This window comes from Tachypleus tridentatus, chromosome 7 (genome assembly GCF_004210375.1).
Source record: "Tachypleus tridentatus isolate NWPU-2018 chromosome 7, ASM421037v1, whole genome shotgun sequence".
Classification (NCBI taxonomy): Eukaryota; Metazoa; Arthropoda; class Merostomata; order Xiphosura; family Limulidae; genus Tachypleus; species Tachypleus tridentatus.
The window spans coordinates 99,908,764-100,038,987 of record NC_134831.1 but is presented as its reverse complement, the minus strand read 5'-3'; the positions used below and the strand labels follow the sequence as shown (position 1 = coordinate 100,038,987).

At 30.1% G+C, this 130,224-nt stretch overlaps 1 protein-coding gene across 5 annotated transcripts; it reads right to left on the bottom strand.

Annotated features, from left to right (window-relative positions):
- Nucleotides 1-27,626: 27,626 nt before the first annotated feature.
- LOC143256286 (MLX-interacting protein-like) lies at nucleotides 27,627-89,023 on the bottom strand. 5 transcript variants are annotated; one of them, XM_076513329.1, is made up of 18 exons: nucleotides 88,550-89,023; nucleotides 74,881-74,987; nucleotides 69,139-69,212; nucleotides 65,351-65,473; nucleotides 59,851-60,025; nucleotides 59,016-59,114; nucleotides 58,594-58,688; nucleotides 57,564-58,418; nucleotides 56,850-57,090; nucleotides 54,795-54,955; nucleotides 52,632-52,743; nucleotides 51,814-51,863; nucleotides 49,395-49,511; nucleotides 47,320-47,407; nucleotides 44,616-44,715; nucleotides 41,533-41,656; nucleotides 40,948-41,077; nucleotides 27,627-33,649 (listed from the first exon to the last, which is right to left on the bottom strand). In XM_076513329.1, the coding sequence occupies exons 1-18, from the start codon at nucleotides 88,822-88,824 to the stop codon at nucleotides 33,534-33,536; spliced, it is 3,042 nt and encodes a 1,013-aa protein (XP_076369444.1). In that variant the 5' UTR covers nucleotides 88,825-89,023; the 3' UTR covers nucleotides 27,627-33,533. The 5 variants fall into 5 exon arrangements, with proteins under 5 accessions (XP_076369444.1, XP_076369445.1, XP_076369447.1 ...); XM_076513330.1 differs by lacking the exon at nucleotides 65,351-65,473 and having other exon boundaries at nucleotides 31,853-33,649; XM_076513332.1 differs by lacking the exon at nucleotides 74,881-74,987 and having other exon boundaries at nucleotides 31,853-33,649; nucleotides 88,550-88,667.
- Nucleotides 89,024-130,224: the final 41,201 nt, after the last annotated feature.

The following is a 130,224-nucleotide window of genomic DNA, read 5'->3' as shown; positions in this document are numbered from 1 at the left end:
TGTAGAGTGTGAAACTACTGTATATAACATAGGATGGATGACTAATTATGTAGAGTGTGAAACTACTGTATATAACATAGGATGGATGACTAATTATGTAGAGTGTGAAACTACTGTATATAACATAGGATGGATGACTAACAATGTAGAGTGTGAAACTACTGTATATAACATAGGATGGATGACTAATTATGTAGAGTGTGAAACTACTGTATATAACATAGGATGGATGACTAATTATGTAGAGTGTGAAACTACTGTATATAACATAGGATGGATGACTATAATTATGTAGAGTGTGAAACTACTGTATATAACATAGGATGGATGACTAATTATGTAGAGTGTGAAACTACTGTATATAACATAGGATGGATGACTAATTATGTATGTAATATAACATAAATATGGATGAAACTACTGTATACTAACATAGGATGGATGACTAATTATGTAGAGTGTGAAACTACTGTATATAACATAGGATGGATGACTAATTATGTAGAGTGTGAAACTACTGTATATAACATAGGATGGATGACTAATTATGTAGAGTGTGAAACTACTGTATATAACATAGGATGGATGACTAATTATGTAGAGTGTGAAACTACTGTATATAACATAGGATGGATGACTAATTATGTAGAGTGTGAAACTGTAGAGTGTGAAACTATTGTATATAACATACGATTGATGACTACCAATGTAAAGTGTGAAACTACTGTATATAACATAGGATTGATGACTACCAATGTAAAGTGTGAAACTACTGTATATAACATAGGATTGATGACTACCAAACATGTAAAGTGTGAAACTACTGTATATAACATAGGATTGATGACTACCAATGTAAAGTGTGAAACTACTGTATATAACATAGGATTGATGACTACCAATGTAAAGTGTGAAACTACTGTATATAACATAGGATGGATGACTACCAATGTAAAGTGTGAAACTACTGTATATAACATAGGATGGATGACTAATTATGTAAAGTGTGAAACTACTGTATATAACATAGGATGGATGACTAATTATGTAGAGTGTGAAACTACTGTATATAACATAGGATGGATGACTAATTATGTAGAGTGTGAAACTACTGTATATAACATAGGATGGATGACTAATTATGTAGAGTGTGAAACTACTGTATATAACATAGGATGGATGACTAATTATGTAGAGTGTGAAACTACTGTATATAACATAGGATGGATGACTAATTATGTAGAGTGTGAAACTACTGTATATAACATAGGATGGATGACTAATTATGTAGAGTGTGAAACTACTGTATATAACATAGGATGGATGACTACCAATGTAAAGTGTGAAACTACTGTATATAACATATGGATTGGATGACTACCAATGTAAAGTGTGAAACTACTGTATATAACATAGGATTGATGACTAATTATGTAGAGTGTGAAACTACTGTATATAACATAGGATGAATGACTAACCATGTAGAGTGTGAAACTACTGTATATAACATAGGATGGATGACTAATTATGTAGAGTGTGAAACTACTGTATATAACATAGGATGGATGACTAATTATGTAGAGTGTGAAACTACTGTATATAACATAGGATGGATGACTAATTATGTAGAGTGTGAAACTACTGTATATAACATAGGATGGATGACTAATTATGTAGAGTGTGAAACTACTGTATATAACATAGGATGGATGACTAACCATGTAGAGTGTGAAACTACTGTATATAACATAAGGATGGATGACTAATTATGTAGAGTGTGAAACTACTGTATATAACATAGGATGGATGACTAATTATGTAGAGTGTGAAACTACTGTATATAACATAGGATGGATGACTAATTATGTAGAGTGTGAAACTACTGTATATAACATAGGATGGATGACTAATTATGTAGAGTGTGAAACTACTGTATATAACATAGGATGGATGACTAACCATGTAGAGTGTGAAACTACTGTATATAACATAGGATGGATGACTAATTATGTAGAGTGTGAAACTACTGTATATAACATAGGATGGATGACTAATTATGTAGAGTGTGAAACTACTGTATATAACATAGGATGGATGACTAATTATGTAGAGTGTGAAACTACTGTATATAACATAGGATGGATGACTAATTATGAAGAGTGTGAAACTACTGTATATAACATAGGATGAATGACTAACCATGTAGAGTGTGAAACTACTGTATATAACATAGGATGGATGACTAATTATGTAGAGTGTGAAACTACTGTATATAACATAGGATGGATGACTAACCATGTAGAGTGTGAAACTACTGTATATAACATAGGATGGATGACTAACCATGTAGAGTGTGAAACTACTGTATATAACATAGGATGGATGACTAATTATGTAGAGTGTGAAACTACTGTATATAACATAGGATGGATGACTAATTATGTAGAGTGTGAAACTACTGTATATAACATAGGATGGATGACTAACCATGTAGAGTGTGAAACTACTGTATATAACATAGGATGGATGACTAATTATGTAGAGTGTGAAACTACTGTATATAACATAGGATGGATGACTAATTATGTAGAGTGTGAAACTACTGTATATAACATAGGATGGATGACTAATTATGTAGAGTGTGAAACTACTGTATATAACATAGGATGGATGACTAATTATGTAGAGTGTGAAACTACTGTATATAACATAGGATGGATGACTAATTATGTAGAGTGTGAAACTACTGTATATAACATAGGATGGATGACTAATTATGTAGAGTGTGAAACTACTGTATATAACATAGGATGAATGACTAACAATGTAGAGTGTGAAACTACTGTATATAACATAGGATGGATGACTAATTATGTAGAGTGTGAAACTACTGTATATAACATAGGATGGATGACTAATTATGTAGAGTGTGAAACTACTGTATATAACATAGGATGGATGACTAATTATGTAGAGTGTGAAACTATTGTATATAACATAGGATTGATGACTACCAATGTAAAGTGTGAAACTACTGTATATAAAATGGGATTGATGACTACCAACGTAAAGTGTGAAACTACTGTATATAACATAGGATTGATGAATAATTATGTAGAGTGTGAAACTACTGTATATAACATAGGATGAATGACTAACCATGTAGAGTGTGAAACTACTGTATATAACATAGGATGGATGACTAACCATGTAGAGTGTGAAACTACTGTATATAACTATAGGATGGATGACTAATTATGTAGAGTGTGAAACTACTGTATATAACATAGGATGGATGACTAATTATGTAGAGTGTGAAACTACTGTATATAACATAGGATGGATGACTAATTATGTAGAGTGTGAAACTACTGTATATAACATAGGATGGATGACTAATTATGTAGAGTGTGAAACTACTGTATATAACATAGGATGGATGACTAATTATGTAGAGTGTGAAACTACTGTATATAACATAAATTAAATGACTATCCATATAGAGTGTGAAACTACTGTATATAACATAGGATGAATGACTAACAATGTAGAGTGTGAAACTACTGTATATACATAGGATGGATGACTAATAATGTAGAGTGTGAAACTACTGTATATAACATAGGATGGATGAGTAATTATGTAGAGTGTGAACTATTGTATATAACATAGGATGGATGACTAATTATGTAGAGTGTGAAACTACTGTATATAACATAAGATGGATGACTATTTAAGTAGAGTGTGAAACTACTGTATATAACATAGGATGGATGACTAATTATGTAGAGTGTGAAACTACTGTATATAACATAAATTAAATCACTATCCATATAGAGTGTGAAACTACTGTATATAACATAGGATGAATGACTAACAATGTAGAGTGTGAAACTACTGTATATACATAGGATGGATGACTAATAATGTAGAGTGTGAAACTACTGTATATAACATAGGATGGATGACTAATTATGTAGAGTGTGAAACTACTGTATATAACATAGGATGGATGACTAATTATGTAGAGTGTGAAACTACTGTATATAACATAGGATGGATGACTATTTAAGTAGAGTGTGAAACTACTGTATATAACATAGGATGGATGACTAATTATGTAGAGTGTGAAACTACTGTATATAACATAGGATGGATGACTAATTATGTAGAGTGTGAAACTATTGTATATAACATAGGATGGATGACTAATTATGTAGAGTGTGAAACTACTGTGTATAACATACGACGGATGACTAATTATGAAGAGTGTGAAACTACTGTATATAACATAGGATTGATGACTACCAATGTAAAGTGTGAAACTACTGTATATAACATAGGATTGATGACTAACCATGTAGAGTGTGAAACTACTGTATATAACATAGGATGGATGACTAATTATGTAGAGTGTGAAACTACTGTATATAACATAGGATGGATGACTAATTATGTAGAGTGTGAAACTACTGTATATAACATAAGATTGATGACTAATTATGTAGAGTGTGAAACTACTGTATATAACATAGGATGGATGACTAATTATGTAGAGTGTGAAACTATTGTATATAACATAGGATTGATGACTACCAATGTAAAGTGTGAAACTACTGTATATAAAATAGGATTGATGACTACCAATGTAAAGTGTGAAACTACTGTATATAACATAGGATTGATGACTAACCATGTAGAGTGTGAAACTACTGTATATAACATAGGATGGATGACTAATTATGTAGAGTGTGAAACTACTGTATATAACATAGGATGAATGACTACCAATGTAAAGTGTGAAACTATTTTATATAAAATAGGATTGATGACTACCAATGTAAAGTGTGAAACTACTGTATATAACATCGGATTGATGACTACCAATGTAAAGTGTGAAACTACTGTATATAACATAAAATGGGTGACTAATTATTTAGAGTGTGAAACTACTGTATATAACTTAAAATGAATGACTAACCATGTAGAGTGTGAAACTACTGTATATAACATAGGATGAATGACTAACCATGTAGAGTGTGAAACTACTGTATATAACATAGGATGGATGACTAATAATGTAGAGTGTGAAACTACTGTATATAACATAGGATGGATGACTAATTATGTAGAGTGTGAAACTACTGTATATAACATAGGATGGATGACTAACCATGTAGAGTGTGAAACTACTGTATATAACATAGGATGGATGACTAATTATGTAGAGTGTGAAACTACTGTATATAACATAAAATGGGTGACTAATTATTTAGAGTGTGAAACTACTGTATATAACTTAAAATGAATGACTAACCATGTAGAGTGTGAAACTACTGTATATAACATAGGATGAATGACTAACCATGTAGAGTGTGAAACTACTGTATATAACATAGGATGGATGACTAATAATGTAGAGTGTGAAACTACTGTATATAACATAGGATGGATGACTAATTTTGTAGAGTGTGAAACTACTGTATATAACATAGGATGAATGACTAACCATGTAGAGTGTGAAACTACTGTATATAACATAGGATGGATGACTAATTATGTAGAGTGTGAAACTACTGTATATAACATAGGATGGATGACTAATTATGTAAAGTGTGAAACTACTGTATATAACATAGGACTGATGAGTACCAATGTAAAGTGTGAAACTATTGTATATAACATAGGATGGATGACTAATTATGTAGAGTGTGAAACTACTGTATATAACATAGGATGGATGACTAACAATGTAGAGTGTGAAACTACTGTATATAACATAGGATGGATGACTAATTATGTAGAGTGTGAAACTACTGTATATAACATAGGATGGATGACTAATTATGTAGAGTGTGAAACTACTGTATATAACATAGGATGGATGACTAATTATGTAGAGTGTGAAACTACTGTATATAACATAGGATGGATGACTAATTATGAAGAGTGTGAAACTACTGTATATAACATAGGATTGATGACTACCAATGTAAAGTGTGAAACTACTGTATATAACATAGGATTGATGACTACCAATGTAAAGTGTGAAACTACTGTGTATAACATACGACGGATGAGTACCAATGTAAAGTGTGAAAGTACTGTATATAACATAGGATGGATGACTAATTATGTAAAGTGTGAAACTACTGTGTATAACATACGACTGATGAGTACCAATGTAAAGTGTGAAACTATTGTATATAACATAGGATGGATGACTAATTATGTAAAGTGTGAAACTACTGTATATAACATAGGATGGATGACTAATTATGTAGAGTGTGAAACTACTGTATATAACATAGGATTGATGACTAATTATGTAGAGTGTGAAACTACTGTATATAACATAGGATGGATGACTAATTATGAAGAGTGTGAAACTACTGCATATAACATAGGATGGATGACTAATAATGTAGAGTGTGAAACTACTGTATATAACATAGGATGGGTGACTAATTATGTAGAGTGTGAAACTACTGTATATAACATAGAATGGATGACTAATTATGTAGAGTGTGAAACTATTGTATATAACATAGGATGGATGACTACCAATGTAAAGTGTGAAACTACTGTATATAAAATAGGATTGATGACTACCAATGTAAAGTGTGAAACTACTGTATATAACATAGGATTGATGACTAATTATGTAGAGTGTGAAACTACTGTATATAACATAGGATGAATGACTAACCATGTAGAGTGTGAAACTACTGTATATAACATAGGATGGATGACTAATAATGTAGAGTGTGAAACTACTGTATATAACATAGGATGGATGACTAATTATGTAGAGTGTGAAACTACTGTATATAACATAGGATGGATGACTAATTATGTAGAGTGTGAAACTATTGTATATAACATAGGATGGATGACTACCAATGTAAAGTGTGAAACTACTGTATATAAAATAGGATTGATGACTACCAATGTAAAGTGTGAAACTACTGTATATAACATAGGATTGATGAATAATTATGTAGAGTGTGAATCTACTGTATATAACATAGGATGAATGACTAACCATGTAGAGTGTGAAACTACTGTATATAACATAGGATGGATGACTAATTATGTAGAGTGTGAAACTACTGTATATAACATAGGATGGATGACTAATTATGTAGAGTGTGAAACTACTGTATATAACATAGGATGGATGACTAATTATGTAGAGTGTGAAACTACTGTATATAACATAGGATGGATGACTAATTATATAGAGTGTGAAACTACTGCATATAACATAGGATGAATGACTAACCATGTAGAGTGTGAAACTACTGTATATAACATAAGATGGATGACTAATTAAGTAGAGTGCGAAACTACTGTATATAACATAGGATGGATCACTAATTATGTAGAGTGTGAAAATACTGTATATAACATAGGATGGATGACTAACTATGTAGAGTGTGAAACTACTGTATATAACATAGGATGGATGACTAATTATGTAGAGTGTGAAACTACTGTATATAACATAGGATGAATGACTAACCATGTAGAGTGTGAAACTACTGTATATAACATAGGATGGATGACTAATAATGTAGAGTGTGAAACTACTGTATATAACATAGGATGGATGACTAATTATGTAGAGTGTGAAACTACTGTATATAACATAGGATGGATGACTAATTATGTAGAGTGTGAAACTACTGTATATAACATAGGATGGATGACTAATTATGTAGAGTGTGAAACTACTGTATATAACATAGGATGAATGACTAACTATTTAGAGTGTGAAACTACTGTATATAACATAAAATGGATGACTAATTATGTAGAGTGTGAAACTACTGTATATAACTTAAAATGAATGACTAACCATGTAGAGTGTGAAACTACTGTATATAACATAGGATGAATGACTAACCATGTAGAATGTGAAACTATTGTATATAACATAGGATGGATGACTAATAATGTAGAGTGTGAAACTACTGTATATAACATAGGATGGATGACTAATTTTGTAGAGTGTGAAACTACTGTATATAACATAGGATGAATGACTAACCATGTAGAGTGTGAAACTACTGTATATAACATAGGATGGATGACTAACCATGTAAAGTGTGAAACTACTGTATATAACATAGGATGGATGACTAATTATGTAGAGTGTGAAACTACTGTATATAACATAGGATTGATGATTAACTTTGTAGAGTGTGAAACTATTGTATATAACATACGATGGATGACTAATTATGTAGAGTGTGAAACTACTGTATATAACATAGGATGGATGACTAATTATGTAGAGTGTGAAACTACTGTATATAACATAGGATGGATGACTAATTATGTAGAGTGTGAAACTACTGTATATAACATAGGATGGATGACTAACCATGTAGAGTGTGAAACTACTGTATATAACATAAGATGGATGACTAATTATGTAGAGTGTGAAACTACTGTATATAACATAGGATGGATGACTAATTATGTAGAGTGTGAAACTACTGTATATAACATAGGATGAATGACTAACCATGTAGAATGTGAAACTACTGTATATACATAGGATGGATGACTAATAATGTAGAGTGTGAAACTACTGTATATAACATAGGATGGATGACTAATTATGTAGAGTGTGAAACTACTGTATATAACATAGGATGGATGACTAATTATGTAGAGTGTGAAACTACTGTATATAACATAGGATGGATGACTAATTATGTAGAGTGTGAAACTACTGTATATAACATAGGATGAATGACTAACTATTTAGAGTGTGAAACTACTGTATATAACATAAAATGGATGACTAATTATGTAGAGTGTGAAACTACTGTATATAACATAGGATGAATGACTAACCATGTAGAGTGTGAAACTACTGTATATAACATAGGATGAATGACTAACCATGTAGAGTGTGAAACTACTGTATATAACATAGGATGGATGACTAATAATGTAGAGTGTGAAACTACTGTATATAACATAGGATGGATGACTAATTATGTAGAGTGTGAAACTACTGTATATAACATAGGATGAATGACTAACCATGTAGAGTGTGAAACTACTGTATATAACATAGGATGGATGACTAACCATGTAAAGTGTGAAACTACTGTATATAACATAGGATGGATGACTAATTATGTAGAGTGTGAAACTACTGTATATAACATAGGATTGATGATTAATTATGTAGAGTGTGAAACTACTGTATATAACATAGGATGGATGACTAATTATGAGAGAGTGTGAAACTACTGTATATAACATAGGATGGATGACTAATTATGTAGAGTGTGAAACTACTGTATATAACATAGGATTGATGACTAATTATGTAGAGTGTGAAACTACTGTATATAACATACGACGGATGACTAATTATGAAGAGTGTGAAAGTACTGTATATAACATAGGATTGATGACTAATTATGTAGAGTGTGAAACTACTGTATATAACATAGGATGGATGACTAATTATGTAGAGTGTGAAACTACTGTATATAACATAGGATGGATGACTAATTATGTAGAGTGTGAAACTACTGTATATAACATAGGATGGATGACTAATTATGTAGAGTGTGAAACTACTGTATATAACATAGGATGGATGACTAATTATGTAGAGTGTGAAACTACTGTATATAACATAGGATGGATGACTAATTATGTAGAGTGTGAAACTACTGTATATAACATAGGATGGATGACTAATTATGTAGAGTGTGAAACTACTGTATATAACATAGGATTGATGACTACCAATGTAAAGTGTGAAACTACTGTATATAAAATAGGATGGATGACTATCAATGTAAAGTGTGAAACTATTCTATATAAAATAGGATTGATGACTCCCAATGTAAAGTGTGAAACTACTGTATATAACATAGAATTGATGAGTACCAATGTAAAGTGTGAAACTACTGTGTATAACATACGACGGATGACTACCAATGTAAAGTGTGAAACTACTGTATATAACATAGGATGGATGACTAATTATGTAAAGTGTGAAACTACTGTGTATAACATACGACTGATGAGTACCAATGTAAAGTGTGAATCTATTGTATATAACATAGGATGGATGACTAATTTTGTAGAGTGTGAAAGTACTGTATATAACATAGGATTGATGATTAATTATGTAGAGTGTGAAACTATTGTGTATGACATACGACGGATGACTAATTATGAGAGTGTGAAAGTACTGTATATAACATAGGATGGATGATTAATTATGTAGAGTGTGAAACTACTGTGTATAACATACGACGGATGACTAATTATGAAGAGTGTGAAACTACTGTATATAACATAGGATGAATGACTAACCATGTAGAGTGTGAAACTACTGTATATAACATAGGATGAATGACTAACCATGTAGAATGTGAAACTATTGTATATAACATAGGATGGATGACTAATAATGTAGAGTGTGAAACTACTGTATATAAAATAGAATGAATAACTAACCATGTAGAGTGTGAAACTACTGTATATAACATAAAATGGGTGACTAATTATTTAGAGTGTGAAACTACTGTATATAACATAGGATGGATGACTAACCATGTAGAGTGTGAAACTACTGTATATAACATAGGATGAATGACTAACCATGTAGAGTGTGAAACTACTGTATATAACATAGGATGGATGACTAATAATGTAGAGTGTGAAACTACTGTATATAACATAGGATGGATGACTAATTATGTAGAGTGTGAAACTACTGTATATAACATAGGATGGATGACTAATTATGTAGAGTGTGAAACTACTGTATATAACATAGGATGGATGACTAATTATGTAGAGTGTGAAACTATTGTATATAACATAGGATGGATGACTAATTATGTAGAGTGTGAAACTATTGTATATAACATAGGATTGATGACTACCAATGTAAAGTGTGAAACTACTGTATATAAAATGGGATTGATGACTACCAACGTAAAGTGTGAAACTACTGTATATAACATAGGATTGATGAATAATTATGTAGAGTGTGAATCTACTGTATATAACATAGGATGAATGTCTAACCATGTAGAGTGTGAAACTACTGTATATAACATAGGATGGATGACTAACCATGTAGAGTGTGAAACTACTGTATATAACATAGGATGGATGACTAATTATGTAGAGTGTGAAACTACTGTATATAACATAGGATGGATGACTAATTATGTAGAGTGTGAAACTACTGTATATAACATAGGATGGATGACTAATTATGTAGAGTGTGAAACTACTGTATATAACATAGGATGGATGACTAACCATGTAGAGTGTGAAACTACTGTATATAACATAGGATGGATGACTAATTATGTAGAGTGTGAAACTACTGTATATAACATAGGATGGATGACTAATTATGTAGAGTGTGAAAGTACTGTATATAACATAGGATGAATGACTAACTATTTAAAGTGTGAAACTTCTGTATATAACATAAGATGGATGACTAATTATGTAGAGTATGAAACTACTGTATATAACATAGGATGGATGACTAATCCATGTAGAGTGTGAAACTACTGTATATAACATAGGATGAATGACTAACAATGTAGAGTGTGAAACTACTGTATATACATAGGATGGATGACTAATAATGTAGAGTGTGAAACTATTGTATATAACATAGGATGGATGACTAATTATGTAGAGTGTGACACTATTGTATATAACATAGGATGGATGACTAATTATGTAGAGTGTGAAACTACTGTATATAACATAGGATGGATGACTAATTAAGTAGAGTGTGAAACTACTGTATATAACATAGGATGGATGACTAATTATGTAGAGTGTGAAACTACTGTATATAACATAGGATGGATGACTAATTATGTAGAGTGTGAAACTATTGTATATAACATAGGATGGATGACTAAGTTTGTAGAGTGTGAAACTATTGTGTATAACATACGACGGATGACTAATTATGAAGAGTATGAAACTATTGTATATAACATAGGATTGATGACTACCAATGTAAAGTGTGAAACTACTGTATATATCATAGGATTGATGACTAATCATGTAGAGTGTGAAACTACTGTATATAACATAGGATGGATGACTAATTATGTAGAGTGTGAAATTATTGTATATAACATAGGATGGATGACTAATTATGCAGAATGTCAAACTACTGTATATAACATAAGATTGATGATTAATTATGTAGAGTGTGAAGCTGCTGTGTATAACATACGACGGATCACTAATTATGTAGAATGTGAAACTATTGTATATAACATAGGATTGATGACTACCAATGCAAAGTGTGAAACTACTGTATATAAAATAGGATTGATGACTACCAATGTAAAGTGGGAAACTACTGTATATAACATAGGATTGATGACTAACCATGTAGAGTGTGAAACTACTGTATATAACATAGGATGGATGACTAATTATGTAGAGTGTGAAACTACTGTATATAACATAGGATGAATGACTACCAATGTAAAGTGTGAAACTATTTTATATAAAATAGGATTGATGACTACCAATGTAAAGTGTGAAACTACTGTATATAACATCGGATTGATGACTACCAATGTAAAGTGTGAAACTACTGTATATAACATAGAATTGATGAGTACCAATGTAAAGTGTGAAACTACTGTGTATAACATACGACGGATGAGTACCAATGTAAAGTGTGAAAGTACTGTATATAACATAGAATGGATGACTAATTATGTAAAGTGTGAAACTACTGTGTATAACATACGACTGATGAGTACCAATGTAAAGTGTGAAACTATTGTATATAACATAGGATGGATGACTAATTTTGTAGAGTGTGAAAGTACTGTATATAACATAGGATTGATGATTAATTATGTAGAGTGTGAAACTACTGTGTATAACATACGACGGATGACTAATTATGAAGAGTGTGAAACTACTGTATATAACATAGGATGGATGACTAATTATGTAGAGTGTGAAACTACTGTATATAACATAGGATGGATGACTAATTATATAGAGTGTGAAACTACTGTATATAACATAGGATGAATGACTAACCATGTAGAGTGTGAAACTACTGTATATAATATAGGTTGGATGACTAATTATGTAGAGTGTGAAACTACTGCATATAACATAGGATGGATGACTAATTATGTAGAGTATGAAACTACTGTATATAACATAGGATGAATGTCTAACCATGTAGAGTGTGAAACTATTTTATATAACATAGGATTGATGACTACCAATGTAAAGTGCGAAACTACTGTATATAAAATGGGATTGATGACTACCAATGTAAAGTGTGAAATTACTGTATATAACATAGGATTGATGACTAATTATGTAGAGTGTGAATCTACTGTATATAACATAGGATGGATGACTAATTATGTAGAGTGTGAAACTACTGTATATAAAATGGGATTGATGACTACCAATGTAAAGTGTGAAATTACTGTATATAACATAGGATTGATGACTAATTATGTAGAGTGTGAATCTACTGTATATAACATAGGATGGATGACTAATTATGTAGAGTGTGAAACTACTGTATATAACATAGGATGGATGACTAATTATGTAGAGTGTGAAACTATTGTATATAACATAGGATGGATGACTAATTATGTAGAGTGTGAAAGTACTGTATATAACATAGGATTGATGATTAATTATGTAGAGTGTGAAACTACTGTGTATAACATACGACGGATGACTAATTATGAAGAGTGTGAAACTATTGTATATAACATAGGATTGATGAATACCAATGTAAAGTGTGAAACTACTGTATATATCATAGGATTGATGACTACCAATGTAAAGTGTGAAACTACTGTATATAACATAGGATTGATGACTACCAATTTAAAGTGTGAAACTACTGTAAATAACATAGGATGGATGACTACCAATGTAAAGTGTGAAACTATTCTTTATAAAATAGGATTGATCCCTACCAATGTAAAGTGTGAAACTACTGTATATAACATAGGATTGGTGACTAATTATATAAAGTGTGAAACTACTGTGTATAACATACGACGGATGAGTACCAATGTAAAGTGTGAAACTATTGTATATAACATAGAATGGATGAGTACCAGTGTAAAGTGTGAAACTACTGTATATAACATAGGATCGATGACTAATTATGTAGAGTGTGAAACTACTGTATATAACATAGGATGGATGACTAATTATGTAGAGTGTGAAACTACTGTATATAACATAGGATGGATGACTAATTATGTAGAGTGTGAAACTACTGTATATAACATAGGATGGATGACTAATTATGTAGAGTGTGAAACTACTGTATATAACATAGGATGGATGACTAATTATGTAGAGTGTGAAACTACTGTATATAACATAGGATGGATGACTAATTATGTAGAGTGTGAAACTACTGTATATAACATAGGATGGATGATTAATTATGTAGAGTGTGAAACTACTGTATATAACATAGGACGGATGACTACCAATGTAAAGTGTGAAACTACTGTATATAACATAGGATGGATGAGTACCAATGTAAAGTGTGAAACTACTGTATATAAGATAGGATAGATGAGTACCAATGTAAAGTGTGAAACTACTGCATATAACATAGTATTGATGACTTACCATGTAGAGTGTGAAACTACTGTATATAACATAGGATGGAGTATTACCAATGTAAAGTGTGACACTACTGTATATAACATAGGATGGGTCACTAATTATAGTGTGAAACTACTGTGTATAATATAGGATTGATGACTACCAATGTAAAGTGTGAAACTACTGTATATAACATAGGATGGATGACTACCAATGTAAAGTGTGAAACTACTGTATATAACATAGGATTGATGACTACCAATGTAAAGTGTGAAACTACTGTATATAACATAGGATGGATGACTACCAATGTAAAGTGTGAAACTATTGTATATAACATAGGATTGATGACTACCAATGTAAAGTGTAAAACTACTGTATATAACATAGGATTGATGACTACCAATGTAAAGTGTGAAACTACTGTATATAACATAGGATTGATGACTACCAATGTAAAGTGTGAAACTACTGTATATAACATAGGATGGATGACTAAGTATGTAAAGAGTGAAATCACCGTATGGATGACTTACCATGTAAAGTGTGAAAGAACTACATATAACATCGGATGGATGACTTACCATGTAAAGTAAAAACAACTATAAATAATATAGGATGGATGACTAACCATGTATATTTCAAATCATATAACGGATTTGCCTGAAAATGAACTATAAAGGGTGTGATTGGCAGCTATTTTATTACATTTGTCCTTTAATTGTGTGTACTATCGACATACTTTGATGTATACATACACACTTACATATGTATGATCCCTCGAACAAGTGATACGTATGTTATATATAAAAGCCATGAATGTAGTTGGGAAAGATGACCTTGAAAATAACTGATAAAGAATATAATTCTAAAATAACATTATTGAAATAAGGTGTGTCAATGTATCGGGCTACTGGAGTGTTAGTTATCTTGTTAATTGTTAAGTAGGAACAATGCGTAATTATCTATATCTTTCATAACTGATATAATAAACCATCATTTAGCTCTATTAACAGTCAAACACAGAAGTTCAGTGCATAGTTTGAGGATTTTTTCTACTCCAATTTATTTGAGTAATACCAGCGTTTGTATATAAACATGCGACAGGGAACGTGTTGGCGCCTGGAGGTTTTTGTGTTCGGTTGAGCCGACTATAATTGCTTTACGTGTCAACGAAACGAGCCATTCAGGGACTGTCTGTGATCTGGTCATAAGGGCGACGTGAAGGATTTTTTTTAATATAAGAACGAACAGTTAGAATGAAAAACAAAATTTACAGTAATGTAATTAACTTTATAGTGTTCAGAGAAAGAAACACGTGGCAAGCGAATTAAATGATTCTTTGTGTTTTGAATATTTGTATAATTTCCTCTGTGGTCAATCTTTATAATGTTGAAGAGTTTAAGCTTCTCCATAACATGTTGTGGTCATTCTGTTGACGAACTTTGTGGATAAACGTCTACATAGATTAGAATATATACAAACAGACGAACACAGAGTGGTCTGTCTTTTGAACGACACTAGGAGATACCACGCACAGCTACTGGATGAATAATGATTGACAGAGTGATTGTGGTCTACACAGTCATTGTTTAGAAACGTTAAGCCTACTTTTGAGTTTTTCTGTTGTTCTACACTTTCACTATCTGCTTCGCCTTAAAGTTGAGAGATTCCAAAACCAAAAGTAAATGACTGATACGTCATTCAATTCTAACTCACGTTAATAAAGATTCAGCAGTAAGGATATTTTATTTGGTTTAAATACATTTCAACAGAAACTTAAATGAGCAATATGACTAATTTTGAAAGTTACTGAATAACACTTGTATTAACATGATGCTCCAGACGTTACTGGATAACACTTGTATGAACATGATGCTCCAGTCGTTACTGGATAACACTTGTATGAACATGATGCTCCAGACGTGACTGAATAACACTTGTATGAACATGATGCTCCAGACGTGACTGGATAACACTTGTGTGAACATCATGCTCTAGACATGACTGGATAACACTTGTATGAACATCGTATTCTAGACATGGCTGGATAACACTTGTATGAACATCGTGCTCTAGACATGACTGGATAACACTTGTATGAACATCGTGCTCTAGACATGACTGGATAACACTTGTATGAACATCGTGCTCTAGACATGACTGGATAATATAGACGAGTAGAACGATCGAAAGCGAAGGCCACTATAATTTCTTCAAAGCCATATGTTTTTCAAGCCACACAGATGATTAAGCATTACCCTATAAAACGAAAACCAGCTATGGATAAAACGCGAAACGACCAACGTAAACCTAGCATCGTAGATAGTATACATTCCACAGATCCACGTTACGAATTCCTGCATTGTGGATAGTATACATTCCACAGATCCACGTTACAAATTCCTGCATTGTGGATAGTATACATGTCACAGATCCACGTTACAAATTCCTGCATTGTGGATAGTATACATGTCACAGATCCACGTTATAAATTCCTGCATTGTGGATAGTATACAAGTCACAGATCCACGTTACGAATTCCTGCATTGTGGATAGTATACATGCCACAGATCCACGTTACGAATTCCTGCATTGTGGATAGTATACATGTCACAGATCCACGTCACGAATTCCTGCATTGTGGATAGTATACATGCCACAGATCCACGTTACAAATTCCTGCATTGTGGATAGTATACATGCCACAGATCCACGTTACTAATTCCTGCATTGTGGATAGTATACATGCCACAGATCCACGTTACGAATTCCTGCATTGTGGATAGTATACATGCCACAGATCCACGTTACAAATTCCTGCATTGTGGATAGTATGCATGCCACAGATTTACGTTACGAATTCCTGCATTGTGGATAGTATACATGTCACAGATCCACGTTACGAATTCCTGCATTGTGGATAGAATACATGTCACAGATCCATGTCACGAATTCCTGCATTGTAGATAGTATACCTGCCACAGATCCACGTTACGAATTCCTGCATTGTGGATAGTATACATGCCACAGATCCACGTTACGAATTCCTGCATTGTGGATAGTATACATGCCACATATCCACGTTACGAATTCCTGACTAGCCTTTTAATGTTAGCCTCAAATCACATTATCAGACAATAAAATGTTATAGAAGCTAACAGGTTTAAGTCTGTCCTAGTGATTATTGTATCCACAGTGTGAAACCGGGGATTTTCAGTTCGTGTCTCTTTGTTTACTATAAAAACGAGTCCCACACTATATTAGTGTAAGTTAAATTCCACTATTCGAACATAGAAGAGTGAACCAAGAGATTACAGAGAATGCTGTTGACTAGCTGTCTTTCCTTTTGTTTATTAGTTATAAACTTGGAATGGACAGCGCAGAAATAGCCCTTGTGTAAGTCCCTGTGAAAATTCTGCCAGCAACGATAACAACAAAAGTAGCACGTGAATTTTACAACTCTGTTGCTTGAAGGAATAAACCTATTAACTGGGGCATCTTTAATCGGTACAATAAATAACATTCAACATAGGGACGACGTGCCTTTTTTGCTAATGTACTCAGACTGTGAATGAAAAGGTTTAAGCTTAGTGTCTCTTCACCACAAAACTCTCTCCGTACTTTGGAAGCGTGAATGCGTTTTAAGTGTGGTGGACAATCCTAATTTTCGATTATAACAGCTCAAGATGGGTTTGGATAAAAGACGGAGGTAGTCGGACTATAACAGCATTAGTATTATTTTGTTTGATGAGTAGAACGTAATGACAATTGGTATTAAGTTTTTAACTTTCTCACCGACAGATGGGCCTTGATTGAATCGAAAATCTAAACTTTCTCGTTAGATTATGAGAAAAACAAATTAATTTACTCTATAATAGGAGCTTTGATAACAAATAAGTGTCTGCTCACGTGCCTCCTCTGATGTGCTTCGCAGCGTTTTCAGCCCTCTCTTGTCCAATTACGGAATGCATGGAACGACTACGCAAAATATACTGAATCTCCATGGAAACAGAAAGATTAGGGTAATTGATTACTAACTGGTGTAAAGACAGCTGAATGATATGTTAGAATATATTATTTGATTAGCTAGAGTCACCCAAGGAATGTTGCTTTGTGGGTATTTCTGATTCTTTGGATTGCATTTATTTCTAAATTAAAGAAACTACTCCGAGTCTAACGAGAAATTTAATGATGTTACAAAAGCAGAAATAGCGTAAGATATACTTTCTTTAGTATCGAACATTTGCTATTGGCCAGGTATAAAAAATTATACAAAAAAGGCTTTAAAATGTATGTATAGAATAAAACACAGAGTTGAAACTATGAATAGAACATAATACACATTTTCTGATGAATAAAATCAGCATATAGAAAAAAAACAACTGAAACCCCATCAGTAAGTCTGTGGTCTTATAATGTTGTATTCGATACCGACAGTAAGTAAAGCACAAATAGCCCATTGTGCTTAATACCAAATAAAAATAGAAAATATATTTCTATTCCCAATTTAATAAAAAGGGTCAATTAAAACCCAGATGATAGTTATAACTGTCTATAAACCTTCTCGCCACGTTTTACTTTTGTTTTAACGTACTTTGTGACTGGCTTGTTCCTAGTGCTCATTAGTTATCGTGTTGTCCGTAAGATGGCAGCAAACGTTCAACCACTTGTAACGTTACCTCTTGAAACATCCGTTCAAAGTTCCGTTTACTCGAGCAATAAAATATATTATACTACGAGAACCTTCTGTTTGAACAGAACCAGACGAGTCTACAGATACGTAATCTCCCAAAGTAACTGTGAACCTTCTGTGTGAACAGAACCAGACGAGTCTACAGAATATATTATATGAGATTCTCATTTGTTTGTGGATGTAAGCCATAGGAAACATTGTCTTTAATTTGTCTACTCTATCACCTGCTGAAATATTACTAAGCCATCTTTCTACAGCATACTACACAAAGAATTTTCTCATTAATTTCACAAAACAGAAAACTAAAAACACCTGTTAATTCCACTTGCTTTTGCAAAATTACACCATTGCCACTGTAATACTAACCACTGAACGCCATAGAAATGTTTCTGTTTTACATAAACTGACAGAGATATGAAACACGGTATTCAAATCTACAGAACACATACTTAATTTTCAATCACATACTACAGCACACTAAATTGCTGCAGTATTACACCACTGTCGTTTCAATACTACGTCACCTCTGCTGTAAAACAACGCTACTGATACTGTAATAACACTGAAGTCCACATAAATATCTTCAAAGTTAACACTTACTGTTTCTAAACGACAGAGAAAGTAGTTCCTATAAATCTGATACTTCGATATCTGTTAATTGTTTATGGTTTACACAAAAAGTATCTATCACTCTTATGACGCTTTAGGTCCACCACACGCAATAGAAAGTATCTATCACTCTTATGACGCTTTAGGTCCACCACACGCAACAGAAAGTATCTATCACTCTTATGACGCTTTAGGTCCACCACACGCAATAGAAAGTATCTATCACTCTTATGACGCTTTAGGCTCACCACACGCAAAAGAAAGTATCTATCATTCTTATGACGCTTTAGGTCCACCACACGCATTAAACAGGTATTGTATATGTGGATGACATGTTATCATTAAAGGGTGTAACAGGTGTCAAGAAAACTGGTGGTCAGGTTACCACAACCTTGTTTTTGTTTCAAACAGTTTATCAAGTAGCTTTATCTATGATATGGACCATAAAATTATGTTAAACCGAGACACATATTTAACAAGCACTAAGTTAAACAATGAGCTCACAGGCTTACAGTCTATGTTACACAGTTATGGAAAAATATATGTTTATAGTCATGTAATCAATTGTGCCACTGTGGGTTTTAAAATGCAGATTAGTTTCTTTAATAGTGATTGATTGATAGTCGAATGACAAAACGACTCAATTCAACTGTCGATATGTAGTGTAGTTAAGTTTAGACCATCACTTCAGGTTTTGTATATAGGTAATATGATTTATACAGTCTATTTATATGTACGTTATTATCCTAAAAGACCATCACACGACAATGCCAAGTTTAGGTAATTATAACAAGAAAAAAAAAATTGACAAACTTATTAAAGAATAAAATTTTGAAACACTCAATAAGACATGAGAAGATAACTAAAAATGGAACCCACAAAAACTCGATGAGTTATTGGAACTAAAATGTAGAAGAATCAGAAAACGTCCGATGAGATATAGAAATGTAACATAGATTAGAACCTGGAAACTCCCACAGAGACAACAGAACTCAACAAAGAACAAAAAATGCTGAAAGATAAATCAGAAGTCAAAGAATAGAACAGGGCAACACTTAAAGACACATTGGAAATAACAAAGAACAGAGCTTGGTGACATTTCCGTGAAACACATGGATTTATCAAAAGTGAAAATCTAGAGGCATTCAGTGGGGACGGGAACCCCAAATGCACTCGATAAAACATAACAAACTGAACACATGTAATCTGAAAATAAGAATTTAACCAAGAACATCATCCTGCAACGTTCCGTGATTTCCCACCAGTAAAAATGGTTCGGTAAGCTAGTTTTATGCGGCACCTAATATGATTCACGTGCAGACGTGATTCATTACGCGAGCTAAACCGATGAATCTTAGTTGACGTCAATATGGCGAATCAAAGTCAACCTTATATTCATCGTGATTCGTTCCATGTTTTAGACCAGGGAAGGTTAGGTATTGTCAAAATAATAAACATGGGCAAAATTCATATTTCGCACCACGTCATGTGTTTGTTCTTGCTTTTAGAAAGCTCGAAGTTCAATTTACGTATATGTCACAAGGCACGCTAAACATTGGATTTAAAAATGGTTTGGGCTACACGAGGGCTATCTGCGCTAGTCGTTCCCATTTAACAGTGTAAGACTAGAGGGAAAGCAGCTAGTCATCACCACCCACCGCCAACTCTTGAGCTACTCTTTTACTAACGAATAGTGGGATTGACCGTGACATTATAACGCACTCATGGCTGAAAGGGCGAGCATGTTCGGTGTGACTGGGATTCGAATCCGCAACCCTCGGTTTACGAGTCGAATACCTTAACCACCTGGCCATGCCGGACCGTCACACTTGACAAATAGAACTCTGTGACCATAATGCGACCCTTGACATGAAGTGCACTAGTTACAACTGCAAGGCATATTTCTGATCGTCTAGAGAATAGTGTTATGTGGATCCTGTCCCATTCTTCAATAAGTGCAACACCAGGCTTTCTGCATGACACCTTGGTGTGGCAGATTAAGATGGATGGAGGTTCTAGATAGTCTTTAGGATCTGAGTCAGAAGACTCTTGTTTGTGAGTCTACAATCATTATGATTTCTTCTCCGAAATGGTCAATCCCTTCAATGTGACAAATGTTATTTTGTATCAAACGAACTCTGGTCCAGTTACACCTTGGAAGATAGTACACTGGAATCAATATGCATTTTTTGACTAAATCTGGCCCCCCAATGGCACAGCGATATATCTGAGGACTTACAATGCTAAAAACCCGGTTTCGATACCCGTGGTGGACAGATCACAGATAGCCCATTGATTTGTGTTTAATTCAAAACAATAGCAGCAACTAAATCAGAAAGTTTATTATATTAAATCCTGTTAAACTGTTATCAAACAGTTGTAATCAACTATTCCTGTTCTGATCGCCTCTGGATCTTTAGAAAACATGTGATGGGTGAAACGTCCAGTCACGACATGAAGTAGTATACCACTGGATGAAGTATCATTCAGTGATGCGTGAAACGTCCAGTCACGACATGAAGTAGTATACCACTGGATGAAGTATCATTCAGTGATGGGTGAAACGTCCAGTCACGACATGAAGTAGTATATCACTGGATGAAGTATCATTCAGTGATGGGTGAAACGTCCAGTCACGACATGAAGTAGTATACCACTGGATGAAGTATCATTCAGTGATGGATGAAACGTCCAGTCACGACATGAAGTAGTATACCACTGGATGAAGTATCATTCAGTGATGGGTGAAACGTCCAGTCACGACATGAAGTAGTATACCACTGGATGAAGTATCATTCAGTGATGGGTGAAACGTCCAGTCACGACATGAAGTAGTATACCACTGGATGAAGTATCATTCAGTGATGGGTGAAACGTCCAGTCACGACATGAAGTAGTATACCACTGGATGAAGTATCATTCAGTGATGGGTGAAACGTCCAGTCACGACATGAAGTAGTATATCACTGGATGAAGTATCATTCAGTGATGGGTGAAACGTCCAGTCACGACATGAAGTAGTATATCACTGGATGAAGTATCATTCAGTGATGGGTGAAACGTCCAGTCACGACATGAAGTAGTATACCACTGGATGAAGTATCATTCAGTGATGGGTGAAACGTCCAGTCACGACATGAAGTAGTATATCACTGGATGAAGTATCATTCAGTGATGGGTGAAACGTCCAGTCACGACATGAAGTAGTATACACTGGATGAAGTATCATTCAGTGATGGGTGAAACGTCCAGTCACGACATGAAGTAGTATACCACTGGATGAAGTATCTTTCAGTTGAATATCTCCGATTATCTGTAATTGTGACGAAAACTTGTTCACACTACCAGGATTGTTTATTTTTTAATTTCGCAAAAAGCTACACGAGAGCTATTCTGTCTCTAATTTAACAGTGCAAAACTAGAGGGAAGGTAGCTAATCATCACCATCCACCGCCAACTCTTGGGCTACTTTTTTACCAACGAATAGTGGGATTGATCGTCACTTTATAACGTCCCAACGGCTGAAAGAGCTAGCATGTTTGGTGTGACGGGGATTCGAACCAGCGACTCCCAGATTGCGAGTCGAGCACCCTAACCAATTGGCCATATCGGTCCTCTTTGTTAAATGTAGTTTTTGTGAATGAGGGTGTTGCTTTTGATTGGGCTTCTTTGTTGAATGTAGTTTTTGTGAATGAGGGTGTTGCTTTTGATTGGGCCTCTTTGTTAAATGTAGTTTTTGTGAATGAGGGTGTTGCTTTTGATTGGCTGGGAGCGTAATTTCAGAGCCTGTTGCTCTGAAAACATTTCCGCTTCTAGGAAGAACATTGAAACTGCTCTTCTTAGAAATGTGAGGCTTTCTTGTTCCACATTGTTTAATAAATTCGCTCTACAAATGTCCTTTTCAAGAAAAAGATTCTGACGTGTGTCTCAAGCCAAAAGAACCTGTAACAACATTGCAATAACGTGTGGTCGCGAAGTAAATAACTAGATATTAAATTACGACTCGTACCTGTGGTGACACACCCGTATTATATGTAGAGTGAGATTAATCCTATATATAATATACATGTATTCTTAATATACCGAATGTATAAATATACATAATTCATGTCACATTTCGTTGTTTTTGTGGTAAAAGCTACTAATACGGTGATGCTATTAAAACACATTTTAAAACTAGACAAAACAAGTTGTTTAGTATTTGTTTTAGTTCAGAATGTTTTTTACATTGAGGATATTAATGTAAGATTGCATTAACTGTCTGTGAGACACGTTAAAAACTGTATACAAGTTACACCATTACGGTGTTCGTGATGCACGAGCATATGATCTTATACAGACACTGAGTTTTTTTTTTCAACTTTCCAAAGCAGTGTTTGCAGCTATTAAGTTTGTGTTATTCAAGCCAACTTTTATAAATATTGCCCTGGATGTTTTCAACTGTAGTAATAATTTTATTGTAACTTTTGACTATGGAATTTAATATTTCTTTCCTGCTAAATTTGGCCCTACATGTTTTTTTTTTTTTTTTTTTTTATTTCGCACCAAGCTACACGAGGTCTATCTGCGCTAGCTGTTCCTAATTTAGCAGTGTAAAACTAGAGGGAAGACAGTTAGTCATCACCAACTACGGCCAACTCTTTTACCAACGAATAGTGGGATTGACCATCATTCGTAAAAGAATAGCACAAAAGTGGGTGGTAATGAATAGCTGCCTTCACTTTAGTTTAACACTACTAAATTAGGGAAGGCTAGCGCAGATAGACCTCGTGTAGCTTGGAGCGAAATTTAAACCAAACCAATTCTACTGAACTTAACCAAAAATTTCTTCTACGCAAAGAGCTAAGCCATACGTCTAGAAATAATGAAGATAACAAAAGATGAGACAATGCATGTTTTTTATCAGAAGTATCGGCACAGATGGGTCTGAATGGACCAAGGCCTGTCCACTCAGCTTCCAGATCCGTCCACTTAGTGTGTGTGATGATTTCGATGACCAAATACGTCAAAATTAACTTTTTAAAGAAAAAAAAATTGATCTCTGTAACCTGTATCAAAGAGTTATACATCTGCCTGTCCGTCCTAATCCCGGGTCCAAACAAACTTTCATATTTAACTAAGCTTCTGTCTCATACTAAATAAGAACAGCTGTTACTTAACTTTTTATCACATTTATGTTATATCATAAAATACTTGTATAAACCATAACGAAAATATAAAAAGTGTATGAACAGGAGTCAACACAATTGCAAGTGTGTGTAATGTTTCACGAATATATCTTAATAAAAACGTTCATGGGAATAAACATTTTAGGTGATACAGCAAACACACTGCTGGCCAAAATCTTAAGGCCAATGAACATAAATAAAAAAATATGCATTTTGCGTTGTTAGACTCAACCACTTATTTGAGTAGAACTTCGAAAGATGAAAATAAGAAAAGGGAAAATAAATATAAAAAACTTTTTAGCATTTAATAGGAAAAATGTAAACACTAATGTTTGATGGTTACCACTTACATTGATTCGTTATTTATTAACATAATTCATCAGTTATGAATCTAAATATATGCTACACTTTTCAGCTAATTCATAGCGATTTCACCTTATGCATGTCATCTACGTGTCTAACTGGTAGCTTGACCACGTGTGCACGATGCGATATCTTGGAATCTGATAGTTTATACAAGTTTTTTGTGGCAAGTTATGCAACTTTTATCAATTGCATTAATTTGGTTAATTACATGATAGGTATTGTATAATTTATTGAGGACTAATATTTTATTATTATATACAGTGATGGAAATGAATGTGTGCTGAGTTCTGCGCACCACGGATATTGAAACCCGGATTCCAGCGTTGCAAGTCCTTAGACATGCCACTGGGGGCAAATAATACACAGTGAGAATTTACGAACAAAAACAAACGTGTTAAAAAAAAATTAGTCCATTTAATCTAATGTGCATGTATACCGGAGACTCGCGCAGACCTAGCCCTATGATTATTCCATCAAACTTTTTCGCCACGTTTTCTGTATGATGGAGTTCTTCGTCTTGCTAGAAGACGAATCCAACCTAATGAGACATGTTCTTGAGAAACTGACATGTTGGATCAGAACGTGGATGCACGTGTCGGCAGTCAAAGTGCCATCAATTTTGTGTAGATTATTGACACCACTGACTAAGATACATCCAACACTTATGCTGACCTTCCACTGTGCTTCACTGTAGATAGATGTACATGAGATATGCTATCGTACTTCTTTCTTGTCAAACTGTTATCAAATAATTCGAACATGGCCTAGTCAGTTAAGATATTCAGTTCTGCTCGTTCCACTGTTTGTGGACTAGTGTTCATTTCATTCTTTTGGTTTGATTACTTCTTCTAGGCAGTCATTTTCGATCAACGAACACGTCCATTGAAACTTTGTGTTAACATATTTATTTCTCTTGACTAAATATTCATTCATTTATTTACAGCAAGATTGTTTGAATTGTTACGTATTATAATTTATTTCGGACAAGGCTCCGATTTATTGTTACGTATCACCATTTCAAATAACCGACAATTTTAACTATAATACATACCAGAATTTTACCGACTAAACCTCAAAACGGTAACATTCAGTTCAGATAGACACTAGAAACACTGACATAGAAGTAAATCAGTTTTGTCTACAAGGTATAGCAATGATATATATAAACAAGTACTGGTGAAAAATGTAGAACTTAGGTTATCATTTCACACCAACCTGCATAAAGAAATAACGGTGGTATTTCTGTTTTAAGATAAAAATGGCACGTTAATGATAGCCAAAAAGCCAGCATCATTCAAACTATTTTATCACGTGAACTGAATTAGCAGTAAAATATGTACACAATGTTGGGCTTTCATACTCTGGCAAGCCTTTTGAAATCGTATCCCTAATTTGTTTCCAGCCTATGCTCGTAAATAATCATATGTTATAGATGCGAGTAGATAAACGTAAATTAAACCTGGTTTTCTTACACTTTGACTTTAAAGATAGTTTGGCTTTGATTGAAACTTTAAAAATACGGTTTGTATAAGAAGGCTTAATACTAATGATGTTTTTGTGATATTTCTGCGAAAAGGCTTAATAACAGTGTACGGGGTGTCCGTAAGTCTCTACCCATCCATATGTTACATTCAATTACGCATGTATTATAATTTATTTATTTTTTCAGAGAAATATGGCCGATGTAATCCCATTTACACTTGAAGAGCGTATTGTGACAAGTACGTGGGTACACGAGTGCAAAAATACTGGTGACACCCCGGATACACAAGATGGGATGGGTAGGGACTTACAGGCCACCATGTACAGAATTTCTGTAATAAGGCTTAATGATAATGTAAACAGCAGTGATAATACAGGAACTCTTACTAGTAATGTTAATGCACGTTACATTTCTGTAACGAGGCTTAATCCTTATACAAATATTGCAACACTACAATATGAACATGGAGGCTAGTAGTGTGTACAGTTTCCTTGTTAAAATTTTGTAATGTTTTGTTTAATATATCCAAATCTTATTGATGTGTTTATTAAAAATGTTGCTGTAAAACAGTAAAAGGGCAACCTTGTATAAACTACATGTTAACCATACATAATTAATTTGACAAATGTGTCAATAAAGAAAAACCACCATAAGCATAAAAGGCAAAACCTTTATTAAACGTTCAAGGCAGTATGAAAAATTGGATGGTAATAGAAAACCTTACACTGACTAGATTCTGTGTGAAGAGATTTTTAATTGTTTCTTTATATGTGTACAATGGTTAACCCATATGATACACATGTAACGTCTAGTAGTAATATTACAATGTGAATGTGATTTGGCAACATTTTCATAATTGCATCAGAACGTAAACACACTAAGAAACAAATTATGTTTTTTTTCCTCTTATGAATAAAAAAAAAAAAAAAACAACACTGATACTTTTACTTCTAAATAACTCTTATACTAAAAGATGCTTAACTTTCAATTATAAATGACTAAAACCTCAAGGTCTAGCAAATTGTGCATTCACCCAAGTCTAAACCTTTACCATTTTTTATGATAGTTAGGGTTAAGGATATTTGTCCATACTTCACCAATAACTCTGATTTTTCCTTAAACTTAAAATTTACAGTTTATAACCATCGACAATACAAACATTCTTCAATAAAAATTCATACAAAAACATGATATCTAAGTACCCATAGACTTAAATGTAAACCCAGCTTAAATATTACACAACTTTCAGTTTCAAATGTTTTACTTAATTTCCATAACTTTACTTAAAACTAGAGAAACTATTGAGGATTAACTACAGAAGATTTAAAAGCAACTTATGAAAAAAAATCACCTCATAATTCAGTAAAACTAAATTCTAACAAAAAACAATAACACAAAACAAAGAACCTTTTGTGAAAGAAAACTCATAAATCTCTGTATAAAGTGTTTATCATCATCAGACATGACTATAAAAACCCTTCAAGAAGTTTATAATTTTATTATTATAGATTGCTTCAGATATTGAAATTCATCTCAAGAAATGAGCTTATAAATATTTTAAAAATTTATGCTTTGAGTTCAGTAAACTTATCACAGTCTAAGGTACATGTTCACAGAAGACTTTTCAAACTGCCAAGAACAAAAATCTTTGCAAGTTGAAAATTGCAACATGCTTGTGATTTGGTTCAAGAGCATTACCAGAGAAATCTAAAGCAACTTGGACTGTGGTTTATTGTTGAATGATTTGACAGGCAATTCTGTTTCTAACAAAAAAAAACAAAAATAACTAATTTGCTCGGCATAATTTAGACATACCCGACTTTTGACCCAAACACTGAATACCTTAATAATGACATGGTACACTACATGTGGGTGTTAAACACTAAAGTTTGACAACACAGTGCTCGGGTCCACATGCGAGGTGTAAAATTTCAAATTATGTATACAGATAACTGCATACCTGCATAGATAAACTTTACTTGTATACAACTGTCAAGCTACTTTCCTTGGGAAATGTGTACTAACAAATATTTTCCTTGTGCATACAACACACACAGTTCCCCTTACAAGTGACTGATTATTCAAACAATAAGACAACAAAGTTAATAAGGTCACAAATCTGATTTTTCATGTTTCCAGTTGTTTTGGGAACTGAAATTATGATAATAGCAAGAATTTTCAAACTGTTGGAAATTACAAATATTTCTCATACAATTTACATGCATAACTAGTGAACTTTAGTAAGGGTTACATTTTATGTGATGAGAAGCAATTAATGTGGGATTATCCAAACACATGTATTAATCAGAAATTCAAAATCTCCACAACTTGCATATTTATAAAATCACTTACACACAATTGTCTTTTCATTGGTGTAAAGCGCTGGCAATCTGTATTATCATTTTGACTATAAACTATTGTAGTTGTATAGGCCTAAGGTACAAGACTATCTCATCCATTTTGTCAATAATTATTTTTAAATGCCCCTCAGTGTGCATAACTAAGATGAAGTCAAATTGACCATACAAAATATTTCATGTACATACATTTGTCATTTGCTTCAGCCAGTACTATACAACCTGTTAGTCACAGTACATAAATCACAAGTTACTATACAGTAACTGTACAGATTAGAGTTTCTATATTTATTTACTGCAGTATTAGTGTATTTTCAGTGCTTAATTACATAAAAATTTTATATAACAAGGACATTGTTATATCTGTGTGATTTACATTTCTATTTATCACTATACTAGTCTATTTTCAGGTGCTATAAAACTGTAAGAAATTACTCGTAGTGATTATTGAGAGAGATTTTAAAAATGTTGTAGGTCTAACTGCCAAGAAGTTAACTACAAAAAAAAAAAATATAAATACTATTGTCAATACATAGCTGTCTGTCAATTTTTTTTTTTAAACTAAAATTTTTAAGCCATAAACAAAACACATTAAAATTAAACAAAATACGCTGTATATTTTTTAAAATATCCAAGGGTACAAGTTACAATGTGGGATTATAAAATTGTATCCTAGGTTTTGGAGGTGACTGAAAAGTAGGACCTACATTGTGGTGGTGATACACCATCTATCAGTCTTAACCTCCAAGTTGCTAGTCTCACATAAGAAGATTAGAAATTAGGAGAGCGAAATGTGGGTGCTCAAACTCGTAACATCCCACATCTATATCACCCTTCATTGCCTGCAGACAGTTGTGGAACAGCGACTGCTCTCCCAAGTTAAATAAGATAAACATAAAAAGATGGAAAATAAATAAAATAAAAAATTAGGTACTGATATCTGGTGGTAAGTAAAATAAAATCTCTTGAAGTTAACATTTCTGCCTCCTCCATGGTAGAGGCACTAATTAACACATCAATAAAGTGATAATTTACATTGAGTGTTGTGCTTTTGCATGCAGCTCAAGGTGGTCATCTGCATAAAGTAGTGCTAAGTTCTTAGATAACCTCACTCTTAACTAAACATTAATAGAATTTCTCTGATTTTACTTTCTTTGTATTTATTTAATACATTTTTGTATTTATTACAGATTGATTTAGTAATTTTATCTAAATTTCTTTATTAAATCCATTAACTATTAATTTTCACATTAGTATATCAACATTATTAATAAAATATTGTAATTTATTACAAATTTTACAATATCTGAATATGTACTATTGTTAATATGTAGCTGTCCACTTTTAAAAAACCATAATACATATATAATCCTCCATGTGTATGCATGAGCAAGCATGTATTTGTATGTATGTATATACCTGGATATATCTACTGTGTGTACCTAGATATATGTACAATATATCACTTAGTACTACTCGTACAAAACATCCTATTATTTGTATATACCTGGATATATCTACTGTGTGTACCTAGATATATGTACAATATATCACTTAGTACTACTCGTACAAAACATCCTATTATTTGTATATACCTGGATATATCTACTGTGTGTACATAGATATATGTACAATATATCACTTAGTACTACTCGTACAAAACATCCTATTATTTGTATATACCTGGATATATCTACTGTGTGTACCTAGATATATGTACAATATATCACTTAGTACTACTCGTACAAAACATCCTATTATTTTAAGTGTTTACAAGCATTGTTATATATGCTCCATTGTTACACTGTAACACAACCTTCGATTTAAATATGTTTTTGTTTAGGAATTCACTGTTCAGTCAGTGATATTTGAAAAGTATTGTCTGAATCACTGCATTAACAATATATAGTTAACTTCTTGGTGGTTTGACCTTCAATATTTTTCTTTTAATGTATTTTCAGTGCTCAGTTACATAATGGCATTGTTACTTATATGTGGGATTTCCATTTATATTTATCACTGTTTTTATTGAACTTGTAATGCTGGGTTATATAATGTTCATAATAACGTAAACTGTCATTTTTAAAAATAATTGTTTCATTGTATTTCCATTCATGTATTATGGACTTAATCTATTCCAAAGTGTCTAGTTGCATTTAAAAACAATACTAATTAATTAAGGGTCAAGTTCAGCTGTAAGTTTATGTTACTGGTTATCTTGGGAAAAATTAAACTGTTCACTACATCCTGAAATTAATTAACCAAATGTGGTTAAATTATATTCATAATGGTAACAGTAAAAACAATTGACTTGTGATAACTTATTGAATTTTATATACATTTTGTAGCAGAGAAATATTAAAAAGGTTTTAGATTTCATTCATAAAACAAGTTTCAGGTTTAGGGATATCTTCAAACTATCATAATGAAAAATATAAATAAGCTTAACTTGGACAAAACAGACAACTAAAAGTTATTTTGAACTGGATCTAACCCTCAATTTTGTAAATTGTTAAAACAAAACATATAACACTGTTAATTTACACACAGTGAGGTAAGTTTTTCGTCACACAATGCTACTCAGTTTATTTGTCAAATCTATGACAAATCATTCTTTCAAATTAGTTACCTAGAATATTATTATGTAGTGTCAGTATTTAAAAAAACAGAGTACTATAACATTCAGATCTGACTAGCCTATTTGTGGTTAGTGAAATGTGAACTGGTCATAGAGGATAGTAAATATTCATATATTGTAAATTTTATATCAGTGTGAGTTGGGTAAATGCTATGGGTTATTTTTATTAGTTATCTGAACATTATACACTCATGCTTAATCTTTAACTTTTGTTTCTTAATGCTTACATTACTCATTATTTGTTTATATATTAACAAAAAGAACTGTATTTGAAATTTTCAAAGTAACCTAATACAACAAAAGTTTGGATTACACCCTCTATCATGAAGACACAAACAAACAAACAACCTGAAAATCAACTCACAAAAATAAAGAGTAAAGAAACGTTGATTGCAATAAATTATTTATAAAAATGGAATTAGTTACGGGAAAAGTGACTAAGCAAAGTTAGGTGGAAACTGAAATGAAAATGTAGCCTTCATTAATGAACTAAAAGAACAGCTAGTGACTCCCTTTGTACTTTATGAAAAAACAAACTGTGAAGCCCTAAAGTGTAGCAAGAGCGACACAGCAGCATAATACTTTTTAAGTACTGAAAGGAACAACAGATTGTTTATTGTATACAAAAAGGGGTTCTAACAAATCTTTCACCTAAAATAAGCAGCATTTTCCAATTTTGTATTTTAAAAACATTTAATAAAACTTTCAAAACGAAAAACCTAATTGCATTATTTATATGATCTCTCACTTGAACTTCACAAACAAAATTAATATTTCAATATTAAAAACATGGCTGGAAAGAATATGCTTTGAAAATTAGTCATTTACCATGGTCAACAACTCCCAACATGCACATAACATGGTCAACAACTCCCAACATGCATGTTCTAGTCTACTAAAGAAAGAATAGAACTGTTACTCACTTAGAAAATTTAAACTGGCACAATAATCTCTTTATAGAAACATTTACACAGAATGATAAAGTTAATAAAAATGTACAAAAAGGTAGTGATTTTACCACAACCCATTACTAAATTGTCTGAGCACATTGATGTTGTAGTTAAACTAATTATAACATGGGCTGCTGAACACTACCATTGTCAATAAACCTTTCTTCATTCTTTAATTGTTTAAAAGGTTGAAAAACATTGAGATGAAGGACAATTTAAACTAAGTACAAACCACAACGACCTCATGTGCAAAAATAAATTTAGGAGAAACGTGTGAAAGCTGTTTCTTGCAAAAAATAAAAAAATCAAACAATCAAATCATGGGTTTTGTTAGACAACAGAAGCAGCCAAGTCACATTAAACATATCGTTTCAGTAGTACTACTACAAGGCAAAACGTCACTACAAAGCACCATAATAGTGTGTAATGACTGACACCACACACACACACAAATACAGTTTTCTTTTCCTTTCTTGATTGTTTTAAAACAAGCCATATCTTGTTCATGGTACTTGCTTTATGTAAAGGTCTCTGTATATTATTACATAGTATCATTTTAGCTTTTCTATACAACTGTTCTCATGATATCTTTACACCCAGTAATTAACCACACACTACTGATTTGAGAATTCTTTCTTGGTGACAGCAGCTGTTGCCTCTTCTGGAAGCAGGGACACATCCGAGAGAATACTTGTTGATGTGCTCAGGTGCCGCAGACAGTTCAAAACAACTAAGAAAAGAAATGTTCTCTTATTTGGTACACTTTAAAAGGAAAACGTCTGGTATCTCTAAAGTTATTTAACGCTTCTCAAACAGGTCAGGGTTCAAACGCTGCATCATTTTGTTGACTTGTATTCAAAATTTTATTGAAGTACTATTTTATAAGTTTATGTCAATCAGTTCAGAATCAAATCATAGATAATAATTCAAACTTTAATATTATATATGAGTTCATTTCTTAATTTAAAAGTAAATATTAAAAGAACACATTTAAATATATTCATTTTAGTGAGTCATACAGAATACTGAATGCAGAACTGTTTAAAATTATATGTTTGTGATGTCAAAATACTAAATCTATAACTTTTTGTAACACTTGGAAACTCAATTTACTAATACTAACAAGCTACAGTATAAAATAAAGACCACTTATATTTTGCTGAAATATGGCTTATGTACTGAACGAAACACAGTGGCCCTGTTCAGCTCTTTCTATTTTTGGAAATGGTCCCTTACATACACTTACTTCAATACATGACATCTGATAAGCCAATACACAGATTAGAATGTCCCACCATGGTTTTCAACTCTTTTAATCTGTGTAAAAACTACCACATTCTGTTGATCCATGTTTTTCAACAGATTAGCATGTCCCATCATGGTTTTCAACTATTTTAATCTGTGTAAAAACTACCACATTCTGTTAATCCATGTTTTTCAACAGATTAGCATGTCCCACCATGGTTTTCAACTATTTTAATCTGTGTAAAAACTACCACATTCTGTTAATCCATGTTTTTCAACAGATTAGCATGTCCCACCATGGTTTTCAACTATTTTAATCTGTGTAAAAACTACCATATTATTTTTATCAATGTTTTTAAGGAGGTAAGTTATGATTTAGGCTGCTTGAGGTTTCATATTTTATAAAATTTAAAATAACCTTAGTTATTACGGTTAATAAATTATAGTAGAATTTTATGGTATTAGTATAGTTATTTGTGATTTTCTTGGTTATTCAACTATGTATATAAAACCTAAAAAAAAACATTTTGTTTAATGTCATTCATTGTGAAATTTTAAAAGGCTCACCAACCTACATCTATCAACAACCTAGAACAAAGGTTGTAGCAAGAAGAGAATTGTTTGTTTCACTTTATGATTTATTTTTCTATATTTTAAAGAAAAATAAGTTTAATAATTTATTTCTAAATAATATATATATGCATATATCAAACTGTAACAAAAATTTTACCTGGGCAGAAAATGTTATTTCCCCAATTGCTTATGCCTAAAAATAAATGGAAAAGACTTAAAAATCTCTTCAAACTTTGCTTTTGTGACCTGGGAACATATAACGAAAACATGACGGGAGATATATTTGGGGGGCTGATACATGAAAGTGATTTACATTACAGTTGCAAATCTCAAAAAACTACTCACTTACTAAAATATTTAGATCACTTTAGTATAAATGCATGTAAATCTTCATTCATATGTTGTTTTATTCAGACCTTATGTAAATTTTCCCTTTTTTACATAGAAAACAGGTTAATTTCTAAATTTCATTATCCAGGTCACAACACCAAAGTTTGAAGGGAATAATGGCCATTTTATGTACTTTTACAACATAAGCAATTAAGAAATAACACAGCATAATGTATAATAATTGAAATGTGACTGTATATTACAAAAAACAATACTAGTCCACTTAAATGCAGCCAAGACAGAGAAAGACTAAATGTCAGTTTTATATTGCTGGATATCATGACCTGAGGCAAGCTCACTACACCAATGCAAGCAATGTAAATGTTCATATATAATGTTGAGCTTTTAGCTACTTAGACTGAACATTTGTTTTTCGTGTTATAATACAAGGTTATTCTAACACAAAATCAAAGTGTTTATTTTTTCTATGGTTATAAGGCTAGTTAAAGGATATTTTACAGATTTAAAATTTGAAAGGAAATTAGTAATTTAGACATAAGCAATAAAAACACACATTCTATAACACGTAGAACATTAGTTAATTCATAAAAACACACATTCTATAACATGTAGAACATTAGTTAATTCATAAAAACACACATTCTATAACATGTAGAACATTAGTTAATTCATAAAAACACACATTCTATAACATGTAGAACATTAGTTAATTCATAAAAACAAACAAGGAATCACTAGCTTTTAATAATAAAAAATACAAAACATTTCTATCGGGAGAAATACAAACATTAATAAAAACCTGCCAGCAACTTAGATATAACTTTAAATCAGCCCAACAAAATTTTTTATTTGTAGAATTGTTCATGAACTTTTCTTGGATTGATGTAATTCTACTTAGTTATTTCAAAGTATTAAGAGCTACTGCCTTCACAAAAATGATTGCAGACAGAAAAAGGTAGGCCTGGCATGGCCAAGCGTGTTAAGGTGTTCGACTCGTAATCCAAGGGTTGCAGGTTCGAATCCCAGTTGCACCAAACATGCTCGCCCTTTCAGCCATGGGGGCATTATGTGACGGTCAATCCCACTATTCATTGGTAAAAAGAGTATCCCAAGAGTTGGCAGTGGGTGGTGATGACAAGCTGCCTTCCCTCTGGTCTTACACTGCTAAATTAGGGACGGCTAGCACAGATAGCCCTCAAGTAGCTTTGTGTGAAATTCGAAAACACAGAAAAAGGTAGTTGGAGTTGAGACTGTGAGTTAAAGCAATCAACGCCTAAGCCTTAACCAATTCTCCTTAGTTGCTGGCAAGTTTTTCATCAGAGTTTGGATTTTTTTTTTCTTCTGATAGATGAAATATCCCAAATGAATTTAGGTGTTTTGATCACAGGCACCATCCTTTATGACTTGAGAATGAAAGTAAGAAATGGTAGTGGAGGAGAGTTTTGGGTTTTAATTATATTGTGCAGGTTGTTTTACATAAACACACACCATGAGGATATTTAAAATGGTAGAGCACCCCATACCAACAAAGAGCACTGGTTGATCCATGCAGATGGTATGAATACTTTGTTACCCTGGCTTAATATGGATTTTGGGTATGTATACCCTAGGAGACAACTCCAGCCACCTGGCAGGATTCCATGAAATGATGAGACTCTGAAAAAGAAACTGTACATACCTGTCTAAAGAGAGAGTAAGCTGAGTGAAGAAAGGTGTTCACAGGAAGTCAGATGTCCTCAGAAGACAGATGGTGAAGATAATAAGCAACGTAGGTGTGGGTCATAGTTCATATGTCTATCTGGAGGATCTTATCTAACCGTCATTGACAATGACCAGCAATAAAATAAATAAGGTGTAAAATTTAATGTGAAGAAACATGGAATAAACTGGGAACATCTACGTCCAAGATCAATCTAAAGGTATGAAGAGAGAAGTATGGAGAACCTGTTAAGTAACAGAGAACAGCACAAAGAGTGCATACCAGCCTGTCTGGGCTTGAATAACCATAGAGGTCAGAAACATAAAGAAGAGAGATAGGACAAAAAGTGTGGTCACCTTTCCCAGTGACATAACTCTTAGGAAGGAAAGACTGATCTGGATAAGGGAATATAAATATAATGGGAACAAGCAGGAGTAGAATCACTTACATAGATATATGAATGACAGCATTCACAGGTGAGGAAATACGTTTGGGGACAGAAGATGGTAACAAGACCAAGAAGCAAACAACTGGAATGAGTTATGCATGAGAGCATACAAAACCATACTGATATCCAAGTCAGGCATACGAGTCACGTTAGTGGGCTGGAGAAGGAAAGATAAGGATAAAGTGGAGAGAACAGAAGAAGCAAACACCCTTCAGTGCTGGAAAAGATGAAACATTGTGGAGACTGACAAAACGTGGTCAAATCTCCAGGTAAAAAGATTTGTTTATTGCAGACTGGTCAGAAGAAAAAGAACAGCAGATGAATGAATGATGACAGACGTCACTTATGGTGACACAAAATGGAAAGGTGATAGGAATGACACAAGAGAGAAAGGCTACATTTCTGGAGAGTCTGGCTCAACAATAAATAAATTGGGCAAATTCCATATATGAATATGGAGAGATGATATTCCTTGATGAACCAGTGATGTGTAAGGTTGAAGCAAAAGATAGTGGATATTGGGGGTCTCACTGTTAAATAAAGAAGCAAAGAAAAACACAGCCATTCCAAAAGGCACCATCAAGAGGACCTAGCAGTTACATATCAAGATTAGGAATTAAGAAAAGATAGGAAGCTCTATAGGAAAAGGTGAAGCCAGTCCTAACAGAGAGCATCAACAACCAGAGCTGAAAGGATGAGAAGCCAGAGACTAAAAAGGAGAAATCTGAGGTGAGAGGAGTAACAAAGACATTTATAAGGAATGTGCCCAACTGAGATAAAATACAATGAAAAACCTGCAGATGGAGAGACACTATTCAGAGAGAATGAGATCTATCCAAAAAGATCCATAGCTCCTGACATATGGTAAGCAATCATACAAATAACATGAAAATGGTCCCAAAAAGTAGGTCCAAAGTATGAAAAACACAGGGTCCTGAAAAGTGTTCTTTTATTTTTGGTTAATGTTTGAAACAACCACGGAATAGTCTGAATAGATAAAACAATCCACAAGGTAATGGGAGCATATCCAATGGACAGCAAGTTATTTGATGTGAAGTGAGCACTTGTGATGTGTCTAAAGGCTAGAAGTCATGTTTTCATCCAGAGATGTTCTCCAACAAAAGAGGGAAGCCTTAGTGAATAGGTGATGGTCTGAGGAGAGGCAAGGGACACTGGAACATTCCAGCCTCCAAGACAGTCTCTTCAGCATAGGAGAAAGCAAATGGACAGTCAAGGAGAACGGATCCCATGAAAAAATATTATTGGTCTTGCAATATCCACTGGAAAAAGTGCATGTGAGCACAACCTAAAGGAATGAAAAGGTTTTAGGAAAGCCATAATTTCTAAAAGAGAAAAAAAATCTTTCACAGCACAAGATGGAGAATTTTGAATACTGGTGAACACACTTCAGAGCTCACAGATGATGGAGAGAAGGCTAAGCTAAGTTGAGATAAGAGTTGAAGAAAATGCCTGGATGTACATGATATTGAATAGATGTAAGAAAAGATCTGGATAACTTTACAAGTCATCCCAAATAAGTCTCCTGAAGAAGAAAAGTGTTAAAGGAGGATTCCTCAAGAATGGGGCAAAAGAAGCCAAATGCTCAAATAAAAGTGGAATCATAGACTCATTTCCTAAAGAAAGCATTGAAAGCCCTCATGGTGTGGTTAAATTCGTAAGTGGCTGGATACAATGTTGAAAGGAAGAGCATGGAGCTGAAAGATGCAATTACAATGGATAAAGTGCAGAAAATGTCTTGAGAATGGAGCAGGTGAGATTTGAAAGGAGGCATCTAAAATATCCACTTTGGTTTTCCACAGTCTGGATAAAAAGGATAAATAGAGAGAAAATGTGGAAAAACTATTAAGTACTGAGAGAAGTCTTGTTACAGGAAGACAATCCCAAGTCTTTTGGGGAGCACAAATAGATGAGCATAAAAACTAAAGCAATCATATACCCTCTAGACGGCATTTATACAAAAGCCTCAATATCGATACGTTAAAGCTAAACAGTACTGGATGGAGTAGAAAATAAAACAGGAGAATAGAGTAGAAAAGTGGAAAGATAGTTCATGCATGAGGACTTGGAGAACATACCTGTAAGCAGGAAACTGCAACTAAAGTCTGCAAACTGTAACAGGAAGGTCCCTATCAGTCTCGAGTCTACAGATGTTCACTGGCGAGTCTGACAGTGGAAAGAGGCGGTTATAGATAGAGGAGGAAAGTCTGTAAGGTGGAATAGAAAGGGAAAGCGTATAAGAATCTGGTTAAAGAACAAGAGTAGAAGGGAAAGACAAGAAACCAAAGAAGGCAATGAGATCTGGCTGCTTTAGCCTGTGACTACCAGGAACACCATCAAGGATATCTTGATGCAGAGATGGAGTACGGTGAAGATTACAAAGCAGGTAAGCTTATGTTAATAAAGGTATTGATATCTAACAAGTCCCACCAACAGAGGAACCAAGTAATTAAACACAGAGCAGAAAACTGGTACAGGCTATAACTGTAAACAGAAGGGAACAAACTTTCCAAAAAATACACATGGAATACAATAAAGCACCTGTGAGATAACAGGCAGGGAGGAAAGATAAAAAAGTAGTAAAAAGGGATTAAGATGTGAAAACTGGAAGTTGAAACGGATGGCAAGGAGTCTGCTTCCCAAACAGGTAAAACAGATTGGGAATCAAAAAAGGGAAAATTAAAATAGCTATAAACCAAAACATGATATTCGGGTAAATGAGATCAAAACAAGGTTTCAGATAATAAATTATTCCAGAAAAACCTCAGCCTGAACACTAACGGAGAAAAACAAAATCATTAGGATTAGAGCTGATGAAAGAACTGAGCATACCTATGGAGATCAAGTATTGAAACAGAGTGGAGATTGACTGCTCTTCTGAAATGGTAGTGAGATACCTAAAGCAAATCCAATTTCAAACTGAGGAGAAGAAATGCCAGAAGAATGGGTAGGAACAAAAGGCCTAAAATACATAATGGAATTCACAACCTACTGTATGGACTATGTCGTCCTCAGTTAACAATCATCCTGAAGTCACAGACAAAATAGGCCCCAAGTGTGAACACCTTTCAGTCACACAAAAGTCCTCAGATGAACTTCTGAATTCATAGTAATAAAGTGAAGAAATGAAAACCAAGACCAAAATATAATGAAAACTAAAGTTTTGTTAACAAGTGCAAACCTCAGGAAATTAGGAGTTGACTACATTTTAAACATGTCTGTGTCATTTAGTGCCAAAGGAAAGAAAATGAAGTTGTCACGAGTGCATACACAAGTGTTACTACCATTACCCTCCTATTGGTGGAAAGCTTTTGGTGCAGGATGATGTCATAATGTGCTAGTGCAGTTGACTCTAAAATATGGGAGATTAGTGGGAATTCCTTCAAAGCTACATGACATGCAAGTTTTATAGGCATGTGACAAGGAAGATAACTTTCTACTTGTGGAGGTGAGTTACTGTCTATTTCCTGACACTGAACATTTCACCATTTGGGAAAATACTGGATGAGGGAAGATACAAAATATGTTGCACACAATGCTCTTACCATGAATATCACATGTTTAATTAAAATAAACACAGCCATTAATTTTGTTGTATATTACTTAGGTAACAAATATGTAATACCAAAATGATTGACCTTTCTGTAACATTAAACATTAGTACAACATGATCAAAGAGAAGCATGTGTCTCACCTGGCCTCAAAGATGTGAGAGTACAGTGCTGTTCCAGCCATGTGAGTACAGTTTTACACATTTCATCCAAGTTGGCAGTGGATAATGAGTTGTTATAGGAATCTAGAAGAGACTCCATTATCATGCTAAACTAAACAGCAATTTAAGGTCAAACACATAAATTCTGTGTTACAATTTCTTTAGAGAAACAGAGTATTGCCACAATAGCTTCTTTACAAAAATGTATTTGAACTGTTTCATAAAAACAGGAAATTCTGTGACAAACGTTTATTCTAAAGAGAAACAATAACAACAAATCAAACTAAATCAAAATATCTCCACAATTTTCTCTTGATATTTAGCAACAGCAAAAAAATATTTCTTTATTAAATATTTAAGGTTTACAGTTCATTCTCAACTTATTATTTTGTAGTCTATAATTTATAAATATGCCCTGATATTATTAAATAACTTCTAATCAATAAATTGTGCATGTATAAAACTTTATAATATCCTATTGTTTCTACCTAATATTAAAAATTTTAACAAACAAGCACAGACACTGAAATACAGTTAACCTTTTCTCTTAAAACAATAAAAGGATACAATCCAAAACTTCCAGTTCTCAAGTGTTCTTTGTCTCACATAATCCCTAAACATTTCAGTCATTTTATTAGCTCGTTGACAAGGCATAGGTGCTCCAGTAGCAGGCAACTGGTTCTGATACATGCTACAACATACAGAGATTTAACGTAGGTTAAAAGTACTGAGAGAAATAAACTAAACAAAAAACAATTGTGTAAACTAACATAATCTGTTAGATTTACTTTGAATGTAAGAATATCAGGTGATAGAAATCTGAACTAGACAGAACAAAAATATTCATACGGTAAATATCTAAGAGGTTGCCAATAATATGTTTCTGCAGTATTTTTCAAATTTGCAGCAGGAAAAATTATATTTTTAAAACGTTGTGTGGCAAAAATACCCCCAAACACATGTCATTAATAAACTACATAAATGTATCTCAGAATGGCTGGTAGGGGTATTAACACTTTTATTGATAAACAGAGAACGTTTTGAACAAGATTAACTTGAAGATGACCTTGGAAGGTCGAAATGTTGTTCTCTGCTTATCCATAAGTGTTTATACCCATACCAGCCATTCTGAGATTTTTATTTCAAGTGGGTTTCTCATCATCAAAAAACTACATAAATGAAATTAATAATCATAACAGCAACATACGTTTTCTTAGAATTTTGAATTATATTTTGTTGTTTTTTTCTGTACATATTTGACCAATAATCCATTTTGGAAAAGTTGATGCTAAATTTCAGTATGACAGAATACTGATCTTATTCCTTTGAACAATAAAGGTTCCTAATTTTGTTAACTTCTACACAAGTTTTATTAAACATCTTGATATTTAGAGATACAAATTACTCATAATCAATGTGTCAAAAAGGGCAGCACATACACTGCTGGCCAAAATCTTAAGGCCAATGAACATAAAAGAAAAAAAAATATGCATTTTTGCATTGTTAGACTTAACCACTTATTTGAATAGAGCTGCAAAAGATGAAAATAAAAAAAGGGAAAATGAAAAACTATTTTTAGCATTTAATAGGGAAAATGTGAACACTATGAAATTAGTCTAAATACCAGCTGATCAAAAGTTTAAGACCATACCAAAAAGAAGTCCTAAACAGGGTAGGAAATGCCCAACAAGAGGTCTTAGTAGTGAATTACATGGCTGTCATTGCGAATAACTGCAAACATTCGTTTTGGCATGGTTGATATAAGCGTTTGCAGAAAGTTGGCTGGAATGTTATTCCAAGTGGTGAAGATGGCTTCACGAAGATCATGCACTGTTTGGAATTGATGTCCATTTCTATAGACTTGCCATCTGCCCCCAAACATTTTCAATGGGGTTCAGTTCAGGCGAACATGCTTGATGGTCCAAAAGAATCACGTTATTCACCATGAAAAAGTCCTTTGTCCTACTGGCATTGTGGATTGTAGCATTGCCCTGCTGAAAGATCCAGTCATTTCCACACAAGCGAGGGCCTTCAGTCAATAAGGATGCTCTCTCCAACATGCCAATGAAGCTAGCTGCTGTTTGGTACCCCTGTATAACCTGAAGCTCCATTGTTCCATGGAAGGAAAAAGCATCCCAGATCATGATGGAACCTCCTCCGTGTCATGTAGAAAATGTCTCTGGTAGGATATCCTTATCGTGCCAGTAACATTGGAAGCCATCTGGAATATCCAGGTTAAACTGACAGTAACATTGGAAGCCATCTGGAATATCCAGGTTAAATTTTTTCTCATCAGAAAACAATACCTTCTTCCACTTTTCTATGTCCCATGTTTGGCGTTTCTCAGCAAAATTTAACCAAGCCGTTTCGTGATGTGGAAGGAGGCGTGGCCTTTGAAGACGTTTACAGTTTTTAAAGCTTTTCTATTGCAGATACAGCCTTATTGTTCTTGAGCTGCATTCGTAAGGGCCTTAATTTGGTTCGATGATCGGCTAGTGCCTTGCCAGACAACCCGTCAAATTGTCCTGCTCAACAACAGCAAAATTTTCTCGGGCCAACCACTTGAAATTCTTGTTCTGTATCCCTCAGGGTCTTTTAAAAAATTTGCAACAACAGTTTTACTATACCCAATCTCCCCAGTGAAGGCAAGTTGAGAGAGACCTTGCTTTTGCAGCTCAACAATTTTGCCACGTTCAAACTCTGTCAACTTTTTAGCCTTTGCCATGTTTATACCCAATGTAACACAGGAGATGTCAGTGGGAGATGTTGACAACACTAATGCTTGAACACAAACGACTAAATTTTGTTACGTGTTTACTAATTAACGATGTGCTTCAGTATGGTCTTAAACTTTTGACAAGCTAGTATTTAGGCTAATTTCGTACTGTTCACATTTTCCCTATTAAATGCTAAAAAGTTTTTTATTTTTATTTTCCCTTTTCTTATTTTCATCTTTTGAAGCTGTACTCAAATAAGTGGTTGAGTCTAATAATGCAAAATGCATTATTTTCTTTATGTTCATTGGCCAGCAGTGTATATTAATCCTACAAATGATGATGCCCAGCTTTATGGACTATTATCAGCATAGCTATACAACAGGAATGATGTTCATGTACAACAGATTTGTCTTCACTGGTAATAGCTAGTTCAATCAACTTGTGAAACATTTTATTACAGGGTCCTGCTTGATAAGATTATTTGATATAAAAGGCATTAAAAACAATTAATATAGATATTATATTCGTATTTAGAAAAGTAACACTGGTATCATTTACTATTTATATATCGAGAAGTTCTTTATCACTAGATTCATAAAATATTCAGCCGTCTTCTGACTCCAGTTAATACAACTGTAATGTCTACCTTTAACCATAAAGGTTCATAAAACAGTCAGTTTTTGACTCACTTTTAACAGTATTAAAATTTATATCCAACCAATCTAAACTACATTCATAAAACTGTCAGCTCTCACAACTCATTTTAATGCTATAACCAGCTGGTTAAGACTTCAGCTACCAAAACAGTCATAAAACTGTTTACCCTTTCTCTCCAAGTTCATACAGCCCAGCAATATATTCAGTAACAATCCAATAATAACTTAGAGGTCACAGTTATTTCTCTCTACTTTTTATAATGGATTTTAAACTGACCTGATTGTTTTGTTCAACCCTCCTATTTGTTCTCTCAATAACTCAGCTTCTTCTTGCTGCTGTTGTCTCTCAGCTTTCATGGTTCGGATGTAATCTCCCGCTAAGGAATACACCAACAGCAACAAATTATATAACAGCAGTAATTTAGCTTTCAGACCACGAATAACTTTCATAGTGATCAGTATAATACTGTGTTAACATTATGCATAAGGTACGACAACAACAATGGTATTCAAATTAAGGATACATTTTTGAGGTGATCACCCAGCAACAAGAGATCCTAACAACCAACGACATAATGATACAGTGGGAAACAAATTCTCTAACTTATACTCAGCATTGTATTGTTATGCACGAAGCATCCACAGCGACAGGTCAGCTGTCGTATTGCATCAGTTACATTTATTACCACACGAAAACTCGGTTAAAGGATAGCTAAAAAAAGTACTAGATATTGTACATTATATATGTATATAACAAGTTATCCTTGATTCCATTATAATTATATTTTTTGCTGCAGAATATATCTACAGCTATGGTATTCCAAGGATTAACTGAACATACAGGTAGCTAAATTTTAGAATAACATATTTGAGGATACAGTGTACAGAAGAACAGATGTAGTGATTTTTAAGTGCAAAAACAAAGCAACAAAACAGTGTTATGATGAAGACAAAAAGTACTTTAATTACCACACAGCATACCACACAGGTATCTTCCTGCACAGCATACCACGCAGGTATCTTCCTGCACAGCATACCACGCAGGTATCTTCCTGCATAGCATACCACGCAGGTATCTTCCTGCACAGCATACCACACAGGTATCTTCCTGCACAGCATACCACACAGGTATCTTCCTGCATTGCATACCACACAGGTATCTTCCTGCATAGCATACCACACAGGTATCTTCCTGCATAGCATACCACACAGGTATCTTCCTGCATAGCATACCTCACAGGTATCTTCCTGCACAGCATACCACACAGGTATCTTCCTGCATTGCATACCACACAGGTATCTTCCTGCACAGCATACCACACAGGTATCTTCCTGCACAGCATACCACACAGGTATCTTCCTGCACAGCATACCACACAGGTATCTTCCTGCACAGCATACCACACAGGTATCTTCCTGCACAGCATACCACACAGGTATCTTCCTGCATAGCATACCACGCAGGTATCTTCCTGCATAGCATACCACGCAGGTATCTTCCTGCATAGCATACCACATAGGTATCTTCCTGCATGATAGTTTTATTAATAGTTTGTTTGCCATTAGATATTCTAATTTAAAGACTGTTTTTTTCTGCAGATGAATAAAGAATGGAAGAGGAGTATGATGATGGAAAACAAACTATATTAGTCACAGAAAATATACCTGTGATAAGTTATAGTAAAATAGCTTGCACTAAAATAAGAAAACCGGGGTATTTTGCATTAAAGTATCTTGATTTGTAGGGGTTTTTATTGTGAAGTACCCTTACTGTCATTTTCTTAAAGTAAAATTAACAAAACTTTGTTAGAACAGAATATTACTGTCAACTTACAACAATTTTTAAATTATTTTGATAAATCATCACATATATAATATTCATTACCATTTTTCTTTTAGTAGATGAGAGAAGGAAGTTTTATGTAACTCAACATTTGTTGAAAAGCCATAAACATTACCAAAATTTCAGATACATTCTAAGTAACTAGTTGAAAGATACAAAACACTTCATAACATACTGTTTCGGGCACCTTATGATGTTAGACAAGTAATTAAAATAACAGTTAAAATTTTCACAATATTAACACAATGTTTTCAATATCTTGTAAGAGTGACATCTTATAGTAAGTTCAAAAGGTCTAAGAGAAAAGAAACTACCTTCTTAATATGTTTGTTTGTTTTGAATTTCATACAAAGCTATACAAAGGTTATCTGCACTAGCTGTCCCTAATTTTGCAATGTAAGACTAGAAGGAAGGCAGCTAGTCATCACCACCCACTCTTGGACTATTTTTTTTTACCAATGAATAGTTGGATTGACTATCACATTATAACATCCCCACGGCTGAAAGGGTGAGCATGTTTGGTGCAACAGGAATTCAAACCCATGACCCTCAGATTACAAGTCAAATGTCTTAGCCATTTGGTAATGCCGAGCCTCTTAATACGCCTGTAAAAAAGTTTTTACAATCCTTACACATTATTTTTATATGTTTATAATATCAAAATGTTATAATTTGTACATAAGTAGTTTCCAGTTTTCAATGAGACAACTGTTTATACAAATCTATTGCACTGTTAAGTAAAAAATTAGTGATAACAACATATCAAATAATCATAGAATTCTGTATTTCTAACCTGGCTGATACCTTATTATGCACATGGCCAGGTCATGGGTTTGCGAGGTTTGTGCATATCCACTCCTGATTTAGAACTGCTGATAACATGGAGGAAACCAACACGTTACCTATACAACAGTGAAGCTGGCTGTCACAGTTAATGTTACAATAGGATGAAGCATGTTCTTTCCACATACCAAAGTTCAAACCCAGACCTTAAAATTAGTAGTACAGTATACTAACTTTTAGGTCAAAGGTCAAACCTAGTCCAACAATAATAACTTCTAATATAAAATTATTAAATACAAAATATATCATAAGCCTTGCATATTTATCTAACCTGACTTGTTTGTTATAAACATACCTTTTTGTAGCATTGCAGCCTTGCTGACTTTACAGTTTGGATTTTGACTTAGAGAAGGCAAGAGATGACGCAGGGCATCAAAACCATTCTAGATATACAAAGTTAAATATCATTATACATAGAAAACAAGCACACAAAATTTTTACTGTACTTTTATAGCATTATTATAATTATTTTACATGAAACATTACACAGCCATTCCAGGCAGATTTACAATTTCACTAGACTGCTACTTTCTGCTACACTTCTAGTCACAGACTACAGTGTTTAAATCTTTATAAAACCATGTATCAAGAGAATGTTGTAAAAACACTTAATATTTAGTGACATCATTTGTTTGGTTTTCTATTTTCAGCACATTCAGGAGCACAATATACTTCTAATTGCAGTTGAATGCAAAATACTGTTTTAATATTTTGTACATTTATTTTAAAATATTCAAGTAAACACACTTCATTAAGATACAACTACTTGCACTTATTTTTGAATAAAGAAGACATACATAGCATCTTCAATACTTCAAAAGCTAAAAATACTGTATTAATAAATGCAGTTTTAAAGGAAACTTCAAAAAAGCTAATCGAGTTATCGATCATTGTTTTTATTTCCAGAATATTCTGAACAGTCAAATTTCTTATTTACAAACCAGATATTTCAATACACTTGAGGGCTGTCTGCGCTCTATTAACTAACGATTGGTTTGTTTGAATTTCATGCAAAGCAACTTGAGGGCTGTCTGCGCTCTATTAACTAACGATTGGTTTGTTTGAATTTCATGCAAAGCAACTTGAGGGCTGTCTGCACTCTATTAACTAACGATTGGTTTGTTTGAATTTCATGCAAAGCAACTTGAGGGCTATCTGCGCTCTATTAACTAACGATTGGTTTGTTTGAATTTCATGCAAAGCAACTTGAGGGCTGTCTGCTTGAGGGCTGCTCTATTAACTAACGATTGGTTTGTTTGAATTTCATGCAAAGCAACTTGAGGGCTGTCTGCACTCTATTAACTAACGATTGGTTTGTTTGAATTTCATGCAAAGCAACTTGAGGGCTGTCTGCGCTCTATTAACTAACGATTGGTTTGTTTGAATTTCATGCAAAGCAACTTGAGGGCTGTCTGCTAACGCTCTATTAACTAACGATTGGTTTGTTTGAATTTCATGCAAAGCAACTTGAGGGCTGTCTGCACTCTATTAACTAACGATTGGTTTGTTTGAATTTCATGCAAAGCAACTTGAGGGCTGTCTGCGCTCTATTAACTAACGATTGGTTTGTTTGAATTTCATGCAAAGCAACTTGAGGGCTGTCTGCGCTCTATTAACTAACGATTGGTTTGTTTGAATTTCATGCAAAGCAACTTGAGGGCTGTCTGCGCTCTATTAACTAACGATTGGTTTGTTTGAATTTCATGCAAAGCAACTTGAGGGCTGTCTGCACTCTATTAACTAACGATTGGTTTGTTTGAATTTCATGCAAAGCAACTTGAGGGCTGTCTGCATTAACTATTAACTAACGATTGGTTTGTTTGAATTTCATGCAAAGCAACTTGAGGGCTGTCTGCGCTCTATTAACTAATGATTGGTTTGTTTGAATTTCATGCAAAGCAACTTGAGGGCTGTCTGCACTCTATTAACTAACGATTGGTTTGTTTGAATTTCATGCAAAGCAACTTGAGGGCTGTCTGCGCTCTATTAACTAACGATTGGTTTGTTTGAATTTCATGCAAAGCAACTTGAGGGCTGTCTGCGCTCTATCAACTAATGAAGTCACTAACATTTTTGTTTATCTGTAGATTACACCACCTCCATTGTTCAATACTGATGTGAAGTCGTGACTGTAATAAAAGTTACAGACTTCTTTACATCACACTGTTGAAATTATGGACACCTGTGTTTTCCTTAATATTATACTGCCGAGGTTACTGATATAATTATGGACACCTGTGTTTTCCTTAATATTATACTGCCGAGGTTACTGATATTTTAAATATATATATATATTTTACATTACACTGCCTAAGTAACTGATGTATTTTATATTTATATTGTAATGCCTAAATTAATAACACCATCTACCTTTATATTACACCGCCTCTTCTGTTCAGCATTGATGTGAGACACCCTACGATGTTCCTTGTACTTCAGTTGTTTCTCATCTGACTTAGGCCTCAATGGTTTAGAAGGAGAAGAGATCTAAACATAAATAACAAGCTACCACAGTTAGGATCTAATAACATAATTCCCAACTTGATACATGAAGAATGAGCCATTTCTAATAATTTCTTCTATTTAACATGCGAGATGTTTTATTGTAGATATTAATATACACATGCTTTCAACACAAAGTTCATGCAGTAACAAGTCATCCAAAATACCAGATCCTGACCGTAAGAAATACCTAATTAAACTGTAGAAAACAGAGAAATGCAAGTTTATATTGCACAACTAAGATTATTCAATACAAATGACATAAATATTAAATCGTTAGTAGATAAATAAAGTGTGTTGCAAAAACTTGCAAACTCTCACTCACATTGTACAATACAGCTCTTCTAAATGTTCTAAAGTCCAGTGATTTACACGTTCTAAATTCAAGAGTATCTCATTTGTTTACCCAAATCAAAGAATAGTTCTGTATATACACGTATTTCATATTTTCAATCTTTCTGGCTAATTATTAGTATTTATTTTACTTATGCTCTTTTAAATCAAATATGATACAATAGTTCTACAATCTCAGAGTTATATGAAGACACCTACACGAAGACAATGTGAAAAGGTTTGGTTTTAGTTTTGAATTCTACACAAAGCTAGATAAGGGCTATATGTGCTAGCTGTGCCTAATTTAGCAGTGCAAGATCAGAGGGAAGGCAGCTAGTCATCACCATCCACCACCAACTACTGGGATATCTTTTATCCACAAATAGTGGGATTGACCATAACATTATAACACTCCCACAGCTGAAAGAGCCATTTTCACTCAATTCTAAGGTAACAGTAACCAAAATTAAAATGATTACCAAATTGGAAAATGATAAAAAAAAAAAATTAATTTCTAGTGGAATTAACCATCACATTATAATGCTGCTGTGGCTGAAAGGATAAGCATGTTTGGTGTTATGAGGATTTGAACCAGTGACCCTCAGGCTTCAATTCAAGCACCCTAACCACTAGGCCATGCAGGGTCTATGTGAAAAGGCCCTCCTCCCCCCAAAAAAAAATCAAAGTAAACTACAGTTACTTAAGTTTATCAAATTCTGCTCAAGAATGTCACCTTTATTATACATTTACTTATATATATATTACCCCACAATTAATGATTATATAATGCATCCAATGTCCTTGTCCATAGCCCTATGGTGAATGGATAAAAGTCAAAGGGCATATCAGACTTCTTACATAATTACATTCAAATATTAATTGAACAACTTTAATGTCAATAAACTTGGCATCAAGTACAGTTTATAATTCAAATATTAATATCAAACTTTGACTTTATTTGAAATATATCAAATTAAGAAACTCCCAATTTTCACTTCTACGTCATGCAATGTTTCTCTGCTCTGAATTCACCTTTCAATGTCCACCACACAGAAACATCAGCTAGGACACTGACTGACAGGATATAATTTAAAACAAGAACATCCCACCTTCTTTAATTCCTTAAATATTAATAAATGTTTTACACTCACCACAGTATCTCCTCTTAAAAAACTCATGCTTTTAAAATTACTTATTTACTGATGAATACTTGTCAATTGTAAATGTTTAACATATTGTTTGTGTTTTAAAATGAAAATTACAGTTCCACTGTTTAGCAGTTATTAAGTATGTCAGTCTCATAAAATAATATACAATTTATGAGCTGAAAGTGACACTAATTCAGCAGATAAATTCTGTAACATAACAAATAATACTGTGGTATATTTAAACTTATTTAGAAAAGGTCAGAAAATAAAAACTTTCCCATTAGCTTTAGAAATATTAATTCATATAATCTTAAAACACGTCCCTAAAACAATTAAGATAACCTTACCCTGTTTTCTGCAACAATTAAGACAACCTTACCCTTTTTTCTGCAACAATTAAGACAACCTTACCCTTTTTTCTGCAACAATTAAGACAACCTTACCCTTTTTTCTGCAACAATTAAGACAACCTTACCCTTTTTTCTGCAACAATTAAGACAACCTTACCCTTTTTCTGCAACAATTAAGACAACCTTACCCTTTTTTCTGCAACAATTAAGACAACCTTACCCTTTTTTCTGCAACAATTAAGACAACCTTACCCTTTTTTCTGCAACAATTAAGATAACCTTACCCTTTTTCTGCAACAATTAAGATAACCTTACCCTTTTTTCTCAACAATTAAGATAACAACAATTAAGATAACCTTACCCTTTTTCTGCAACAATTAAGATAACCTTACCCTTTTTTCTGCAACAATTAAGATAACCTTACCCTTTTTTCTGCAACAATTAAAATAACCTTACCCTTTTTTCTGCAACAATATTTTGTGCTTCCAGTGCTGCTGGTAAAGTGTCTGGAATAATAACATTTTCATACCATTATTAACAGTAACATTTTCATACCATTATTAACAGTTAGAAATGTTCACACAGAGAAGTGTAATGCACTTATTCTTCTTATAGTAGAATCTAAGGCAAAGCAAGTGTTAATTCACAAAATGAATTAAAACTGATTGTTGGAAAATCTCTAATTACATACCTTTTTCCATAGTAAAAATCAAAGATGTTTGAAATTCAAATAAACCAATCATTAGTTAGAACACAGACAGCCCTCAAATTGCTGTACTGTGTGTGTGTGTGTGTGTGTGTGTGTGTGTGTGTGTGTGTGTGTGTGTGTGTGTGCAATAGCTACATGAGGCTATCTGCTGAGTTCACCAAGAGGAATCAAAATCCTGATTTCAGCGTTGTAAATCCGAAGACTTACTGCTGTACCACAGGGGGACTAACACAGGAAGTAACCATTACAGTATTTTACTGCCACCTATATTATTTAGTTTAAGGAAAAGTCATTATGAAACAATTATCAATTTATTGTTTTAAGTCGCACATATTAGTTATGATTCTAATCTACATATTATTATTATTGTCTATTTACAGCAACATACTCATTCAACACTTTAATGATTAAAAAAATAATAACAAACATTCTTGCATATTTTTGGATCACTCAGTAATAAATTTAGTGCAGTATTTGTTTAGTAACAACTGAAAAATTTTATCAAAATTTAAAAAGACAAACCCTTCCTAATCTTCTCAAGAAGAACCTAAATGGAAAAACTTACTGTTGTTCAGTGAGTTTGAAGAAACAGATAGGAGAGGAACCTTCTGATGGTTTGATAATACTTGTGTAGTTCCTACCAACAAATTTTGTCCCAAGTCATTCATACCTGTCACCTAAAAGTAGAAAGAAAAATGCGATGTTCAGTTTCTACTAGAAACAGTAATGAACATAAAGTAGATGTAACTTGTGCGTGTGTTTTTCTTATAGCAAAGCTACATTGGGCTATCAGCCAAGTCCACCGAGGGGAAACAAACCCCTCATTTTAGGGTTCTAACCCTATAAAGTTACCTTACCTTTACACTATGGAACTGCTGTACTGTACTTGCAGGGGACAGTTGTAACTTACCTTTAGCAGGGGACACTTGTACAGGGGACACTTGTAACTTATTATGGAACTGCTGTACTAGCAGGGGACAGTTGTAACTTACCTTTACACTATGGAACCGCTGTACTAGCAGGGGACAGTTGTAACTTACCTTTACACTATGGAACCGCTGTACTAGCAGGGGACACTTGTAACTTACCTTTACACTATGGAACCGCTGTACTAGCAGGGGACACTTGTAACTTACCTTTACACTATGGAACTGCTGTTCTAGTAGGGGACACTTGTAACTTACCTTTACACTTAATTTTCTATCTTTCTACCCTTCTACTGATCACATCCACTTATCTTTCTGTCAGTCTATCCACCTACCTACATAATTCCTTCAAGACAACAATAAAAATTGTTTTTCCTGCCAAACAAATGTTAGAAAAGTAAACAAGTCCATATGAAATATTTTTCTTGATATAAACTTAAGTTAACAATGGACAATTCAAACTGGATAGTTATATTTTATAGTACATTAAACAGCCATTTAATAACTAATATTGGAGGGGAAAGATAAGCATTTTCTACAGTTTTTCCTTGTTGTTACTACACTCAGATCAACTTTGTTTTACATTGATTAGACTACACAAAGTTTATACATTTTCTACAGTTTTTCCTTGTTGTTACTACACTCAGATCAACTTTGTTTTACATTGATTAGACTACACAAAGTTTATACATTTTCTACAGTTTTTCCTTGTTGTTACTACACTCAGATCAACTTTGTTTTACATTGATTAGACTACACAATGTTTATACATTTGTCTGAATGTGATATTTCAAAAACAAAATTCAACAGCTACTAAAAAGTTCAAGGTTTGAAAATATGAAAACACAAACGTGTATCTACCTCTAAGCCAGAAGTTTAAAATACACTCATGATTCTGATTAAAAGAAGACTGACGGTAGTTTGTCTTCATATTGATACTAAAAAAACCTAGTGTTAATTTAGGTTTAGTTCTCCTAACCATTTTGTTAATTACAATAGTTATACATTTATTCAAAAACAACAATACAGAGTAGAACTGTAGGACAAATATATTTAAACATAATTAAAGTGCATTATTAGAGTGTTTTTTTACATTTATACCAGACTATTCACACAAAATGTTGGGAAAATACTTTGTCATTAAAAACTCATGACATTTCAAATTCTTTTAAATCAGGATTAGAGAATACCAATATTTGAGACCATGGACATGGTCAAACAGATTAATGAAAAAGGTTTGACCTTCCAAGTCCAAAACTATTTAGATCTCAAACTGTTATGAGCCATTCTCAGAGTTGCTGAGCCACAGATAAAAATTTTAATAGGAAAGTAATCTTGAACTAAAACTGACTAAATTACATTCAGGAGACATTTTTGGTAGAAATATTTTACTGAAAATACTGAATTTTTATGTATAACATACTTGTAGCATTTAACAAAAAGCTTATCTAATTTTGTGGGCATACATTAAGTAAATTCAAGATTACAGAACTTACAGTTTAACAAATTTCTTCAATGAACGTAGAGTTAAACTGTTCATCTGGATTACGTAATTCTGAACCTAACTATCTCAAATAATGTTTAAGACTAGTATTTTTCTATCCATTCTTTTATTAATAAAAATATGAATTCTATTACATACAATAACCATTGTTTTTATAACACCTCAAACATACTGTCATATATTAAACTTATGTTTTGATAACTGTTTAAATGTATATAAGTTTTTCCTTAAAAAAAAACATTAGCCATTAACTAGAACACACACACATTTTACAGCTATGTAAAAACATGATGCTTACTGTTGCCAGAGTCAGAGGAGATAGCACAAAAGTCTGCGGTCCTGATGGCCCTCCAGCTGGACCTGTTCCAATGATTGTAACTGGTAAGGAGGCAGGATTGTGATGGGAAAAGGCTGAAGTAACAGTTGTAGGTAATGTGGATATTGTATCTAATTTCCTTGCTGTTGTTTTTACAAAAAGTAATAATAAAACTTTTCAGTCAGGTTTTCTACATACCTACTAACAGCTCTATCAATTAAGTCTACATTCCTCTATAACTCATTAGTCAGAATGTAACAATAAGATAAATAAATTCAGGTTAATATGACACTACAGTATCAATCAGTAGTAATATAATGAACTGGAAGATCTATATGATTATATAAACAGTTGGTTTTTCTTTTCACTAAAGGTAAAATTTAGAATATAATAATTAAATGGTTGGTCAACTATAATAATAAATTAAGTGCAATTCCTTAAAATTAACCTAACCTAACCTAAATCACAATAACTTAAGTGTTTAAGATATCCTTATAAAATTAGTGTGTTTTTTTTTATAACTTCTCTACTCAATCATTTTAGAAATAACAAATCTTTGATATTTTGTTATAATATATTACTTTTAGAATAATTATGAAACAAACCTCTTTAAAAATAACACAAAATATAAAAACCATCACATTCATTATGAATTAGTAGTCACTTCAAACCATTGTGCAAACATCTGTATTTACAGTGCTGTCCAAAGAATAAAAAACAAAAAATACACCCAAAATTAATGATACAGAATATTAAGAATTTTGGGGCACAAGTCTTAGTTTTGGTAAAAGAATTAGTTTCATAGTGTAAAATTCTGTCAAACATTTTCAGTTTACAGCCAACCAAATTCACATACAAATATGAACCTGATACTTGAAACTGTCAGAGTTAGTGAAACTCCATAATTACAGAAATGAGAAAAGACAACTGTATGTTTCACAAATATGTACTATTTATTATGACCAGAAATGACCCCAAAGACCAATATCAGCTCCTCCCCACTGGTCTCTAGGTGAATGTCAAGGTCACTTCTGATTCATTTTAGTCTGTAATTAATGATACATTTACTGGTGGAACCATGGTCAGAATAAATAATGTATTTATGAAATGTATAGTTTAATGATACATTTACTGGTGAAACCATGGTCAGAATAAATAATGTATTTATGAAATGTATAGTTTAAATGATACATTTACTGGTGGAACCATGGTCAGAATAAATAATGTATTTATAAAATGTATAGTTTAATGATACATTTACTGGTGGAACCATGGTCAGAATAATTAATGTATTTATAAAATGTATAGTTTAATGATACATTTACTGGTGGAACCATGGTCAGAATAATTAATGTATTTATAAAATGTATAGTTTAATGATACATTTACTGGTGGAACCATGGTCAGAATAAATAATGTATTTATGAAATGTATAGTTTAATGATACATTTACTGGTGGAACCATGGTCAGAATAATTAATGTATTTATAAAATGTATAGTTTAATGATACATTTACTGGTGGAACCATGGTCAGAATAATTAATGTATTTATGAAATGTATAGTTTAATGATACATTTACTGGTGGAACCATGGTCAGAATAATTAATGTATTTATGAAATGTATAGTTTAATGATACATTTACTGGTGGAACCATGGTCAGAATAAATAATGTATTTATGAAATTTATAGTTTAATGATACATTTACTGGTGGAATCATGGTCACAATAATTAATGTATTTGTGAAATGTATAGTTGTCTCATTTTTCCTCTGTTGTTCATCAATTAATATAGGATACGATATTCAGCACACATTCTAAACAATCACTCCAACACTTTTAATATTTCAAATTCATAGAAAAAGATCTTAGAGAAATATAGAACTTGTATCAATTTAACCAATTATCAAACTAAACATTCATAAAGTGAGAACACTACCAACCAAAAGTTGTACAACTCATTACAGAGAAACAGAAAAATGTATATGCCAAACATTCAACTGAATAAACTGTTTAAATAACACAGTCTACACTTACGTGAGGTAAGCAGTTGTGCCAACACATTATGTGTTAGTGCCGATGTGCTTGTAACAGCTGGAAGGAGCTTCCTATTGGATGTTGTGTCTGGCGATCTCTTGCGAGACATCGTACTGAGACTGGGAGGTGGGCTGACGTTGATGTTTGTGAGGGAAGTTGCATGCGTGGATAACTGAGGAAATAGCCTAGGGCTTCCAGTCTGAGGTGACGATATGCTGCGAGATCGCTCAGGTCGTTGAAGCTACACGTTTATATATCAACATATACCTTGTCAATGTTCACATAAATTCACTAAAATGAGGTATTGAATTGGTCAATTAAAGTTAAACATTATGAAGTTTACTCATTTTAGAACCATATGTACGTATACATTGAACTATGATAAAGATATCACAATATAACTTTAATAAAACCAATTATAAATAGTAATAAAATACTTATTGTATCTCTGCCAAAAAGTTACTTTCGAAACTAAAATTTCTCAAGAGTTTTTACCAAAACTAAAGCAGTATACGAGAACTCTTAACTCTTGTTCAGTAACATCCTGAAAGAAGCCCCACATGAAACTCTGAACTTGTAGCATTTGGTGACTGACTGGTTAAAGCAGGTATATTAGTTTACATTCCTAATTTTGCTTTCCTTCAGAAAATTACAAAAAAGTTTCCTAAAATGAATATATTTAACAATTAAAACATTTTACCACAAAATACTTACAGGTGATATAGGTATTACAAATTTGTTTCCTGGCTGAGTTGTAGTTCGGTTTACAGATTGTCCAGCATCACGATGAATGGGTTTGTCCCATGAAATGCGAGTTCCAGTGAAGGAGTGCCGTCGTTGAAAAACTCCACTATCTTGGCTAACCTGAGCTGTTCCGTTCGATATTCTACCTTCTTCCTCAACCTTTACTATTATATTCTTTGGTTTAATTTTTGAAGCTTTACTGAGCACATCATCAAGCTGGTTTTGTGTAATAATGCTCTGACTCTGAGAGTAAGCAGAAGAAGAATATTCACTAGATGAACAAGTGATAAAGTTTTGGGGTGAAACTTTTTGATGTCCGATGGAAGGGCTCAGAAAGGGCCTAGAAAAGCCACTAGTAGTGTGAGCTTGAGCCAAGGAAGGCACTTTAGTTGATGATGACTGTAAAGTCATTGGTGTAGACATGATTGATGGTGATACACTGAAAAGGTCTCCACAATGCTTTGAATCAATGAAGGCAGATATTGATGAGGAACTAATACTAGATTTTGCTTTAGCACCAAAAGTTTTATCACTGACCGTTTGGTTATTCTGTTGTGCAGTCTCTGGAGAGTCCATCAATACATCTCTCTCAGCAGATGTAGTAGAAATCAGTTGAGGTTCTTGCGACATTAAGAAAGAGTCCAACATCACAGACTGAGAAGAGGCTACTGGCTGTTTTGATGAAAGAAACCTTTTTTCTGATGAGAAGAGAGGCAGATCTTGGGAGAAACACATAGAACTTGCAGCACTGCTGGAGCCAAAAGTATTTCGTTCATTACCTGAGGACACTGAAGCCTCTGAAGGACAACCCTGAAGATTTTGAGACTGAAATGTTTTACAAAAGGAGTGTATTTACTGGTGTAGCACTATTAAAAAAAGTCTTAAGTTGTTGTTGTCAACAATTACCTTCCAAAAACATATGTATATTCTAAACTTTTTCTATGTCTACACTCTCACATTGACAGTTCCTTACGACAGTAAACTAAAAAAAACATAATACCTGTTCTGTCCCTCCTGAGTTTGTGGTTGTTTCTTGTGAGTGTACCTGTTCTGAAACCTCCTCTGGTAAAGGAGGTAATCTGAACATCAGGAAATCTGTCAAAACAAATATAATTTAACATGTGTAATTTTTTAGCTTGGTTGAAACTAACAGATCAGTATACATACAAGTAATCAAATGTTCTTCCAGCTCTTTTGTTCTACGTGACATTATAGCTACTTATTTTTTATCCAAACTGTTAAATCATGAACATGATTTACTTTCAAGGTCTTCACTTGCTTTACATGCTAGTTTTTAATCAAAACTATTACATTACTACTGCCGAGAGATTAATTATTGTTAACAATAAAATCCCAGAAACTCTCAAGTGTACATTATACCAGCTTAACAGATATGAAAAGACGGGTATATTAAGATCCTACCTGATAAAGGTTCAAATGTGTCCATATAAATGTCATCAAGGGATGGCTGAAGTTGGATGAGTCCTGGTTGAATAAAATCAGCATTACCAGCTTTGGCAGCTGAAAATAAAAACATTATGTAGGTATCATGAAATATTTTCAATCTCTTATGAATAAACTAAGAACCACCACTGCAATCAGTTATTAATATATTCAAAAAAGTATTTCAAATGTTTAGCTTCTTCAGGATTGATGTTATGAAGTTACAGTAAATCTTAGCTATTAGTTGTTAGTGTAATGTGTATCAAGAATGTTGCACTTGCATATTTGAAGATAAAATCTTATATTAAGTGGAAAGAAAAAAAAAGATGAAAGTTAGGGCAGAAACATTTAGATGTCATTTTACTTCAGAATCAAAAGACCTAACTGCTGTGAAAATCTTATAGACAGATCCAAACCTGATGGCTGTATCACACTTACTGATGATTCTCACAAGAAATGAAAACATTTGTTTAATTATGCACACATAAACAACTACAATCTTCTGTAGGTAAAGTTACTCTCTAAATAACTTCTTGTAATATTGTGCAAATAATTTTTATTGTTAGAATTAAAGAATTTTATTGAAAAATTTAAAACTGAATACAAGTATCTCAATTATTCATAAAAGCAAAACCAATACACAATTAAATGCAATACTTAGCACAGTTTTATATATGAAAAATAAAGCGGCTTTTATCACAAATTGAAGCCTAATTATTTTCACAATAGATTTGTACAGTTAAGTAACTTAAAGTAGAAAATTACAACAGGAAAATGAAAGTGTTAATAACCACAGGTCGTATTTAAATATTACCAATCTCACGAGGATTAGGGAAGTCAAAAGGCTGATTGGGAATAAGGCTGCTGAACAGAGTGTCACTGAAAGTATCCATCAGAAATTCATCATCCATCACAGAGCTCATACATGCACTTCCTTCCCAAGCCCGAGATGGCCACCTGACATCAAGATCCATGGCCTCCATTGCCGCCTGAAAGAGAAGTCAATATTACTTTTAAATTTGAATAAGTACGAAGCTGACATAGTTAATAACTGTATAAAATGTTTAATTTCAGTTTAATTTTTATCTTCCATATTGGACTAACTCAAAAGTATCATAGAATAACTATCTTAAACTATAAAAACATAATATAACAACCACATATAGCTCACAGTCACCACCAAAAATACCTTCAAAAACAACTCATGCCACTGAAATGGCATTCATTTGATTGAATCAAATGTTATTACTCAGATAAAAGAACAATTATTCATGAGAAAGATCCTACATCTTCAAAACTATCCATTAAAAAATACAATTAGAAGGACAAAACAAATCAAGTACATGTTATATGAGATATTCAGTCAGAATTATTTCATGATGTTCCAATAACTGTAACCACACTTTCCAGTCTATTTATAAAAGGTAGATAGAAATGTGGCTTGGATTAGTTATATATAAGACACTGTTACCATCCAAATGATAAATCATGATTTTTGGCCAGATGTCAATAGTATTGCTTGAGCCTGAAAAGTTACAAATGACTTCCATTACTCACCTCAAACGAATCGTATCTAACACCACAGTGTTATTGGTTTAGTTAATAAATATATATTTCTGAACTAATTAATATTGAAAACATTTTGTTTAACACATACAGTACTGAACACTTTAGAGAGTCTCGCATCTTGTAGGTATTTAATCATATCTATCACTATATTTGTGCAAGTAAGGTGACAGGTATGTTACGTATAAAAATTACCTTCAACTTGTAAAATCGGTAGTAATGTTAAAACAAGATTAAATGAATCAGAGGAGCTCCTGGTTAAAAATATATAACTGTTGGTTTATGGTGCAATACAAAGGTGAGATCACTTACTAGTTTCAAGTACTTGCTTCTAACAATTCACTTTGTATGTGAAGATTTGAATTGGTCATATGTCTTTAAAGTAATGTTAAAACAAGATTAAATGAATCAGAGGAGCTCCTGGTTAAAAATATATAACTGTTGGTTTATGGTGCAATACAAAGGTGAGATCACTTACTAGTTTCAAGTACTTGCTTCTAACAATTCACTTTGTATGTGAAGATTTGTTTTCAGAAACTCTCTTAAAGATAAGTTATTTGAATGAAGTGCACTAGAAGTATCTGTACATATAACAAAGTTATTTAGAGATAAGTTATTTGAATGAAGTGCACTAGATGTATCTGTACATATAACAAAGTTATTTAGAGATAAGTTATTTGAATGACGTGCACTAGAAGTATCTGTACATATAACAAAGTTATTTAAAGATAACTTATTTGAATGAAGTGCACTAGAAGTATCTGTACATATAACAAAGTTATTTAGAGATAAGTTATTTGAATGAAGTGCACTAGAAGTATCTGTACATATAACAAAGTTATTTAGAGATAAGTTATTTGAATGATGTGCACTAGAAGTATCTGTACATATAACAAAGTTATTTAAAGATAACTTATTTGAATGAAGTGCACTAGAAGTATCTGTACATATAACAAAGTTATTTAAAGATAACTTATTTGAATGAAGTGCACTAGAAGTATCTGTACATATAACAAAGTTATTTAGAGATAAGTTATTTGAATGAAGTGCACTAGAGGTATCTGTACATATAACAAAGTTATTTAGAGATAAGTTATTTGAATGAAGTGCACTAGAAGTATCTGTACATATAACAAAGTTATTTAAAGATAAGTTATTTGAATGACGTGCACCAGAAGTATCTGTACATATAACAAAGTTATTTAAAGATAAGTTATTTGAATGACGTGCACCAGAAGTATCTGTACATATAACAAAGTTATTTAAAGATAAGTTATTTGAATGACGTGCACTAGAAGTATCTGTACATATAACAAAGTTATTTAAAGATAACTTATTTGAATGAAGTGCACTAGAAGTATCTGTACATATAACAAAGTTATTTAAAGATAAGTTATTTGAATGACGTGCACTAGAAGTATCTGTACATATAACAAAGTTATTTAAAGATAAGTTATTTGAATGACGTGCACTAGAAGTATCTGTACATATAACAAAGTTATTTAGAGAAAAATTGCATGTAAACAATTGGTCATATGTCTTTAAAGATCAGTCTAAATGATACAGTAACCATTTCAGCTATAACACAATTATTAACTTCTAATGAGACAGCAAGGGAATGTATACAAACAATATATTTCAACAATCACAAAGCTAGTTAATAAATTCAGTTATGATATTTAAGCACTGTATTCAGTTATGTTGATAAAGCACAATATCAAAAACAAAAAAAATTAAGGGAAAAACCATAAATTAATCTAATTTTAACATCAGCAAACTATATGTCAGAAGAAGAAACTGGTTAACAATAACAAGAATGTTTGTTGTTGTTGTTAAAAACTGCTTAAACACAACTCTGATTTAGAAAAATTGTACATATTTCACATCTATTAATAATAAAATACTCAATACAATTATAAATATCTTGTATTAGTTATAATTATTTTACAAGTAATTGAAGTTCCAAAAACAGCTCTTCACATAAAATGACTGAAGTCTAGAAATTTGATGCACTTGATGTATTCTACCACTTCTTCCCAATATGCTGAAAACAGTAGTCTACAAGTCATGAACATTCTTTTAGGCTGAAAATTAAAATAGTGAGTGCAGTTATACAGGTTTGCAACTGAAGTGTTTGCTCATATAGAGGGTCAGGTTACATACCGTAATCAAGTCAACTGTTACAAGCTAGGAACAAATGATGGTGATTTGAAACTTTTAATATGAATCTGTAAAATTAGAATAATCTAAAAAAATAAAACAAACCTATAAATCAATCCTAGTGAGTACTTTATTGGTGGAATAAAAAAATTATTGAAACAAATAAATGAGTAAGTTTTAAGCTGCTGTATACTGTCATTTATCAGTAAATCTATTAACCTGTCAATTAGATGATCAAAATGTATCTATTTCAGTCATAGTGTCTATTAAGAATACCAGTTTTTCTAGTTTATTACAACAAAACACTCAAAGCAGCAGTACATGCTGGAAATGCATGAATTTATAGATTTTAATAAACAATGATGTAAGATTCTGACTGAAAAACATTAAAATTGTAACACGTATTACGATTTCATATTTCATTCACAATAGGTTTATGAATTTATAAGCAGTACACTATAAACCAAAGACTAGTAATAAATAAAATAAAAACTGATTAAAATTTGTAAATACATCAGACACTTTACAACCCCATAACCAAAATCCCTCATCTTCCTCACAGCATTCGATATCTTAGTTTGCTTGCTGACTAGACATTTGTCAGTTGATTAAGTTTTAATACTATGTACTACAACAATAGCAAATATATAGGCATCATTTCTGACACAAGGAAGCAACAGAATATTTTAAACAGCCTTAAACATGTTGTTGCATACTGTTTTCAGACAGTTCTTTTTCAAAAGTTGATTGAAAATAGGAATTTGAAACTAATTTTAAGAGTTGGACACATAAAAGAAGTGTGTTTAAAGATGCAAAATTTGTAAACAAATGTATGGGTAATCATTTCTGTACCAAATTGTGTAGAATTTTTCAAATTCAGCTTAAACTTTAAATGAGATGTTTAATTTCTTTATACCATATGTTTTAGTGTTTATACTATGTTTTACAGTGTTTATACATACTGTTTAGCTTGCATTTATATTTTTTTTGTTTTATTATTATTTGTAACTGTTTTAAAATAAAAAAAACAAAACAAAGATTTTATGAATGTGATAGTATTGTTTCAATTGCAACATTTCACATCCTAACATTCTATAATTTATCAGTTACCTCTACTACTACTTCATTATTACCAAACTTTCTATTGTTAATGTAATAACCGAGTAACTTGAAACATGTTTAATGTAATTTTAACAAACATGCCAGTTACAAATATTAAAAACTTTTCAATCAAATCTGTATGGTGGAAATTTAACAATTAAAACCTAAAAGTTTACTTCTTACTTCTTAATGTGTGAATGATAAAGTAAAATCCAACTTACACTTTTAATTATTGTATTAATCAAAAAAATTATAACACCTTATTCAAACTTGTTTTTACTAGAGGCAGTTCATTATTCATCATGTGATCAAACATGAGCCACAAAGATAGCAGAGTTTCTTTCATCAAATATCTTTAGCTTTCTTAATCAATCCCAATCTGAGGAAGTATTCATCCATTTCTAAATGTTACAGCTAGTTTTCAATCACCAAATATCAAATTTTTTTATGTACAAGACAAAAACTATGCTAAAAGAAACAGTGGAATAACTTTTATATACATACAGAATGCATTACAATTAGTATTGGGTATTAGCTGGAGAAAGTACATGCAGTTATATGTAGTTTTTCACTAATTCTTTGTCTCATGCACCTCACTACAGTGTATAAATTAATTACATTTAACTTGTTCCAGTACGTTTTCAAAATGTATTTTCAATGAGAAAGAGTGCATGAAATAACAATTAGTACATCTTAACAAAGGGAAACATAAATCATTTTCCCTTACTTCAATCCAATCTATGAAATACCAATACACTCTTTCCCTATTATTCCCTTTTCCATTTCTGTCTTACTTTTTAACCCTTCACCATTTTTTTTTTCTTTTCCACGACTCAAAATTATTCTGAAATCTTCAAACTCTCAAAATTATTCCTGAACCTGTAAAACATTAACTGGAAGAATATCCACCCCCGTATATGAAATGACTCGCTGATCTAATCAACTAATTATCATTTTGAAAACTGCTGGTTTTTGATTATTCCAACTATCCAAATTGGTACATGTTATCATTATATTTTCAAATTATTTTATGATTAATTCTAAATTATTCAGCTTAATTGATGTAGTGTCAGAACTCACTAAAATAATCAATAGTGAAGTTCTGGAATATTACTATTTTTGATTATTCTAACTTTCCAAGTCTCAAATAAAAATAACTGATTAGTTGAGAGTAATCAGCTAATGAGCCTCACAACTAGTTAATTATCAGATTCCATTATTCACCCACTTCTAGTTGGTAGTAACGTACAAAAATTCAAGATGTCAAACATTTTCATTCTGTAAAGAAGTGAACGTGCAACTCCAATTTCCCAGTATTGCAAATTATTTTACAGTTTTTTCCCTAAGTAAATTTGAACTATAAATGAGGCCATTCCAAAGCAGTTGCCAGCCAAGAATACAGGGTTAAAGTGTTTTAAAATTATTACAGTATATTATGTGTATAAAGACATTTTATATGAAACAGAGAGGAGTGTAATAACACTTACCAAGTCAGAAATTTCTGAGTTTTTTGGACGAACCTTTTCCCAACAGAACATTCGCCACTTTTTGTACTCTGATGTTATTGTGCTTAATTTTCTTTTCCAGTATTTCCCTTCCAATACAATAGCCTACTCAATAAAAACCACACTTGTGCATACAGTTACCATAAATTTTCAACAAAATAAACATTAAAACACACATCTAAACTTGTGCATACAGATACCATAAAACATGGACAAAGTAAACACTAAAACACACACCTACACTTGGGTATACAGTTACCGTAAAACATGGACAAAGTAAACACTAAAACACACACCTACACTTGGGCATACAGTTACCGTAAAACATGGACAAAGTAAACACTACAACACACACCTACACTTGGGCATACAGTTACCATAAAACATGGACAAAGTAAACACTGAAACACATCTAAACTTGTGCATACAGTTACCATTAAACATGGACAAAGTAAACACTGAAACACATCTAAACTTGTGCATACAGTTACCATTAAACATGGACAAAGTAAACACTAAAACACACACCTACACTTGGGCATACAGTTACCATAAAACATGGACAAAGTAAACACTGAAACACATCTAAACTTGTGCATACAGTTACCATTAAACATGGACAAAGTAAACACTAAAACACACACCTACACTTGGGCATACAGTTACCGTAAACCATGGACAAAATAAACACTGAAACACACACCTACACTTGGGCATACAGTTACCGTAAAACATGGACAAAATAAACACTGAAACACACACCTACACTTGGGCATACAGTTACCGTAAAACATGGACAAAGTAAACACTACAACACACACCTACACTTGGGCATACAGTTACCATAAAACATGGACAAAGTAAACACTGAAACGCATCTAAACTTGTGCATACAGTTACCATTAAACATGGACAAAGTAAACACTGAAACACATCTAAACTTGTGCATACAGTTACCATTAAACATGGACAAAGTAAACACTAAAACACACACCTACACTTGGGCATACAGTTACCGTAAAACATGGACAAAATAAACACTAAAACACACACCTACACTTGGGCATACAGTTACCGTAAAACATGGACAAAGTAAACACTACAACACACACCTACACTTGGGCATACAGTTACCATAAAACATGGACAAAGTAAACACTGAAACACATCTAAACTTGTGCATACAGTTACCATTAAACATGGACAAAGTAAACACTGAAACACATCTAAACTTGTGCATACAGTTACCATTAAACATGGACAAAGTAAACACTAAAACACACACCTACACTTGGGCATACAGTTACCGTAAAACATGGACAAAGTAAACACTGAAACACACACCTACACTTGGGCATACAGTTACCATAAAACATGGACAAAGTAAACACTGAAACACATCTAAACTTGTGCATACAGTTACCATTAAACATGGACAAAGTAAACACTAAAACACACACCTACACTTGGGCATACAGTTACCGTAAACCATGGACAAAATAAACACTGAAACACACACCTAGACTTGAGCATACAGTTACCGTAAAACATGGACAAAATAAACACTGAAACACACTTACACTTGGGCATACAGTTACCATAAAACATGGACAAAGTAAACACTGAAACACACACCTACACTTGGGCATACAGTTACCATAAAACATGGACAAAGTAAACACTGAAACACATCTAAACTTGTGCATACAGTTACCATTAAACATGGACAAAGTAAACACTAAAACACACACCTACACTTGGGCATACAGTTACCGTAAACCATGGACAAAATAAACACTGAAACACACACCTAGACTTGGGCATACAGTTACCGTAAAACATGGACAAAATAAACACTGAAACACACTTACACTTGGGCATACAGTTACCATAAAACATGGACAAAGTAAACACTGAAACACACACCTACACTTGTGCATACAGTTACCATAAAACATGGACAATTTAAACACTGAAACACACACCTACACTTGGGCATACAGTTACCATAAAACATGGACAAAATAAACACTAAAACACACACCTACACTTGGGCATACAGTTACCATAAAACATGGACAAAATAAACACTAAAACATATGTGTGCACTTGTGCATACACTGTAATAACACTTCAAACAAAAATCACAAAAAATGTAAAACTGTAAAAAATGTTTACTGTCACAAATATTAACTTGGCAAATGTGTACATGTCCACAGTAGTTGATCATAAAATAGTGTCTATTTTAATTGTGGCTTCATCAGTATAATCCTAGCATAACGGATGAAATACACTTTCAGATACCAATCTATCTACACAGACAACACTTTGATGTAACTACAATTACTACAGAGGATTTAGTTGAAGCATTATATTCCCTGTAAGCATCAAAAATCTAAGAATATTTCATTTGCAATACTGGTTTCAAACCACTGAAATTCATATAGTTCAACTCTTCCTAGAACAGGTAATTTCTGGAAGATTGAAACAGTCATTATTAAATTAATTTTCTTTTCAATGAAAATTTATATTAACCATCAGATGCATTAATCATTAAATGAAAATATTTGATTTAATTTTATCTATATGATCAGGTTATGAAATATAGCAGTAAATGTTTTTTTCTGCTTTAAAAGGTTTTTAAGTCTAGTAAACTATAGAATAAAGCATCTAAGTTTGATGACATCTGATAAGCAAACTCAACCAATAATCTAAAATGTTTAAAAAAGCTAACATCCATCACAAATGATGTGGCTGAAGTTATATAAACAAAGAAATTTCCCCAGGAAGGTAGTCCATTAAAGCTCTTCATCAGATGCTCACTTCATGAATAAATTTCACTTGTTCAATTATATATAAATGAAAGCAGTATTTGAGTCAATACATTATTTCATTCAACTGTACTTGAAAAAACAGCACAATACTCGAAACATATTAACAGATTAGTCAATAACATACAATTTTTCAGCTCCACTGATTCTGTAATAGTGGAAATACACTTAGGTACTTTCATTTTTCTCATTACTCATAACAAAATACTTATTTTCTCAATGTCACTTTAATTATTAAATAGTAAAGTAACATGTTTAGTTGTCATTTGTACAAATTTTGAAATGTTTATTAAAAGTCTTCTTTAAAAAATGCATACTTTTTAAATATTAAAAACAATATTCATGAATGAACAAGCTGAAACAAAACATACTAACTAGGTCAATAACTATCAGAATCATCTTTATATGGTTAGTTTCATTAATGATCAAAGACATTCATCTGTTTACTGACAAACTAACAAAAACCTACAATACAGAGATTAACTAACAATACAGATACAAATTTCAGTGTTAAAATTACCCACATCCTTAGAGTTAACAGTACAACCGTAGGCAGGTGCACATTCCAAACATTCTGAGTTAGAAAATTATGTGCATCTACAGACAACACAAAAATTATTTGGATGGTAAGTAATAATTCACACAGTTGTATCATGTAAAAAAAGTAATTATGAACCAGATCTGACCTCTGATCAGAGGCTACCTTCTTTACCATACAAAATGACCACAAATATTTACTTTAGAGCTTACTGTAATAATAACAGGGCACGTGCACTTATTTGTATGTAAATATGAAGATGTATTTTCAACAGCTTTTCTCTAAAGTGATATTTTACAATATTGTTTTTAAATTCCTTCAGAAGACCACACACACACACACTTTCTCTGGTTACTGTTAATTCTTAGATCAACACCTTAATCATCTCATAGAAACCTTACCTCTGGTTTATTGTGAGTTTCCCCATCTAACGGAGAGGCAAACTGGCACACTACAGGTTTCCTTTTTCCTAAGACTAAATTAAAAACGAATTGTTGTGAGTGCAACTGGTTCCTGTTGTTTTCACTTCACATATACTCTTACTCTAAATTTTCATTAGCTAAATACCTTTTATGTTTCAGGAAGACTTATAAGAACACATACAAAAAGTAAGATATTCTATAAATATCTGTTTTGGTTATAGAAGATACTGCTGCACTTGTAGCTAGACTTCAAACCTAATTGTCTTACTTTCTTTTCTTCTATGAAATAAACTGGAAATTTCATCTGTTTTTTTCAGGTAAACGTTAAACTATTTTACGAAATTCATTTTAAAATGTTGAATTGTCTTCTCAGAATATTTCACTGACTACAAGGTTTAAAACTGAGATATAGATCTATATATACCTTGAATACATGAAAAATATATCAATTACATGTGATCTCTAACGTGCAAGTTTTGCTTACAATATATTTTCCATGTGATCTCTAACGTGCAAGTTTTGCTTACAATATATTTTCCATGTGATCTCTAATGTGCAAGTTTTGCTTACAATATATTTTCCATGTGATCTCTAATGTGCAAGTTTTGCTTACAATATATTTTCCATGTGATCTCTAATGTGCAAGTTTTGCTTACAATATATTTTCCATGTGATCTTTAATATGCAAGTTTTGTATACAATATATTTTCCATGTGATCTCTAATGTGCAAGTTTTGCTTACAATATATTTTCCATGTGATCTCTAATATGCAAGTTTTGTATACAATATATTTTCCATGTGATCTTTAATATGCAAGTTTTGTTTTTGTAGAAGTTTAGACAAAAAAGTATTAAAACTTGCACTTTTTGGAAATTTAAATGAAGGTATTCGAGTAGATCATTGAGAAGAAAAGGGAAAAAAACCAACTCATCTAACTGTTAATATGTAGCTATGGAAAACCAGTTCAACTTCAGTTGTTACAAAGTTGGTAATGTTGTGTGGACCAATCGTCATCCAACTGTGCCCATGTGGATATGTCACATTGAAAATAATTGGCTCATGTTCACAAACATTACAGAATGCTATTTGACACATTATTCTGTAGGTGGCAGTAAGGTCACGGCCTGACAACATTTTCATGGTGCATATAGCTACAGCTTATGTACTAAAATTTGCTTTTTTTTAATTTAACGCATCACACTGTGGACAGGCAGTATATGTAACTACAACTACTCAAAATCCAATCTTATAACATTATGTTTTAAAAAGAAATATTTTGGTGGCGTGACCCCAGAACCCCTGAAAATGACATGCTCTGCATGCATATAATATATTTTTCACACATCATGTGTAACATTGTTTAGTTGTGGTTGTGGCCTGACCACCCAAAAACTGCTTCATACAGCAATGTTATAGAACATTTCCTAGATCTTTCATATGATATAAGCTTCACATAAAGCAAATTAAAATATTCCCAAATTCGGACCAGATAAATCTGCAAACAATTACTTTTAAGCTTCTACACAAGACATATCCATATACAGGGTGTTCGGAAAGCCACTGTGCAGTTTTGTATGTTAATAAATATACAAGTGACTTTCTGAACACCCTGTACTACAAATAAAAATGATTTGACAACTCATTCTTGAGCATAATTAAAATAGCACTAATAACTTCTCCTTGGTCTTTCAGTTAAGTACTAGGAAATAATCCAAGAGATTGCACTGATGTGCACCAGTCCCTCATGGAAATCAGCTGTCTCAAGATTGCACTGATATGCACCAGTCCCTCATGGAAATCAGCTGTCTCAAATTTCTTCATGTTATCAGTAGCCTTTGTTATATATTATCCTACTGACTCTCCATATTTTGCTTTTCCTAGATACATCATTCTTCAACTGTCTTCTTCTTGCTGAATGCTAACAAAGATCTTTTCATTCTTCCCATTTTGACCACAGTAATTCATGGGAGGTTGAAATACTACCAGTGGAGTTGTGCTGGATTTGATATATGAACTTTTCTTGCAAGCTTCTCAGTTTCTTCATTTAGTTTTATTCCTGCATGGCTTAGTACAAAAGTCCAAATGGTTCACTGCTTTCAAACATCCAGAAGAGAGGTTGCTTTGTGGCTTAGAGTTTCATCATTCTGCTGTTTCTAGGAAGCTTGAATGTTCCAATAGCCTAACTTCACATGAAGTGATGAATGTACAAGTAGCTCTCTCACTATCTGTGGTATAGAAATCATCTGTGGCTATGATGACAGAAGAGTGTCCATGGTTTTAAAGTTGGTACTGATAATTCATTTCTGCTTTTCTTCTGCTCCACATCTTCTGTCTTAGCTAAATTTCTACAGACACAAGTGGCACCTAATGTTTATTTCAAATGTGAAGGTGTCCAAGATCTGGTGATGATCAGTTATCTCATTACTGTCTCCTCTGGTGTCTCAGTTGGTATCTGAGGGTTGTTGAACAATTGGAATGACCCAACCTGAACATGCAGTGGCTTGTTGATGGAATGCATGGTCTTTTCATTTCAAAGATCTAAACAAGAATACTGTAACAAGTGTTGTTGATGCTCTGCAAAGCTACTGAGGCTCGTGAAGTGCGACATGGACTTGATGGAGTAGGCTTAAGTGCATCCCATGACCAGTCTCAAGATTTTATCTTTAGTCTTATTAAGCTGTGGAGCATTCACAATGATAACCTGATAATGGATACTCCAATATGAAATGTACAAGACTTTGGTAGAGCATAAAAATGTGGTTTTCTTCAGCTACAATTTTTATTACATTTGTGCCCTTGGTTAATGTCAGAAATTTCTTTCAAGACTATTGTAATCTAAAACCTCTTCTTGGACTTCAATAAGTACCAAACAAATATATTCCAAATATCTAAAGTAAAACTGGAAGCTATTACACAACACTTTGTAGTAATTTATATCTTCATAAGAAGCATTAATTTGGAAGGAAAACAAAACAAAAAATTAAAATGTTTTTAACATAAAAGTACCACCATAAATATAATCCACCCACAAATCCTCAAAATGTAGTCTCATTTATTTCCAGAATGTTCTATGAATTGTATTTAGAATCAATATAAAAAATGTGATAATAAACAAGTTAAACCTCAAGATTTTTGTGATTGTGCTGATAAATAGCTAGTACTAGTTTTCACTTACCTTTATTAATCACTTTGTTTTTTTATTAGCTATTTGCAATAAAATAAATAAATTGTGTCACCAGAGAGTGTAACTCTAGCCATAATTTATGATTACTCAAAAAAGAAATGCTGGAATCAACTGAATGTTAAGGAATTTCATTATGCCAAGAGAAGGCAAACCAAAAGATTACTGGTTAAGAGGTCACATCAAAGCTCAGTTTACCACGATGCTATTCAGTCACTATTCATGATAAAGGACACATTTTAATACGTCTCACTGGCAATCCTCAGAGCACATTGTGATAAACTGCTTTCAACAGTTTTCCTCAACTGGATGCTTTTATTGTTAAAAGTTCTCTTATCAGCTAATAAACATTGTCCAATTTTCACCTTATATATATATCAATTCCCAGCTACAACATTGGCAAGAGTCCAACATACTTTATGGCTCCCCAGTATATAAACAAAGACACAACCGAGTCAAATTCTTTGGTAACAACATAAATATTCATGAAAGCTCTTGGCTGAAACTAGGTTACAAGGTTATTTACTGGGAAATTTGCTACCAACTATTCATGTAGATATACAAAATTTGGTATTATGGACTAATAAATTATTAGATATAGAAAAATACAACTTACATAGCCCGTTTATAATAAAAGAACATATTTATGGAAAATGGTATGAACTCAATTTCATTATGAAGTTTGCACTGAGGTTCTGTCATGTACAAACAAATGAAAATCTTGACACAGATGTACAGACTAATGAGTGTAGAACATGTAGCTGGTGTTTCCCTCCCTTACTTCTTTACTTGTTCACTGATTAAAGATATTTCTAATAAACAGACATTGCTTTTCTAAGAAATTTACCCTTCAGTTTCTTTAAAGTACTAGAGTCAAAATCTCAAAGATTTAAATTTCTATACAAAAATAACATTCTGGCAAATTAATCTTCATTAAACAAGACCTTGACACAATTTTAACTCTAAGTCAACAAGTTTAATTTTCTTCTGAACTCGTTAAAAATAAAGTAACAACACTTTAATATGATTACTTTCAATGTATCATTTCTTTTTGAATGTACAATAATGCATCAGTCAGATACTGTATACTTACAACCAGAACAAAGTATGCAACACACATAACAGTTAAATTACAAATAATTCTTCTATTCTTCAAACCATTAACAATCTTATTGTAACAGATTTCATGTTATAACATTGTGTTATCTGATCTCATAATTAAAATGTAATTTCTAAGCATCTTCTAGAAGTAACTTTTTTCCATTATATCTCATTGTTGGTTCACTACATTCACAACTACAACACACTGATTTATTTAACTATTTAAATAAACTAAAGGTCAAGGTAACTTACATGCTTAATACACATCTACATAAAACAACTTGCACTGTAAGTGCCAAGCTCTCCACACGACAAAACAACCAGTCTACTCGCACTGTACGTGCCAAGCTCTCCACACGACAAAACAACCAGTCTACTCGCACTGTACGTGCCAAGCTCTCCACACGACAAAACAACCAGTCTACTCAAGCTGTAATGCGCAAGCTCTCCACACGACAAAACAACCAGTCTACTGCGACTGTATGCGTTGCCTAGCTCTCCACACGACAAAACAACCAGTCTACTGCGACTGCGTGCCAATCTCTCCACAAACAAAACAACCAGTCTCTCGCGACTGTAATGCGCAAGCTCTCCACACGACAAAACAACCAGTCTACTCGCGACTGTAATGCTGCCAAGCTCTCCACACGACAAAACAACCAGTCTACTCGCACTGTACGTGCCAAGCTCTCCACACGACAAAACAACCAGTCTACTCGCACTGTACGTGCCAATCTCTCCACACAACAAAACAACCAGTCTACTCGCGCTGTAATGCGTTGCCAAGCTCTCCACACCACAAAACAACCAGTCTACTCGCGTTTGCGTGCCAAGCTCTCCACACCGACAAAACTACCAGTCTACTCGCGACTGTAATGCGCAAGCTCTCCACACGACCAAACAACCAGTCTACTCAAGACTGTAATGCGCAAGCTCTCCACACGACAAAACAACCAGTCTACTTGCACTGTAATGCGCCAAGCTCTCCACACCACAAAACAACCAGTCTACTCGACTGCGTAAAACATGACAAAACAACCAGTCTACTCGCGACTGTGCGTGCGCAATCTCTCCACACAACAAAACAACCAGTCTACTCGCACTGTACGTGCCAAGCTCTCCACACAACAAAACAACCAGTCTACTTGCACTGTACGTGCCAAGCTCTCCACACCACAAAACAACCAGTCTACTCGCATTGTACGTGCCAAGCTCTCCACACGACAAAACTACCAGTCTACTCGCACTGTAAGTGCCAAGCTCTCCACACGACAAAACAACCAGTCTACTCGCACTGTACGTGCCAACTCTCTACACAAGACAAAACAACCAGTCTACTCGCACTCTACGTGCCAAGCTCTCCACATGACAAAACAACCAGTCTACTCGCACTGTACGTGCCAAGCTCTCCACACGATAAAACAACCAGTCTACTCACACTGTATATGCCATGCTCTCCATATGATGTTATTTAATCTGATTTTGTTCTTCAGACTTAATTTCAATCCTTTGAAGGTCTTCCACCTTGGAGAGGTCAAGCGGCCACTACAAAAATACAATCAGTATAAATTTATTGATGCCAATAAATAGTGCACAAATCACAAAAGAAAAATATTAAGCCATTACAAATCAAGTTTGTTTTTGCACAAAAAACATAACTTCAAGTTTAAGCAGTATATCACACAAACACTCATGCATCTTATTTCACAACAACAAAATAAGGCTGTAATAAAGAGTATTACAAAATTCAGCTTTTCTGCAAAAGTATGAAATAATTTTGCAGTTCATTATTCTAGCGAGTAGCATGCAAATAGAAAAAGAAATTATCTATCAGTGTGGAGTTATATCCCAAAATTATGCAGTTTGCTTTTGCATATTTTTGAAATATTAGTATATTACAATTAAAATGGAGAACCACCATCTTTATGAGTTATCTTTGTATAGTACTTACCTTCTATATATCAGAGGTGACATTTTCCTAAACTTAAAATGTGTTTCCAGTAATACTTATCTCCACTGACAATACAGCTATTTCTTGATCTCCATGGTTTCCACTCTTTGCTTATCTAAGCATTGAAAACACTTGGTCCATTTTTTTTTTTTTTTATATACCTAACTCAAGTGTTCTGGAGAAATTATAACCTACAAAATTCTCCATCAACATCACTGTGCCCTCTAGCTAGTTACTGTATATAACCATTCAGATAATTAAATAACTTTTTCAAGATATAAACCAGCTTCTAGTGGGGAGGTAGGGCATGAGTATCAGTGAAGGTAAGTATTATAGGAAATACATTGTCAGTTTAGGAAAATAACTTCCAAAACATACTTACCATCAGCTGACAATATAGCTAAAATCCCACACTGAGAAGGTAGAGGGGCCAGTGTGGAATAAAGAAAAGAAACAATACCTTTTTTTATATGCAAAAACGGCTCGTTTTGGGTTGAGAAAATATTTTACATAGAAGAGCGAACAACGTTTCGACCTTCTATGTAAAATATTTTCTCAACCCAAAACGAGCCGTTTTTGCATATAAATTTCTCAACAAGTGGGTTTCTCGACATCACTGAGAAACAATACCTGTCCAGGCAACATTTGGCACAGAGTGGGATCCAGTGAAATATAAAGGAACATATGATTGAAAAAGGGAGAACCTCCGATTAAAGTTTAACAGATGTGGCCAAAGCAGCTACAAATGGTAGCAACAACCCTCAGAAGAGGAAACTTCCAGATCAAGCAAGTAATGATGTAGGAAAGAATTAGAAGTAATCCACATACCAGCCTGCACAATGTCTTCCACAGGGGAATTCAACCCCTTGTCAGAGAAATAAGACAAATATATTTTAAGATTTGACATGCAAATGATAGGCCACATGAATCAATTTGTAAAGTCATCTCATTAGGTTAATGGAGGACAAGTCAGGGGAAATAGATCCCAATCAATGAACAATTGGATCCCAAAATGAGTTAGTACGAGTCACATATCATAGACTGGCGAGAAGGGTCATTCCCTTCATTGGCTGCCAGACTCTTGCAAAGAAAAGACCTATTGAGGTAAAGCAGGACAAATGCTTAATGATAGAGAGTCATATGCATGGAATGCAAACAAACTCCAATGTCCACGAGCCAACAAGAATAAAAAATAAAATTTAAGAGAAAGATGAAACAAAGAACAAGAAACAGTTCAAAAGGATGATGAGACAACACATACAAAACAACTGTAAAATCCCTATTTGGTAACTGAAAAGGTCATTTTGGTCAAAGAATATGAAAGGATATTAGTAGCCCTGATAGAAGTGAAGATTCAAAAACTTTCCAATATTTAGAATACCTCAAGACATTGGTTAAGGATGCCTTATATAAAGCCATAGTAGAAAAAGGATTAACCATTCTCAAATAACCAAGTCAGTATGAAAAATAATTCTAGATGAATAGGGTTTAAATTCCTTTCAGTACACTACTTACAATAAATATTCTATTTCCTTTAACAAATGGTCCTTGTCAGCCTATGGAGACAGTTAAATACATAGAAACATTAGAAGTTAGACTTGTGTTGACCAAAGAACCACATAACTTTCAAGCATTGAGACTAAGTTTCCAAATATTCATGTGGAGAATGTCTGACTGTGGTGGAAGAGGTAGTGGTGAACATTCTTGCAGAAACTAAAGAAGCAGGAACCATGTTTAAGCTGGCCAATATGGTGCAACCAAGAGAACTCAACATGGATCAGAATGATCCATAGTTAGAACCCTGGATAATAGCCAAATCAGGGGAAAGGCATACAGATATAAACCTGTCTAGTTTTAACTGAATGCATCTACTGCCAATGTCTAGGATGAGGTATCAGAGTCTAAAACAACTGAGATTTTCAATGAGTCTCAAGGGCAACGATCACTGGAGACCAAACTGAGGGAAAATCCACTCAAAAACCTTGTGATGGATTCCGTCGAAAGAATCCAATTAATTTAGGATAAGTGAACAACAATTAAATTCATCATTCCTAAAATCCAGCATGTTAAACTCATACAATGGAAATGAGCTCAGCACAGAAGATCCATGGTACAAAAACTAAGGTCTAGAGAATGTGTGGTTCCTTAACAAAAAATCTGAGATACCATTGTGGAAATGTATCATGAAAATTTTTCCCTTCAATAGAGAGACATACTTTGAACCATTGTCCAGTGTACTGCAAGGAGTTTGAGAACATTGATATGGAGGGTAAACCTCTCTTCCATCTAAGTAGCCTAGAACTGACTTTAAAGATATGTTCCCCATACCTGACAAGATGCATTTGTAAACAGATGCATCTCAAGATGAGGTGGTGAAATGGACACTCCAACAGTTGTGTTATTCCAATTCAACAACAATTTGCATTCAATGATGTTGCTCCTGAGAATGAGACAGGATGACTGAAAGGATCAGAATCCATGATCCATTAGTCACATAGTAACCACTGAGGGAACCTTATGTGCACTCATCACAAAGGAATAAAAGGTTCAAGAGATGCCCACATCTTCAAAAGAGAGAACCATCAGCACAGAAGATACAAGTAAAAGCATGACAGCTATTTCCACAGCTTGAGGCCTGATAGGGGTTGGTTGAGCACAGCTTAAATGTATATTAAAAAACACATCAAGATGGACAAGATATTGTGTGACAAAATTGATTTCTCCAGTCTGATAGGAAACCCACTTTTGTGACTGCTGAAAAAAATAATATTAATCTTAAAGTGTTGTTATGCTAATTGACAGAATGAAGCCAGTCATCCATATAACAATGTGTGAACAGGCCCAAAGAATGCAGGTGACAAGAAAAAAGGCATGAACAACTCTGCAGAAGACATTAAATATTGATACAAGTCAATAAGAATTGCAGCACCTGACCCTTGTACTATGGGACTATGGAAATAAGCTACAGTAACAATGAACTTGGTCATCCAGAGCCTTGGTTCAAAGCACTATCACAGACTGAGAAAAAGATTTCACTGTAAAACAAGAAGGATCAAAAAATTTGTTGAGTCAAGACAGAACGATGGTTAGGACAGAACGATGATTAGTTGCAAATTTACTGTCTTCTTTGGTACAACAAATAAACAGGAATAAAATCTCACAAGGATGGAGTCAACCCTCTCTAGTGCTTATTTGACTAACAAATCTCTTATGGCTTGAGCATGAAGCTCCACTCACAATGGATCTGCCAGAGGTGAAAATGCAACAGGTTGAGCAGACAATGGTGGAGGTGATGTAAACTGAATGTTCAACCTTGAAACCAGAACATGGAGTACCCATGGATCCCTGGTGAAAGAACTTGAGATGTGCAGGAAGTGATGTTATTGATCTGTCCAATCTGAAGATTTTCAGGAATACAGAATATTACAGGAAGCAACAGACCCCAGAACCAAAGAAGAGGACTGAAAAACATAATTGGCCAACACTCCCAAATTAGCATCAGAAAGGCAAGAAACTAATAACAAGTAATGTAAACAGGCTCTATCAATTTGGGACTTTAACATCTCCGAAACTCTAGCAAATAACATGGGATGGAAAAAGGAGTTTCCCACAACTTCCTGAGGGCAAAAGACAGTAAATAAAACACTTTCTAACATATGTCTCTACCTAATAAACCAGCTAGGAAATCAAAGAAAGAACTGAAGACATTCTGACAAAGGTAGACTTCAGCAAAGTCTCCAACTCTTCCTTAAATTGCTGAGGGGAATGTTGAGTATGCTGATCCGATAAGCGTGGGAAAAAGGCACATTTATCTTGTTATGTAACTGCATAACAAACCTCCCAAGCATAAATGTCAATATCAGGAAGAGGAAAACCAAAGTCATTTACCATCCTTTCTGCTAACAAAAAAGTTTAGTCAAATGCTATAACAGAACCCCCTCCAAAAAAACAACACAAACCTGAGTAACATTCATCACTTATGCAAGAAAAAATACAATGCAAAAAAGGATTTCTGGCTGATAAACTTCATACAATGAGAATAATGACTAAGTAGACAATAACACGGCATTTAGTAAAACTGACATGTAATCTAGGAAGTCTTTGAAGAAAGGAACCTTTTATGGAAAAAATTAGAGCAACCCCAATTTAAGCACCCTCAACTGAGTCCAAAGAGTCAATGACTCATAATCAATGCCATGAAAGAGCAATACTGGAATAATGATTAGTTTCTTCTTTCTGCAGTGTTAACATGTATACTGAATTTACTCAGTATTCAATATATGATCAAGTTTTGACATAAAACATGTTAAATTCATATTGTTTGAACTTACCTATGTAATTTTTAAAATACACGATGCCTGTGGAGAACATTGCTTAAAGTGATCTTGTTTCAGAATGTTAAGACTTCACTGGCTGACAACTAGAGACCATGGCTTAACCAACAAGTAATGAAAATGACCAATCTGTTTACTTTAAACAGAAACCTTTCATTTAGCTAGACTTGAACTGGTCTTCACTAAGTATTTAACCAGAAATTTTGTGAGAAGCAACAGTCCTCTAAGGAAGAATACAGTGTTTCTGTCTTAGGTAATAATGAATACTGTTATTATTGAATTTTACATTATACCCTTTTATTCCTTAGCTTCAACTGAACCAGTATAAATTCAGCAGTGTTCTATATTACCAATGTTGACTGAATCTCCAATAAAGCAGAACTACACAGCAGACCTTAAATCTATATTCAGTTTATGGAGATATGTGACAAAGTAGATAGGTAGCAAGAGATTTGTGTGTCATAACACAGGATATTGGTTTATTATGGACTCTGCTGATAATTACGGAATCTGTATTGCCCTTAACTTGAACTCTTTGGTTGTAATGTGTAGAAAGACCTCTCTACTTTGTTTTAAAATGTGATTTTTCTTCAAGAAGAAAGCACAACCTGGAGAAAAAGTTGGGCACTGAAGGCCACCTCAGCGAGTAGTCATGTCAAAAAGTTCTCTTCAAGTTGGAATTTTGCTGCTGGTGTAAAAATTCAGGAATACAGTACAAACTCACTATAATCCATGGTTCAGGAATACAGTACAAAAGTGTGTGAATGTTCAGTCACTGTTGGACAGCTGCATTTATATTGAAGGGAAAGAAAAATGTGTATTTATATAGACTAAATTAAGAGGAAAAAACACATCCATATGAAATAGATGATAGGGAACATCAAGACAAATCTTGTCAATGTTGAAGTTCAATCATATGAGAAACAAACAAGTCATGAAATATAGCAGTTATGTATTAGTTGAACCTTGTACGGTAAATGTTACTGGAGAATATTGCACATTCCATATTGAGCATAGTGGAAGAACAATTTGACTTGAACAACAAACTGATAATCTGTATTCCCAAAATTCTCTGAGTATTGTATGTCCAAATAAGCATACATATCCTTAGAACTAAAGATGCTTAACCTACCATACACTATAGAAAGAACTGCTAAAACAGGAGAACTACAAATAAAAGTAGTCATGCCAAATATAAAACAACTTTGAAAGACCTGTACAAGAGAGAATGAGGTATCATTAACTGCTGGGAAAGTGAAACCAAAAGGTACTTTCACAACTAGTTACTTTGATCTTTTAATGTGATTAAAGTGCAGTTTGGTTCACTTGGAGTTGTAAATGAAGTTTCTGATGACTGGGAATCTCTCCAGCATAAGAAGTAAACTAAATGAAATGAGACCACATTAGATTAAAAAACATAATCTCGGTTTAATTGGAAGAGGGCTTAATACACTTCCACTTGGTGTCTCTTCAACCTTTAGCATTGTGAAAACATACCAGCTTGAACACAAGCCTCCTCAAAGCAAATTGTTCAAATGATGTACTGAAACAAGAAAATTGTAACTGTTTTCTGTAGACAAGATGAAATCTGTTCTACTTTCCCTTTTTAAACAGTGACAAAGAATTAAAGGATGAATGTTGGAAAAGCCCCAGAATGCATCTTAAAACTTCTCAGAAAGCACAGATACATGCTGAGATACATGGTAGTCACATGACTTTGTAATGACCTACACAACACACAACTGTTAGAAAGCTAAGGGACTCTTATAGAATGCATCAACTGCATAGTCAAGGCAAATACATTTGTACAAGGAGATATAGAAAAGGCTAGTATATGGAGATCCTACAACACACTTCACACACAAAAGATTATATTACACTGTAAGCCTGACAACTCAACATTGTAAAATGATTTTTAAAATGCATATTACTCAATTTTAATCTGTATTAAACAAGTTGTTTACATGAAGAATTGTGCCTGTAATTCCAAAGTTTGGTTCACCTCAAAGTTTGAATGGTTAAAATACATGTTCTTTTAAATGATTTTCTTCAACTTAACTACGAAAAATAAAATGAAGATATTCATTATTTGTGTAAACTTTTAGCACATAACATGTAGATATTTCAACACAAATTTTAATACATGAAATTATTAAAGGAATTCAAATTTTTTAAACTTAATAAAATACTGTAAGCAAAATAATGATATATATCCACCAATAATATCTGAACTGCCAATCACAAAGATCCAAAATACTCATAATCTGAGAAACATCATATTAGGGTTAATATTTTTTACCTGTATGAATTTCACTGATTAAGTGATGTATGCTGATGAGCTAGATCTCTTCAAACTTTTATAAAATAAATACATCACAAGAGTAGAAGGTGTTTGTAAGACATAATCTAGGAAAACATACTCCTAGGATAAGAGTCAAACCTCATCCACATAAATATTGAAATCACTAATAAAAATAATTATGATTTTATAATGACACTGTTTCTCCAATTTTTCAATTTGTTTATGCTTCAAATTAAATCAAACATACGTACAAGTTCATTACTTTTTTGGAAGTTCTGAAAATTTTTTTGTGTACCTCTATTTTCTATTCATAACAAATTTTCATTATTATCATACACCATCATGGCTCAGTAGTACATCTATTAACCTTTCTTTATATAAAAGTATGTGTATCTACATCTGTCATCAGTAACAAACATGGTACTATCAAATGTCATGTTTATAAGTTCCAATCAGCAAACTGAAGAGTCACAGTTTATACAAGTACACCAAACCCTTTTATTCAAGTCAAGTGTTCCAAATGTTTTCAACATCCAATCTATCAAGTAAAGAGCCAAGCTTTTCATGGTGAAATTACTTGTATTTGAATAAAGCTTTTAAAAAGTACCACGCAGAATATTATGCCATTATTCCAGTACTACGACTACCACTACAAACATTTTATTTTCAAAAACATTTTTCTGGTTTTAATATCATGTTATCTTTACAATTATGCAAATTCAGTTGTTTCCTTTCCTTTATTTTTTTACAGTTACTTCCTAATAACATATCAACAAACCCTAACTTTCTAGAACATAATTGGTCCGAGATGATTTTGTTCGACTTAGCTTTGAATTTACAATACACAAATAAATTGTATCATCAACAATTAATGGTGACATGTTATAACAAACTAGATAACAAATCTGATATCATGACCACCTACAAGTACAATTTAAAGATATTTCATGAGCATAGAAATGATATGTTATCTGAAGAGTGTAAAATGTGTAACAGCTTTGTGAGGTTTTATTAAGACATACAGACATCCTTCTAGTTGTTCTTGTTAAGAGTGTTTGAGACTTTCTATCTAGCAGTAGCACTCACTTCTTCACTTAGTGGTGATATACCAAGACATGAAACATTTGCTCAAATACTGAGAGAACATTTTAAAACTTTTATCAGGAAATAAAATATATCTACTGTGTTTTTTACTTCAAATAGTATATTTACAACACATTTTCCAAAAAGCCAATCATTCATATTCAGAAATATGTTTAACACTTTTGTCTGTACATGCATCACATCCATGTTTGTATAAAGCTAAAAACATGTTGCTAAGATCAGAACTTAATATACATCTAAAGCTAAAACTACACACAAACTCCTGTATTAATATTTAATAAAACTTGTAATTGTCTTATTTCTGTGGAGACACTTGTGTGATAACTAAAATTTAATAATGAACTTAAATCATATTTAAAATGTTACAACTACAGTACATCCATATTTAGAGCCGTTTCATCTGATGGTATACAACAAAAGATTATGTCCAAACGTCTACTAGATTTATCACTTAGAACAAAGTCCTATGAGCTGTATTAGCTAATACTTCAAAGTTCTTTTCCTGATCCATATAATTAAGAGGACTTCCATATAAATTAAACTTGCAATTTATATATAATAACCATATGCATAACTTTACATTATTAAGTCATAATCAAATGCTTTCTTCTGTGTGTTTGTAAAGCTAACCAAATAACAGTGTAAAATCATAGCATTTTCATTGCAGCCAGCCAGATCTAACCATATGCAACAGAAACAAAGAGTTGCAGCAAATGCCCCCCCACATACCCTCTAATCATGAATCAGTAGCAAAGTGCCTCTTAGAGCAAGGAACTTGCATATAACTATTATTGAAAGTCAAGGTTTCAATTTTTAATTCAATGGTTACAGTTACCAAAGAAAGCAGCTCCTCAAATTAAAAAATGTTTGACTGCCAGAAGACTTGATCTTAATACATTTAAGTATTCATGACTTGGGTCACATGTTTAATACAGAGAAGTATCCACAAAACAACATGACTGAAGATTAACATCTTGGTGAGATAGTTAATAATTCACTAGAGCCATCATGACAGTTGCTAGTAATAAGCCGAACAGAAGTTCAGAATGTATTTATAATATTGGAGTTCTATGTACAATTTTGATTTCCTTATCTAAGAAGAGATATTGAATTAGTGGAATGAGTCCAAAAAAGGGCTCCTAGAATTGTTCCAGGGTTGGAAAAAGTTTCTTAATGGGATAAATATTTTTCTGAATCTGCACACTTTTAGGTCAGAAAACCATTTTATCACCCATGTCCTTATTAATATCATTAATGCAAGAGATGAATTGTAATGAATCCAGTCCATCAATATATTGTTAATCCATTAATTTTTTGCATCCTCTCATCCAGTTAACCATCATTTAATTAATGCATCCTTTATTACAAGTGAGACAATTTTATCCTGAAAGTTTAAGTTGTACTTTATAGAAAAGCTTTCTGAAAATATGAATAAACTAAATACATTCTTTAAGCCTAATTTAAACAGAGAAGTAACATACAGAAAAAATGTAAGAGATTAATAAGGCACATTCTTCTCTTTGTGAAGACTTTGGGTTTTCTGGTGGATATTTTTAACATCATCAAATGATGTTGCAACAAAATTATGAGACTACAGTTTTCCTAACCACTGAAGTATGACTAACTGGCCTAAAATTTCTTACCTACTTATTTTCAGGACTGAAGTAACAGTGTGTTAACTGTAGTGAAATACAGACCTGTAGTCAAACTTCTGTTATTAGTAAGTCATCTACTGTCAGAAGTCATTTAGAAAAATAATTCCAAATGCAGCATTTAGTTAAAGATTCTCAGCATGATTTTAGAAGAGGGATTTTTTCTTCACTTTATCATTGGAGTGGAGGCTCCCCAGCTGATGATATAACCTCGAATCTCCAAAAGTCCATGATGAGGTACTTAACATGAAATTAGTTCGTAGGACACATATGTAATCAGTGGTTTACTAGTAAAAAGGGTGATGACAAAGAAAGATATTTTAATGAATGGGAAAGTGTAATGTGACTGGTGGGATAGCTAAGTCCACTCTTTTTCCTTACTTGTGTTAAGAAAGTAGATAACTTTGTTTTTATAATTTTATTTCTAAACCTGCTCAGTCAATGATATTTAAATGCCAGGAAGAGCTGATTACATTAAGTCTGAATCAACTTCTTTTGTTGTAAAGTCTGGACTTTACCAACTTTGTGAATGGGTCATAACACTGAGTATGAATTTCAATACAAGTGTAGAGTGATTTACTTCAAGTGCAAAATCTTGTAAAGTGCTTCCTTTTTGTTTGAGACATACACATGTTGTGTAAAAACAGAGATGTCACTGTTGACTGAAAAAAAACCACAAAAAAAACAACCTAAAAGCCATCCACTAAATGTTAACTGTGGTTAAAAAAACAAAGAAAACAAAATACAAAGTGTGAATTTACAAACAAGAAAGTTATTGTGAAAAGACTCTGGTTAAGCCTAATCTGGAGAATTTCTATTTGAGTTTGTTTTTGTTTGTTCAGAATGCCCTGCAAAGCTACAAAAGGGCTATTTGCACTACCTGTTCCTAATTCAACAGTGAAAGACTAGAGGGAAAGAAGCTAGTCATCACCACTCACCGCCAACTGTTGGGCTACTCTTACTAACAAATAGTGGGATTGACTGTCACATTATAATGACCCCACCACTGAAAAGGAGAGCATGTTTGGTGCAACAGCAATCCAAATCTGCGACCCTCAGATTATGAGCCAAGCGCGTTAACCACCTGGCCATGCCGAGCCTTCTGTTTGAGACCAGCACGTGTTAATAACAGAGACGTAATTGCTGATAAAAAAGAAAAAATAGAAACATACAAATTTTAAATTTACAAACCAGAAGGTTATTATATCATTGTAAAAAAACTGGTGAAACCTAATGGAGTAAAATAAGTACTTCTGGTCCTTTCTTACTTCAGGAATGATGTCACCATGTTAGAAAGTTTGTGGAGACAATTCCCGTTTTAATCATTTAAGCTGTAAGTCTGGGCTTTTTTCGTCTCTGAAATACAAAAAAATTAGGAGAAACGTGCTTTGGATACACTAAGTTGTTATGAGATTGATGCCCAAATGGTGGTATGTAAAAGTATCAAAGTAAGTAGACACAAGTCTTAGAAATCCAGATGTAAATTTATTCATTTACATAATTTGCTTATTTAGTCAAAACTAAAGATTGTAAAGTGATTTACTTGAGGTTTGTGGTGCAGGTTTGAACTTTAAAACTTTATTGATATTTATAAAGAATACAGAGCTATGCCACAAGACTTTGTCTCTTGCTAGGGAAAAAATGACTGTCTTTTTTTTTCTTCACACAGATTTCTTACAGACCACTTTAATTCACTAAAAATCTAGTTCCAATTTAAAAAAAAATTTCAGCACGATTAAAGCAAAAAATATAAAGTTGTCTGTGTCTGTGTGTGTGTGTGTGTGTGTGTGTGTGTAGTAGCAAAAATTTAAGATGTAGCTTGATATTTTCTGACACATCACTCAACAGATTCTCAACTTATAGGGGCAGTTCTATAATTATAATAAATACACTGGATTAATCTAAACATTTGCATGAAATCTCAACACAAGTAACTCAGTTTTAAGTGAATTTTCTTGTTCTATTACTCTCACTCATGAAAGTTTGTGAAAACATGGGCAGGTAGCGTCAGGGTGACGTGCCCCTACTAATTAGAACGGGCTAAATATCATTGCCCTCATTATTTTGCTGACATTTTTGTCTTTTCTATACATTCAGTTGACTTTGCCAAAATTAAAGGAAACTTCAGTTTTTCTGAACATTAAGTAAAGGGTTCTCAAAGGTTTTTTGCTGAGCCCTCTCTGAAAACATTTCAAGCTGTAATGACCCCCCTCCACACACACAGAAAGTGGCGACAGTAAATTAATAAACGTATCTAAAGCACCTGTAACTGCAATAACAGAGCTATGGTAAAAAAAAAAAATGTACATTTAAAAAATATGTCATTTATTTATAGCCCCTCCCCCTTAAAATAGCCTTTTAATTATGTTTTTGGACAGAACCCCCAGTGTGAAAGACACTGCATTGAGTTGCAACCTTTTGTGTGCCTTCTGTGATCACAAGAATATCCATTTGTATAGAAAATTATATATTTAAGAACTGCTGGATGTTGTTTGCTCCTCCACTAGTGCTTTCTCTACCCATACCAGCAGTTTTTAAACATATAATTTTTGTGTGCCTACATAATATGTATACTGGTTATTATATGAAACATTCATATTATTTGAATCACAATATTTATAGTACATACCAAATAATTTGACTTGTTTTTCATATATTCTTGTACATACAATTCTGTACTTGTTATTACATGAAATTGCTGTATATTTTAAAACATTTTTGTTGTTTGCAAGACAATTTTTATTCATTTACCCTCCCAATATTTTGTGTATTCCAACATGCTTGAACAAGATATAGTAGAAATACATCAACTTGTTTCTCTACATAAGTATGTATATACATATATGTTATGGATTATTCACAAGCAGAAAGGTTTCCTAAATCTAAATATTTATATACATACACTTACAATGACAGGAAGATAAAGGAACTACCACAATCATACTAGAGGAGAGGAAAATAAGAGTTAGATTTGAATACCACACGCCTCATGTTACTCTTCAAGAAATAGTACATGCTAGGTTTAGTGAGAATTGAATTCAACAATATGTCAGTTAATTACCGAGATATGTATATACTTATCAGCAGACAAATTTTTAACAAGTGATGTTTTTCTTTCACTTTTCAATAGGTATATGTATCCATCTTAAATATGTACCTCAACAAAACCAAAGAACATACTTAAACTTTACATATTTAATGGCCTAATTATTTTTAATCTGGCTCACAATTAAAGTAATATAATGTCAAGTTCGTTACTCTGTCCGTATTAAATAATGTATCTCAACAAAGCCAAAGAACATACTTAAACTTTACATATTGTGACCTAATTATTTTTGATCTGGGTCACTTTTCACGTAATATTATGTAAAGTTAGTTATTTTAGAGGTACGAAAGGTAGAGCTGCCCGCGCGCATTTATTCCAAGGCCATTGATTTAGACCTTCCGAATGAGTGACGGCCAAGGCGAAAGGCTACTTATCTGACATTTCCCTTCCGCTTATATCAGCCCTTCAGAAACTGGTTTGTTGCTATCCTATGTTACTGTTAACGTTAAAGTGTCTTGAATCTTTCAGATATATATTAGTATATGAAAAATGTATAAAACTGTTATTAAGTGGTGTTTATTTAACCGAACAGTCACTGACTTTACCAGTGGTCCAAAACTTAAAAATTTCTATTTTTAGGATTAGTAACGGTTGTACAAATTATTCTTACCTAGACTACGAAAATAATTAATACTATCCTATTATCACTACTACTTACCTGAAGGCTAAACTCATGGTCTCAAACAATTTTGTTAGGGAGACGTCTATAGATATTGAATGGGAACTTCGTGGCCCATATGTATAGGTTTTCCATGTTTCTTTACAACCTTTGTCAAAGTCAAAATCACGAACTTCATTTTGCAGAGGAACGTTATCTTGATCTCCGTCCGATTCGTGGGCTGTTAAAATCGAGGCGTCATCGTCGACATGAACCTCAGAATCGTCAATCTCTGACACCATAAAATGTCCACTGTGTATAGTTTCTTTTTCCATTTTTCTCAACACTCAAATTCTCTTCTCTTGTAGGGCTGAAGTCATTTCTAAAACATTATAATTATACCCAACACCTAGGTAAAAAGTGTAATATAGCCACAAAAGTAAAACATTTCTAACGTCTCATGCCTCCAAGTTACAGTCACGACAATACGTAGAACACTCCTCCACAGCTGAATCGCCATATTGGTTGAAAGCTAAGGGGTGGAGTGATGACATCAACAGATGTGTGGTGATTCTGCGTCGTGGCAAAACTTAGATCGCATGCGTGACGTGTTGAGACAATCGAAGTTATTTAAAATTTATACATTGAGATTGAATTCAGTAAAACGTACTTATATCACCAATAAGATAACGGTTATATTCTTTTGTAAACTATGGGAAATAAAAAAAGCATTTTAGATTTATATCCTGACGACTACGCTGTCTTGATTATTCATGAAATCATGTTTCACTTTCATTTAATGCTGGAAAATTCAATTACCCTTGTTCTTAACATATACCACCTTTACACAAACTCATTGTGATGATAATGTTGTGTTGGAGCCGATGTTCATTAGAGTTATGGTATTATAATTTTATGGAAAAAAATTGTTGACTTAAATTGAATTTTGAAAAGTACATATATCACATTTTCACAAAATCCAGACCTCGAGTGTCTTCCATATCTAAACTTTGATTCTTCAATTACAATTTGTGATTTAACATAAATATTAAATGATTTAAAATAAAATGTGAAATAATTATAATTTGATAACAATAAATTAACAAAAGCTCTTAATTTTAAAATAAATTTGTTTCTAGAGTATAGTTTCTAAGTCTTATAAGCTTAGCTGAAAATATTATTCAAAAACATAAAATGAATCTGAAACACGAGGACTATCTGCGCTAGTCGTCCCTAATTTAGTAGTCTAAGATTATAGGAAAGGTCCCTAGTCATCACCACCCACTACCAACTCTTGGGCTACTTTTACCAGCGAATAATGGGATTGACAGTCACATTATAACGCCCCCACGGCTGAAAGGACGAGCATGTTTGGCGTGACGGGGATACGAACCCGCGACCCTCAGATTAGGAGACGCACGCCTTAACACGCTTGGCCATGCAGGGACCTCGGTAAGTGTAGTTTGAAAGTTTTATTGGAGAGAATAAGTTTAATAATTGCAGTTTTTCCACATTTTTGGAGTAATAACGTGATGACAAATGACAGGTTGTATTTGTGCTCTTAGATAAATTGGAATGCTTTGGTTATGATATTGCTTGTGCTACCTTATCCAGGATTTATGTACTTGAGTGCTTTAATGGTTAATTTGGTATATGGGAGTGACATCGAACACATGAAGTGGTTTTTTTGAAGTACTATAATGGGAAATAGGGTTGTATATGTTTCTTTATGTTGTTCAACATTTTGGTTATGTTGTTGAAATACTGATCATCAAATATTGCTCGTGAGGTATAGAAGATGAGTTCTCGCAAAATCCAGCAACGACATTCTATTGGTAGATAATTATATACCAAACAAGAGATCATTCTATTGGTAGATATATATATACCAAACAAGAGATTATTCTATTGGTAGATATATATATACCAAACAAGAGGTCATTCTATTGGTAGATATATATATACCAAACAAGAGGTCATTCTATTGGTAGATATATATATACCAAACAAGAGATTATTCTATTGGTAGATATATATATATACCAAACAAGAGATCATTCTATTGGTAGATATATATATATATACCAAACAAGAGATTATTCTATTGGTAGATATATATATACCAAACAAGAGATTATTCTATTGGTAGATATATATATATATATATACCAAACAAGAGATCATTCTATTGGTAGATATATATATACCATAACCCTCCTAAAAGAAGATCATTAGAAGTTTGGTGATATGACGTTTGTTGTTGGTTAGTTTTCAAGGGGCCTCACAATCCAGAAAGTGGCAAAATTGTAACCAATGTTCTCGATGTTTTGAATTAAATGTTTACTAAAAAGCACGTTATGTTAGAGTTTGGAACGTTCGTGATATTTATGAATCTAGAAGGTTTATGTAATATGCAGAATTTGAGTAAGATATAAATGCGAATAATTAAAAATGATTCAGTTATTTTACTGTCAATAAGTTATTCCAGTGCCAGAAAAGTTATTCTTTCTTTGTTAAAGTAAGAGTTATTGAATCTGTTCTGCTATACAGGTACTCAATAAGTTAAAATGTTTGCATGTAAATCTAAGCAAAGTAGTAGGTGAGACTTTCATTAGTTTCAGTGTTTCCCTGGAAAAGTTTATAAAATTAGACCTATGAGTGAACATGACTGTATCAAACATTTATTTAATAAATAAATAAATTCACTATCGTTACACGGAGTGGGATTTAGAGTTACTTTTTACGAGATAATCCAAAAAAAATCTGTTCAATGATAGAACGAAATATAAAACACTCTTAGAAGAATTTATAATGAATACTTTACAAAACACCGAAAACAGCTAGGCATGGTTTAAAATACAATATAATATAAAATAGTAAGCCCCCTTCTAGTACAGCGGTGAAATTAGGGGTTCGATTCCCCTCGGTGGGCTCGGCAGATAGCCCAATGTGGCTTTGTTATAAGAAAGCACACACGTACAATTAAGAAACCTCTTCGTTGATGCATTTTCCAAAATAAAGTAAAACATTTTTAATCAGTAAAATTATAAGCAGTGCAAAAATACATAAAATCTCTACCAGAAAGAAAACCTTTCAATGCAGAACGCACTTAACATGTAATGTAGAAGTACAGAAATGTGAAACATCCTTTAACACAGAAAACTGCAAACTTTACCAAAGTTTGACTACCCCTTTTAAAAACGGCTTAATCTAACATATTTTAATAAAATTTAAAGTAAATATAAAAGAAAGTCTTAAACAAAGAATTTATGTTCCCTTTGAGAAGGTTCATTTTTTATGCTGGGCTCTTCGAGCACCGTTGTAGTAAACATAGAAACTTCAGAAATGAGATTCTCATGAGATTAAGAAGTGATGGAGTCCTCCACCATCGAAAGGTCAAGATACCCCCTAGGGACCTCTGGATCAACCAACTGACACATGCACAGAGTTCTTCCATGTAAGATTTATCAACAAGCAGTACATCTTCATCCATTAGATTAGTCATCGTAAATTTTAGATCAAAACTTCTAGTTCAGTAATATCATTGGTTTCTTCATTAAAGATAGAGTCCGGTGCATCTCGGAGGAATTCGGAAATTTCATACAATAATGGGTCCATGATGCAACAAGAGAAAAAGCATTTAGAAATACCAGCACTGGAATAAAGTAGGAAATCATGGGTCAGTTAAAAGAGAGAATAACTATGGGTAAAAAATGACCAATAAAATAGAAAATCATGGGTCAGTTAAGAGAGAGAATAACTATGGGTAAAACATGACCAATAAAGTAGGAAATCATTGGTCAGTTAAGAGAGATAATAACTATGGGTAAAACATGACCAATAAAGTAGGAAATCATGGGTCAGATAAGAGAAAGAATAACTATGGGTAAAACATGACCTTAAACACTGAAATTAAGCCAAGCGTATTAAGGCGTTCGACTCGTAATCCAAGGATCGCGGGTTCGAATCCTGGTCGCGCCAAACATGCTCGCACTTTCAGCCGTGGGGGCGTTATAATGTGACGGTCAATACCACTATTCGTTGGTAAAAGAGTAGCCCAAGTGTTGGATGTGGGTTGTGATGACTAGCTGCCTTCCCTCTAGTCTTACACTGCGAAATTAGGAACAGCTAGCGCAGATATCCCTCGAGTTGCTTTGCGCGAAATTCAAAAACAAACAAACAAGCAATGATTAATAAGGCATGTTCTTTCTGGAATACCCTGGAATGTAATACTTATGCACAGAAAAACATGAAATAAGTGCACATAGATCCATCAAAAATGATTCTGTCTAAAATTGGCCAGTAGGAAATAATAGATATGCCTCGCACGACCTAACGCGTAAGTCGTGCGACTCGTAATCCGAGGGTCGCGGGTTCGCGAGCGCGTCACGACAAACATGCTTGCCCTCCAGCCGTAGGGGCATTATAATGTGACGGTCAATACCACTATTCGTTGGTAAAAGAGTAGCCCAAGAGGTGGCAGTGGGTGGTGATGACAAGCTGCCTTCCCTCTAGTCTTACACTTCTCAATTAGGGACGGCTCGGTGCAGTGAGTTACACACTTAAATACTTGTTGAAGAATCCGCAAGGGATTGCGGCCCTATGTTCCTAGATAGAATCTAATGGTGATAACGAAATAATAGGCATGAAGTAGGAATATTCATTGGATAGTACGCTTACTATTATTATAATAATAATAGTTATGAAGTAGGAATATTAATTGAATAGTACTCTTAATATTATCAGTATAATAATAGGCATGAATAAGGAATAATCATTGGATAGTACTCTTACTATTATTATTATAATAATAGTTATGAAGTAGGAATATCTATTGGATAATACTCTTAATACTATCGTTATAATAATAGGTATGACGTAGGAATATAGATTGGAAAGTACTCTTACTACTATCGTTATAATAATAGGTATAAAGTAGGAATATTCATTGGATAGTACTCTTACTACTATCGTTATAATAATAGTTATGAAGTAGGAATATTCATTCGATAGTACTCTTACTAGTATCGTTATAATAATAAATATGAAGTAGGAATATTCATTGGATAGTACTCTTACTATTATCGTTATAATAATAGGTATGAAGTAGGAATATTCATTGGATAGTACTCTTACTATTATTGTTATAATAATAGGTATGAAGTAAAGGAATATTCATTGGATAGTACTCTTATTATTATAATAATAGGTATGAAAAAGGAATATTCATTGCATAGTACTCTTACTATTATCATTATAATAATAGTTATAAAGTAGGAATATTCATTGGATAGTTCTTTTAGTATTATCATTATAATAATAATTACGAAGTAGGAATATTCATTGAACAGTACTCTTACGATTATTGTTATAATATTAGTTATGAAGTAATAATATTCATTGGATAGTACTCTTACTATTATTGCTAAAATAATAGTTATGAAGTAGGAATATTCATTGGATAGTACACTTACTATTATCGTTATAATAATAGGTATGAAATAGGAATATTCATTGGATAGTACTCTTACTATTATCATTATAATAATAGTTATGAAATAGCAATATTCATTCGATAGTACTCTTACTATTATTATAATAATAAGAGGTACGAAGTAGGAATATTCATTGGACAGTGCTTTAATTAATATTCTTATAATGCTAGTTATGAAGTAGGAATATTCATTGGATAGTACTCTTACTATTATCATTATAATATAAGGTATGAAGTAGGAAAATTCATTGAATAGTACTCTTAGTATTATCATTATAATAATAGGTATTAAGTAGGAATATTCATTTGATAGCACTCTTAGTATTATCATTATAATAATAGTTATGAAGTAGGAATATTCATTGGATAGTTCTTTTAGTATTATCATTATAATAATAATTACGAAGTAGCAATATTCATTGGAAAGTACTCTTACTATTATTGTTATAATTATAGTTATGAAGTAATAATATTCATTGGAAAGTACTCTTACTATTATTGTTATAATTATAGTTATGAAGTAATAATATTCATTGGAAAGTACTCTTACTATTATTGCTACAATAATAGTTATGAAGTAGGAATATTCATTGATAGTACTCTTACTATTATCATTATTATAATAGTTATGAAATAGCAATATTCATTCGATAGTACTCTATTATTATAATAATAATAATAGGTATGAAGTACGAATATTCATCGGATAGTATTCTTACTATTATTGTTATAATAACAGGTATGAAGTACGAATATTCATTGGGTAGTACTCTTACTATTATTGTTATGATAATAGTTATGAAGTAGGAATATTCATTGGATAGTACTTTTAATATTATTGTTATCATAATAGTTATGAAGTAGGAGTATTCATTGGATAGTACTCTTAATAGTATCGTTATAATAATAGGTATGAAGTAGGAATATTCATTGGATAGTACCTATACTAATATCGTTATAATAATAGGTATGAAGTAGTAATATACATTGGATAGTACTCTTACTAGTATCGTTATAATAATAAGTATGAAGTAGGAATATTCATTGGATAGTAATTTTATTATTATTGTTATAATAATAGTTATCAAGTAGGAATATTCATTGGATAGTACTCTTACTAGTATCGTTATGATAATAGGTATGAAGTAGGAATATTCAGTGGATGGTACTCATTCTAGAATCCTTATAATATTAGGTATAAAGTAGGAATATTCATTGGAAAGCACTCTTATTATTATTATTATAATAATAGTTATTAAGTAGGAATATTCATTGGATAGTACTCTTTCTATTATTTTTATAATAATAAATATGAAGTAGGAATATTCAATGGATAGTACGTTTAATATTATTATTATAATAATAGGTATGAAGTAGGAATATTCATTGAATAGTACTCTTATAATTATTATTATAACAATAGTTATGAAGTAGGAATATTAATTGGATAGTACTCTTACTATTATTGTTAAATAATAGTTAAGAAGTAGGAATATTCGTTGGATAGTGCTCTTACTATTATTGATACAATAATAGTTATGTAGTAAAAATATTCATTGGATAGTACTCTTACTATTATTTTTATAATAATAGTTATGCAGTAGAAATATTCATTGAAGAGTACTTTTAATACTATTTTTATAATAATAGTTATAAAATAGGAATATTCATTGAATAGTACTCTTAGTATTATCAGTATAATAATAGGTATGAAGTAGTAATATTCATTGAATAGTACTCTTAGTATTATAATCATAATAATAGTTATCAAGTAGGAATATTCATAGGATAGTATTCTTAGTATTATCATTGTAATAATAGTTATGAAGTAGGAATATTCATTGGATAGTACTCTTAATATTATTGTTATAATAATAGTTATGAAGTAGGAATATTCATTGGATAGTACTCTTACTAGTATCGTTATAATAATAAGTATGAAATAGGAATATTCATTTGATAGTACTCTTACTATTATTATTATAATAACAGGTATGAAGTAGGAATATTCATTGGATAGTACTCTTACTATTATTATTATAATAACAGGTATGAAGTAGGAATATTCATTGGAATGCACTCTTACTATTATTGTTATAATAATAGTTATGAAGTAGGAATATTCATTTCATAGTACTCTTACTATTATTATTATAATAATAGTTATGAAGTATTAATATTCATTGGATAGTACTCTTACTATTATTAGTATAATAATAGTTATGAAGTAGGAATATTCATTCGATAGTACTCTTACTATTATTATAATAATAAGAGGTACGAAGTAGGAATATTCATTGGACAGTACTTTTATTATTATTCTTATAATAATAGTTATGAAGTAGGAATATTCATTGGATAGTACTCTTATTATTATTGTTATAATAATAGTTGTGAAGTAGGAATATTCATTGGAAAGTACTTTTAATATTATTTTTATAATAATAATTATGAAGTAGGAATATTCATTGGATAGTACTATTACTATTATAATTATAATAATAGGTATGAAGTAGGAGAATTCATTGAATAGTACTCTTAGCATTATCATTACAATAATAGTTATGAAGTAGGAATATTCATTGGATAGTACTCTTAGTATTATCATTACAATAATAGTTATGAAGTAGGAATATTCATTGGATAGTACTCTTACTATTATTGTTATAATAATAGTTATAAAGTAGGAATATTCATTTGATAGTACTTTTAATATTATTGTTATAATAATAGTTATGAAGTAGGAATATTCATTGGATAGTACTCTTACTATTATTGTTATAATAATAGGTATGAAGTAGGAATATTCATTGGATAGTACTTTTACTATTATTATTATAATAATAGGTATGAAGTAAGAATATTCATTGGATAGTACTATTATTATTATTGATATAATAATAGGTAAGAAGTACGAATATTCATTGGAGAGTACTTTTACTACTATTATTATAATAATACGTATGAAGTAGGAATATTCATTGAATAGTACTCTTAGTATTATCATTATAATAATAGTTATGAAGTAATAATATTCATTGGATAGTACTCTTACTATTATTGCAACAATAATAGTTATGAAGTAGGAATATTCATTGGATAGTACTCTTACTATTATCTTTATAATAATAGGTATGAAATAGGAATATTCATTGGATAGCACTCTTGCTATAATCATTATAATAATAGTTATGAAATAGCAATATTCATTCGATAGTACTCTTACTATTATTATAATAATAAGAGGTACGAAGTAGAAATATTCATTGGACAGTGCTTTTAATAATATTCTTATAATAATAGTTATGAAGTAGGAATATTCATTGAAAAGTACTTTTAATATTATTCTTATAATAATAGTTATGAAGTAGGAATATTCATTGGATAGTACTCTTACTATTATTGTTATAATAATAGTTATGAAGTAGGAATATTCATTGGATAGTACTCTTAACTATTATCATTATAATATAAGGTATGAAGTAGGAAAATTCATTGAATAGTACTCTTAGTATTATCATTATAATAATAGTTATGAAGTAGGAATATTCATTGGATAGTACTCTTACTATTATTGTTATAATAATAGTTATAAAGTAGGAATATTCATTTAATAGTACTCTTACTATTATTGTTATAATAATAGTTATGAAGTAGGAATATTCATTTGATAGTACTTTTACTATTATTGTTATAATAATAGTTATGAAGTAGGAATATTCATTGGATAGTACTATTACTATTATTGTTATAATAATAGGTATGAAGTAGGAATATTCATTTGATAGTACTCTTACTATTATTGTTATAATAATAGTTATGAAGTAGGAATATTCATTGGATAGTACTCTTACTATTATTGTTATAATAATAGTTATGAAGTAGGAATATTCATTGGATAGTACTCTTACTAATATCGTTATAATAATAAGTATGAAGTAGGAATATTCATTTGATAGTACTCTTACTATTATTGTTATAATAATAGTTATGAAATAGGAATATTCATTGGATAGTACTCTTGTTATTATTGTTATAATAATAGGTATGAAATAGGAATATTCATTGGATAGTACTCTTACTATTATTGTTATAAGAATAAGTATGAAGTAAAAATATTCATTTGATAGTACTCTTACTATTATTATTATAATATTAGGTATGAAGTAGAAATATTCATTGGATAGTACTATTACTATTATTGTTATAATAATAGTTATGAAGTAGGAATATTCATTTGATAGTACTCTTATTATTATTGTTATAATAACAGGTGTGAAATAGGAATATTCATTGGATAGTACTCTTACTATTATTGTTATAATAATAGGTATAAAGTAGGGATATTCATTGGATAGTACTATTACTATTATTATTATAATAATAAATATGAAGTAAAAATATTCATTGGATAGTACTATTACTATTATTGTTATAATAATAGTTATGAAGTAGGAATATTCATTTGATAGTACTTTTACTATTATTGTTATAATAATAGTTATGAAGTAGGAATATTCATTGGATAGTACTCTTACTATTATTGTTATAATAATAGTTATGAAGTAGGAATATTCATTTGATAGTACTCTTACTATTATTGTTATAATAATAGTTATGAAGTAGGAATATTCATTGGATAGTACTTTTACTATTATTGTTATAATAATAGTTATGAAGTAGGAATATTCATTGGATAGTACTCTTATTATTATTGTTATAATAATAGGTATGAAGTAGGAATATTCATTGGATAGTACTCTTACTATTATTGTTATAATAATAGTTATGAAGTAGGAATATTCATTGGATAGTACTCTTACTATTATTGTTATAATAATAGTTATGAAGTAGGAATATTCATTGGATAGTACTCTTATTATTATTATAATAATAGGTATGAAGTAGGAATATTCATTGGATAGTACTCTTACTATTATTGTTATAATAATAGGTATGAAGTAGGAATATTCATTGGATAGTACTCTTACTATTATTGTTATAATAATAGTTATGAAGTAGGAATATTCATTGGATAGTACTCTTACTATTATTGTTATAATAATAGTTATGAAGTAGGAATATTCATTGGATAGTACTCTTACTATTATTGTTATAATAATAGTTATGAAGTAGGAATATTCATTGGATAGTATTCTTACTATTATTGTTATAATAATAGGTATGAAGTAGGAATATTCATTGGATAGTACTCTTACTATTATTGTTATAATAATAGTTATGAAGTAGGAATATTCATTGGATAGTACTTTTACTATTATTGTTATAATAATAGTTATGAAGTAGGAATATTCATTGAATAGTACTCTTACTATTATTGTTATAATAATAGTTATGAAGTAGGAATATTCATTGGATAGTACTTTTACTATTATTGTTATAATAATAGTTATGAAGTAGGAATATTCATTGGATAGTACTCTTACTTATTATAATAATTATAATATTCATATAGTATGATAATAATAGGTATGAAGTAGAATATTCATTGGATAGTACTCTTACTATTATTGTTATAATAATAGTTATGAAGTAGGAATATTCATTGGATAGTACTCTTACTATTATTGTTATAATAATAGGTAGGAATATGAAGTAGGAAATATTCATTGGATAGTACTCTTACTATTATCGTTATAATAATAGGTATGAAGTAGGAATATTCATTGGATAGTACTCTTACTATTATTGTTATAATAATAGGTATGAAGTAGGAATATTCATTGGATAGTACTCTTACTATTATTGTTATAATAATAGTTATGAAGTAGGAATATTCATTGATAGTACTCTTACTATTATTGTTATAATAATAGTTATGAAGTAGGAATATTCATTGGATAGTACTCTTACTATTATTGTTATAATAATAGTTATGAAGTAGGAATATTCATTGAATAGTACTTACTTACTATTATTGTTATAATAATAGTTATGAAGTAGGAATATTCATTGGATAGTACTCTTACTATTATTGTTATAATAATAGTTATGATGAAGTAGGAATATTCATTGGATAGTACTCTTACTATTATTGTTATAATAATAGTTATGAAGTAGGAATATTCATTGGATAGTACTACTTTATTGTTACTATTATTATATTCATAATAATAGTTATGAAAGTAGGAATATTCATTGAATAGTACTCTTACTATTATTGTTATAATAATAGTTATGAAGTAGGAATATTCATTGGATAGTACTCTTACTATTATTGTTATAATAATAGTTATGAAGTAGGAATATTCATTGGATAGTACTCTTACTATTATTGTTATAATAATAGTTATGAAGTAGGAATATTCATTGGATAGTACTCTTACTATTATTGTTATAATAATAGTTATGAAGTAGGAATATTCATTGGATAGTACTCTTACTATTATTGTTATAATAATAGGTATGAAGTAGGAATATTCATTGGATAGTACTCTTACTATTATTGTTATAATAATAGTTATGAAGTAGGAATATTCATTGGATAGTACTTTACTATTATTGTTATAATAATAGTTATGAAGTAGGAATATTCATTGGATAGTACTCTTACTATTATTATTATAATAATAGTTATGAAGTAGGAATATTCATTGGATAGTACTCTTACTATTATTGTTATAATAATAGTTATGAAGTAGGAATATTCATTGGATAGTACTCTTACTATTATTGTTATAATAATAGGAATATGAAGTAGGAATATTCATTGGATAGTACATTGGATAGTACTCTTACTATTATTGTTATAATAATAGTTATGAAGTAGGAATATTCATTGAGTACTCTTATTATCAATTGGAAGTAGTATTCATTGGATAGTACTTTACTATTATTGTTATAATAATAGTTATGAAGTAGGAATATTCATTGGATAGTACTTTTACTATTATTTACTATTATTATTATAATAATAGTTATGAAGTAGGAATATTCATTGGATAGTACTCTTACTATTATTATTATAATAATAGTTATGAAGTAGGAATATTCATTGGATAGTACTCTTACTATTATTGTTATAATAATAGTTATGAAGTAGGAATATTCATTGGATAGTACTCTTACTATTATTGTTATAATAATAGTTATGAAGTAGGAATATTCATTGGATAGTACTTTTACTATTATTGTTATAATAATAGTTATGAAGTAGGAATATTCATTGGATAGTACTCTTACTATTATTGTTATAATAATAGGTATGAAGTAGGAATATTCATTGGATAGTACTCTTACTATTATTGTTATAATAATAGGTATGAAGTAGGAATATTCATTGGATAGTACTCTTACTATTATTGTTATAATAATAGTTATGAAGTAGGAATATTCATTGGATAGTACTCTTACTATTATTGTTATAATAATAGTTATGAAGTAGAATATAGGAATATTCAATTAGATAAGTACTTATTCATTATTATTATTATAATAATAGGTATGAAGTAGGAATATTCATTGGATAGTACTCTTATTATTATTATTATAATAATAGTTATGAAGTAGGAATATTCATTGGATAGTACTCTTACTATTATTGTTATAATAATAGTTATGAAGTAGGAATATTCATTGGATAGTACTCTTACTATTATTGTATATAATAATAGTTATGAAGTATAATAATAGTTATGGAATATTCATTGGATAGTACTCTTACTATTATTGTTATAATAATAGTTTTGAAGTAGGAATATTCATTGCATAGTACTTTTACTATTTTTTATAATAATAGTTATGAAATAGGAATATTCATTGATAGTACTCTTACTATTATTGTTATAATAATAGGTATGAAGTAGGAATATTCATTGAATAGTACTCTTAGTATTATCATTATAATAATAGTTATGAAGTAGGAATATTCATTGGATAGTACTCTTACTATTATCATTATATAATAATAGTTATGAAGTAGGAATATTCATTGGATAGTACTCTTACTATTATTGTTATAATAATAGTTATGAAGTAGGAATATTCATTGGATAGTACTTTTAATATTATTGTTATAATAATAGTTATGAAGTAGGAATATTCATTGGATAGTACTCTTACTATTATTGTTATAATAATAGTTATGAAGTAGGAATATTCATTGGATAGTACTCTTACTATTATTGTTATAATAATAGTTATGAAGTAGGAATATTCATTGGATAGTACTTTACTATTATTGTTATAATAATAGGTATGAAGTAGGAATATTCATTGGATAGTACTCTTACTATTATTGTTATAATAATAGTTATGAAGTAGGAATATTCATTGGATAGTACTCTTACTATTATTGTTATAATAATAGTTATGAAGTAGGAATATTCATTGGATAGTACTCTTACTATTATTGTTATAATAATAGTTATGAAGTAGGAATATTCATTGGATAGTACTCTTACTATTATTATTATAATAATAGGTATGAAGTAGGAATATTCATTGGATAGTACTCTTACTATTATTGTTATAATAATAGTTATGAAGTAGGAATATTCATTGGATAGTACTCTTACTATTATTGTTATAATAATAGTTATGAAGTAGGAATATTCATTGGATAGTACTTAATAATAGTTATGAAGTAGGAATATTCATTGGATAGTACTTTACTATTATTGTTATAATAATAGTTATGAAGTAGGAATATTCATTGAATAGTACTATAGTACATTATTGTTATAATAATAGTTATGAAGTAGGAATATTCATTGGATAGTACTCTTACTATTATTGTTATAATAATAGTTATGAAGTAGGAATATTCATTGGATAGTACTCTTACTATTATTGTTATAATAATAGTTATGAAGTAGGAATATTCATTGGATAGTACTTTTACTATTATTGTTATAATAATAGTTATGAAGTAGGAATATTCATTGATAGTACTCTTACTATTATTGTTATAATAATAGTTATGAAGTAGGAATATTCATTGGATAGTACTCTTACTATTATTGTTATAATAATAGGTATGAAGTAGGAATATTCATTGGATAGTACTCTTACTATTATTGTTATAATAATAGGTATGAAGTAGGAATATTCATTGGATAGTACTTTTACTATTATTATTATAATAATAGTTATGAAGTAGGAATATTCATTGGATAGTACTCTTACTATTATTGTTATAATAATAGTTATGAAGTAGGAATATTCATTGGATAGTACTCTTACTATTATTGTTATAATAATAGTTATGAAGTAGGAATATTCATTGGATAGTACTCTTACTATTATTGTTATAATAATAGTTATGAAGTAGGAATATTCATTGGATAGTACTCTTACTATTATTGTTATAATAATAGTTATGAAGTAGGAATATTCATTGGATAGTACTCTTACTATTATTATTATAATAATAGGTATGAAGTAGGAATATTCATTGGATAGTACTTTTACTATTATTGTTATAATAATAGTTATGAAGTAGGAATATTCATTGGATAGTACTTTTACTATTATTGTTATAATAATAGTTATGAAGTAGGAATATTCATTGGATAGTACTCTTACTATTATTGTTATAATAATAGGTATGAAGTAGGAATATTCATTGGATAGTACTCTTACTATTATTGTTATAATAATAGGTATGAAGTAGGAATATTCATTGGATAGTACTCTTACTATTATTGTTATAATAATAGTTATGAAGTAGGAATATTCATTGGATAGTACTCTTACTATTATTGTTATAATAATAGTTATGAAGTAGGAATATTCATTGGATAGTACTCTTACTATTATTGTTATAATAATAGTTATGAAGTAGGAATATTCATTGGATAGTACTCTTACTATTATTGTTATAATAATAGTTATGAAGTAGGAATATTCATTGGATAGTACTCTTACTATTATTGTTATAATAATAGTTATGAAGTAGGAATATTCATTGGATAGTACTCTTACTATTATTGTTATAATAATAGTTATGAAGTAGGAATATTCATTGGATAGTACTCTTACTATTATTGTTATAATAATAGTTATGAAGTAGGAATATTCATTGGATAGTACTCTTACTATTATTGTTATAATAATAGTTATGAAGTAGGAATATTCATTGGATAGTACTCTTACTATTATTGTTATAATAATAGGTATGAAGTAGGAATATTCATTGGATAGTACTCTTACTATTATTGTTATAATAATAGTTATGAAGTAGGAATATTCATTGGATAGTACTCTTACTATTATTGTTATAATAATAGGTATGAAGTAGGAATATTCATTGGATAGTACTCTTACTATTATTGTTATAATAATAGTTATGAAGTAGGAATATTCATTGGATAGTACTCTTACTATTATTGTTATAATAATAGGTATGAAGTAGGAATATTCATTGGGTAGTAATCTTACTATTATTGTTATAATAATAGTTTTGAAGTAGGAATATTCATTGGATAGTACTCTTACTATTATTATTATAATAATAATAAGTAGGAATATTCATTGAAGTATAATAATAGTTGAAGTAGGAATATTCATTGGATAGTACTCTTACTATTATTGTTATAATAATAGTTATGAAGTAGGAATATTCATTGGATAGTACTTTTACTATTATTGTTATAATAATAGTTATGAAGTAGGAATATTCATTGGATAGTACTCTTACTATTATTGTTATAATAATAGTTAAGTAGGAATATTCATTGGATAGTAGTTATGAATAGGAATATTCATTGGATAGTACTCTTACTATTATTGTTATAATAATAGTTATGAAGTAGGAATATTCATTGGATAGTACTCTTACTATTATTGTTATAATAATAGTTATGAAGTAGGAATATTCATTGGATAGTACTCTTACTATTATTGTTATAATAATAGTTATGAAGTAGGAATATTCATTGGATAGTACTCTTACTATTATTGTTATAATAATAGTTATGAAGTAGGAATATTCATTGGATAGTACTCTTACTATTATTGTTATAATAATAGTTATGAAGTAGGAATATTCATTGGATAGTACTCTTACTATTATTGTTATAATAATAGTTATGAAGTAGGAATATTCATTGGATAGTACTCTTACTATTATTGTTATAATAATAGTTATGAAGTAGGAATATTCATTGGATAGTACTCTTACTATTATTGTTATAATAATAGTTATGAAGTAGGAATATTCATTGGATAGTACTCTTACTATTATTGTTATAATAATAGTTATGAAGTAGGAATATTCATTGGATAGTACTCTTACTATTATTGTTATAATAATAGGTATGAAGTAGGAATATTCATTGGATAGTACTCTTACTATTATTGTTATAATAATAGTTATGAAGTAGGAATATTCATTGGATAGTACTCTTACTATTATTGTTATAATAATAGTTATGAAGTAGGAATATTCATTGGATAGTACTTTTACTATTATTATAATAATAGTTATAATAATAGTTATGAAGTAGGAATATTCATTGGATAGTACTCTTACTATTATTGTTATAATAATAGTTATGAAGTAGGAATATTCATTGGACAGTACTATTATTATTGTTATAATAATAGTTATGAAGTAGGAATATTCATTGGATAGTACTCTTACTATTATTGTTATAATAATAGTTATGAAGTAGGAATATTCATTGGATAGTACTCTTACTATTATTGTTATAATAATAGTTATGAAGTAGGAATATTCATTGGATAGTACTCTTACTATTATTGTTATAATAATAGTTATGAAGTAGGAATATTCATTGGATAGTACTCTTACTATTATTGTTATAATAATAGTTATGAAGTAGGAATATTCATTGGATAGTACTCTTACTATTATTGTTATAATAATAGTTATGAAGTAGGAATATTCATTGGATAGTACTCTTACTATTATTGTTATAATAATAGTTATGAAGTAGGAATATTCATTGGATAGTACTCTTACTATTATTGTTATAATAATAGGTATGAAGTAGGAATATTCATTGGATAGTACTCTTACTATTATTATTGTTATAATAATAGTTATGAAGTAGGAATATTCATTGGAGAGTACTTTTACTATTATTGTTATAATAATAGTTATGAAGTAGGAATATTCATTGGATAGTACTCTTACTATTATTGTTATAATAATAGTTATGAAGTAGGAATATTCATTGGATAGTACTCTTACTATTATTGTTATAATAATAGTTATGAAGTAGGAATATTCATTGGATAGTACTCTTACTATTATTGTTATAATAATAGTTATGAAGTAGGAATATTCATTTGATAGTACTCTTACTATTATTGTTATAATAATAGGTATGAAGTAGGAATATTCATTGGATAGTACTCTTACTATTATTGTTATAATAATAGGTATGAAGTAGGAATATTCATTGGATAGTACTCTTACTATTATTGTTATAATAATAGTTATGAAGTAGGAATATTCATTGGATAGTACTTTTACTATTATTGTTATAATAATAGTTATGAAGTAGGAATATTCATTGGATAGTACTCTTACTATTATTGTTATAATAATAGTTATGAAGTAGGAATATTCATTGGATAGTACTCTTACTATTATTGTTATAATAATAGTTATGAAGTAGGAATATTCATTGGATAGTACTCTTACTATTATTGTTATAATAATAGTTATGAAGTAGGAATATTCATTGGATAGTACTCTTACTATTATTGTTATAATAATAGTTATGAAGTAGGAATATTCATTGGATAGTACTCTTACTATTATTATTATAATAATAGTTATGAAGTAGGAATATTCATTGGATAGTACTCTTACTATTATTGTTATAATAATAGTTATGAAGTAGGAATATTCATTGGATAGTACTCTTACTATTATTGTTATAATAATAGTTATGAAGTAGGAATATTCATTGGATAGTACTCTTACTATTATTGTTATAATAATAGTTATGAAGTAGGAATATTCATTGGATAGTACTCTTACTATTATTGTTATAATAATAGTTATGAAGTAGGAATATTCATTGGATAGTACTCTTACTATTATTATTATAATAATAGTTATGAAGTAGGAATATTCATTGGATAGTACTCTTACTATTATTGTTATAATAATAGTTATGAAGTAGAATATTCATTGGATAGTACTTTTACTATTATTGTTATAATAATAGTTATGAAGTAGGAATATTCATTGGATAGTACTCTTACTATTATTGTTATAATAATAGTTATGAAGTAGGAATATTCATTGGATAGTACTCTTACTATTATTGTTATAATAATAGTTATGAAGTAGGAATATTCATTGGATAGTACTCTTACTATTATTGTTATAATAATAGTTATGAAGTAGGAATATTCATTGGATAGTACTCTTACTATTATTGTTATAATAATAGTTATGAAGTAGGAATATTCATTGGATAGTACTCTTACTATTATTGTTATAATAATAGTTATGAAGTAGGAATATTCATTGGATAGTACTCTTACTATTATTGTTATAATAATAGTTATGAAGTAGGAATATTCATTGGATAGTACTCTTACTATTATTGTTATAATAATAGTTATGAAGTAGGAATATTCATTGGATAGTACTCTTACTATTATTGTTATAATAATAGTTATGAAGTAGGAATATTCATTGGATAGTACTCTTACTATTATTGTTATAATAATAGTTATGAAGTAGGAATATTCATTGGATAGTACTTTACTATTATTGTTATAATAATAGTTATGAAGTAGGAATATTCATTGGATAGTACTATTACTATTATTGTTATAATAATAGTTATGAAGTAGGAATATTCATTGGATAGTACTCTTACTATTATTGTTATAATAATAGTTATGAAGTAGGAATATTCATTGGATAGTACTTTTACTATTATTGTTATAATAATAGTTATGAAGTAGGAATATTCATTGGATAGTACTCTTACTATTATTGTTATAATAATAGTTATGAAGTAGGAATATTCATTGGATAGTACTCTTACTATTATTGTTATAATAATAGTTATGAAGTAGGAATATTCATTGGATAGTACTCTTACTATTATTGTTATAATAATAGGTATGAAGTAGGAATATTCATTGGATAGTACTCTTACTATTATTGTTATAATAATAGTTATGAAGTAGGAATATTCATTGGATAGTACTCTTACTATTATTGTTATAATAATAGTTATGAAGTAGGAATATTCATTGGATAGTACTCTTACTATTATTATTATAATATTGTTATAATAATTATTGTTATAATAATAGTTATGAAGTAGGAATATTCATTGGATAGTACTCTTACTATTATTGTTATAATAATAGTTATGAAGTAGGAATATTCATTGGATAGTACTCTTACTATTATTGTTATAATAATAGTTATGAAGTAGGAATATTCATTGGATAGTACTCTTACTATTATTGTTATAATAATAGTTATGAAGTAGGAATATTCATTGGATAGTACTTTTACTATTATTGTTATAATAATAGTTATGAAGTAGGAATATTCATTGGATAGTACTCTTACTATTATTGTTATAATAATAGTTATGAAGTAGGAATATTCATTGGATAGTACTCTTACTATTATTGTTATAATAATAGTTATGAAGTAGGAATATTCATTGGATAGTACTCTTACTATTATTGTTATAATAATAGTTATGAAGTAGGAATATTCATTGGATAGTACTCTTACTATTATTGTTATAATAATAGTTATGAAGTAGGAATATTCATTGGATAGTACTCTTACTATTATTGTTATAATAATAGTTATGAAGTAGGAATATTCATTGGATAGTACTCTTACTATTATTGTTATAATAATAGTTATGAAGTAGGAATATTCATTGGATAGTACTCTTACTATTATTGTTATAATAATAGTTATGAAGTAGGAATATTCATTGGATAGTACTTTTACTATTATTGTTATAATAATAGTTATGAAGTAGGAATATTCATTGGACAGTACTATTATTATTGTTATAATAATAGTTATGAAGTAGGAATATTCATTGGATAGTACTCTTACTATTATTGTTATAATAATAGTTATGAAGTAGGAATATTCATTGGATAGTACTCTTACTATTATTATTATAATAATAGTTATGAAGTAGGAATATTCATTGGATAGTACTCTTACTATTATTGTTATAATAATAGTTATGAAGTAGGAATATTCATTGGATAGTACTCTTACTATTATTGTTATAATAATAGTTATGAAGTAGGAATATTCATTGGATAGTACTCTTACTATTATTAATTATGATAATAATAGTTATGAAGTAGGAATATTCATTGGATAGTACTCTTACTATTATTGTTATAATAATAGTTATGAAGTAGGAATATTCATTGGATAGTACTCTTACTATTATTGTTATAATAATAGGTATGAAGTAGGAATATTCATTGGATAGTACTCTTACTATTATTGTTATAATAATAGTTATGAAGTAGGAATATTCATTGGATAGTACTCTTACTATTATTGTTATAATAATAGTTATGAAGTAGGAATATTCATTGGATAGTACTCTTACTATTATTGTTATAATAATAGTTATGAAGTAGGAATATTCATTGGATAGTACTCTTACTATTATTGTTATAATAATAGTTATGAAGTAGGAATATTCATTGGATAGTACTCTTACTATTATTGTTATAATAATAGTTATGAAGTAGGAATATTCATTGGATAGTACTCTTACTATTATTGTTATAATAATAGTTATGAAGTAGGAATATTCATTGGATAGTACTCTTACTATTATTGTTATAATAATAGTTATGAAGTAGGAATATTCATTGGATAGTACTCTTATATTATTGTTATAATAATAGTTATGAAGTAGGAATATTCATTGGATAGTACTTTTATTATTATTGTTATAATAATAGTTATGAAGTAGGAATATTCATTGGATAGTACTCTTATTATTGTTATAATAATAGTTATGAAGTAGGAATATTCATTGGATAGTACTTACTATTATTGTTATAATAATAGTTATGAAGTAGGAATATTCATTGGATAGTACTCTTACTATTATTGTTATAATAATAGTTATGAAGTAGGAATATTCATTGGATAGTACTCTTACTATTATTGTTATAATAATAGTTATGAAGTAGGAATATTCATTGGATAGTACTCTTACTATTATTGTTATAATAATAGTTATGAAGTAGGAATATTCATTGGATAGTACTCTTACTATTATTGTTATAATAATAGTTATGAAGTAGGAATATTCATTGGATAGTACTCTTACTATTATTGTTATAATAATAGGTTATGAAGTAGGAATATTCATTGGATAGTACTCTTACTATTATTGTTATAATAATAGGTATGAAGTAGGAATATTCATTGGATAGTACTCTTACTATTATTGTTATAATAATAGTTATGAAGTAGGAATATTCATTGGATAGTACTTTTAATATTATTGTTATAATAATAGTTATGAAGTAGGAATATTCATTGGATAGTACTTTACTATTATTATTATAATAATAGTTATGAAGTAGGAATATTCATTGGATAGTACTCTTACTATTATTGTTATAATAATAGTTATGAAGTAGGAATATTCATTGGATAGTACTCTTACTATTATTGTTATAATAATAGTTATGAAGTAGGAATATTCATTGGATAGTACTCTTACTATTATTGTTATAATAATAGTTATGAAGTAGGAATATTCATTGATAGTACTCTTACTATTATTGTTATAATAATAGTTATGAAGTAGGAATATTCATTGGATAGTACTCTTACTATTATTGTTATTAATAATAATAGTTATGAATTATTGTTATAGGAATATTCATTGGATACTACTATTATTGTTATAATAATAGTTATGAAGTAGGAATATTCATTGGATAGTACTCTTATTTGTTATAATAATAGTTATAAGTAATATTCATTGGATAGTATGATAATAATAGTATGAAGAAATATTCATTGGATAGTACTCTTACTATTATTGTTATAATAATAGTTATGAAGTAGGAATATTCATTGGATAGTACTCTTACTATTATTGTTATAATAATAGTTATGAAGTAGGAATATTCATTGGATAGTACTCTTACTATTATTGTTATAATAATAGTTATGAAGTAGGAATATTCATTGGATAGTACTCTTACTTTATTATTATTGTTATAATAATAGTTATGAAGTAGGAATATTCATTGGATAGTACTCTTACTATTATTGTTATAATAATAGTTATGAAGTAGGAATATTCATTGGATAGTACTCTTACTATTATTGTTATAATAATAGTTATGAAGTAGGAATATTCATTGGATAGTACTCTTACTATTATTGTTATAATAATAGGTATGAAGTAGGAATATTCATTGGATAGTACTCTTACTATTATTGTTATAATAATAGTTATGAAGTAGGAATATTCATTGGATAGTACTCTTACTATTATTGTTATAATAATAGGTATGAAGTAGGAATATTCATTGGATAGTACTCTTACTATTATTGTTATAATAATAGGTATGAAGTAGGAATATTCATTGGATAGTACTCTTACTATTATTGTTATAATAATAGTTATGAAGTAGGAATATTCATTGGATAGTACTCTTACTATTATTGTTATAATAATAGTTATGAAGTAGGAATATTCATTGGATAGTACTCTTACTATTATTGTTATAATAATAGTTATGAAGTAGGAATATTCATTGGATAGTACTCTTACTATTATTGTTATAATAATAGTTATGAAGTAGGAATATTCATTGGATAGTACTCTTACTATTATTGTTATAATAATAGTTATGAAGTAGGAATATTCATTGGATAGTACTCTTACTATTATTGTTATAATAATAGTTATGAAGTAGGAATATTCATTGGATAGTACTTTTACTATTATTGTTATAATAATAGTTATGAAGTAGGAATATTCATTGGATAGTACTCTTACTATTATTGTTATAATAATAGTTATGAAGTAGCAATATTCATTGAATATTATATTGTTATAATAATAGTTATGAAGTAGGAATATTCATTGGATAGTACTCTTACTATTATTGTTATAATAATAGTTATGAAGTAGGAATATTCATTGGATAGTACTCTTACTATTATTGTTATAATAATAGTTATGAAGTAGGAATATTCATTGGATAGTACTCTTATATTATTGTTATAATAATAGTTATGAAGTAGGAATATTCATTGGATAGTACTCTTACTATTATTGTTATAATAATAGTTATGAAGTAGGAATATTCATTGGATAGTACTCTTACTATTATTGTTATAATAATAGTTATGAAGTAGGAATATTCATTGGATAGTACTCTTACTATTATTGTTATAATAATAGTTATGAAGTAGGAATATTCATTGGATAGTACTCTTACTATTATTGTTATAATAATAGTTATGAAGTAGGAATATTCATTGGATAGTACTCTTACTATTATTGTTATAATAATAGTTATGAAGTAGGAATATTCATAGGATAGTACTCTTACTATTATTGTTATAATAATAGGTATGAAGTAGGAATATTCATTGGATAGTAATCTTACTATTATTGTTATAATAATAGTTATGAAGTAGGAATATTCATTGGATAGTACTTTTAATATTATTGTTATAATAATAGTTATGAAGTAGGAATATTCATTGGATAGTACTCTTACTATTATTGTTATAATAATAGTTATGAAGTAGGAATATTCATTGGATAGTACTCTTACTATTATTGTTATAATAATAGTTATGAAGTAGGAATATTCATTGGATAGTACTCTTACTATTATTGTTATAATAATAGTTATGAAGTAGGAATATTCATTGGATAGTACTCTTACTATTATTGTTATAATAATAGTTATGAAGTAGGAATATTCATTGGATAGTACTCTTACTATTATTGTTATAATAATAGTTATGAAGTAGGAATATTCATTGGATAGTACTCTTACTATTATTGTTATAATAATAGTATATGAAGTAGGAATATTCATTGGATAGTACTTGGATAGTACTTACTATTATTGTTATAATAATAGTTATGAAGTAGGAATATTCATTGGATAGTACTCTTACTATTATTGTTATAATAATAGTTATGAAGTAGGAATATTCATTGGATAGTACTCTTACTATTATTGTTATAATAATAGTTATGAAGTAGGAATATTCATTGGATAGTACTCTTACTATTATTGTTATAATAATAGTTATGAAGTAGGAATATTCATTGGATAGTACTCTTACTATTATTGTTATAATAATAGTTATGAAGTAGGAATATTCATTGGATAGTACTCTTACTATTATTGTTATAATAATAGTTATGAAGTAGGAATATTCATTGGATAGTACTCTTACTATTATTGTTATAATAATAGTTATGAAGTAGGAATATTCATTGGATAGTACTCTTACTATTATTGTTATAATAATAGTTATGAAGTAGGAATATTCATTGGATAGTACTTTTACTATTATTGTTATAATAATAGTTATGAAGTAGGAATATTCATTGGATAGTACTCTTACTATTATTGTTATAATAATAGTTATGAAGTAGGAATATTCATTGGATAGTACTCTTACTATTATTGTTATAATAATAGTTATGAAGTAGGAATATTCATTGGATAGTACTCTTACTATTATTGTTATAATAATAGTTATGAAGTAGGAATATTCATTGGATAGTACTCTTACTATTATTGTTATAATAATAGTTATGAAGTAGGAATATTCATTGGATAGTACTCTTACTATTATTGTTATAATAATAGTTATGAAGTAGGAATATTCATTGGATAGTACTCTTACTATTATTGTTATAATAATAGTTATGAAGTAGGAATATTCATTGGATAGTACTCTTACTATTATTGTTATAATAATAGTTATGAAGTAGGAATATTCATTGGATAGTACTCTTACTATTATTGTTATAATAATAGTTATGAAGTAGGAATATTCATTGGATAGTACTCTTACTATTATTGTTATAATAATAGTTATGAAGTAGGAATATTCATTGGATAGTACTCTTACTATTATTGTTATAATAATAGTTATGAAGTAGGAATATTCATTGGATAGTACTCTTACTATTATTGTTATAATAATAGTTATGAAGTAGGAATATTCATTGGATAGTACTCTTACTATTATTGTTATAATAATAGTTATGAAGTAGGAATATTCATTGGATAGTACTCTTACTATTATTGTTATAATAATAGTTATGAAGTAGGAATATTCATTGGATAGTACTCTTACTATTATTGTTATAATAATAGTATGAAGTAGGAATATTCATTGGATAGTACTCTTACTATTATTGTTATAATAATAGGTATGATGTAGGAATATTCATTGGAAGTATTCATTGTTATAATAATAGATAGTACTCATTTACTATATATTGTTATAATAATAGTTATGAAGTAGGAATATTCATTGGATAGTACTCTTACTATTATTGTTATAATAATAGTTATGAAGTAGGAATATTCATTGGATAGTACTCTTACTATTATTGTTATAATAATAGTTATGAAGTAGGAATATTCATTGGATAGTACTTTTACTATTATTGTTATAATAATAGTTATGAAGTAGGAATATTCATTGGATAGTACTCTTACTATTATTGTTATAATAATAGTTATGAAGTAGGAATATTCATTGGATAGTACTCTTACTATTATTGTTATAATAATAGTTATGAAGTAGGAATATTCATTGGATAGTACTCTTACTATTATTGTTATAATAATAGGTATGAAGTAGGAATATTCATTGGATAGTACTCTTACTATTATTGTTATAATAATAGTTATGAAGTAGGAATATTCATTGGATAGTACTTTTACTATTATTGTTATAATAATAGTTATGAAGTAGGAATATTCATTGGATAGTACTCTTACTATTATTGTTATAATAATAGTTATGAAGTAGGAATATTCATTGGATAGTACTCTTACTATTATTGTTATAATAATAGTTATGAAGTAGGAATATTCATTGGATAGTACTCTTACTATTATTGTTATAATAATAGTTATGAAGTAGGAATATTCATTGGATAGTACTCTTACTATTATTGTTATAATAATAGGTATGAAGTAGGAATATTCATTGGATAGTACTCTTACTATTATTGTTATAATAATAGTTATGAAGTAGGAATATTCATTGGATAGTACTCTTACTATTATTGTTATAATAATAGTTATGAAGTAGGAATATTCATTGGATAGTACTCTTACTATTATTGTTATAATAATAGTTATGAAGTAGGAATATTCATTGGATAGTACTCTTACTATTATTGTTATAATAATAGTTATGAAGTAGGAATATTCATTGGATAGTACTCTTACTATTATTGTTATAATAATAGTTATGAAGTAGGAATATTCATTGGATAGTACTCTTACTATTATTGTTATAATAATAGTTATGAAGTAGGAATATTCATTGGATAGTACTCTTACTATTATTGTTATAATAATAGTTATGAAGTAGGAATATTCATTGGATAGTACTCTTACTATTATTGTTATAATAATAGTTATGAAGTAGGAATATTCATTGGATAGTACTATTACTATTATTGTTATAATAATAGTTATGAAGTAGGAATATTGATTTGATAGAACTCTTACTATTATTGTTATAATAATAGGTATGAAGTAGGAATATTTATTGGATAGTACTCTTACTATTATTGTTATAATAATAGTTATGAAGTAGGAATATTCATTGGATAGTACTCTTACTATTATTGTTATAATAATAGTTATGAAGTAGGAATATTCATTGGATAGTACTTTTACTATTATTGTTATAATAATACTTATGAAGTAGGAATATTCATTGGATAGTACTTTTAATATTATTGTTATAATAATAGTATGAAGTAGGAATATTCATTGGATAGTACTCTTACTATTATGATTATAATAATAGTTATGAAGTAGGAATATTCATTGGATAGTACTCTTACTATTATTGTTATAATAATAGTTATGAAGTAGGAATATTCATTGGATAGTACTCTTACTATTATTGTTATAATAATAGGTATGAAGTAGGAATATTCATTGGATAGTACTCTTACTATTATTGTTATAATAATAGTTATGAAGTAGGAATATTCATTGGATAGTACTCTTACTATTATTGTTATAATAATAGTTATGAAGTAGGAATATTCATTGGATAGTACTCTTACTATTATTGTTATAATAATAGTTATGAAGTAGGAATATTCATTGGATAGTACTCTTACTATTATTGTTATAATAATAGTTATGAAGTAGGAATATTCATTGGATAGTACTTTTACTATTATTGTTATAATAATAGTTATGAAGTAGGAATATTCATTGGATAGTACTCTTACTATTATTGTTATAATAATAGTTATGAAGTAGGAATATTCATTGGATAGTACTCTTACTATTATTGTTATAATAATAGTTATGAAGTAGGAATATTCATTGGATAGTACTCTTACTATTATTGTTATAATAATAGTTATGAAGTAGGAATATTCATTGGATAGTACTCTTACTATTATTGTTATAATAATAGTTATGAAGTAGGAATATTCATTGGATAGTACTCTTACTATTATTGTTATAATAATAGTTATGAAGGAATAGGAATATTCATTGGATAGTACTTGGATTACTATTATTGTTATAATAATAGTTATGAAGTAGGAATATTCATTGGATAGTACTCTTACTATTATTGTTATAATAATAGTTATGAAGTAGGAATATTCATTGGATAGTACTCTTACTATTATTATTATAATAATAGTTATGAAGTAGGAATATTCATTGGATAGTACTCTTACTATTATTGTTATAATAATAGTTATGAAGTAGGAATATTCATTGGATAGTACTCTTACTATTATTGTTATAATAATAGTTATGAAGTAGGAATATTCATTGGATAGTACTCTTACTATTATTGTTATAATAATAGTTATGAAGTAGGAATATTCATTGGATAGTACTCTTACTATTATTGTTATAATAATAGGTATGAAGTAGGAATATTCATTGGATAGTACTCTTACTATTATTGTTATAATAATAGTTATGAAGTAGGAATATTCATTGGATAGTACTCTTACTATTATTGTTATAATAATAGTTATGAAGTAGGAATATTCATTGGATAGTACTCTTACTATTATTGTTATAATAATAGTTATGAAGTAGGAATATTCATTGGATAGTACTTTTACTATTATTGTTATAATAATAGTTATGAAGTAGGAATATTCATTGGATAGTACTCTTACTATTATTGTTATAATAATAGTTATGAAGTAGGAATATTCATTGGATAGTACTCTTACTATTATTGTTATAATAATAGTTATGAAGTAGGAATATTCATTGGATAGTACTCTTACTATTATTGTTATAATAATAGTTATGAAGTAGGAATATTCATTGGATAGTACTCTTACTATTATTGTTATAATAATAGTTATGAAGTAGGAATATTCATTGGATAGTACTCTTACTATTATTGTTATAATAATAGTTATGAAGTAGGAATATTCATTGGATAGTACTCTTACTATTATTGTTATAATAATAGTTATGAAGTAGGAATATTCATTGGATAGTACTCTTACTATTATTGTTATAATAATAGTTATGAAGTAGGAATATTCATTGGATAGTACTTTACTATTATTATTATTATTGTTATAATAATAGTTATGAAGTAGGAATATTCATTGATAGTACTCTTACTATTATTGTTATAATAATAGTTATGAAGTAGGAATATTCATTGGATAGTACTTTACTATTATTGTTATAATAATAGTTATGAAGTAGGAATATTCATTGGATAGTACTCTTACTATTATTGTTATAATAATAGTTATGAAGTAGGAATATTCATTGGATAGTACTCTTACTATTATTGTTATAATAATAGGTATGAAGTAGGAATATTCATTGGATAGTACTCTTACTATTATTGTTATAATAATAGTTATGAAGTAGGAATATTCATTGGATAGTACTCTTACTATTATTGTTATAATAATAGTTATGAAGTAGGAATATTCATTGGATAGTACTCTTACTATTATTGTTATAATAATAGTTATGAAGTAGGAATATTCATTGGATAGTACTCTTACTATTATTGTTATAATAATAGTTATGAAGTAGGAATATTCATTGGATAGTACTCTTACTATTATTGTTATAATAATAGTTATGAAGTAGGAATATTCATTGGATAGTACTCTTACTATTATTGTTATAATAATAGTTATGAAGTAGGAATATTCATTGGATAGTACTCTTACTATTATTGTTATAATAATAGTTATGAAGTAGGAATATTCATTGGATAGTACTCTTACTATTATTGTTATAATAATAGTTATGAAGTAGGAATATTCATTGGATAGTACTTTTACTATTATTGTTATAATAATAGTTATGAAGTAGGAATATTCATTGGATAGTACTCTTACTATTATTGTTATAATAATAGTTATGAAGTAGGAATATTCATTGGATAGTACTCTTACTATTATTGTTATAATAATAGTTATGAAGTAGGAATATTCATTGGATAGTACTCTTACTATTATTGTTATAATAATAGGTATGAAGTAGAAATATTCATTGGACAGTACTATTATTATTGTTATAATAATAGTTATGAAGTAGGAATATTCATTGGATAGTACTCTTACTATTATTGTTATAATAATAGTTATGAAGTAGGAATATTCATTGGATAGTACTCTTACTATTATTGTTATAATAATAGTTATGAAGTAGGAATATTCATTGGATAGTACTCTTACTATTATTGTTATAATAATAGTTATGAAGTAGGAATATTCATTGGATAGTACTCTTACTATTATTGTTATAATAATAGTTATGAAGTAGGAATATTCATTGGATAGTACTCTTACTATTATTATAATATTAGTTATGAAGTAGGAATATTCATTGGATAGTACTCTTACTATTATTGTTATAATAATAGTTATGAAGTAGGAATATTCATTGGATAGTACTCTTACTATTATTGTTATAATAATAGTTATGAAGTAGGAATATTCATTGGATAGTACTCTTACTATTATTGTTATAATAATAGTTATGAAGTAGGAATATTCATTGGATAGTACTCTTACTATTATTGTTATAATAATAGTTATGAAGTAGGAATATTCATTGGATAGTACTCTTACTATTATTGTTATAATAATAGTTATGAAGTAGGAATATTCATTGGATAGTACTCTTACTATTATTGTTATAATAATAGTTATGAAGTAGGAATATTCATTGGATAGTACTCTTACTATTATTGTTATAATAATAGTTATGAAGTAGGAATATTCATTGGATAGTACTCTTACTATTATTGTTATAATAATAGTTATGAAGTAGGAATATTCATTGGATAGTACTTGGATTACTATTATTGTTATAATAATAGTTATGAAGTAGGAATATTCATTGGATAGTACTCTTACTATTATTGTTATAATAATAGTTATGAAGTAGGAATATTCATTGGATAGTACTCTTACTATTATTGTTATAATAATAGTTATGAAGTAGGAATATTCATTGGATAGTACTCTTACTATTATTGTTATAATAATAGTTATGAAGTAGGAATATTCATTGGACAGTACTATTATTATTGTTATAATAATAGTTATGAAGTAGGAATATTCATTGGAGAGTACTTTTAATATTATTGTTATAATAATAGTTATGAAGTAGGAATATTCATTGGATAGTACTCTTACTATTATTGTTATAATAATAGTTATGAAGTAGGAATATTCATTGGATAGTACTCTTACTATTATTGTTATAATAATAGTTATGAAGTAGGAATATTCATTGGATAGTACTCTTACTATTATTGTTATAATAATAGTTATGAAGTAGGAATATTCATTGGATAGTACTCTTACTATTATTGTTATAATAATAGTTATAATTGGATAGTACTATGAAGTATTGTTAATATTCATTGGATAGTACTCTTACTATTATTGTTATAATAATAGTTATGAAGTAGGAATATTCATTGGATAGTACTCTTACTATTATTGTTATAATAATAGTTATGAAGTAGGAATATTCATTGGATAGTACTCTTACTATTATTGTTATAATAATAGTTATGAAGTAGGAATATTCATTGGATAGTACTCTTACTATTATTGTTATAATAATAGTTATGAAGTAGGAATATTCATTGGATAGTACTCTTACTATTATTGTTATAATAATAGTTATGAAGTAGGAATATTCATTGGATAGTACTCTTACTATTATTGTTATAATAATAGTTATGAAGTAGGAATATTCATTGGATAGTACTCTTACTATTATTGTTATAATAATAGTTATGAAGTAGGAATATTCATTGGATAGTACTCTTACTATTATTGTTATAATAATAGTTATGAAGTAGGAATATTCATTGGATAGTACTCTTACTATTATTGTTATAATAATAGTTATGAAGTAGGAATATTCATTGGATAGTACTCTTACTATTATTGTTATAATAATAGTTATGAAGTAGGAATATTCATTGGATAGTACTCTTACTATTATTGTTATAATAATAGTTATGAAGTAGGAATATTCATTGGATAGTACTCTTACTATTATTGTTATAATAATAGTTATGAAGTAGGAATATTCATTGGATAGTACTTTTACTATTATTGTTATAATAATAGTTATGAAGTAGGAATATTCATTGGATAGTACTCTTACTATTATTGTTATAATAATAGTTATGAAGTAGGAATATTCATTGGATAGTACTCTTACTATTATTGTTATAATAATAGTTATGAAGTAGGAATATTCATTGGATAGTACTCTTACTATTATTGTTATAATAATAGTATGAAGTAGGAATATTCATTGGATAGTACTCTTACTATTATTGTTATAATAATAGTTATGAAGTAGGAATATTCATTGGATAGTACTTTTAGTTATAATAATAGTTATGAAGTAGGAATATTCATTGGATAGTACTCTTACTATTATTGTTATAATAATAGTTATGAAGTAGGAATATTCATTGGATAGTACTCTTACTATTATTGTTATAATAATAGTTATGAAGTAGGAATATTCATTGGATAGTACTTTTACTATTATTGTTATAATAATAGTTATGAAGTAGGAATATTCATTGGATAGTACTCTTACTATTATTGTTATAATAATAGTTATGAAGTAGGAATATTCATTGGATAGTACTCTTACTATTATTGTTATAATAATAGTTATGAAGTAGGAATATTCATTGGATAGTACTCTTACTATTATTGTTATAATAATAGTTATGAAGTAGGAATATTCATTGGATAGTACTCTTACTATTATTGTTATAATAATAGTTATGAAGTAGGAATATTCATTGGATAGTACTCTTACTATTATTGTTATAATAATAGTTATGAAGTAGGAATATTCATTGGATAGTACTCTTACTATTATTGTTATAATAATAGTTATGAAGTAGGAATATTCATTGGATAGTACTCTTACTATTATTGTTATAATAATAGTTATGAAGTAGGAATATTCATTGGATAGTACTTTTACTATTATTGTTATAATAATAGTTATGAAGTAGGAATATTCATTGGATAGTACTCTTACTATTATTGTTATAATAATAGTTATGAAGTAGGAATATTCATTGGATAGTACTCTTACTATTATTGTTATAATAATAGTTATGAAGTAGGAATATTCATTGGATAGTACTCTTACTATTATTATTATAATAATAGTTATGAAGTAGGAATATTCATTGGATAGTACTTTACTACTATTATTGTTATAATAATAGTTATGAAGTAGGAATATTCATTGGATAGTACTCTTACTATTATTGTTATAATAATAGTTATGAAGTAGGAATATTCATTGGATAGTACTCTTACTATTATTGTTATAATAATAGTTATGAAGTAGGAATATTCATTGGATAGTACTCTTACTATTATTGTTATAATAATAGTTATGAAGTAGGAATATTCATTGGATAGTACTCTTACTATTATTGTTATAATAATAGTTATGAAGTAGGAATATTCATTGGATAGTACTCTTACTATTATTGTTATAATAATAGTTATGAAGTAGGAATATTCATTGGATAGTACTCTTACTATTATTGTTATAATAATAGTTATGAAGTAGGAATATTCATTGGATAGTACTCTTACTATTATTGTTATAATAATAGGTATGAAGTAGGAATATTCATTGGGTAGTACTCTTACTATTATTGTTATAATAATAGTTATGAAGTAGGAATATTCATTGGATAGTACTCTTACTATTATTATTATAATAATAGTTATAAGTAAATATTCATTGGATAGTACTCTTACTATTATTGTTATAATAATAGTTATGAAGTAGGAATATTCATTGGATAGTACTCTTACTATTATTGTTATAATAATAGTTATGAAGTAGGAATATTCATTGATAGTACTCTTACTATTATTGTTATAATAATAGTTATGAAGTAGGAATATTCATTGATAGTACCTTACTATTATTGTTATAATAATAGTTATGAAGTAGGAATATTCATTGGATAGTACTCTTACTATTATTGTTATAATAATAGTTATGAAGTAGGAATATTCATTGGATAGTACTCTTACTATTATAATAATAGTTATGAAGTAGGAATATTCATTGGATAATATTATTGTTATAATAATAGTAGGAATATTCATTGGACAGTACTATTATTATTGTTATAATAATAGTTATGAAGTAGGAATATTCATTGGATAGTACTTTTACTATTATTGTTATAATAATAGTTATGAAGTAGGAATATTCATTGGATAGTACTCTTACTATTATTGTTATAATAATAGTTATGAAGTAGGAATATTCATTGGATAGTACTCTTACTATTATTGTTATAATAATAGTTATGAAGTAGGAATATTCATTGGATAGTACTCTTACTATTATTGTTATAATAATAGTTATGAAGTAGGAATATTCATTGGATAGTACTCTTACTATTATTGTTATAATAATAGTTATGAAGTAGGAATATTCATTGGATAGTACTCTTACTATTATTGTTATAATAATAGTTATGAAGTAGGAATATTCATTGGATAGTACTCTTACTATTATTGTTATAATAATAGTTATGAAGTAGGAATATTCATTGGATAGTACTCTTACTATTATTGTTATAATAATAGTTATGAAGTAGGAATATTCATTGGATAGTACTCTTACTATTATTGTTATAATAATAGTTATGAAGTAGGAATATTCATTGGATAGTACTCTTACTATTATTGTTATAATAATAGTTATGAAGTAGGAATATTCATTGGATAGTACTCTTACTATTATTGTTATAATAATAGTTATGAAGTAGGAATATTCATTGGATAGTACTTTATATTATTGTTATAATAATAGTTATGAAGTAGGAATATTCATTGGATAGTACTCTTACTATTATTGTTATAATAACAGGTATGAAGTTGGAATATTCATTGGGTAGTGATCTTACTATTATTGTTATAATAATAGTTTTGAAGTAGGAATATTCATTAGAAAGTACATTTAATATTATTGTTATAATAATAGTTATGAAGTAGGAATATTCATTGGATAGTACTCTTTACTATTATTGTTATAATAATAGTTATGAAGTAGGAATATTCATTGGATAGTACTTTTACTATTATTGTTATAATAATAGTTATGAAGTAGGAATATTCATTGGATAGTACTCTTACTATTATTGTTATAATAATAGTTATGAAGTAGGAATATTCATTGATAGTACTCTTACTATTATTGTTATAATAATAGTTATGAAGTAGGAATATTCATTGGATAGTACTCTTACTATTATTGTTATAATAATAGTTATGAAGTAGGAATATTCATTGGATAGTACTTTTACTATTATTGTTATAATAATAGGTATGAAGTAGGAATATTCATTGGATAGTACTCTTACATTATTGTTATAATAATAGTTATGAAGTAGGAATATTCATTGGATAGTACTTTTTGTTATAATATTATATTATTGTTATAATAATAGTTATGAAGTAGGAATATTCATTGGATAGTACTCTTACTATTATTATAATAATAGTTATGAAGTAGGAATATTCATTGGATAGTACTACTATTATTGTTATAATAATAGTTATGAAGTAGGAATATTCATTGGATAGTACTCTTACTATTATTGTTTAATAATAATAGGAATATTCATTGATAGTACTCTTACTATTATTGTTATAATAATAGTTATGAAGTAGGAATATTCATTGATAGTACTTACTATTATTGTTATAATAATAGTTATGAAGTAGGAATATTCATTGGATAGTACTCTTACTATTATTGTTATAATAATAGTTATGAAGTAGGAATATTCATTGGATAGTACTCTTACTATTATTGTTATAATAATAGTTATGAAGTAGGAATATTCATTGGATAGTACTCTTACTATTATTGTTATAATAATAGTTATGAAGTAGGAATATTCATTGGATAGTACTCTTACTATTATTGTTATAATAATAGTTATGAAGTAGGAATATTCATTGGATAGTACTCTTACTATTATTGTTATAATAATAGTTATGAAGTAGGAATATTCATTGATAGTACTCTTATATTATTGTTATAATAATAGTTATGAAGTAGGAATATTCATTGGATAGTACTCTTACTATTATTGTTATAATAATAGTTATGAAGTAGGAATATTCATTGGATAGTACTCTTACTATTATTATTATAATAATAGTTATGAAGTAGGAATATTCATTGGATAGTACTCTTACTATTATTGTTATAATAATATGAAGTAGGAATATTCATTGATAGTACTTTTAATATTCAATAGTGGATAGTATTCATTATAGTATTACTATTATTGTTATAATAATAGTTATGAAGTAGGAATATTCATTGGATAGTACTCTTTACTATTATTGTTATAATAATAGTTATGAAGTAGGAATATTCATTGGATAGTACTCTTACTATTATTGTTATAATAATAGTTATGAAGTAGGAATATTCATTGATAGTACTTTTACTATTATTGTTATAATAATAGTTATGAAGTAGGAATATTCATTGGATAGTACTCTTACTATTATTGTTATAATAATAGTTATGAAGTAGGAATATTCATTGGATAGTACTCTTACTATTATTGTTATAATAATAGTTATGAAGTAGGAATATTCATTGGATAGTACTCTTACTATTATTGTTATAATAATAGTTATGAAGTAGGAATATTCATTGGATAGTACTCTTACTATTATTGTTATAATAATAGGAATATGAAGTAGGAATATTCATTGGATAGTACTCTTACTATTATTGTTATAATAATAGTTATGAAGTAGGAATATTCATTGGATAGTACTCTTACTATTATTGTTATAATAATAGTTATGAAGTAGGAATATTCATTGGATAGTACTTTACTATTATTGTTATAATAATAGTTATGAAGTAGGAATATTCATTGGATAGTACTCTTACTATTATTGTTATAATAATAGTTATGAAGTAGGAATATTCATTGGATAGTACCTTTACTATTATTGTTATAATAATAGTTATGAAGTAGGAATATTCATTGGATAGTACTCTTACTATTATTGTTATAATAATAGTTATGAAGTAGGAATATTCATTGGATAGTACTCTTTACTATTATTGTTATAATAATAGTTATGAAGTAGGAATATTCATTGGATAGTACTCTTACTATTATTGTTATAATAATAGTTATGAAGTAGGAATATTCATTGGATAGTACTCTTACTATTATTGTTATAATAATAGTTATGAAGTAGGAATATTCATTGGATAGTACTCTTACTATTATTGTTATAATAATAGTTATGAAGTAGGAATATTCATTGGATAGTACTTTTACTATTATTGTTATAATAATAGTTATGAAGTAGGAATATTCATTGGATAGTACTCTTACTATTATTGTTATAATAATAGTTATGAAGTAGGAATATTCATTGGATAGTACTCTTACTATTATTGTTATAATAATAGTTATGAAGTAGGAATATTCATTGGATAGTACTCTTACTATTATTATTATAATAATAGTTATGAAGTAGGAATATTCATTGGATAGTACTCTTACTATTATTGTTATAATAATAGTTATGAAGTAGGAATATTCATTGGATAGTACTCTTACTATTATTGTTATAATAATAGTTATGAAGTAGGAATATTCATTGGATAGTACTCTTACTATTATTGTTATAATAATAGTTATGAAGTAGGAATATTCATTGGATAGTACTCTTACTATTATTGTTATAATAATAGTTATGAAGTAGGAATATTCATTGGATAGTACTTTTACTATTATTGTTATAATAATAGTTATGAAGTAGGAATATTCATTGGATAGTACTCTTACTATTATTGTTATAATAATAGGTATGAAGTAGGAATATTCATTGGATAGTACTCTTACTATTATTGTTATAATAATAGTTATGAAGTAGGAATATTCATTGATAGTACTCTTACTATTATTGTTATAATAATAGTTATGAAGTAGGAATATTCATTGATAGTACTCTTACTATTATTGTTATAATAATAGTTATGAAGTAGGAATATTCATTGATAGTACCTTTTACTATTATTGTTATAATAATAGTTATGAAGTAGGAATATTCATTGGATAGTACCTTACTATTATTATTATAATAATAGTTATGAAGTAGGAATATTCATTGGATAGTACTCTTACTATTATTGTTATAATAATAGTTATGAAGTAGGAATATTCATTGGATAGTACTTACTATTATTGTTATAATAATAGTTATGAAGTAGGAATATTCATTGGATAGTACTCTTACTATTATTGTTATAATAATAGTTATGAAGTAGGAATATTCATTGGATAGTACTCTTACTATTATTGTTATAATAATAGTTATGAAGTAGGAATATTCATTGGATAGTACTCTTACTATTATTGTTATAATAATAGTTATGAAGTAGGAATATTCATTGGATAGTACTCTTACTATTATTGTTATAATAATAGTTATGAAGTAGGAATATTCATTGATAGTACTCTTACTATTATTGTTATAATAATAGTTATGAAGTAGGAATATTCATTGGATAGTACTCTTACTATTATTGTTATAATAATAGTTATGAAGTAGGAATATTCATTGGATAGTACTCTTACTATTATTGTTATAATAATAGTTATGAAGTAGGAATATTCATTGGATAGTACTCTTACTATTATTGTTATAATAATAGTTATGAAGTAGGAATATTCATTGATAGTACTCTTACTATTATTGTTATAATAATAGTTATGAAGTAGGAATATTCATTGGATAGTACTCTTACTATTATTGTTATAATAATAGGTATGAAGTAGGAATATTCATTGGATAGTACTCTTACTATTATTGTTATAATAATAGTTATGAAGTAGGAATATTCATTGGATAGTACTTTTACTATTATTGTTATAATAATAGTTATGAAGTAGGAATATTCATTGGATAGTACTCTTACTATTATTGTTATAATAATAGTTATGAAGTAGGAATATTCATTGGATAGTACTCTTACTATTATTGTTATAATAATAGTTATGAAGTAGGAATATTCATTGGATAGTACTCTTACTATTATTGTTATAATAATATAGTTATGAAGTAGGAATATTCATTGGATAGTACTCTTACTATTATTGTTATAATAATAGTTATGAAGTAGGAATATTCATTGGATAGTACTCTTACTATTATTGTTATAATAATAGTTATGAAGTAGGAATATTCATTGGATAGTACTCTTACTATTATTGTTATAATAATAGTTATGAAGTAGGAATATTCATTGGATAGTACTTTTACTATTATTTATTATAATAATAGGAATATGAAGTAGGAATATTCATTGGATAGTACTATTCATTACTATTATTGTTATAATAATAGTTATGAAGTAGGAATATTCATTGGATAGTACTATTACTATTATTGTTATAATAATAGTTATGAAGTAGGAATATTCATTGGATAGTACTCTTACTATTATTGTTATAATAATAGGTATGAAGTAGAAATATTCATTGGATAGTACTCTTACTATATTATTATTATAATAATAGTTATGAAGTAGGAATATTCATTGGATAGTACTCTTACTATTATTGTTATAATAATAGTTATGAAGTAGGAATATTCATTGGATAGTACTCTTACTATTATTGTTATAATAATAGTTATGAAGTAGGAATATTCATTGGATAGTACTCTTACTATTATTGTTATAATAATAGGTATGAAGTAGGAATATTCATTGGATAGTACTCTTACTATTATTGTTATAATAATAGTTATGAAGTAGGAATATTCATTGGATAGTACTCTTACTATTATTGTTATAATAATAGTTATGAAGTAGGAATATTCATTGGATAGTACTCTTACTATTATTGTTATAATAATAGTTATGAAGTAGGAATATTCATTGGATAGTACTTTTACTATTATTGTTATAATAATAGTTATGAAGTAGGAATATTCATTGGATAGTACTTTTACTATTATTGTTATAATAATAGTTATGAAGTAGGAATATTCATTGGATAGTACTCTTACTATTATTATTATAATAATAGTTATGAAGTAGGAATATTCATTGGATAGTACTCTTACTATTATTGTTATAATAATAGTTATGAAGTAGGAATATTCATTGGATAGTACTCTTACTATTATTGTTATAATAATAGTTATGAAGTAGGAATATTCATTGGATAGTACTTTACTATTATTGTTATAATAATAGTTATGAAGTAGGAATATTCATTGGATAGTACTCTTACTATTATTGTTATAATAATAGTTATGAAGTAGGAATATTCATTGGATAGTACTCTTACTATTATTGTTATAATAATAGTTATGAAGTAGGAATATTCATTGGATAGTACTCTTACTATTATTGTTATAATAATAGTTATGAAGTAGGAATATTCATTGGATAGTACTTTACTATTATTGTTATAATAATAGTTATGAAGTAGGAATATTCATTGGATAGTACTCTTACTATTATTGTTATAATAATAGTTATGAAGTAGGAATATTCATTGGATAGTACTCTTACTATTATTGTTATAATAATAGTTATGAAGTAGGAATATTCATTGGATAGTACTCTTACTATTATTGTTATAATAATAGTTATGAAGTAGGAATATTCATTGGATAGTACTCTTACTATTATTGTTATAATAATAGTTATGAAGTAGGAATATTCATTGGATAGTACTCTTACTATTATTGTTATAATAATAGTTATGAAGTAGGAATATTCATTGGATAGTACTCTTACTATTATTGTTATAATAATAGTTATGAAGTAGGAATATTCATTGGATAGTACTCTTACTATTATTGTTATAATAATAGTTATGAAGTAGGAATATTCATTGGATAGTACTTTTACTATTATTGTTATAATAATAGGTATGAAGTAGGAATATTCATTGGATAGTACTCTTATAGTATTATTGTTATAATAATAGTTATGAAGTAGGAATATTCATTGGATAGTACTCTTACTATTATTGTTATAATAATAGTTATGAAGTAGGAATATTCATTGGATAGTACTTTACTATTATTGTTATAATAATAGTTATGAAGTAGGAATATTCATTGGATAGTACTCTTACTATTATTGTTATAATAATAGGTATGAAGTAGGAATATTCATTGGATAGTACTCTTACTATTATTGTTATAATAATAGGTATGAAGTAGGAATATTCATTGGATAGTACTCTTACTATTATTATTATAATAATAGGTATGAAGTAGGAATATTCATTGGATAGTACTCTTACTATTATTGTTATAATAATAGTTATGAAGTAGGAATATTCATTGGATAGTACTCTTAATATTATTGTTATAATAATAGTTATGAAGTAGGAATATTCATTGGATAGTACTCTTACTATTATTGTTATAATAATAGGAGAAAGGAATAT

What these genes read in the sequence shown, in the direction of transcription:
- LOC143256286 (XM_076513329.1), bottom strand. Translation starts at nt 88,824, where the DNA reads ATGGAAAAAGAAACTATACACAGTGGACATTTTATGGTGTCAGAGATT. An exon ending in CTCCTCTGACTCTGGCAACA is followed by an intron (nt 52,744 to 54,794) that starts GTAAGCATCATG and finishes TTCTACTTTTAG; the next exon opens with GTGACAGGTATGAATGACTT. An exon ending in GGGTTGAACAAAACAATCAG is followed by an intron (nt 41,657 to 44,615) that starts GTCAGTTTAAAA and finishes TGTATGTTGTAG; the next exon opens with CATGTATCAGAACCAGTTGC.